This window comes from Aquarana catesbeiana, linkage group LG10 (assembly GCF_042186555.1).
Source record: "Aquarana catesbeiana isolate 2022-GZ linkage group LG10, ASM4218655v1, whole genome shotgun sequence".
Taxonomy (NCBI): domain Eukaryota; kingdom Metazoa; phylum Chordata; class Amphibia; order Anura; family Ranidae; genus Aquarana; species Aquarana catesbeiana.
In genome coordinates, this window is record NC_133333.1 from 56078183 (window position 1) to 56222361 (window position 144179).

The 144179-nt window shown below is 43.3% G+C and overlaps 1 protein-coding gene across 2 annotated transcripts; it reads right to left on the minus strand.

Moving 5' to 3' along the window:
- Positions 1–26724: 26724 nt before the first annotated feature.
- LOC141110702 (galactoside alpha-(1,2)-fucosyltransferase 2-like) lies at positions 26725–94429 on the minus strand. 2 transcript variants are annotated; one of them, XM_073602218.1, is made up of 3 exons: positions 94279–94395; positions 39252–39379; positions 26725–28681 (listed from the first exon to the last, which is right to left on the minus strand). In XM_073602218.1, the coding sequence occupies exon 3, from the start codon at positions 28662–28664 to the stop codon at positions 27588–27590; it is 1077 nt and encodes a 358-aa protein (XP_073458319.1). In that variant the 5' UTR covers positions 28665–28681; positions 39252–39379; positions 94279–94395; the 3' UTR covers positions 26725–27587. The 2 variants fall into 2 exon arrangements, with proteins under 2 accessions (XP_073458319.1, XP_073458318.1); XM_073602217.1 differs by lacking the exon at positions 39252–39379 and having other exon boundaries at positions 94279–94429.
- Positions 94430–144179: the final 49750 nt, after the last annotated feature.

Consider the following 144179-nt stretch of genomic DNA (forward strand, 5'->3'; position numbering starts at 1 on the left):
CTGAAGGTGGGGAGCGGGGGAGCACACTTTCTGTGCATAAGTGGTCGGTGATACAGCCTGTTCTCTGGGGGAGCCGGGGGCCTGTGGGAAAGACAGTCTCTGGGCCTTAGAGGGTGGTGGTTTGGGTGCTGTGTGACAGAAAGCCGCTTGGCTCTCTACAGGCTCTTTTAGTGTCTGGATGGCTGGGTACATGGGGCCAGGCAGGGCTGGAAAGTCCACAGAGAGGTCTGAGGGTGTTGGGGATCCAGGATCAGTTCCATGGATGCAGGGGTCTGATGCCGTCCTCATCAGGCGAGGGAATGCATCCGAGCACTGTGTGTATTGTTGAGGGGGGGCCCAGCATGGCAGTCTGCAAGTCATGCGGTGAGGCCTCATGAGAGGCGGAGTGATAGGGGGGACTCACCGTTCCAGAGAAGGAAGGCATGTCCATGGTGCCCATCGGAGCCGGCGGTTGACCCGTGGAGGTCTGGTTCATTGTGTGAGAACTGTGTGGAGGTCCGGGAGCAGGCCGTGGAGGCGTCCGGCGCCATTTTGTCAGCTTGCCGAGAGGCATGTCCATCGGCGGGAAGAAGGACCGGAGGTCCGTGGAGGATCCTGGTGGGGTAGTGATGATCCCTGGGCTGTTGTGGATCGGGTGGTCCTGGGTTTGCCCATGTAGATGCAGCAAAATGTCCCCAAAGCGCTTATATTTAACGGGTTGAGAGAGAGCAGGAGAGTCAGGCTTCCATCCAGGATGACTTCCGGTCACGTCCCCCCGAGGGATATAACATTTGGGTAAAACTGGTTTATAGATCTGTTTAACAAGGAATTGAAACTTAAAGCTGAGTTCCACCCAAAAATGGAACTTCCACTTTAAGCATGTCATTTTTTTTGGGGGGGGGGTATCTAGTTTTAAAAGGTACCCAGCTCCCACCTCCCTCCCTGCAATCTTCTGGGACATGTCACAGGTCCCACAATATTGTCCGGCCATTCAGAACGTGCAGCGTGACTCGCGCATGTGCAGTGTGCATCAGGCTGTGAAGCTGCAAGCTGTCACAGCCAGGTGCCCACACTTGCAACGCTGGCGGAGAGGAGAGGGAGAGAAGTGAGACTACGGGCGGTCGCTGAACCATGGGAGAGGTGAGTGTCTGTTTATTAAAAGTCAGCAGCTACACTTTTTTGTAGCTGCTGACTATTAATAAACACAGAAATGGGTGGAACTCCGCTTTAAGTAGAATTTTGGTACTGGTCTTGTTTCTGTACTCCATAATTAAATCGCCATATTCTCACTTCATCGCCCTATTTGTGTTTGTGTTGCTGTGAGTATTAGGCCGCTAAACTCACCGCAACTGAATGTGCGGCAATGCATAACAATATGTGTGTTATAGCGAACAGCAGTGTGGTGTAAATAGGCTCTATGATATTAAGACAGTCATTTTTTTCAATACTGAGGGCCGCTCTCCAAAATGTAGACTAGGAGGAAATATTGTCATCAATGGACACAGTACGTAAATGAAAATATTTTAAATCTTCTGTACAGGTACTCCTCGCTTAACGACTAGGTTCCGTTCCAACGACCAGGTCGTTAAATGAATAGGTTGTCAAATGAGGAATCACAAGTAATCAAGATTTTAAACATTCTTAACTACTGTACTGTATTGTATTGTGAAAAAAAGGTCTAAACACAAAACTCCAGATCAATAACGTTGTTTTAAATTTGCATAAATACAAAACAAAAATGAAAAACGATGTTTTAATTTGCATAAATACAGAACACAAATAAAAATACTGTACTGTACAATACAATGATGTATATATGCGTCGTTAGGGTGAGGAGAGCTGGTCGTAAGTCCGAGTAGTCGTTAAACGAGGAGTATCTGCATTTAAACGCATTGTAAAATGTATTCCCATATTGGCAATGAGTTTAAAATGTTAAAAGTAAAAACTAGGTAGCTCACTTCCAATTTAAAAAAGATGGTCACAGCGGAAAAAGAGAAAGCAAATATATGAGACTTTTTCAGCTCTGTATATAAAAGTACAGCAATGAAGCTAATTTGGTGGCGCTGACCGTCACCCGAAGAGTGATCCTCCACAGTGAGTCACTCTTTCCGGGTGAATGTTCAAGCAGGGAGGGTGTTTTTTCACTTCCATCACCTGAAAAGTGAACCACTATTTGGGTCGCTTATCCCAGGTGGACAGTGGGGTAAAGAGTATTATCTGTGTTTTCTTTAACAGAGGGTATTTCTATGTTAATTGGTGCTCCTATTTCAGTGATATTTTTATCCCTGTAATTACTTTGCGCTATAGAGTTGAAAGTGTAAGTGCATGTGCAAGATTATAATATATTTCTTATCAAGTCTGCATGTGCCTTCCAATTAGATTGGAAATCTACCACATGGAGACCCTGATCATGCGTGACTAATAGTTCCTTGTAAACAATATAAATGCAATCTTTAGAAAGTGATGAAAGATAAACTTAAAAATACAGTAAAAATAAGTGCAATGAAAAAGACATAATAAAAGTCCAGTGAAAAATTGCTAAAAAAAAAAACAGAATCTGGTACACTTAAATTAATATTTCTATTTTGAAGTCCAAAAAATATTGCATGTAGTGTCAGAATTTCCAGTGACTTTTGTGCTTTACCAGTGTGGTCCGTGCCTGGTTTTGGCCACGCATGTACCATAAAACAAGTGTCTTCCATGCTACCCTTCAGTTCCCCACTCACCAGAACCCTGCACCCCTGCAGGGGTAGAAAGCATGTAGTAAGTTTCTAGGCAGGTCACGGGATGTTCACCTCTTCCTTAGCTCAATAGATGCTGGGGTATTTGGACACCTTAGCCCCTCCAGGGTCTCTCCACCTCGAGTATATATTTTGCAATGAAACACCTCTGCGGCTCCCTATAGGGTATCCTCATGGATGAAAAAGACAGGCACTCATAGTGAAAATGCGAATGGTCCATTTTAATAAAAATGAAAAAGTCTACAGATAAAACTTGACTCAGTCAAGTATAACAGCTAGCATATCCTGGTTGCTGAAAATGAGCTGCGCCTAGGCGGAGCTTGGTACGCACTCATGTCACTTCTGGTTTGCGAAGCTCTGGTCCGTGGAAAGCATGCCGGCTCGGAGCTTTTAACCACTTCAGCCCCAGAAGAATTTACCCCCTTCCTGACCAGGCCATTTTTTGCGATACGGCACTGCGTCGCTTTAACTGACAATTGCGCGATCGTGTGACGTTGTACCCAAACAAAATTTACGTCTTTTTTTCCCCACAAATAGAGCTTTCTTTTGCTGGTATTTGATCACCTCTGCGTTTTTTATTTTTTGCGCTATAAACGAAAAAAGAGCGACAATTTTGAAAAAAAAAAAAACAATATCTTTTACTTTTTGCTATAATAAATATCCCACAAAAAACACATTTTTTTCATCAGTTTAGGCCGATATGTATTCTTCTACATATTTTTGGTAAAAAAAAAAAAAAAATCGCAATAAGTGTACAGTATCTCACAAAAATGAGTACACCCCTCACATTTTTGTAAATACTTTATTATATCTTTTCATGTGAAAACACTGAAGAAGACACTTTGCTACATTGTAAAGTAGTGAGTGTACAGCTTGTAAATTTTCTGTCCCCTCAAAATAACTCAACACACAGCCATTAATGTCTAAACCGCTGGCAACAAAAGTGAGTACACCCCTAAGTGAAAATGTCCAAATTGGGCCCAATTAGCCATTTTCCCTCCCTGTGCCAGGTGATTCGTTAATGTTACAAGGTCAAAAGTGTGAATGGAGAGCAGGTGTGTTAAATTTGGTGTAAAGAGTGTTTTTCTAAGAAACAAAAAAAAAAAAAATAAATAAAAAACACAGTGGCGCTAAAATGCGAAAAATACCTTCTACATAAAAACTTTCATGGGAATCCCATGATTAAGTCGGTGTATGATGAAACATGTGGCGTGGCTGTATGACGTACTCCACCAATGACAAGTGACGCTGTTGTACCGTACGAGGAAGAGGCACATTGATAGAGCGAGCGGCGTCGGGGAGTAGGTAAGATAAGCAGTCTGACGCCTGCACACCTCGGGTCCGCCGTGACCGCAAGTCTATAGTGGCTGACTCATACGCTTGCTGTGCTGTGCTGTGAAGATCTGTTTGCTGTGGGAACGTTTCTATGCTATTTTGATGTTTGGAAAACATGAGTTGAATACTAAAGATTTGAAGTGTTTTTAATAAACTGGTTATACGTTGTTGCACTATTGGAGTATTATTTTTATTTCACATGTGGAACGATCTTTGCACATCAATCTGATTGTGGATTGCTATTGTGACCTCTTTGATGCGGTCAGAAAGCTTTTGAGCCTTACACGAGAGTGTGGGCACTGAAAGTCAGTGAGTGCAATTCTATAGGGAGTGGGATCACCGAACACTTGGGTGTGGTGGAAGCTATAAGAAGAAATCACCATTTAAGGACTTTTTTTATATATCAGTTGTTTTTGATTACACAACTTTTTTATGATATGTTTTATATTTTATATATATTTATTATCACTTGTCACTTGGGGGATTTATTATATGTATATATTGTTTTTCACTAGATTTCCTGAATAGGAAAGTTTTTATGTAGAAGGTAGTTTTCGCATTTTAGCGTCACTGTGTTTTTTATTTTTTTTTTAATTTTTTTTGTTTCTTAGAAAAACACTCTATTTACAGTATTATCATCTTTAAAGTGGCAGCTTTAGAATAGATTTCACTTTGCAACCCTAGGCGTAGTGGTGGTAAACCAGGTAAAAGGGAGGCGATATTACTTGCATTACCAAATGGTTGGTGTTAAATTTGGTGTTAACGCTCTCTCTCTCATACTGGTCACTGGAAGTTTAACATTGCACCTCATGGCAAAGAACTCTCTAAGGATCTGAAAAAAAGAATTGTTGCTCTACATAAAGATGGCCTAGGCTATAAGAAGATTGGCAAGATCCTGAAACTGAGCTTCAGCACGGTGGACAAGACCATACAGCGGTTTAACAGGACAGGTCCACTCAGAACAGGCCTCGCCATGGTGAACCAAAGAAGTTGAGTGCACGTGCTTAGCGTCATATCCAGAGGTTGTCTTTGGGAAATAGACTTATAAGTTCTGCCAGTAGGGATGAGCCGAACACCCTCCGGTTCGGTTCGCACCAGAACTTGCAAACGGACCGAAAATTTGCGTGAACTTTAGAACCCCATTAAAGTCTATGGGACTCGTACATTCGAAATCAAAAGTGCTAAATTTAAAGGCTCATTTGCATGGTATTGTCCTAAAAAGGGTTTGGGGACCCGGGTCCTGCCCCAGGGGACATGTATCAATGCAAAAAAAAGTTTTAAAAACGGCTGTTTTTTCGGGAGCAGTGATTTTAATGATGCTTAAAGCGAAAAATTCCTTTAAATATTGTACCTGGGGGGTGTCTATAGTATGCCTGTAAAGTGGCGCGTGTTTCCCGTGCTTAGAACAGTCCCTGCACAAAATGACCTTTTTAAAGGAATAAAAGTCATTTTAAACTGCTTGCGGCTTTAATGTAATGTTGGGTCCCGGCAATATGGATGAAAATCAGTGAGACAAACGGCATGAGTACCCCCCACCCCCCAGTCCATTACCAGGCCCTTTGGGTCTCGTATGGATATTAAGGGGAATCCCGCACCCAAATAAAAAAATGGAAAGGCGTGGGGCCCCCAGGCCCTATATACTCTGAACAGCAGTATACTGGCGGTGCAAACAGGACAGGGACTGTAGGTTTGTTGTTAAGTAGAATCTGTTTGTAATTTTGAACTGGTACATTTTTAAAGTGTAGCTCCAGCCAAAAAATCTATTTTTAAGCTTTTTGTAAAACATAGGGAAGGGTTATCACCCCTGTGACATTTGTTTTGCTGCCTGTGCACCTCTTCAGAAGATTTCACCTCACTTTCTGTCCCAATGACAAATGTTTTTTTGACAATTTGGGGTTTTTAGTGAAAAAAGTATTGGTGATAAAGCGTCAGTGGAGAGGTGACACGTTTTCCCATATTAACTCTTACAGGAGAGACTTTCCCTTCCTAGTGATAGATTTCATCTCACTTCCTGTTGTCTCCTCCCGTTTGCAAGTAGGAGTCGTTTGTAAGTTGGATGTTTGAAAGTAGGGGTCTGCCCTAAATACTCTGCAGAAATTGCGGCCTTAGGTGTTGGTGTTGCCACAACACTGTAAGCCCTCACAGTTACTCTTGGTGGGCGCAGGAACGGGCTCCGTGAAATATTAGATCAAGAATTGTAATTACATGCACCTGTTGAACAAGGGCAGAAAAATTGGGCCTTTGGTGGTGGTAGTGGTGGTGTTGCCACAACACTAAGTCCTCACAGTTACTCTTGGTGGGAGCTGGAACGGGCCCTGCTGTGAAATATTAGATCAAGTATTGTAATTACATGTCCCTGTTGAACAGGGGCAGAAAAATTGGGCCTTAGGCACTGGTGCCACAACACTGCAACCCCTCACAGATACTCTAGTTGGAGCGCAGGAATGAGCCCTTCTGCAAAATATTGCATCAAAAATTGTAATTACACGCCCCTGTTAAACAGGGGCTGAAAAATTGGGCCTTAGGCACTGGTGCTGGTGCCACAACACTGCAACCCCTCACAGATACTCTAGTTGGAGCGCAGGAACGAGCCCTGGTGCAAAGTATTGCATCAAAAATTGTAATTACATGTCCCTGTTAAACAGGTGCTGAAAAATTGGGCCTTAGGCACTGGAGCTGGTGCCACAACAATGCAACCCCTCACAGATGCTCTAGTTGGAGCGCAGGAACGAGCCCTGGTGCAAAGTATTGCATCAAAAATTGTAATTACATGTCCCTGTTAAACAGGTACTGAAAAATTGGGCCTTAGGCACTGGTGCTGGTGCCACAACAGTGCAACCCCTCACAGATGCTCTAGTTGGAGCAAAGGAACAAGCCCTGCTGCAAAGTATTGCATCAAAAATTGTAATTACACTGTTAAACAGGGGCTGAAAAATTGGGCCTTAGCCACTGGTGGCGGCTCCCAGAACCAAAAATATCCTTAAAAGCTATCAGCATGATCATTGAGGAGGAAGAGGATAGTCACTCAGCATAACAGGATAGTCACTCAGCATCAGCATAGGCATCTTGAAGGGATCTGACATTTCCAAAAAAAAGTATTCGGTTACATCAATATCAGGTGCTTGGTAGCTGGTGGTGATCCAAGACTGATTCATTTTTATGAATCTCAGTCGATCGACCGAGTTGGTGGACAGGTGTACCCTGTGAACGGTTACAAAATCTCCAGCAACACTGAATGTGCGTTCCGAAAGAACGCTGGATGCAGGACAGGCCAGTAGCTCAATTGCATACTGTGCAAGCTCTGGCCAGTGATCCATCCTCAAGACCCAGTAACCCAGAGGATTTTCGGTGGGAAAGGTGTCCAAGTCAGATCTTGCCCCTAGGCATTCCTGTACCATGCAAAACAGATGCTGGCGATGGTTGTTGGAACCAATCATACCTTGGGGCTGTGGAGTAAAAAATTGTCTGAGCGCATCGGTCAGACAGCCACCTTCTCCACCGCTCCTTCTTTGACTGACCGAAGCCTCAGCAACACATTGTCCAGGAACAGGAGTTTGTAACCTCCCAGTCTCTGGGAACGCGTTGCACAGACCTTTCTGCAAGGCCTCTCGAAGATGTTTCATCCTCTGCTCCCTCTGCGACGGCAAGATAAGGTCCACAACCTTACCCTTGTAACGTGGATAGAGGAGGGTTGCCAGCCAGTATTGATCCCTCTCCTTGATACCACGAATACGAGGATCCTTCCGCAGGCTTTGCAGGATCAGGGAGGCCATGCAGTGTAGGTTTGCTGAGGCATTCGGTCCAGAGTCCTCTGGGTCACTAAGGACGACATGATCCGCAGCCACCTCCTCCCAGCCACGTACAAGTCCATGGGTTTCTTGGGACTGTAAATGATCCCTTAAAGACTGCTGCTGATGCTGAGTGCCAGGCTCCACCTCCATGCTGACACAATCCTCCTCCTCTTCCTCCTCCTCCTTGTCCTCTTCCTGTGTGATTGGCGGGCACGCAGGAACACTGTCTGGATAAAGGGGGCCTTGAGAGCTAAGGAAGTCCTTCTCTTCCTGCCTCTGTTCTGCCTCAAGTGCCCTGTCCATTATTCCACGCAGCGTGTGCTCCAACAGGTGGACAAGGGGGACAGTGTCACTGCTCACCATCCTTGTGGCCTCCTCAAATTGTGACAGGACAGTGCATGCATCCCTGATCATGGCCCACTGGCGTGGGTAAAAAAAAAACAAGCTCCCCTGACCCTGGTGCCATAGTCGCACAGGTACTCATTGATCGCTCTCTGCTGCGTGTGCAGCCACTGCAGCATGGCCAACGTTGAGTTCCACCTGGTGGGCATGTCACAGATTATGCGGTTCTTGGGCAGGTTAAATTCCTTTTGGAGGTCAGCCAGCCGAGCACTGGCATTATATGACCTGCGGAAATGCACACAGACTTTCCTGGCCTGCCTCAGGACATCCTGTAAGCCCGGGTACCTGCCCAAGAACCGCTGCATCACCAAGTTAACGACATGAGCCAAACAGGGCACATGGGTCAGTTGTCCCTGTCGGAGGGCGGAGAGGAGGTTGGTGCCATTGTCGCAAACCACCATACCTGCCTTAAGCTGGCGTGGCGTCGACCACCTCTGAACCTGCCCCTGCAGAGCTGACAGAGTCTCTGCCCCAGTGTGGCTCCTGTTCCCCAAGCACACCAGCTCAAGCACCGCATGGCATATTTTGGCCTGCATGCTTGCGTAGCCCCTTGAACGCCTACAGAGCACAGCTGGTTCCGAAGACAAATCAGTACAGGAAGAGGCCATGGAGGAAGAAGAAAAGGAGGGGGTGGAGGAGAGAGGTGTGGCAGAATCACCACTAGTAGTATTTTGGAGGCGCGGTGGCGGAACAACCTCCAACACTACTGCACCCTGTCCTGCATCCTTCCCAGCTGCCAGAAGAGTCACCCAGTGCGCGGTGAAAGATAGGTAACGTCCCTCTCCATGCCTGCTGGACCATAAGTCAGCGGTAATATGCACCTTACCACTGACCGCAGTGTCCAGCGAGGCCAAGACATTGCCTTCCACATGCCGGTAGAGAGCCGGAATCACCTTCCGTGAGAAAAAGTGGCGTTTGGGAACCTGCCACTGAGGAACCGCACATTCCACAAATTCACGGAAGGGGGCAGAGTCTACCAAATGAAAGGCAGCAGTTGAAGTGCTAGCAATTTAGCCAAGCTAGCATTCAACCGCTGGGCATGTGGATGGCTGGGAGCGAACTTCTTTCGGCGGTGCAGCAGCTGGGGCAGGGAAATTTGCCTGGTACAATCTGACGTTGGTGTACCGATAGCAGATTGGCCCCAAGTATTTGGCAGTGACACACCTAATTCTACACCTTCATTCCTCTCAGTGCAGGTTTCAGAGAGGACTGAAGGTATAGTGGGGTTGGAGATCCCAGCTGATGAGGAGCAAGGAGAGGTCCTCTTTGTTCTTTGGTGTGGGTCTTTTAGGTACGCTTGCCAACGAACTGCATGGCAGGTCAACATATGTCTGGTCAAGCATGTGGTGCCCAAGCGGGAGATGTTTTGGCTACACGAGATACGCTTGAGACATATGTTGCAAATAGCAGCGGTGCGATCTGATACACTTGTCTCAAAAAAGGCCCACACCAAAGAACTTTTGGAATAACGCGCAGAGACAGCAGTGCCTTGCACATGTAGAGCTCTGCGGTGTGATGCAGTCGGTGTGCTGCCCTTAAGCTGGCCCCTGGAGGGCATCCTGCCTCATAGGTGATGTGCCTCCTCCTCCTCCTCCTCTCTCCTATCAGGCACCCACGTGGAATCAGTGACAGCATCATCCCCTCCCTCCTCATCACTGGAGCAAAGCTGGCAGTATGCTGCAGCTGGGGGAACATAACTGCCAGATTGCTGTCCTTCTTGGGCACCCCCTCTCTCTGGGCTCACGTTACTGCCTTCCTCTAGCTAGGTACCATCATCGGAGCCTTCAAAACACTGGGCATCCTCCCGGAGCATGTACCCAACACTGTGGTCAAACAGTTCGGGGGACTCCTCAGGAGGACATGGTGGGGCTAGGGAAGGAGTGTCTGATGCCATTGAGCCGAGGGAAGAGGCCGCATTGGCAGCTGCTTTGCAAGACAAAGTACCCTGAGTCTGGGTGAGAGAGGATGGGGAGGATGAGGACGGCTTGGTCATCCACTCTACCAAGTCTTCCGCATGTTGCGGCTCAACACGGCCAGCTGCCGAAAAAAAGTACATGTGCTGATGAGGATGCACCGTCTCCACGACCAGCACTGTTGCCTCTAGACACAGAGCCTGCTTGCCCTCTTTTATTGGCTTGTGACTGTCTGCCTCTCCTTGTTGGTCTTCCAGACATACTAATGGCCTGCAGTGAGATGTAGCTGCACAAAGCTTGGATGTATATATATGCTGATACTGCAGCTAGCAGAATCAACTGCCTGCCTGTAGTATTATTAGTATGAGAACACCAGCAATTGTCTTCAGGTAGCTTTAGGTGCACACTGTGCAGAGGACGCAGCACACTAACTGTAAATACTGTAGCTGCCTGCCTGTGGTATTAATATAGGATCAGAAGAACACCACCAATTTTATTCAGGTAGCTTTAGGTGCACACTGTGCAGAGGATGCAGTACACTAACTGTAAATACTGTAGCTGCCTGCCTATGGTATTAATATAGGATCAGAAGAACACCACTAATTTTCTTTGGGTAGATTTAGGTGCACACTGTGCAGAGGACACAGTACACTAACTGTAAATACTGTAGCTGCCTGCCTGTGGTATTAATAGGAGCAGAACAACAGCAATTTTCTTCAGGTAGCTTTAGGTGCACACTGTGCAGAGGACGCAGTACACTAACTGTAAATACTGTAGCTGCCTGCCTGTGGTATTAATATAGGATCAGAAGAACACCACCAATTTAATTCAGGTAGCTTTAGGTGCAAACTGTGCAGAGGACACAGTACACTAACTGTAAATACTGTAGCTGCCTGCCTGTGATATTAATAGGAGCAGAACAACAGCAATTGTCTCCAGGTAGCTTTGGGTGAACACTGTGCAGAGGAGACAGTACACTAACTGTAATTACTGTAGCTGCCTGCCGGTGGCATTAATAGGAGCAGAACAACAGCAATTTTCTTCAGGTAGCTTAGGTGCACACTGTGCAGAGGACGCAGTACACTAACTCTAAATACTGTAGCTGCCTGCCTGCGGTATTAATATAGGATCAGAAGAACACCACCAATTTATATCAGGTAGCTTTAGGTGCCCACTGTGCAGAGGACACAGTATACTAACTGTAAATACTGTAGCTGCCTGCCTGTGGTATTAATAGGAGCAGAACAACAGCAATTTTCTTCAGGTAGCTTTATGTGCACACTGTGCAGAGGACGCACTACATTAACTGTAAATACTGTAGCTGCCTGCCTGTGGTATTAATAGGATCAGAAGAACACCACTAATTTTCTTCAGATAACTTTAGGTGCACACTGTGCGGAGGACACAGTACACTAACTGTAAATACTGTAGCTGCCTGTCTGTGGTATTAATAGGAGCAGAACAACAGCAATTTTCTTCAGTAAGCTTTAAGTGCACACTATGCAGAGGACGCACTACACTAACTGTAAATACTGTAGTTGCCTGCCTGTGGTATTAATAGGATCAGAAGAGCACCACTAATTTTCTTCAGGTAGCTTTAGGTGCACACTGTGCATTGGACACAGTACACTAACTGTAAATACTGTAGCTGCCTGTCTGTGGTATTAATAGGAGCAGAACAACAGCAATTTTCTCCAGGTAGCTTTAGGTGCACACTGTGCAGAGGACGCAGTACACTAACTGTAAATACTGTAGCTGCCTGCCTGTGGTATTAATATAGGATCATCAGAACACCACCAATTTATATCAGGTAGATTTAGGTGCACACTGTGCAGAGGACACACTACACTAACTGTAAATACTGTAGCTGCCTGCCTGTGGTATTAATAGGATCAGAAGAGCACCATTAATTTTCTTCAGGTAGCTTTAGGTGCACACTGTGCAGAGGACGCAGTACACTAACTGTAAATACTGTAGCTGCCTGCCTGTGGTATTAATAGGATCAGAAGAACACCACTAATTTTCTTCAGGTAGCTTTAGGTGCACACTGTGCAGAGGACGCACTACACTAATTTGTAAATACTGCAGCTGCCTGTGGTACTGTACTTATTGGATCAGAAGAACACCACTAATTTTCGTCAGGTAGCTTTAGGTGCACACTGTGCAGAGGACACGCTACACTAACTTGTAAATACTGCAGCTGCCTGTGGTACTGTACTAATAGGATCAGAAGAACACCACTAATTTTCTTCAGGTAGCTTTAGGTGCACACTGTGCAGAGGATGCACTACACTAACTTGTAAATACTGCAGCTGCCTGCGGTACTGTACTTATAGGATCAGAAGAACACCACTAATTTTCTTCAGGTAGCTTTAGGTGCACACTGTGCAGAGGACGCACTAAACTAACTTGTAAATACTGCAGCTGCCTGCGATACTAATAGGATCAGAAGAACAACACCAATTTTCTTCAGGTAGCTTTAGGTGCACACTGTGCAGAGGACATACTACACTAACTTGTAAATACTGCAGCTGCCTGCTGTACTGTACTAATAGGATCAGAAGAACACCACTAATTTTCTTCAGGTAGCTTTAGATGTACACTGTGCAGAGGACGCACTACACTAACTTGTAAATACTGCAGCTGCTTGCGGTACTGTACTAATAGGATCAGAAGAACACCACTAATTTTCTTCAGGTAGCTTTAGGTGCACACTGTGCAGAGGACGCACTACACTAACTTGTAAATACTGCAGCTGCCTGCGGTACTGTACTAATAGGATCAGAAGAACACCACTAATTTTCTTCAGGTACCTTTAGGTGCACACTGTGCAGAGGACGCACTACACTAACTGTGAATACTGTAGTTAATAGGACTAATAGGATCAGAAGAACACCAGCAATTTTCTTCAGGTAGCTGTAAATACTGTAAAAACACCTGCCTGCCTGTCAGTAGGAAGAGAACAACAGGAATGGATCTAGCTAAACTGAATACAGTGTATATATATATATATATATATATATATACACAACACCTAGGTTGTATATATATATACACAATACACTGTAAGTGAAGCTAACTGACTCGCCAGCCTACTCTAACTTAAATCAAATGACACTGTCTCTCTGTCTATCTATCTCTCTCTCAACGCCGGAACACATTACACAGGGCCGCCGTGCAGGCGGCCTTATATAGTGTGGGGCGTGTACTAAACCCCCTGAGCCATAATTTGCCAAAGCCACCCTGGCTTTGGCCAATTACAGCTCTCTGTACAGACGGCGCTGTGATTGGCCAAGCATGTGGGTCATAGTGCATGCTTGGCCAATCATCAGACAGCAATGCACTGCGATGCCGCAGTGAATTATGGGCCATGACGCTACACTCATGGCCACTCATATCGTTCGTAATTCGGCGAACGGCCAAACACACGATGTTCGAGTCGAACATGGGTTTAACTCGAACACGAAGCTCATCCCTAGCTGCCTGCATTGCTGCAGAAGTTGAAGGGGTGGGGGATCAGCCTTTTAGTGCTCAGACCATACGACACACAGTGCATCAAATTGGTCTGCATGACTGTCGTCCCAGAAGGAAGTCTCTTCTAAAGATGATGCAAAAGAAAGCCTGCAAACAGTTTGCTGAAGACAAGCAGACTAAGGATATAGATTACTGGAACCTGTCCTGTGGTCTGATGAGACCTAGATAAACTTATTTGGTTCAGATGGTGTCAAGCGTGTGTGGCGGCAACCAGGTGTGGAGTACAAAAACAAGTGTGCCTTGCCTACGGTCAAGCATGGTGGTGGGAGTGTCATGGTCTGGGGCTGCATGAGTGCTGCTGGCACTGGGGAGCTACAGTTCATTGAGGGAACCATGAATGCCAACATGTACTGTGACATATTGAAGCAGAGCATGATCCCCTCCCTTCAGAGACTGGGCAGCAGGGCAGTATTCCAACATGATAACAACCCCAAACACACCTCCATGACGACCACTGCCTTGCTAAAAAAGCTGAGGGTAAAGGTGATGGACTGGCCAAGCATGTCTCCAGACCTAAACCCTATTGAGCATCTGTGGGGCATCCTCAAATGGAAGGTGAAGGAGCGCAAGGTCTCTAACATCCACCAGCAACGTGATGTCATCATGGTGGGGTGGAAGAGAACTCTAGTGGCAAACTGTGAAGCTCTGGTGAAAACTCCATGCCCAAGAGGGTTAAGGCAGTGCTGGAAAACAATGGTGGCCACACATAAGTTTGACATTTTCACTTAGGGTCGGTTCACACTGAGGCAGCACGACTTACAGCGCGACTGTCTCAGGCGACCCAGGACACGACTCAGCAGCGAATTGCAAGACGACTTCTGTATAGAAGTCAATGCAAGTCGCCCCGAAAGTCGTACAGGAACCTTTTTCTAAGTCGGAGCGACTTGCGTCGGTTCCATTGCACAGAACAGGACGCTACTTGTCAGGCGACTAGGTCGCCTGACAAGTCGTCCCAGTGTGAACCGGGTCTTAGGGGTGTACTCAATTTGTTGCCAGTGGTTTAGACATTGATGGCTGTGTGTTGAGTTATTTTGAGGGGACAGCAAATTTACCCTGTTATACATGCTGTACACTCACTACTTTACATTGTAGCAAAGTGACATTTCTTCAGTGTTGTCATGAAAAGGTATAATAAAATATTTACAAAAATGTGAGGGGTGTACTCACGTTTGCGAGATACTGTATATTGATTGGTTTGTGCAAAAGTTATAGTGTCTACAAAATAGGGGATAGGTTTATGGAATTTTTTATTATTATTTTTGTTTTACTAGTAATGGCGGAGATCAGCGATTTTTTTATCGGGACTGCGATATTGTGGCAGACAAATCGGACACTTTTGACACATTTTTGGGACCAGTGACATCTATATAGCGATCAGTGCTATAAAAATGCAATGATTTCTGTATAAATGTCACTGGCAGGGAAGTGGTTAACACTAGGGGGCGATAAAGGGGTTAACTGTGTTCCCTAGGTGTGTTCTAACTGTGGGGGTGGGACTGAATAGGGAAGTAGACCGTTTGGTGTTCATACGCGCCTCCTACAGCATCTTAACCACTTCAGCCCCGGAAGGATTTACCCCCTTCCTGACCAGAGCACTTTTTACAATTTGGCACTGTGTCGCTTTAACTGCTAATTGCGTGGTCATGCAATGCTGTACCCAAACGAAATTTGCGTCCTTTTGTTCCCACAAATAGAGATTTCTTTTGATGGTATTTGATCACCTCTGCGGTTTTTATTTTTTGCGCTATAAAAGGAAAAAGACCGAAAATTTAAAAAAAAAATGATATTTTCTACTTTTTGTTAATAAAAAATCCAATAAACTCAACTTTAGTCATACATTTAGTCCAAAATGTATTCAGCCACATGTCTTTGGTAACAAAAATGTCAATAAGCGTATATTTATTGGTTTGCACAAAAGTTATAGCGTCTACAAACTAGGGTACATTTTCTGGAATTTACATAGCTTTTAATTTATGACTGCCTATCTCATTTCTTGAGGTGCTAAAATGGCAGGGCAGTACAACCCCCCCCCCCCCCAAATGACCACATTTTGGAAAGTAGACCCCAAGGAAATTGCTGAGAGGCATGTTGAGCCCATTGAATATTATTTTTTTTGTCCCAAGTGATTGAATAATGACAAAAAAAAAATTACAAAAAGTTGTCACTAAATGATATATTGCTCACACAGGCCATGGGCATATGTGGAATTGCACCCCAAAATACATTCCGCTGATTCTCCTGAGTACGGGGATACCACATGTGTGGGATTTTTTGGGAGCCTAGCTGCGTACGGGGCCCCGAAAACCAAGCACCGCCTTCAGGATTTCTAAGGGCGTAAATTTTTGATTTCACTCCTCACTACCTATCACAGTTTTGAAGGCCATAAAATGCCAGGACAATTCAACCCCCCCCCCCCAATGACCCCATTTTGGAAAGTAGACACCCCAAGCTATTTGCTGAGAGGCATGTTGAGTCCATGGAATATTTTATATTTTGTCACAAGTTGCGGGAAAATGACAAACTTTTTTTTTTTTTTTTTTGCACAAAGTTGTCACTAAATGATATATTGCTCAAACATTCCAAGGGCATATGTGAAATTACATCCCAAAATACATTCTGCTGCTTCTCCTGAGTATGGGGATACCACATGTGTGGGACTTTTCAGGAGCCTAGCTGCGTACGGGGCCCCAAAAACCAATCACCGCCTTCAGGATTTTTAAGGGTGTAAATTTTTTATTTCACTCCTCACTACCTATCACGGTATCGAAGGCCATAAAATACCAAGATGGCACAAAACCCCCCCAAATGACCCCATTTTGGAAAGTAGACACCCCAAGCTATTTGCTGAGAGGCATGGTGAGTATTTTGCAGCTCTCATTTGTTTTTGAAAATGAAGAAAGAAAAGAAACATTTTTTTTTTCTTTTTTCAATTTTCAAAACTTTGTGACAAAAAGAGAGGTCTGCAAAATACTCACCATACCTCTCAACAAATAGCTTGGGGTGTCTACTTTCCAAAATGGGGTCATTTGTGGGGGGTTTGTGCCATCTGGGCATTCCATGGCCACCGAAACTGTGATAGGCAGTGAGGAGTGAAATCAAAAATTTACACCCTTAGAAAGCCTGAAGGCGGTGCTTGGTTTTTGGGGTCCCGTACGTGGCTAGGCTCCCAAAAAGTCTCACACATGTGGTATCCCCATACTCAACAGAAGCAACAGAATGTATTTTGGGGTGTAATTCCACATATACCCATGGCATGTTTTCGCAATAAATCATTTAGTGACAACTTTGTGCAAAAAAAAAAAAAAAATGTATTTTTCCCGCAACTTGTGTCACAATATAAAATATTCCATGGACTCGACATGCCTCTCAGCAAATAGCTTGGGGTGTCTACTTTCCAAAATGGGGTCATTTGGGGGGGTTTTGAACTGTCCTGGCATTTTATGCACATTTAGAAGCTTATGTCATACATCACCCACTCTTCTAACCACTTGAAGACAAAGCCCTTTCTGACACTATTAACATGAAAAAATATTTTTTTCGAAAGAAAATTACTTTGAACCCCCAAACATTATATATTTTTTAAAGCAAAGGCCCTACAGATTAAAATGGTGGGTGTTTCATTTTTTTTCACTCAGTATTTGCGCAGCGATTTTTCAAACGCATTTTTTGGGGAAAAGACACACTTTTTTTAATTTTAATGCACTAAAACACACTTTATCGCTCAAATGTTTTATGAAATAAAAAAGATGATCTTAGGCCGAGCACATGGATACCAAACACGACATGCTTTAAAATTGCACACAAACGTCCAGTGGCGACAAACTACATACATTTTTAAAAACCTTTAAAAGTTACCACTTTAGATTTACAGAGGAGGACTACTGCTAAAATTACTGCCCTCGATCTGACCTTCGCGGTGATACCTCACATGCATGGTGCAATTGCTGTTTACATTTGACGCCAGACCAACGCTTGCGTTCGCCTTTGCGCGAGAGCAGGGGGGGGCAGGGGTGCTTTTTTTTTTTCTTTTTTTTTTTCTTTTTTATCTTATTTTGAAACTTCCTTTCATTTTTTTTTTTAATCATTTTTATTGTTATGTCAGGGAATGTAAATATCCCCTATGATAGCAATAGGTAGTGACAGGTACTCTTTTTTGAAAAAAATGGGGTCTATTAGACCCTAGATCTCTCCTTTGCCCTCAAAGCATCTTACCACACCAAGATCAGTGTAATAAAATGCTTTCCCAATTTCCCAATGACGCTGTTTACATCCGGCGAAATCTAAGTCATGAAATGCTCGTAGTTTCCGCTTTCTTAGGCCATAGAGATGATTGGAGCCATTCTGGTCCTTGATCAGCTCTATGGTCAGCTGGCCAAATCACCGGCTGCATTCTCAGGTTCCCTGTTGAGACAGGAGAGCCAGAGAAGAACATGGAAGACGGTGGGGGGGGGGGGACATTCCCTCCCACTGCTTGTAAAAGTAGTCTAGAGGCTAATTAGCCCCTAGGATTGCTTTTACATGAAAGCCAACTGCTGGCTGAAAAGAATGATACCAAGATGATACCTAAACCTGCAGGCATCATTCTGGTATAACCACTCAAAGTCCAGCAACATACCAGTACGTTGCTGGTCCTTGCAAAGACCAGGATTGTCAGGACAGGAGGGACAATAATAGTGGGTGTCACGCCTATATCCACGCTTGCTGCAGACACATCTTTTTTGGGGGTTAGTTTGGTAGGGGTACTCGGGAGGACATAAAGAAAATGCCTCTCATGCGGGGTGTACTAGGCCGCTGGTGCTTGCCAGTTCACCAGAAGGAATAGCGGCGCTAGTACTGCTCTGCTCCATACGAGGGACCTGCGGTTCCTGCACCTCAGAAACAGCAGAAGAAGATTGGGGTCGGGTACGCCTGACCTTGGCATGGACCACAACTCCGTTGTCAGAGCTATCTGTCATGGAGCCGCTGTCGTCTACAGGATCGTATTCTGAGCCTGAATCTGACAGATGAGTGACTTCCTCTTCACTATCTGTCATGCTCAGAAACGTGTAGGTCTCTTCACTACTGTACCTTCGATTTGCCATTTTAGGCTCTAAATTTAGTGGTACACTAGTGAGACTCACAGGTAAAAAAGCTCCTGATTGTTAGCGACTGATTCAAATGCTACGCTACTGACTCTGCGAACGCTGCAGTTAGGTGTTTAGTGTTTTGTAAGTGACAGTGATCGATCGATACTGCACTTGGGTGGGCTGGGCTGGGCCGGGCGGAGGGGCAAAACGCAGGTGCTAGCAGGTATCTGGGCTGATCCCGCTAACACTGCGTTTTTGGGAACCCTAAACTGCTGGGGATGCTAGTATAGATCTGATCGGATCAGATATTGATCCGTTCAGATACTATACCACTAATGGAGGTGTATGCTCCGTGCGTGGGTGTTAGTGGTACTGGCACTAACCTGACGCTGCCTGGGGCGATGCAGACCCTATCTGACCCTAAAACCTAACTTGTATCACCCGCCGGTTGATCAGGGGATTTTATTAGGTAGTATATGGGGGTCCCTGACACTATAAATTGCTGACGGCGTACCTAAATACTTACCTCCCTAACTAACTTCACCTGTGATACTAATACAGCGATCAGAAAAAAAATGATCGCTTAGTGACACTGGCGATGGGGGGTGATCAAGGGGTTAAAACTTTATTAGGGGGGGTTAGGAGGGGTACCCTAGACCTAAAGGGGCCTAACACTAACTGCCCTACCACTTATAACTCTCACAAATGACACCAATGCAATAATCAGAAAAAAAAAAAAAACTGCTATTGGTATCACTGTGACAGGGGGTGCAGGGGAGTGATCAGGGGGTGAAAACTGTGCCTGCATGTTCTACTGTCAGTGTAGTGTTGTGCAGACTTACTTGGATGTCTTTTCTCCTCGGCGCCATAACGAAAAGGCTTCCCGAGGAGAGATGACATCACTTCCTCTGCCGCTGTTTACATTACAGCAGCAGAGGAAGATTTTCATTCGTTGGGAGCGATCGCGAGGGAGTGGCCACAAATGAGTGGCCTTCCCCTCAGCATTGATCACTCCCCTAACGATGCCGACCGCCTCGGGCACTGGGGGGGGCGCGATGCGCCCCCCGCCCGCGGGAGGCAAATCACGTACCAGGTACGTGATTTTGCCTGCCCATGCCATTCTGCCGTAGTATATCTGCGTTAGGCTTTCGGCAAGTGGTTAAAGAGCCGACCTACAGCTACGACGGCTCACCCAGGGGAGCCAACCTGCCGCAGTATAACTGCGGCGGCTGGTCAGGAGCCAGTTTAAAAAAATGCAGACATGCTGCATTTTTACACAACACACCACAGCTCATGCATGGTGTGAACAGAGCACATACGGAGTACTTGTTTTATCTCTGTACTTATGGTGAGTCTGCATCCTTCTTCCCAAAGGTAAAAAAAAATATGTACAAAGCTTGCTAATATATAAGGGAGGAATGCACTTCGAATTTAATGGAAAATGTTCAGATGTCATGATTTTTTTTCTCATATCTTTACTATGGTGATCACTCATTCTTGCTGCTGTCACCCTTTCAGCTAGAAGGTGTTTGCACAAAACACATCATTTACTTTGCAGTGTGGGAAAGTAACAACAATCAGCATTTGTGGCTCACCATCATGTACTGTAGAATGCTCTTGCTCATAGATTGTTGATTGACTGTTGATTGCATGAGAAGTAGACTGGGCACTGCACCCTCTCCCATCACTTGTGGGGCACCGCTTTGCTTGGGTGTTCTCATTGTAGGGGGCGGGAGTTAGGAGGAAATGGGCCTTTTGTGAAAGCTGTAGGGAAGGAACAGGAGTCAGCCTTTATGTGGTGCTACTGAGCTGGTGCCTCGCTATTTACATAACAATACTGCCTGCTGCCCGCAATTTACATAACAATACTGCCTGCTGCCCGCGATTTACATAACAATACTGCCTGCCGCCCGCGATTTACATAACAATGCTGCCTGTCACCCGCGATTTACATAACAATACCGCCTGCCATCCATGATTTACATAACAATACAGCCTTCCGCATGCAATTTACATAACAGTCAGGGGCGTTGCTAGGTCTACAAAGGATCTGGGCCTAGAGCCCATAGCAGCGTAGTAAAGAAAGTCATACACTTGGGTGGGCATACACATGTATATACAGTAATATACTTGTGTGTGTATATATCCCCAGAGAGCCTCCCCCTTGCATCAGGGTCCCCAGAGAGCCTCCCCTCCCCTTGGGGACCCCTGCACAGACTCGGGGCTATGGGCCCCAGATTCGGGGCTATAGCTCCAAAAGCCACCCCCTAGCGACGCCACTGCATAACGATACAGCCAGCAATTTACATATTAATCGTGTACACACGCAGAGCAAACAGCATTAATGACTCACTGGGCTGGGCCTATCTCAAAGCAGGGGCCTGGAGCTACAGCTACAATAGCCCCTATGTTAATCTGGCTCTGTCTGATGGCCATTGTCACCAAGACAGAAAGTGATAGAAAATACAATATTTCAGTGCTGTCACCAGAACAAGTAGTGAGGGGAGATCTTTCAATGAGAACATATGTTCTAGTGCAGGGATATGCAATTAGCAGACCTCCAGCTGTTGCAAAACAAGTCCCATCATGCCTCTGCCTCTGGGTGTCATACTTGTGGCTGTCAGAGTCTTGCTATGCCTCATGGGACTTGTAGTTCTGCAACAGCTGAAGGTCCGCTAATTGCATATCCCTGATCTAGTGATAACTAAAGATTTTTGTAGAAATTTCCTTTAACTTCCTGTTGTGTCTTTAGGACAGCATGTGAAAAGAAAACTCCCCAACTGGACACAGGGAGCAAAAAAGGTAAATTGACAGGGATTTTAACTGTTTTGTACTATATTAACAACTGTAAAAACATTTTGACTGTACACTCTTTTTTTGTACCCAAATACCCAGTAAACCTGTACTTGAAAATGCCCCTTTTATCTCGACTTCCTTCTGAAAAACAGGAGTGCAGCTATGAGAAGGTATCTAGAAGGTATCTAATCAGAAGGTCAGTAATATTCTTTTTATGATCATGTCAGGAAGAGGTCATTTTAATGCTCATGACTAGGGATGGGCCGAACACCCCCCGGTTTGGTTCACTTCCAGAACATTCTAACGGACCGAAAGGTTGTCCGAACATTCGAACACCGTTAAAGTCTATGGGACTCGAACGTGAAAAATCAAGTGCGAATTTTGAAAGGCTAATATGCAAGTTATTTTCCTAAAAAGGGTTTGGCAACCTGGATCCTGCCCCAGGGGACATGTATCAATGGAAAAAAAAAGTTATAAAAACTGATGTTTTTTCGGGAGCAGTGATTTTAATGAAAAAATAATGAAATAGTGAAATATTCCTTTAAATATCGTACATGGGGGGTTGTCTATAGTATGCCTGTAAAGTGGCGCGTGTTTCCCGTGCTTAGAACAGTCCCTGCACAAAATTACATTTCTAAAGGAATAAAAGTCATATAAAACTGCTTGAGGCTTTAATGTAATGTTGGGTCCCGGCAATATGGATGAAAATCAGTGAGACAAACGGCATGGGTATCCCCCCCCCCCCCCCCAGCCCATTACCAGGCCCTTTGGGTCTTGTATGGATATTAAGGGGAACCCCGCACCCAAATTAAAAAAAGAAAAGGCGTGGGGCCCCCAGGCCCTATATACTCTGAACAGCAGTATACAGGTGGTGCAAACAAGACAGGGACTGTAGGTTTGTTCTTATGTAGAATCTAAAAATGGGTGTGGCCTCTATATCTAGTAACTAAGGATAGGGATTGGAGAACTCGTACCATCATCCAGAAATCTATGAATGAAAGCTTGGGAGCCTGGTCCCCAACCAGGCTACCATAAGGACATGGGGGCAATTGGTAATTGGGTAACTATCGCGGTACGTTGGAGCAGTAAAATGACAAAGGTACAAATGTGAAAAAGATAAAAATATAAAATGTTTTATTCATGCAAATACATGAACAATTACACATTAAAAATGATGACAATTCATATATATCACCAACATAATCAACCCCGGATACAGGGGAAAAAAGCAGTGGGACAATTTGAAGACAGATAGCACCTCGACTAGTTTCGTGGACGGTAGCCGCTTCATCAGGAAGGTATCTGTGAATTAGTTAACAGGTAATCAAAACACAATGCAATTGCACAAAAGCATGAACAATGAAAAAACTTTTATTATGGTTATAATGCCTTTTAATATACAGTATAAAGGAGGGGAGGGAGCAATGTCGCTTACCTGTTTCCCAGCAGGCATCAAACGCGGGGCACCACCAAAGGGGGGGTCTCCCGCGGCGACTCCGGGGAGCTAAAAATCGCATGGGCTGGATTCTGGGTAAATAAAGTGAATGAAACGAAGGGTAGGTATATTGTGAAAACAAGACCAAAAAGTGCTGGACCGGTGAAAGGATGGTGATGAAGGTGAGTAGTGTAATAAAGAGAAGTGGAAAACAAAATAAATCAAAAAAGTGAGAATGAAGTGAAAAAGGTGAATAAGGTGAAGGAGTGAACAATGTACTTGTATAGGAACCAAGTGCTCGAAAAAATCAAATCAAACAATGAGTGAAAAATCAAACATGGGTGAATGTGAAGGGAAAAAAAGTGAGGGACGATAGACGTGATGGGTGCAAGAAGTATCTGCCCCTTTATGACAGGCGACGACGCGTGGTGCCCCTTCTGGACGTCCTTCCGCGGCGGCCCGGTGAACTCCCTGGTGGAGGGGCTGATCCCGGTCCCAGGACCGCCCCCTCCGCTTGCACTTGTCCTGGCGGGGACTCGCATCCCACGGCCATAGGATAGGTGCACATGCGCGCGCGGTCCTTGTGCGCGTGCCCAATGCGGGAGCCCTGACCCTGTGACGTCGCAGGGTTGAGAGCTATAAGTGGCAGGCATGCCACCTGTTTACTCATGGTCTGGACTCCAGGGGCCCGTTAGTGTACACTCCAGCCAGATTGGGGTAAGTCTCCCGGGGGAATTCACTAATATTGCACCCTAGTTGCAGCGCCCCTTATCCTTTGGTGCTGGCTATTGGCCTTGTTAACCCCTGTTATTGTTCTCTTTGCCCCTCTCAGGTGACTTTGGCATGGGTGGATTTGCCCTTGAAACTTCCACCCCCTGCTCCCTGTCTGCAGTTATATACACTTAGGCTGCATGCTGAGACTTCATCTCACAGCGGGCTTACTCGTTTCGGTACCCCCACAATGAATCATTCTATTACCAGGTATATGCTGTGCTCTTCACTTCTTTTGGTTCATCCGTCTTCACTCTTTCTGCACATTCGTCATCACTCCCCTTTTTCCCCCCTCCTTTTTACTTTGTTTTCTCTTTCCCCTTCATTTCCCCTTCCCCTCGCGTGCCTTCCTTCTTCCCCTTTCCCCTCCCCTTATCTTCCTTAACCTTCCCTTCCCCATTCCCTGCTCTGTTCCCACTCACTCCTTTTTTCCCCCTTTCCCTCCTCCCCTCCCATCCCATATCTCTCACGATTCCTTCACTCTTTTCTTTCTTTCCCCCTTTTCCTTCCCCTTTCTATCCTTCTTTCTTTCCCCCTTTTCCAACTCCCCCTCCTTTCCTTTTCCCCCCTTCTTGCTTCCTATCACTTCACTTCTTGCACCCATCATGTCTATCGTTCCCCACTTTTTTTCACTTCACATTCACCCATGTTTGATTTTCCACTCATTGTTTGATTTGATTTTTTCTAACACTTGGTTCCTTTACAAGTACATTGTTCACTCCTTCACCTTATTCACCTTTTTCACTTCATTCTCGCTTTTTTTATTTTGTTTTCCACTTCTTTATTACACTACTCACCTTCATCACCATCCTTTCACCGGTCCAGCACTTTTTTGTCTTGTTTTCACAATATACCTACCCTTCGTTTCATTCATTTTATTTACCCAGAATCCAGCCCATGCGATTTTTAGCTCCCCGAGTCGCCGCGGGAGACCCCCCTTTGGTAGCGCCCCGCGTTCGATGCCTGCTGGGACACAGGTAAGTGACATTGCTCCCTCCCCTCCTTTATATATTAAAATACATTATAACCATAATAAAAGTTTTTTCATTGTTCATGCTTTTGTGCAATTGCATTGTGTTTTGATTACCTGTTAACTAATTTCCAGATACCTTCCTGATGAAGCGGCTACTGTCCGCGAAACTAGTCGAGGTGCTATCTGTCTGCAAATTGTCCCACTGCTTTTTTCCCCTGTATCCGGGGTTGATTATGTTGGTGATATATATGAATTGTCATCATTTTTAATGTGTAATTGATCATGTATTTGCATGAAAAAAACCTTTTATATTTTCATCTTTTTCACATTTGTACCTTTGTCATATACAGCTATTTTACTGCTCTACCATACCGCGATAGTCCAATTGCCCCCATGTCCTTATGGTAGCCTGGTTGGGGACCAGGCTCCCAAGCTTCCATTCTTATGTAGAATCTGTTTGTAATTTGGAACAGGTACATTCTGTAAGTATAGCTCCAGCCAAAAAAATCTATTTTAAAGCTTTTTGGAAAACATAGGGAAGGGTTATCACCCCTGTAACATTTGTTTTGCTGTCTGTGCCCCTGTTCAGAAGATTTCACCTCACTTTCTGTCCCAATGTCAATTGGAATTTGAAAATGTGGGGTTTTTAAGGGAAACAAGGATCGGTGATAATTCAGTGGAGGAGACACCTTTTTCCCATACAGTAGAGAATTTCCCTTCCTAGGGGTAGATTTCCTCTCACTTCCTGTTGCCTCCCTCCGTTTGTAAGTAGGAGTCGTTTGTAAGTCGGATTTTTGAAAATAGGGGACCGGGACCACCTGTATATACTATACGGCCTGCCCTATACACTCTGCGGAAAATTGGGCCTTAGGTGTTGGTGATACCAGAACACTGTAAGCCCTCACAGTTACTCTTGATGAAAGTGTGTTTGAACACGCACTCCAGGAATGGCCTACAGACAGGTATACGCTTGGCTAGACTATATATACACAAGCCTGTATATATGTATATTAAATGAACTGCAGTTCACTCAGTCACCTGCCTGAAAGTATCTTTGAACTCGTACTCCAGGAATGGCCTACAGTCAGGTATAGGCTTGGCTAGACTATATATATATATATACAAGCCTGTATATATATATATATATTAAATGCAGTGCAGCTAGCTGAATCAACTGCCTGCCTGAGGTATATTAGAAACAGTACACCAGGAACGGTCTGCAGTGAGATGAAGCTAAACTGTATACAGTGTATATATATATATATATATATATATATATATATATATATATATATATATATATATATATACACACACACAAAGCCGGGATGTATATATATATACTAAATACACTGCCGCTAACTGTATCGCCTGCCTGCCTGAAGTATAGTAGCAACAGTACACCAGGAATGGTCTGCAGTGAGATCTAGCTAAACTGTATGTAGTGGATATATATATATATATATATATATATATATATATATATATATATATATATATATATATATATATATGTGAAATACACTGCAGCTAACTGAATCAACTGCCTGCCTAAAGTATATAAGTATATTAGAAACAGTACAGCAGGAACAGTCTGCAGTGAGATCTAGCGAAACTGTATGCAGTGAATATATATATATATATATATATATATATATATATATATGAAATACAATGCAGTTTACTGAATCAACTAGAATATACTAGACTGACTGTATATATATATATATATATATATATATATATATATATGAAATACACTGCATCTATCTGAATCGCCTGCCTGCTCAAACTAAATGAAATGACACTCTCTCTGCCTCTCTCTTAACAACGCCACCAACACACTACACATGGCTGACGTGCAGGCGGCCTTATATATATATATAGTGTGGGGCGTGGACTTAACCCCCTGAGCCATAATTGGCCAAAGGCACCGTACCCCTAACCATTCACCCAAAAAAAAACAGTGTAGTGTAAAAAACAGGTGGTGGTTTTTGACAAGTGCTTTATTATAAATTAAGACTGTCCCCCTGTGGTAGCTCGTGGTTAAATTATAAATATATATAAAATAATTTATAAAGGAAGCATAACCATATGGGGATTAAATGCATATTTAGCAAACAAATACATTAGGATGGGAGAACATTTGTAATGTATGATCTGGTATTTGATAACAAAAAAAGTAAAACTAGAACAGAATACAATGGCTCCTCTGAGTGATTTCTCTGACTTTTAATATCCTCTGATGTTCATATATCTGGTACCTAAAAGTCTATTAAAATGATTGTATTGGCTTACCAGATGGTATTACAATAACTAATACAATTTGCATTCTGTTTTTATATTGTATAAAACACAACTTCTTTTCCAAAAGAGATGCAGTTGCCAAATACATCTGGCGTCACCCGGGGCCATCTTTCTGGTTGGAAACCAGACGTTTTACATGCTTGTCTTCTAGCCCTCGGCCGGAGTGCTGTGTTTGTGAGTAAATCTGCTTTTTATGACTTTTCAAATAAATCATTTATACGGAGAGCACTAGATTGTTCCCTTTCTTTATCCATATGTGCTATGTGACCATCGGCCGGATCGCTTAGGATCAGTACCCCAGGTGTGGGTCATATGCTGTGTGACCTTTACAGGTTGAGTATATGAGGTGAGAGGCTGCAGTATCAGTGGTGGATGGACTGAAATCACCTCTTTAATATTTTTTGTTCAAGATTGCACCTTTAGGAGGTTCTTCTCATTTAGAAGATTAGTTCTTTCATCAAGCAGATGATTCTATGGACTGTTTAATATAATTGCGGTGCACTTTATTTTATTTTTCCAGTTGACAAATACTCTTGGTATTGTGTTAAACTCCAATTCCTAAACTGATGTTAAGGGTCTTTTTCTTTTCCAAAAGTGGAGAGAGGTCTGCAGGAATACCAATCCATTCTGGAAGGAAGGCAGCTTCATACTTAAAGACTTTAAGGAAATGAGAGTCGGGCAGCGTGTAGTTTGTTAAATAGATGGTTTCACCACCTACTAAGTAGCCCACCCAAACACCAAAGGTCCCTATAGTCATGATGGTGTGGTTACAATGTGCCAAGAGGGCAAAGTCCCGTTCTGGGGATCCCTCTTTACCATCTCCAGCAAAGTGAACATCTCCCAGTGAATTATCAATGTTCTCCTTACACCAGTCCATCCCGTTACTGGTTACAATAAACATTGGGTTTTCATACTTATTTCTGAAATAGTCCATGGCCTTTTGCAAATATCCTTTGTCAGCAACTACCCCTTTCCACGTGTTGGGCATAACATGCACATAGTCCCCTCGACGAACATGTATACCTACAAAAGTCACATTTTTTTTGTCTCCTCGCACATTGTTTAGATATGCATAGGACTCTTCTTTAACAAAGTCATGGAATGTAAATTCTCTGAGAATTTCATCTTTTATGTGGTGGTAAAATGTAAAAGAACATGGGTAGCCACCAAGATGAACATATTCTCCTTCAATATGTCGGTATTCATCAGACATCCAGTCATGAAGTCCGTAACGTCTCCATTTTATGCGATTAGCTACATCCTGGTGAAGCACTGGCAATGTTATCTTAAACATCTTTGATAATTGATTGTGCATCTGTGGCAAGATGTAGGCCTGTCGGTCATTCATCCTAGCAAGAGAGTAAAGTGTAGCATACTCTCCCATTAAGTTACCTAGGCGACCAATTGCATTGACAGTCCACATACCAGTCAACGATTTTGGTTTCTCCACAACTATTGCCTTGTTAGTGGGCAGTTCTTCTGTTGTAGAAAGTGGTTTGCTTTTTTTCATAATGTCCATAAACACATTGATGTTCATGTTGCTAGTAAAAATGCAGGAAAACTTCATAATGACAAGGCAAACGACAGTAACTCCTATGGTCCAGAAAAGACATTTGATCATTTTGCCAGGGGACTTAGCTGGAGACAAATTAAGAAAAAGTACACATTAACAAAAAACAATAAAAAAATCTAATAAATTATACATGTGAAAAGCAAAGTCTGCAGACATGTATGACAGCTAACCCAATTTAAAGTACATGTAAATTAAATTAACAAGGAGGGTACCCTATACCCCTTTATCAAGAATGAGGTGTATAATAGAGGACTAAAAAGCTTTTCAGGAGTTAAACTAATGGTCATGTGGGTACAGTACTTGACAAGGCTTTGAGGGAGCTGGAAAGCCTGTAACATCATTTCTGTGTCCCATGCTGGGCTATCTATTATAACAATGTCAAGGTTGACAATGCCCCTGCTACTTTGTAATGCAGTTAGCAAGCGTTGTTACCCTAAAAGAGTTGTCAATAGGCAGAAAACCAAATTGATGAAATACTAAATTTTATTGTAAATTAAACATGAAAAGTGAAAAACATATAAGTGAATGCAGCGCTAATAATACTGTAACAAAAAAAAAAAACACAAAAATTAAAAATGTGTCAAATATTCAGAAGTGGTGAAAAACCTGATTAAGTAAAAAAGGAAAACTAAAGCAGAGTCTCCAATGTAAAATATATGATATTATATAAATAGTGAACCCAAATGGACAATACGTAATCTATAGATGGCAAATAATATGAATAAATACCAAATATTGTAACGAATAGTCAAAAAATTATAAATAGTGAATCCACAAACGTGTTCCAAATGAATGAAAACAAGTGTCCGTGGAGCATCACTTAAAGCAGTGAAATCAATACAATCAAAAAGTGATAAAGAGATATGTATATTGAAACTTCTCTACAGTCCCATTAATAATAAACAATGAATCAGAAGGCATCCATGTGGGTTTGAAGATGAATTGTGGCCATGAGGTTTGTAAAGTAGAACCCAATCTCCAAGTAGATATATACACCCGAAGTGAGTATGTAGTCTCCTTACCAAAAACAATGACCACAACGGCGGTTTCACCAAGCACAGGGATTTTGGTCTCCCAAAAACCTAGCAGTGGATGTCTCCAGTTCCTGGATCTTTAATACTCGGAAACATAAACAAGAATTGCGTCCATAGTGCAGTATGTAAAAAAATATTTATTAAGCTCAATCAAATTGCACTTACGACATGAAGCTGATAAGCGTGCGGTGTGTCAGTATAAAATATGTCGGTGTCTCCTCGGGCTTCCTCTGCCTGCTGCTCGCTATACCATCGATCTCCATAGAGAAAAACGTGATGACGTCAGAATCACAGGCCCTCCCTACGCGTTTCATCACGATAGGACTTTGGGGGATTGGCTGCTGTGAAGACGTCCTATCGTGATGAAATGCGTAGGGCAGGCCTGTGATTCTGTAATTCAGTGATTTTAATAAAGCTTAAAGTGAAACAATAAAAGTGAAATATTCCTTTAAATTTCTTACCTGGGGGGTGTCTATAGTATGCCTGTAGCGCATGTTTCCTGTGTTTATAACAGTCCGAGAGCAAAATGACATTTCTAAAGGAAAAAAAGTAATTTAAAAGTACTAGCGCTAGTGCCGGCTATTAATGAATTGTCGGTCCCGACAATACACATAAAAGTCATTGAAAGTCATTTGGTCCCCCAAAATTCCATTACCAGACCCTTCAGGTCTGGTATGGATATTAAGGGGAACTCCGCGCCAACATTTTTTAAAAAATGGCATGGGGTTCCCCCCAAAAATCCATACCAGACCCTTATCTGACCACGCATCCTGGCAGGCCGCAGCAAAAGAGGGGGAGGGGCAAGAGAGCACCCCCCCTGAACCATACCAGGCCACATGCCCTCAGCATGGTGAGGTTGTCCCCATGTTGATGGGGACAAGGGCCTCATCCCCACAACCCTTGCCCGGTGGTTGTGGGGGTCTGCAGGCGGGGGACACCCAGATCCATGCTCGGATAAGGGTCTGGTGTGGATTTCTGGGGGAAGCCTACGCAATTTTTTATTTAATTTTGGCGCGGAGTTCCCCTTAAAATCCATACCAGACCCTTCAGGTCTGGTATGGATTTTTGGGGGGAACCCCACGCCCTTTTTTTAAAATTTTGGCAGAGAGTTCCCCTTAATATCCATACCAGACCTAAAGGGCCTGGTAATGGAATTTTGGGGGACCCCCACGCATTTTTTTTTTTTTTTCAATGACTTTCAATGATTTTTATGTGTATTGTCGGGACTGACAATTCATTAATACCCGGCACTAGTGCTAGTACTTTTAAATGACTTTTTTTTTCCTTTAGAAATGTCATTTTGCTCTCAGACTGTTATAAACATGGGAAACATGCGCTACTTTACAGGCATACTATCGACACCCAGGTACGAAATTTAAAGGAATATTTCACCTTTGTTGTTTCACTTTAAGCATTATTAAAATCACTGCTCCCAAAAAACCTTTTTTTTGCATTGATACATATCCCCTGGGGCAGGACCCGGGTCCCCAAACACTTTTTATGACAATAACTTGCATATTAACCTTTAAAATTAGCACTTTTGATTTTTCATGTTCGTCTCCCATAGACTTTAACGTTGTTTGTGTGTTCGAACAAATTTTTTGCCTGTTCGCATGGTCTGGATGCGAACCGAACAGGGGAGTGTTTGGACCATCCCTATAAACTATGCTTCTTGGAGTTTGTTAAGGGACAAGGGGGGGGCTTCAGTAACCAAAACTGCAGGGTTTATCCTCATGACATATAACAGAAAGCACCTCCATGGTTAACAGAGGACAGAATTAAAATTAGACTTGGGAAACAACATTAATAAATCACCGGGACCAGACGGCTTGCACCCGAGAGTACTTAGGGAACTCAGTCAAGTAATTGCCAGACCATTGTTCCTAATTTTTACTGACAGTCTACTGACTGGAATGGTACCAGCTGATTGGAGAAAAGCCAATGTAGCACCAATATTTAAAAAGGGCCCAAAATACATCCCTGGGAATTACAGACCAGTTAGCCCAACATCAATACAGGCATACCCCACTTTTAAGTACACAATGGGGTTTATTTACTAAAGCTGGAAAGTGCAAAATCAGGCTCATTTCTGCATAGAAACCAATGAGCTTCCAGGTTTTATTACCAAAGCTTAATTGAACAAGCTGGGGTTGGAAGCTCATTGGTTTAGTGAGTCTGATTTTGCACTTTCCAGCTTTAGTAAATAAACCCCATTGTGTACTTAAAAGTGGGGTATGCCTGTAGTATGTAAACTCTTGGAGGGGATGATAAGGGACTATATACAAGATTTTAGTAAAGAGAACGGTATCATTAGCAGTAATCAGCATGGATTCATGAAGAATCATTCTTACCAAACCAATCTATTAACCTTCTATGAGGAGGTGAGTTGCCATCTAGATAAAGGAAGGCCCGTAGACATGGTGTATCTGGATTTTGCAAAAGCATTTGACACAGTCCCCATAAACGTTTACTGTACAAAATAAGGTCCGTTGGTATGGACCATAGGGTGAGTACATGGATTGAAAACTGTCTCAAGGGCGAATTCAGAGGGTGGTGATAATTGGGGAGTACTCGGAATGCTCAGGGGTGGGTAGTGGTAGTGTTCTGTGCTGGGACCAATCCTGTTTAATTTTTGTCCATAAACGACCTGGAGGATGGGGTAAACAGTTCAATTTCTGCATTTGCGGACGATACTAAGCTAAGCAGGGCAATAACTTCTCTGCAGAATGTGGAAACCTTGCAAAAAGATCTGAACAAATTAATGGGGTGGGCAACTACATGGCAAATGATGTTCAATGTAGAAAAGTGTAAAATAATGCATTTGGGTGGCAAAAATATGAATTCAATCTATACACTGGGGGGAGAACCTCTGGGGAATCTAGGATGGAAAAGGACCTGGGGGTCCTAGTCGATGATAGGCTCAGCAATGGCATGCAATTCCAAGTTGCTGCTAACAAAGAAAACAGAATATTGGCATGCTTTAAAAAGGGGATTAATTGCAGAGATAAAACGATAATTCTCCCACTCTACAAGACTCTGGTCTGGCCGCACCTAGAATATGCTGTCCAGTTCTGGGCACCAGTCCTCAGGAAGGATGTACTGGAAATGGAGCGAGTACAAAGAAGGGCAACAAAGATAATAAAGGATCTGGAGGATATTAGGTATGAGGAAAATTTGTGAGCACTGAACTATTTCTCTCTGGAGAAGAGACGCTTGAGAGGGGATATGATTTCAATTTACAAATACTGTACTGGTGACCCCACAATAGGGATAAAACTGTAACTAGAGTTTAAGTTTAACTAGACTCGTGGCCACTCATTAAAATTAGAAGAAAAGAGGTTTAACCTTAAACTACGTAAAGGGTTCTTTACTGTAAGAGCAGCAAGGATGTGGAATTCCCTTCCACAGGCAGTGGTCTCCGCGGGGGGCATCGATAGTTTCAAGAAACTATTAGATAAGCACCTGAACGACCACAACATACAGGGATATACAAGGTAATACTAACATATAATCACACACATAGGTTGGACTTGATGGACTTTTTTCAACCTCACCTACTATGTAACTATGTAATTTAGATATTCAGGGAATAATTTGGCTATATTGCAGACTACAAAAAGCTTTGTACACTGGCAACCAAAAATAAAAATTGACCAGCCAGGTATAACCTCTCCCACTTCCAGCATGCTTCAGTTTTGTAGAAAAGCTGAACTAGTTGTAGATCAAAAGCACAAGGGAGGTAGGACTTATGTCCTTTAATGAACTGCAGGAAATCGATTTTAGAGCAGTAGTACACTAGCACATTATGAAATACTTACCTTAGAACAAAGCCCTCTAGCGGCACGCTGTCACAGATGACAGGGCTTACATATTCAACTGGTCTTCCTTCCGGGTTTGCATGCTCTGGCTGTCTGATAGGCCACACCGTGATGATGCATGCGCACGGGAGTCATTGACTGCGGCAAAGAGCTCTGAAGGGACAGCACGGGTATGCTGTCCCTCATAGCTCCCAACTGTTCCTGATTACGAGGGACTGTCACTGATTTGGAAGAAAGTCCCTCTGTCCGTCTTTCCTCCTTATCTGTCCCTCATTTTGATCTGATCTATACATATTTTTGCTAATAGATGTCCCTCCTTCCCATCTCAAAAAGTTGGGAGGTATGTGTCCCTTCAGAGTGCATGTGCCGGTGACATCACTGGCTGCATAAAGTGTGAATATCTCCTAAACAGTGCAAGTTTAGGAGACACTCACGGTACAGACAGGTAAGCCTTATTATAGGCTTACCTGCAGGTACAAATTAAAAAAAAGAGTTTACTACCACTTTAAAGGATAAGTTCAATTTTTGGAAAAAAATAATAAATGCACAATTTTTTGCAGGTAAAAAAATTTGCTTTTTTTTTTTTGGAGCCTCAAAGCATTGCACCAGCGATCAGCAGATTGCTGGTTCCATACAGGTCTCCAACAGATCTGCCAGTGTATCTGTGTGCCCGTACGTCCCCTATGGGCAAGCAGGTACAACCTGATAGGAAGAGAGAATAAACTACCATGGCGCTCCACAGCAGGTATTAGATGATACCTGAACATCCACCTGGTAAAACAGAACACATGAACAGAAAACCAGGTGGCAGCCTAGCAAATCTGAGAAACAGTTGTCTGGTGCTGAAAAGCCAAGACGAGCTCACAGATTTAGTACAGTGCACTTTAAAAGGAAAAAGCTTATTATATGAAGGTCTGCATGAGGCACCTGACGGTGGATCGATTCCCCTTTATAAGGACCATTAGGAATGTTAAAAAGCCAGTCTTTCCAACAGAAGCAGTGGCTATAAGGTATTTTCTTTCTGGTTTACTGGAGCTGGACAGAGAGCTAGAAGAAAAATGTTCTGGTTGAGGTGAAAGACCAAAACCACCTCAGAATAGAAGGAGTCTCAAGGCCTCAGTACCATCCTATCTGTGTGCACAACCAAAAAGGGTTCCCCGACATTTGCATACACACAGGTAAAGGCAGCAAGGAAAGCAACCTCTATAGTGAGGGTGGACAGGAGAATATCCCCAATAGGTTTAAGGAGGTGACTTTTAAAGAGCCTACAGAACCAGATTCAAATCCCATGGAGTCTCAGGTGGTTGTACAGGAGCATCTATACAAGAGTGACCTTGAACAAAATGCAACATGGAGGTCTGCTGGACTGTCATATCTCTAGCTTGTAGTCCCTGGACATACTGGGGGGGGAATTTACTAAAACTGGTACACACAAGATCTGGTGCCGCCGTGCATTGTAATCAATCAGCTTCTAGGTTTTGTCAAAGCTTAATTGAACAAGCTGAAGTTAGAAGCTGATTGGTTACTATGCATAACTGCACCAGATTCTGTGTGCACCAGTTTTAGTAAATTCCTCCCCATGTCTCCTAACCAAAGTTGTAAGAGAGGGGACAGAGGTAGAGAGCAGATCTCTAGCCTGTAGCCAATGGACACCATGGGGGGTTATTTACTAAAGGCAAATCCACTTTGCACTCCAAGTGCACTCCAAGTCCCCTTGGAAGTGCAGTCGCTGTAGATCTGAGGGGGACATGCAAGGAAAATAAAAAACAGCATTTTAGCTTGCACATGATTGGATGATAAAATCAGCAGAGCTTCCCCTCATTTCAGATCTTCCCATCAGATCTACAGCGACTGCACTTCCAAGTGCACTTGCAGTGCACTTGTAGTGCAGAGTGGATTTGCCTTTAGTAAATCAACCCCCATGTCTCTTAACCGCTTCAGCCCTGGAAGATTTTACCCCCTTCCTGACCAGAGCACTTTTTGCAATTTGGCACTGCGTCGTTTTAACTGACAATTGCACGGTCGTGCGACGTTGCACCCAAACAAAATTGATGTCCTTTTTTTTTTCTACAAATAGAGCTTTCCTTTGGTGGTATTTGATCGCCTCTGCGGTTTTTATTTTTTGCGCTATAAACAAAAAAAGCGACAATTTTGAAAAAAACGCATTATTTTTTACATTTTGCTATAATAAATATCCCCCAAAAATATATAAAAAACAATTTTTTTTCCTCAGTTTAGGCAGATATGTATTCTTCTACATATTTTTAGTAAAAAAAAATTGCAATAAGGTTATATGGATTGGTTTGCGCAAAAGTTATAGTGTCTACAACATAGGGGATAGTTTTATGGCATTTTTATTATTAATTTTTTTTTACTAGTAATGGCGGTGATCTGCGATTTTTATCGGGACTGCGACATTATGGCGGACACATCGGACAATTTTGACACATTTCTGGGACCATTGGCATTGATACAGCGATCAATGCTATAAAAATGCATTGATTACTGTAAAAATGTCACTGGCAGTGAAGGGTTAACACCAGGGGGCGAGCAAGGGGTTAATGCGTTCCCTAGTTTGTGTTCTAACTGAAGGGGGATGGGACTGTGCAGGGGAGATGACAGATCTCTGTTCATACTCTGTATGAACCGACAATCTGTCTGTTCTCCCCTCTGAGAACCGGAAGCTGTGTTTACACACACAGATCCCAGTTCTCCGTGTAACAGCGGCGATCACGGGAGCCCGACAGTGATCGTGACCGCCAGGCACTAGCATTGGGTCGGGGGGGGGGGCGAGTGGCACACCCCCTAGTGGCCACGGGGTGAAGTGATGTTACACAACGTCGTTTCGCCCAGCCATGCCATTCTGCCACAATACAACTGCGGCAGCTGGTCAGCAAGTGGTTAATCAAGCATGTAAGATGCTTACTGAACAGACATTCCCCTGCTTTATAAAGTGGAACATCCCTTCATGCCAAGAAAGACTTGTCTGTGGGTTTGGGAGACTTATGGGACCAGAGTTTGTGACTGAACTGGATTATTGGCTTAGGTCTAGCTTTTGATTTTGAAGCTTGGGAAAAACAAAATTAACTCTTCTTGGCTTTAGAGGTGGGAGGAATATTCCAAGTTTGAGGCATAGGCTTCTTCTGCTGGGGCAAATGAGTACTCTTATTCCAATTACATCTTACGTCCCAATTACGTACCAAAGAGACATTCACTATCAAAAAGACACGAATAGTAAGTTTTTTTTTACTTGCTGTTAACCACTTCAATACTGGGCACTTTAACCCCCTTCCTGCTCAGGCCAATTTTCAGCTTTCAGCGCTGTCACACTTTGAATGACAATTGTGCGGTTATGCAATACTGTACCCATATGAAATTTTTATCTTTTTACCAACACAAATAGAGCTTTCTTTTGGTGTTATTTAATCACCACCAGGTTTTTTGTTTTTTGCTAAACGAAAAAAGACTGAACATTTTGAAAAAAATGCGCTTTTCTTCCTTTCTGTTAAAAAATTTTGCAAATAAATAATCATTCTTTATAAATTTAGGCCAAAATGCATTCCGCTACATTTTCTTTGGTGAAAATAACCCAAATCACTGTATATTATTTAGTCTGTAGGAAAGTTAAAGAATCCACAAACGATGGTATATATCTGAAAATCAATCTGTTCTGACGGCCTGTCTCATCTCTTGAGGAATGAATACACCAGAACGGTACAAATATCCCCCAAATGACCCCTTTTTGGAAAGTAGAAAGTCCAAGGTATTTAGTAAGAGGCATGGCGAGTTTTTTGAAGTTGTAATTTTTTGTCACAATTTTTTGGAAAATGAAGAATTAAAAAAAAAAATGTTCACTTTTTTTTTTTTTTTTTTGTACATACTGTCACCAATGCAGTGCAGCATAATCATATAAGGGCATGGCAGTGATCAGTGACACTGACTGATGACAGTATGTAAAAACATATATACCCCAGTGGGGGAATAGTCTGTATAGCTGTATCATATAAGAAAGACCTCTCCTCCGTATTAGTATCCAAAGATGGGCCACTTCATATGGCTAGTTGACCACTCAGAGTCCATGGAGAAAGCCTCTTCTCCCTTGCATAGAAAACACAGTATACATTGTTGATTCTGTTGCTATAGAAACCATTCATACAGGCGTTAGTGGGTCACTTCCCGGAAAGTTATGTATTAGCAGGCAAGGTACACGCTGACCAGCCTCTCAATGTTAGCAAGTGTGGGAGAATTTTGATCATGTTGAAAATCATGTAAATAAAGGGTAAAACAGCGATTTTTGGTAATTGAGCTATAGCAACAAGGATAGATGTACATATTATAAGTACATGGAGTTAGGACATTTGAGGCAGGAAGGGTTTCCTATTACTTTAACTGAGAACATCAAGTAAATACCTTGGATACCTACAAACCAACTGGTCAAGGCAGGAAAGGTTGAATAACTGGAATTGACCAGGTCACTGTAGGTGGCAGTAGGGACTGAAAGATGTGAAAAACCATAAATGGGCACAATGGTGGAAAGATGCCACCTCATGCTGAACAGGTGGGAAGAGAGTGTTTAGTTCACACTCTATGCTGTAGCTAGGGATATAGCACTTAATCAGCACTTAATTCCCCAGCATGTTAACCCTTTCCATGGAAACCAAGGGAACAGGAGAGTGATGATGGTGCTCATTGTTACCAATAAATTTAGTAGCTTCTGTTGCTGAGGCCACACGATGTTCAGAGCCTGGGTCACACCAGAGGCTGCACCACGGCTCCATCCTGGAAAGTGTTCTGTGGCTAACTAACCCGGGGGAGAATTGATCAAAACTGGAGCAGCTGTGCATGGCAATCAATCAGCTCTTGTCTTCAGTTTGTTCAGTTAAAGGGGTTGTAAACCCTCATGTTTTTTCACCTTAGCCCCGGTTCACACAGGGGCGACTTGTCAGGCGACTTAGCCGCCTGACATGTCGCGTCCCGTTCTGTACTACGGAACCGTTCTAATAGGAGCGACGCAAGTCACTCCGACTTAGAAAAAGGTTCCTGTACTATTTTTGGGGCGACTTCAGATGACTTGCATTGACTTCTATACAGAAGTCGTTTTGCAAGTCGCCGCTGAAGTCGTGTGCAGGTCGCCTTGGTGAGTCGGCCTGCAAGTCGTGTTGCCCCTGTGTGAACAGGCAGTAAATGCATCCTATGCATTAAGGTGATAAAACACCTGGCAGTGACCGGCCCCAGCCCCCCCGTTTTACTTACCTGAGCCCCGTATTTCAGTCAGCGGAGACGCACTCTCCCTCTCTCCACGGGGTCCTGGCTCTTGATTGGATAGATTGATAGCAGCGCAGCCATTGGCTCCTGCTGCTGTCATTCAAATCCAATGACATGGGCGCCATGGCCGAGTCCGGCATTTGTGTCTATGGACGCAAATGCTGGACTCGGGAGCGTAACCGCAAGGTAACCCCCCTGGGAGAGCTCTTCTCCTAGGGGGTTATCTGATGCGGGGAGGAGCCGCGATAGCTGCCAGGGGACCCAAGAAGTCGAGGATCGGGCCCACACTGTGCAAAACGAGCTGCACAGTGGAGGTAAGTATGACATGTTTGTTATTTAAAAAAAATAAAAAATGAGCCTTTACGATCACTTTAAGCTTTGAAAATGAGAGATAGAAGCCAACTGGTTTCAATGCACAGCTGCTCCATATTCTGGCTGCTTCAGTTTTGATAAATCTCCCACACAGTATGCAAAGATCTGGAATGTGCCACAAGCGAAGCCCAGTGATGGAAGATTACATTTTTCAGGCAGGCCCTGTAATCTTCAGTCCAGCAGGGTCAGGGTAAGGCCTCCAAAGCTATTGCTGGGGACACGTCAATCCATATAGCTGCATAAAGAGCCCAGTTCAGCATCATGTAGGTGAAGTCTGGATTAAAGCACAAAAAAATTTTGAGAAAAATAAATGGATTATGAAATTTGTTAAAATGTATCCAGTAGAAATTAAACATCCATTCTTCCTGAACACTAGCTAAAAACTAAAGAATGCTGGGAGTGGGCGGGATTATACCTGGCTGTTTTTTTTTTCCAGTGCCTACAAAATTCTGATTCATGTGTCCCTTACTGAACAAAAAAGGAAAAACATGTACAGTATCTCACTAAAGTGAGTACACCCCTCACATTTTTGTAAATATTTTATTATATCTTTTCATGTGTCAACACTGAAGAAATTACACTTTGATACAATGAAAAGTAGTGAGTGTACAGCTTGTATAACAGTGTAAATTTGCTGTCCCCTCAAAATAACTCAACACACAGCCATTAATGTCTAAACCGCTGGCAACAAAAGTGAGTACACCCCTAAGTGAAAATGTCCAAATTGGGTCCAAAGTGTCAATATTTTGTGTGGCCACCATTATTTTCCAGCACTGCCTTAACCCTCTTGGGCATGGAGTTCACCAGAGCTTCATAGGTTGCCACTGGAGTCCTCTTCCACTCCTCCATGACAACATCACGGAGGTGGTGGATGTTTGAGACCTTGCACTCCTTCACCTTCTGTTTGAGGATGCCCCACAGATGCTCAATAGGGTTTAGGTCTGGAGACATGCTTGGCCAGTCTATCACCTTTACCCTCAGCTTCTTTAGCAAGGCAGTGGTCATCTTGGAGATGTGTTTGGGGTCGTATCATGTTGGAATACTGCCCTGCAGCCCAGTCTCTGAAGGGAGGGGATCATGCTCTGCTTCAGTATGTCACAGTACATGTTGGCATTCATGGTTCTCTCAATGAACTGTAGCTCTCCAGTGCCGGCAGCACTCATGCAGCCCCAGACCATGACACTCCAACCACCATGCTTGACTGTGGGCAAGACACACTTGTCTTTGTACTCCTCACCTGGTTGCCACCACACATGCTTGACACCATCTGAACCAAATAAGTTTATCTTGGTCTCATCAGACCACAGGGCATTCCAGTGATCCATGTCCTTAGTCTGCTTTTCTTCAGAAAACTGTTTGCGGGCTTTCTTGTGCATCATCCTTAGAAGGGGTTTCCTTCTGGGATGACAGCCATGCAAACCAATTAGATGCAGTGTGTGGCGTATGGTCTGAGCACTGACAGGTTAACCCCCACCCCTTCAACCTTTGCAGCAATGCTGGCAGCACTCATATGTCTATTTCCCAAAGACAACCTCTGGATATGATGCTGAGCATGTACACTCAACTTCTTTGTGGCGAGGCGACCGTGGCGAGGCCTGTTCTGTTAAAGCACTGTATGGCCTTGGCCACCATGCTGCAGCTCAGTTTCAGGGTCTTGGCAATCTTCTTATAGCCTACGCCATCTTTATGTAGAGCAACAATTCTTGTTTCCAGATCCTCAGAGAGTTCTTCGCCATGAGGTGCCATGTTAAACTTCCAGTGACAAGTATGAGAGAGTGAGAGCAATAACATCAAATTTAACACACCTGCTTCCCATTCACACCCGAGATCTTGTAACACTAACGAGTCACATGACACCGGGGAGGGAAAATGGCTAATTGGGCCCAATTTAAATATTTTCACTTAGGGGTGTACTCACATTTTTTGCCAGCGGTTTAGACATTAATGGCTGTGTGTTGAGTTATTTTGAGGGGACAGCAAATTTACACTGTTATACAAGCTGTACACTCGCTATTTTACATTGTAGCAAAGTGCCATTTCTTCAGTGTTCTCACGTGAAAAGATATAACAACATACTTACAAAAATGTGAGGGGTGTACTCACTTTTGTGAGATACTGTACTTAGTAATTTGGGTTAACATACCATAGTTCTTTTTCCTCACGTAAGAGTGCAAGAACAATGTGCAAACGTATGAGGAGGGTTCTCTAATATATGAATTTGGTAAGAAGCTTCATGTCCAGCTGTAGGTGGGCATACGTTATTCATGGTTGCTAAACACTGAAGAACTTTTAATGAGTATCTAAGGATAATGGTTAGTTTCTCATTTATCATTATAAGGTTTAATCAAAATTTTCCCTCTTTGAAGACAACCTTAATTTTTTCCACATTTTTGCTATTCTTTTGTTTTGCTGCAATGAAAATGTGGGAAAGCAGCTTTTGTTGGGCTTTTGTCAGGTGATAAATGTAGTAGTGCCATCCTTAGGTTTTTAGCAGTGTATTGCTGAATAGACCTTGAACGCACACTCCTTTTCTTTCACAAAAAAGGGAAATTTCAAAAGGGTGGGTGGGCTGAACAACTTCTCTCCAGTCAAACTCTCTCCAATGAAATCCCAGGCAACACTGGAGTTCTTATCTCTGCAGCTCCTTCCATCTAACCATTAACAACTGCCAATCAAGTAAGACCTTAACACTTCATCACTATTATATTGTTTTTAAAAGCAACCCTGTTGCTACCTTAAAGCAATTAATAAATATATAATGACCTTTTTCAGACTAGTAATTGTTGAATTTTTCTAATGTAGCAATAGGGTTGCTACTTTATGGGTCTGCCCATTTTTCTTCTCTCTATCTAGCATCATACACAGAAGGAAAGTGCATCCGTTGTGTATTTGAAACCAAAGACTGGAATATTTAATGTTCTTCAAACTGCTACCGTTTATACAGTATCTGCAGGTAATGTTGCCACAGATTGGTTGCTACAGGCAGTGTAGACACATCTCATTTCATATTGCTTTTATGAATAGAAACAGCATTGTTTTGCAAATACTTATAGTTTTCCAATCTTGGTAAGCAAAAAAAAAATGAGAACACTTCAGCTGAATGTATTCAAAACTTTACAGAGCACAAAGTCCAACCAACAGAAAGCACAATGTATGTGTCATATTTACACACACACACACGCACATATATATCTACGTATATATACAGATTATAGAGTATAGTTAGGTTGAAAAAAAACACACACAAACCCATCAAGGTCAGAAAAAAAAAAAGAAAAGTTCCATATAAACAATTCTATATACATTATATTACCAAAAGTATTGGGACACCCGTCTTTACACGTACATGAAATTTAATGGCATCCCAATCTTAGTCTGTAGGGTTCAATATTGAGTTGGCCCACCCTTTGCAGCTATAACAGTTTCAACTCTTCTGGGAAGGCTGTCCACAAGGTTTAGGAGTGTCTATGGGAATGTTTGACCATTCTTAAAGACGTGCATTTGTGAGGTCAGGCACTGATGTGGACAAGAAGGCCTGGCTCACAGTCTCCGCTCTAATTCATCCCTAAGGTGTTCTATCAGGTTGAGGTCAGGACTCTGTGTAGGCCAGTCAAGTTCCTCCACCCCAAACTCACTCATTCAAGTCTTTATAGACCTTGCTTTGTGCACTGGTGCGCAGTCATGTTGGAACAGGAAGGGGACATCCCCAAACTGTTCCCACAAAGTTGGAAGCATGAAATTGTCCAAAATGTCTTGGCATGCTGACGCCTTAAGAGTCCCCTTCACTGGAACTAAGGGGCCAAGCCCAACCCCTGATAAACAACCCCTCACCATAATCTCCCTCCATCAAATAATTTGCCCCAGTGCACAAAGCAAGGTCCATAAAGACATGGATGAGCGAGTTTGGGTTTGAGGAACTTGACTGGTCTGCACGGAGCCCTGACCTCAACCTGACAGAACACCTTTGGGATGAATTAGAGTGGAGACTATGAGCCAGGCCTTCTCATCCACATCAGTGCCTGACCTCACAAATGTGCTTCTGGAAGAAGAAGAAACATTCTCATAGACACACTCCTAAACCTTATGGACAGCCTTTCCAGAAGAGTTAAAGCTGTTACAGCTGCAAAGGGTGGGCCAACTTAATATTGAACTCTATGGACTGGACTAAAATTTCATGTGAATGTAAAGGCAGGCGTCCCAATACTTCTGGTAATATATTGATATATTCCACAGTTGATCCAGAGGAAAGCAAAAAATTACAATTTGCTCCAGTGGGGAAAAAAATCTTTCTTGATCCCCCAGGAGGCAATTGATTGCATCCACCTCTTTTTTTAAAACAATCTACAGAGCTGACCAGAACTAGTTCTCAAGGGCGTCTATTACACATTTTCACAGCTCTTACTGTGAAGAAGTCTTTCCATATATGGCGGTTAAATCTCTTTTCCTGCAGACATAAAGAGTGTACCCTTGTGTCCGTAATGATTTAAAAGTGAACAACTTAACACCAAGTTCACTATATAGACCACTTATATATGTATACATATTGATCATATATCCCCTTAAAATCCTCCTCTCAAAAGAGAATACATTCAGCTAATCTTTGCTCATAGCTGAGCTCCTCCATGCCTCTTATCAGTTTGGTTGCTCTTCTCTGAACTTTCTCCAATTCTCCAATATCCTTTTTTGAGAACTCTGCATAGAAACCAATCAGCTTCCAGGTTTTTGTCAAAGCTGAAGCTAGAAGCTGATTGGCAATTATGCACAGCTACACCAGATTTTGCACCCTCCCATTTTAGTAAATCAACTCCATTATGTCTGCCTCTATATGTCTTTTAATACAGGTATTTTGCTAGCTCTAGAAACTGCCGCTCATCATTGCATGCTATTATTAAGTTTGCGATCTGGCTCCCCTAGCTGTTCTCCTCTTAGAGCCCTTTCACACTGAGGCGGTGTTAAAACGGCTATATTTTTAACACCGTTTTACTGTCGTTTTAGCGGCGGTTTTACCCCCTTGCTAGCGGGCTTTCACACTGGAGTGTGAGGAGCGGCTCTTTCAGGGTGCTTTGCAGGCACTATTTTTAGCACTGTAGCGCCTGCAAAGCGCCCCCGTGTGAAAGGGGTCTTAGAATGTATGACGAATGCATGGTTGTATCCCCCAAGCTGCATAACTTTGCACGTATCAACATTAAATCTCATTTGCCACACTGTTGCCCAGTTAAAAAGTGCATTGATGATGGGCTGTAAGTTGGAGACATCCTGTAAGGATGTTATTCCACTGCATATGTCAGAGAACAATCCGCAGAAGAACTGGCATATCTATCAATGGCCAGCAGAATTGCGGATTAACAAGTGCAAATTCACCAGTGCTAATGCGCATGCACAAACGGGCAAGAACGGTCAGGAAGTTATATTCTCCAGTGTGCATGCGCATACGCCAAAGCGCACGCAATACGTGAGTGACTCTAGGTGCCCAGTGGCATATTTAAAGCCTGCAGCATCAACTATTAACTGCTGGATGATCTTCAGCTTGCCTGTGTATTCATGAGTTCTTGTTTCTGCTATCATTGGATTCTCTGTTACCGACCTGGCTTGCCTTTGACCAGTCTTATCTCAATTTCCTGGATTTGACCCTTGGCTTGTTCCTGTGACTCCGCTTCTGCCTGCTGATCCGTGTATGACCCCGGCTTACCCCTGGCTGATCCTCTGTGTATGACTTCTGGCCTGGCTCCTGACTCTACTCCTGGCTCTCCCTGCTGCCAAAGTCTCTGGTACTCCTGAAGGATTCCTGCCAGAGTCCACCCTGCTCGTCAGCTGCCTTCCAGCAGACATCTCTTCATCACTTCAGCCTGTCACAGCTGGCAACCCCTGCTTCTTTGAGTATAGCACTCCCTGTACCACCTTCAGGGGGCGCTCTGCACTTAGCTGCAAGGGAAGCCCTCAGCACTTTGGCCTCCGATCAGGTACGTGACCGCATAGCTTGGTGTCATCTGCAAACACTGGAATTGTACTTTTAATCCCAAACTCTATATAATTTCTAAATAGGTTTGGGGTATGCCACTAATAGCCTTAGACCAGTAAGAATATGAATCATTAATCACTACTCTCTAAGTACAGTTTTGAAATAATAGAGCTTAACTCTTTGAGCACATGTTCCAGGTGCTTTATGTACCGTTATTTTATCTAAATGTTTCTGGACTATATAAATTATGAGCCATTTGGATCATTTGGGGCTATGCCAATACTATCCCCAATATGGACTTGAGCTCCCCCATTTTTCATTTGTATACACAGAGTGGAATAAGGTAGCCGAATGACGGCCACAGCGCGGACCTGAATTTCCGGGAGGCCGTCATATGACGTCCGCCTCTGTGGACGTGCCCCTGCAGGGAGCGCGCTGCGCGCGCTGTGATCACCGAGTCACTGAAACTCAGGTGAACACAGATCCGAGTAAGGGGCCGGTCCCGGCCCTTTACCACGTGATCAGCTGTCAGCCAATGACAGCTGATCACATGATGTAAACAAAAGCTCGGTAATTCTTTTTTTTTTTCGTGAGGAGAAAAAAAAGCCAATCACCGGCTTATCTGCAAGGGACATCAGTCTCGAAGAGGAAGAGGCAATTATGCCTCATCTGTGCCAATCAATACCACCTGCCAGTGCCACCTGCTATTGCCACCTGCCAGTGCCCTCCAGTGCCACCTATCAATGCCCACCAGTGGTGCCAATCAGTGCCACCTAGCAGTGCTGCCTATCAGTGTAACGGATCAGTGCCCATTATTGCCACCCAACAGTGCCCATCACTGCCACCTATCGGTGACCATCAGTGACACCTCATTAGCCTACATCAATGAAGGAGAAAAATTACCTGTTTGCAAAATTTTATAACAAAATGTTAAAAAAAAAAAAAAAAAAAATTTAAATTCAGTCTTTTAAATTTTTTTTAACAAAAAATAAAGACCGCAGAGGTGATCAAATACCTGCAAAAGAAAGCTCTATTTGTGGGAAAAAATTTCATTTGAGTGCCGTGTAGCATGACCGCGCAATTGTCCTTCAAAATGCATCAGCGCTGAAAGCTGAAAATTGGTCTGGACAGGAGGGGGGGTTTAAGTGCCCAGTAAGCAAGTGGTTAATAAATGATGTGCTCCCTCAGCCAGCTTCAGGGGAGAGGAAGGACAGCTGACAGCGGATGCCTCATAGTAAGCCTATGGGTAAAGTCACTGCCCAGGCATTCAATCATTCAATCAGTTGTTGGTATTCTCTTCTCTCCCCTAAAGCCTGCCGCTGGGGAGAGCACGTGACCGGACAAGGTGGTAACTTTTTCAGTGTAAAGACTGTGTGGCACCAGGCAGGGCTGCACAGTGAATGGAATAGGGAGAAAGATAAGTATTTACCCAAGTGGTCTGTGCTCAAGGAATTAAATGCACAGTTTTCTTTTAACTTCTTAATACCTGAAGGTAAAATAAATCTTAACGCCTGAAGGCAGTTTTGCAACTTTGGAATATGTTAATAGATATGTACATAACATTGCAACTACTAAGTGTATCCAAGTACATTATACCTTTTTTTATCAGGATATTGGGTCTTTATTTGGTAGTAGATGGTAATGGATATCTCTTGATTTTGGGGAAAAAATGGTTGTGGTGATACCACATATGTGTATATTATTTGTTGTTTGTATCCAGAGCAGGGCCAAGAAACAAAAGTGTGCATTGTGTTTTTTTTTTTTTATCCTACCTAAAACATAATATTAAAAAAATGAACAAACAAATAGAAAATCTACATATACACAATCCTATACCAACAGTTGATCCAGAGGGAAAAAAAAAACACAATATGCTTCAGCTGAGGAAAAAAAAATTCCTTCCTGATCCCCCACAGTATGTTTTTCTCCTTTCAGTACAGGGGTGGGTTTTACTGATTGATCCATGTGATAAAAAAATCAGGCAATCACAATGACCATGTGATCGGTAGCAGGGAATCCTATCTCCTGATTGTTAGTAGAAGACCAGGAGACCAACAGCTTGGTCCCCATCCTGGGAGCATGTTATTTCACACATTGTCAGCACAAACGCCAGTGCAAATATATGTGGCACCTCGGAAGAAGACACACTTTTTGTTGCTGCTGTTATATCCTTCTGCAGTGTGGACAGGGTTCAACTGAACATTCATTAAGTCAGAAGTGCAGCAGCCATCTTTAATGAGACTACTTTGCAATGCTCATCTATAGAGTGTCTCCAGTGCAGGGGCAGCCATCTTGGATGGGTTTCAAGGATAGTGATTGGTTGATGAAACAGAGCAAGGAATGGTGTAGACTGGAGGCTGCTAAGAGCCTTAAAGCTGGAGATGTGAAGAAAAAGAGACTGAGCATCTGCTGCTGGATGAACGGATCCCTGCCATAGCTGATCACAATCAGGTGAGAACTTAGAGACGTAAAGAGATTAAGAACCTTCTCCCTGTAAGATCCGATTGTACTAGAGGGTACACTCACCGCTTGCAAGGAAGGAATAGATGGACTGTCTCAGCAGGCCTGAAAGATAGAAACAATGCAATTCTATCCTTGTCTGACTTGAACTTGACTTTTACTGTATGGAAGCACAAGTACGGAGACCCAGAAGAGGGTGCCATGAGTTTGGTAAGAGACTAACATTGTACAAGTTGTTGTCTGCTGGGAACTGTTGCACTTTCTTCATGGACCCCAACTTTGCCGGCCAATGTTTTTTGCTTTTCATAATTTGCAGGCCAGTGTGACAAAATATGGACTGTTAGGATTGTCTTTATATGCTGTTCAGTTCTGTTAATTAGTGTTAGTCAGAATACTGCTTTAAGGTTAAAGTGACACTAAACTGGTTTTAAAAAAATAGGGTTATTTTCAAGTATCTCATTTGAGTTAAAAAAAGTCCTGTCTATTGCTCTCAGCTGCCCCATAACTTAAAAAAAAAAATTTATGCAATGATCTTTATTCCTTTTAGAGGGTGGCTAAATTCACTCTACGTGGTCTCACTAAATGTTGGAATGTAGCCATACTCTCTTGCTTGCTCCCAAGATAGACTAGGGACTATGGAAGGAATAGTGCCCTATCAATGGTATCAGTGGGAGGATAAGGGCTCCATCGTTGGTTTTAGTGGGAGGAATAGTGCCCCATCAATGACATTTACAATGACATTTAGTTGGTAGGGTTGAATAAAAAAATATCAGTCCACCAGTTCAACCTGAATGTGGTGTATATCACTAACATTTTCAATATTACTGTACATTGCATTAGCTAAGAAACATATCTAAAAAAATGTTTAAATGTATCTACACTCCCTGCTGACATCACCAACTATGGAAGGGACTTCCACATCCTTACTGCTCTATCAGTAAGAACCCTGTATGGCGTATGCAGTTTAAGATTGAACAGATTCTCCTCCAACTTCATTGTGTGGCTGCATGTCTTCTTTAGAGACCTAAGAACAATTTTCTCCCAATGTGACCAGACAACAAATAGGGGGTGTAGCTTAAAGAGATTGTAATTTTTTTTTTTTTTTAAATAACAAACATATCATACTTACCTCCATTGTGCAGCTCGTTTTGCACAGAGTGGCCCCGAACCTGCTCTTCTGGGGTCCCCCGGCAGCTATTGCGGCTCCTCCCCACATAGGATGCATTAAGGTGAAAAAACACGTAGGTTTACAACCCCTTTAAGGCTCCAGATGGGTCCTCTCCTGTAGGGCACCAGTTCACAATTTTCTCCCAATGCTGGAGTCCATATTTAATGATTTGTATACCATGTAATGATATTGAATATACAGTATGGGGTTTATTTACTAAAGGCAAATCCACTTTGCACTACAAGTGCACTTGAAAGTGCAGTCGCGGGGGGACGTGGCCTGCTGCGGACCGGGATGGCTGCCTGAAGACAGAGCTCTGCTCCAGGGCCGGGATTACTGCAACGATCGGCAACCTTCCTTCCCCCCCAGTGCACCTGCCGAGTGGGGAAGGACAGAGGACACCCCGGGGTATGTCAAGGAGACGGAATAAGCCGCCTGCACCACGCCGCCTGACACACTATTATCCCTCCACCACGGCCATGCAGACAGCCCAAGATGGCACCGGCTCAGGAGATCCACAACACGCAGGCACAAACAATCTGCCTATCAGTGTCCAGGGAACGCTACAACGCTCAGCGAGCATCTTCAGCAACAATCACAGGGACAGCATGGACACCCTGACACCTCCAAGTGAAGCTCTAGGGGCACAACAAATGGATAGAGGTAAGAGACTGGCAACCTCCCCTGCTAACTCCCCATGCAAAGAGCCTCACACTAAAAAACAGCTATGGTCAGCACTGGCTGCAGGCACACACAAGAGCAAGACCCCTCCTTAGCCTCTGTCCCTGTCACAGATAACCCAGTTTCTGAGGCAATGCTTAAATCCATGCTGTTAACTTTGCAAAAAGACCTGCATAGAGAGCTACAAATCTCTGTCTCAGATGCATGACAGAATAGACTGCCTTGAGGAAAGAGCAGATGCTATGGAAGGAAACATTCAAGACTACTCTAAAGCCCACAATGAGCTATTAGATGCGCATGAACACCATACAGAGGAAATTCACCACATAAAAATGAAATTGGCAGATTTAGAGGACCGCTCCAGGCGTAATAATATAAAGTGTAGAGGAATTCCAGAATCAATCAAAAGAAATTATTCCCTACTTGCAACAATTAATCTCAACATTGCTTCCACGCCTTAACACCAGTGATATTCTGATTGACCGGGCTCATAGGATCTCTAAGCCTTCACATTTGCCAGACGACATCCCAAGAGATATTCTGGCCCGGATCCATTTCTTTCATATTAAGGAGCAAATCCTCTCCACCACCAGGGCCTCAAAATCACTCCCTGCTACATATGCCAATATCAAGCTATTCTCTGACCTCTCTCCAGCCACAATGGAAATGTGCAGAGCCTTCTCACCTATCACTTCTATTCTCCAACAGAAGAAAATAACTTATAGATGGGGCTTCCCAACACAATTACTGGTTACATACCAATAACAAATTGTCCCCATCCTCACCCCTAAGGATGGATACAAGAAGCTGACAAACTGGGGCTTCCTCCCAATTGCTTCCATAGATACTGGTCAAAGCAACACCCCTCTAGATCAGCCACCTCCAGTAAACCGGCACCTAACCCGGATTGAGACGACTAGTTCATAACCATACCCAGTCCTCATCTACTTATACCCGCCATGGACGGTACTTACTCTCCAGTTTTCTTTTTCTTTCCTTTCCACCCCCCAGGTCATAGTGTACTAAGCACACCAAATTGTACTGTTTTTTGTTTGTACGGTTTTACTCAAGCACTGTTTACAGCTCTTTTTTACAGTTATCTCATTATATACCGTGTATACTTTTCTATTGCATAACCTGCCTTACTTTGTGTATTGTACCTGTTTGATATAACCAGAAGGTATAATCTCTCTCCCCTTGCTTACCACCCCACACACACAAATTGCCATTATGGCTCTTACGATCACTTCCATAAACGCCAAGGGTCTAACCTCCCCTTTTAAATGTAATCTTCTTTGGAAAGAAGCCTTAGCTCTCTGCGCTGATGTTCTCTGTGTGTAGGAGACCCACTTCTCAAAGCTCAAACCACCCGCCTGCACCCACAAACACTACCCTCATTGTTTTTTTGCAAATGCCCCGGGAAAACAAAGAGGTGTAATGATTGCCATTAGCACAGCAGTTCATTTTGTGCTACATCATAGCGAATCCGATGGGGAGGGCAGATACATAATCCTCTAAACTACAATTGACAACCGCCCCCTCACTAGAGTTAATGTTTAATGTCCCTCACTCAACTTGATCTTCTCTCTATGCCCTTCTCACCCGAGAAGATTCATAAGCTCATTAAACAACTCCCCCTACACAAAGCCCCAGGCCCCGACGGCCTTCCCAATTAATATTATAAACAATTTGCAGAATTATTGTCCTTCCTTATTGTCCCTCATTTGTGTAAAACCTATAACCAATTTGCATCCACAGGCAACATCCCCAAAGAATCCCTTGAGGCACTAGAAGTCACTATCCCAAAACCAGGAAAATCACCAGACAATCCTGCCAACTACTGCCCAATTACGCTCCTTAACACAGACACAAAATTGTATGCCAAACTCTTAGCTCAACGACTTTTGACAGTCATTCCCCAACTTATCCACCCAGACCAGGTGGGCTTTGTCCCAGGCAGGCATCAGATGATTTATCGATCTCATACAATGGGCCGAAAATCGAACGCCTTCTCTCTTCCTCTCACTGGACGCAGAGAAGGCGTTCAATAGAGTCCATTGGCCAGACATGGAAGAAGTTCTCCACAAATTTGGGATTTTAGGAACATTCTTGTCTGCTATATTAGGCCTGTACACTCATCCGAGTGCACGTGTCTGGACCTCGGGCATTATATCAAAACTCTTTAAAATCACGGCACAAGGCAGGGATGGCCGTTATCCCCTCTGATATTTGCTATGATAATGGAGCCACTCGCACAGTCCATAAGATCCCACCCAGAAATTTCAGGAATCAAAATTGGAAATACAGATCATAAAATTGGCCTTTACGCCGACGATGTTATTATAGCAGTTACAAATCCCTCAGTATCCTTTCCAGCAGTCCAGCGCATCTTAGACTCATTTAGTGTAATATCCTTATATAAATTAAATCACAGTAAATCCCTTATGCTTAACTTAGGTTTAGACCGCCAAACTACTACCTTCATCTTCGCCAAAACCCCCTTCACATGGGCCCCTAACTCTTTCCTACCCTACTTAGGAATTCAACTGACATTCCCGAGTAGTATCTTATTACGAGCTAACTTAGAAGACCTCGTAGGCAAACTAAAACCCCTATCCAAAGAAATACTCTGCATACTTGCCTCTTGGGCGGGCAGAATTGCCCAGGTCAAAATGTATTTGCTCCCACATATCCTGTACCTTTTTCAAACAATTCCTCTACCAATTCTACAAGCCCAAATAAGAAAACTCCAGGGAATTATCAATACCTTTATCTGGCAACAGAAAGGCCCTAGGGTTTAGAAATCTATACTTTTGACCCCTATACAACATGGTAGCCTATGAGCACCTGACATTAAAGCTTACTACCGTGCAACGCTTCTAGACCAACTTAAATCCTGGTGGTCAACAAAACACTATGCTACCTGGAAACAGTTAGAATCCTATGCACTCTCTTCGAACCCTAAACTCTTCCTAGATGCCACCTGGCTCAACGTCAAACCAGCCCACTATCCACTTGGCACTATTACTGCTTCTTTAAGGGTATAGAAAGCAATCTCTCAACTCGACAAAGGGCTGTCACCCAACATACTCCCACTAATTCCTATTGAAGCCTTTCAACTCCAATCACCTGACTTATCCCTTTCAGAATGGACAAACGCTGGCATTACCAACCTAGGAATGCTATTCTCATCATCGGACCTACTCTCCTTCTCCTAACTACAACAAAAGTTTCACTTACCCTCTAAAATGTTCTTCCTTTACCTCCCAGATAAGATCCATTTTGTCTAAAATATCCTGGACATCAGCAAATTCTCTCTCACATGCTCTGTTGACATTCTATAACTCAAACTTTACCAAACTTAAGGGAATCTCTCTAGCTTATAAAATGCTTACCTCTCCAACTCCAGAAGTGATCTCATCATTCATCAGATACTGGTCCATATATATGGACCAACCCCCTTCAGCTGAACTATGGCAAAAAGCCCTTAGAATTCCCTCTTGTCTATTCCATTGCATCTCCCACTGGGAATCTCTTCTGAAACCCTTTCATAGATGTTATTACATGCCTGTCAGACTAGAAAAGATCTATCCATCCACCTCACGAAATTGATGGAGAGGCTGTGACAGTAGGGGTTCTCTACATCACATCTGGTGGAACTGCCCACACATGAAGTCCTACTGAAAAGAAGTAACAAACCTAATCTACTCTGTGTGATATCTCCATTCCAATGTCCCCTCTAGACCTACTTTTGGGGTTATCAATCCCCTCTTGGCCTGGACATCTACAAACCTTGGTAACACACATTCTGATAGCAGCCCGACTACAGTAGCTCGGGCAAAAAAATGGAAATCAACTGATCCTCCTATCTTGAAAGACACCATCTGTCTGCTCAACCTACACTACCAAATGGAATTATCATTCGCTAAAGGCGAACCTAACCACAAACTCTTTTTACATCTCCTGGGAAAAATGGATCGCCGACCGGAGAAGTACCCCCCTGTTTTAAATCAAGCAAACCAGTTCAACTCCTAGATGCTAATAAAAACTGGACTATTGCCCAACCATTACCTTTACAACCCGAATCAAACCAATTATTCCTCCTGATCAAGCCGCTCTACTAGGACTAACCCTACCTACCCCTTCAATCCTCATGAAGAACTTACACGGTACCTTGTAAAATTCTAACGATTTACACGTTATCCCTCAATTATTAACAGACTTGGATCCCTAGTTCTAAAATACACGGTCAAGATAGGGGCTCATACCCTAGCTTTATTTGCATTTGTTTTATTGTTATGTTATTTCAACCAATTAATAATATGTTGAAGTTTAGTAACCTCTTGTATCTAACATAAGCCAGGGTATGCCCAATTGGCAATGTTTTGTAAGTAAACTCTTGATAATAATAAAAATCGTAAATTAAAAAAAAAAAAAAAAAAAAAAGAAAGTGCAGTCGCTGTAGACTCGAGGGGGACACACAAGGAAAATAAAAAACAGCATTTTATACATGATTGGATGATAACATCAGCAGAGCTTCCCCGCAGATCTACGGCGAGTGCACTTGTAGTGCAAAGTGTCTTTGCCTTTAGTAAATCAACCCTGTACAGGGATAGGGAGAATTGTAGACATGCAACCACACTCACTCAGGTTGAACTGGATGGACTAGTATCTTTATTCAACCTGTAGGGGATCAGAGGGGGGTAAACAGCTGGCTCAAAGACAGTCAAGTAAAATAAAGTGGCTTTATTCAGCAAAAATGGCAAAATAAACATAAAACAAGACAGACTTGTCTTGTCACACGGTTGTGCAGACAGGTACAGTTCACGGTTCAGCAGCACACAGCCTTGCAGGTAATAGTTCATGGCTCCAATCAGAGCTACAGTCTTTATGTGGTTAAGCTCACCCAGCAGGTACACCATCCAGCAATTGACCTTTTCACACAGATCCAGCAATGGACCTTTTCACACAGATCCAGCAATGGACCTTTTCACACAGATACAGCAATGGACCTTTTCACACAGATACAGTAATGGACCTTTTCACACAGATCCAGCAATGAAACTTTTCACACAGATACAGCAATGGACCTTTTCACACAGATACAGCAATGGACCTTTTCACAAAGCGTGCTGCTATGTCTCTCTCTCTTACTCAAACAGCTCCTCTTTGAGACTTTCAGCCCAGCTGACAATAAGCAGGCCTGAAGGGGAAATACCTGCCCTCTTCGATTAACCCCTTCTTAACCCTGCCCCAGGCTGACCCTCTACAAAGATTACTAACTATGTAACCCCTATGTGTTTAATGTTTGTAGTAATTCCTGATAACTGAGGTCCTCCAGCCCCTTTTTTAGCTTTGATGCCCTTCTCTGAACTCTCTTCAATTCAAAGACATCCTCCTGAAGGTTTGGTGACCAAAACTGGACAATAAATTCAAGATGGGCCCTAACCAGTGTTTTGTAAAGTGGCAGAATTATCGTTTTATCTCTTGAGTAATGGTGTCAGTGGAAGAAATTATGCCCCACTCTTAATGTCAGTGGAAGGAATGGGGCCCCAAAGGCTAGATAAAGGCTAGCAAAGGATTGCATCTGGCTCACAGCCAGCAGTTTGGAGACCAATGGACTATGGGATTTGTTACAAAGAGCAGTCAAACACTGAAATTGTACTTTTAATCCCAAACTCTATATAATTTCTGAATAGGTTAAAAAGTAAGGATCACACCAATGAACTTTGGGGTCTGCCACTAATAGCCTTAGACCAGTAAGAATATGAATCATTAATCACTACTCTCTAAGTACGGTTTTGAAATAATAGAGCTTAACTCTTTGAGCACATGTTCCAGGTGCTTTATGTACTGTTATGTTATCTAAATGTTTCTGGACTATATATATTTTGAGCCATTTGGATCATTTGGGGCTATGCCAATACTGGTCTTGAGCGCCCCCATTTTTCATTTGTATACACAGAGCGGAATAAGGTATTTAACCTCTTGCCATTCGCACTATAGCGGAATGACGGCCACAGCGCGGACCTGAATTTCCGGGAGGCCGTCCCCTGCAGGGAGCGCGTGGCGCGTGCTGTGATCACCGAGTCACCGAGACTCGGGTGAACACAGATCGGAGTAAGGGGCCAGTCCCGGCCCTTTACCACGTGATCAGCTGTCAGCCAATGACAGCTGATCACATGATGTAAACAAAAGCTCGGTAAACGTTTTTTTTTTCTCCTCACGCTGAAAGCGTGAGGAGAAAAAAAAGTCGATCACCGGCTTATCTGCAAGGGACATCGGTCCCGAAGACAAAAGAGGCAATTATGCCTCATCTGTGCCAATCAGTACCCCCTGCCAGTGCCACCAGCTATTGCCACCTGCCAGTGCCCTCCAGTGCCACCTATCAATGCCCATGAGTGCCACCTATCAATGCCCACCAGTGGTGCCAATCAGTGCCACCTAGCAGTGCTGCCTATCAGTGTAACGGATCAGTGCCCATTATTGCCACCCATCAGTGCCCATCACTGCCACCTATCGGTGACCATCAGTGCCACCTCATCAGCGTACGTCAATGAAGGAGAAAAATTACTTGTTTGCAAAATTTTATAACAAAATATTTAAAAAAAAAAGAAAACATTTTTTTTTTTAAATTCGGTCTTTTTAATTTTTTTTTAACAAAAAATAAAAACCGCAGAGGTGATCAAATACCACCAAAAGAAAGCTCTATTTGTGGGAAAAAATTTAATTTGAGTGCCGTGTAGCATGACCGCGCAATTGTCCTTCAAAGTGCATCAGCGCTGAAAGCTGAAAATTGGTCTGGGCAGGAGGGGGGGTTTAAGTGCCCAGTAAGCAAGTGGTTAATAAATTATGTGCTCCTTTGCCAGCTTCAGGTGAAAGGAAGGACAGCTGACAGCGGATGACTCATAGTAAGCCTATGGGTAAAGTCACTGCCCAGGCATTCAATCATTCAATCAGTTGTTGGTATTCTCTCCTCTCCCCTAAAGCCTGCCGCTGGGGAGATCACATGACCGGACAAGGTGGTAACTTTTTTAGTGTAAAGACTGTGTGGCACCAGACAGGGCTGCACAGTGAATGGAATAGGGAGAAAGATAAGTATTTACCCAAGTGGCCTTTGCTCAAGGAATTAAATGCAATGTTTTCTTTTAACTTCTTAATACCGAAGGTAAAATAAATCTTAATGCCTGAAGGCAGTTTCTGAACTTTGGAATATGTTAATAGATATGTACATATCATTGCAACTACTAAGTGTATCCAAGTACATTATACCTTGTTTTATCAGGATATTGGGTCTTTATTTGGTAGTAGATGGTAATGGATATCCCCTGATTTTGGGGAAAAAAATGGTTGTGGTGATACCACATATGTGTATATTATTTGTTGTTTGTATCCAGAGCAGTGCCAAGAAACAAAAGTGTGCATTGTGTTTTTTTATCCTACCTAAAACATAATATTAAAAAAAAAAAAATGAACAAACAAATAGAAAACCTACATATACACAATCCTATACCAACAGTTGATCCAAAAAACAGTTGGAAAAAAACAAAACAAAAAAAAAAAAAACACAATATGCTTCAGTTGAGGAAAAAAAAAATCCTTCCTGATCCCCCACAGTATGTTTTTCTCCTTTCAGTACAGGGGCGGGTTTTACTGATTGATCCATGTGATAAAAAAATCAGGCAATCACAATGACCATGTGATCGGTAGCAGGGACTCCTATCTCCTGATTGTTAGTAGGAGACCAGGAGACCAACAGCTTGGTCCCCATGCTGGGAGCATGTTATTTCACACATTGTCAGCACGAAAGCCAGTGCAAATATATGTGGCACCTCGGAAGAAGACACACTTTTGTGACACTGCATATATGTGTTATTACAGCATGAACAGGTTGATAAAGGATATGTGTAGTGTACAGACTGGTTCTGTAAGAGAGATTTGCAGAACCAGTTAATAAAAATGTAACCTGGATTGTAGCTGATACTGCTGTGAAACTTCTTTCTTTGTTGCTGCTGTTATATCCTTCTGCAGTGTAGACAGGGTTCAACTGAACATTCATTAATGCAGAAGCGCAGCAGCCATCTTTAATGAGACTTTCCAATGCTCATCTAGTGTCTCCAGTGCAGGGGCAGCCATCTTGGATGGGTTTCAAGGATAGTGATTGGCTGATGAAACAGAGCAAGGAATGGTGTAGACTGGAGGCTGCTAAGAGCCTTAAAGCTGGAGATGTGAAGAAAAAGAGACTGAGCATCTGCTGCTGGATGAACGGATCCCTGCCATAGCTGATCACAATCAGGTGAGAACTTAGAGACGTAAGGAGATTAAGAACCTTCTCCCTGGAAGATCAGACTGTACTAGAGGGTACTCTCACCACTTGTAAGGAAGGAATAGATGGACTGTCTCAGCAGGCCTGAAAGATAGAAACAATGCAATTCTATCCTTGTCTGACTTGAACTTGACTTTTACTGTATGAGAGCACAAGTACGGAGACCCAGAAGTGGGTGCCATGAGTTTGGTAAGAGACTAATATTGTACAAGTTGTTGTCAGCTGGGAACTGTTGCACTTTCTTCATGAACCCCAACTTTGCTGGCCAATGTTTTTTGTTTTTCATAATTTGCAGGCCAGTGTGACAAAACATGGACCGTTAGGATTGTCTTTATATGCTGTTGCTATGTGAATGCAGTTCAGTTCTGTTAATTAGTGTTAGTCTGAATACTGCTTTAAGGTTAAAGTCACACTAAACTGGTTTTAAAAAAAATAAGGTTATTTTCAAGTATCTCATTTGAGTTCAAAAAAAGTCCCGTCTATTGCTCTCAGCTGCCCCATATCTTCAAAAAAAATTTTTTTTATGCAGTGATCTTTATTCCTTATAGAGGGTAGCTAAATTCGCTCTACGTGGTCTCACTAAATGTTGGAATGTAGCCATACTCTCTTGCTTGCTCCCAAGATAGACTAGGGACTATGGAAGGAATAGTGCCCTATCAATGGTATCAGTGGGAGGATAAGGGCTCCATTGTTGGTTTCAGTGGGAGGAATAATGCCCCATCAATGACATTTACAATGACATTTAGTTGGTAGGGTTGAATAAAAAAATATCAGTCCACCAGTTCAACCTGAATGTGGTGTATGTCACTACCGTTTTCAATATTACTGTACATTGCATTAGCTAAGAAACATAAGAAACATATCTAAAAAAAAAATGTTTTAATGTATCTACACTCCCTGCTGACATCACCAACTATGGAAGGGACTTCCACATCCTTACTGCTCTATCAGTAAGAACCCTGTATGGTGTATGCAGTTTAAGATTGAACAGATTCTCCTCCAACTTCATTGTGTGGCCACATGTCTTTTTTAGAGACCTAAGAATAACCAATTTTCTCCCAGTGTGACCAGACAACAAATAGGGGGTGTAGCTTAAAGAGATTGTAATTTTTTTTTCTTTTAATAACAAACATATCATACTTACCTCCACTGTGCAGCTCGTTTTGCACAGAACCTGCTCTTCTGGGGTCCCCCGGCAGCTCTCGCGGCTCCTCCCCACATAGGATGCATTAAGGTGAAAAAACACATAGGTTTACAACCCCTTTAAGGCTCCAGACGGGTCCTCTCCTGTAGGGCACCAGTTCACAATTTTCTCCCAATGCTGGAGTCCCCATTTAATGATTTGTATACCATGTAATGATATTGAATATTATACAGTATGGGGTTTATTTACTAAAGGCAAATCCACTTTGCACTACAAGTGCACTTGAAAGTGCAGTCGTGGGGGGCGTGGCCTGTTGTGGACCAGGATGGCTGCCTGAAGTCAGAGCTCTGCTCCACGGCCGGGATCACTGCAACGATCGGCAACCTTCCTTTCCCCCAGTGCACCTGCCAAGTGGGGAAGGACAGAGGACACCTCGGGGTATGTCAAGGAGATGGAATAAGCTGCCTGCACCACGCCGCCTGACACACTATTATCCCTCCACCGCGGCCATGCAGACAGCCCAAGATGGCACCGGCTCAGGAGATCCACAACACGCAGGCACAAACAATCTGCCTGTCAGTGTCCAGGGAATGCCACAACACTCAACAAGCATCTCCAGCAACAATCACAGGGACAGCATGGACACCCTGCCACCTCCAAGTGAAGCTCTAGGGGCACAACAAATGGATAGAGGTAAAAGACTGGCAACCACCCCCGCTAACTCCCCATGAAAAGAGCCTCACGCTAAGAAACAGCTATGGTCAGCACTGGCTGCAGGCACACACAACACAGAGCAAGTCCCCTCCTTAGCCTCTGTCCCTGTCACAGATAACCCAGTTTCTGAGGCAATGCTTAAATCCATGCTGTTAACTTTGCAAAAAGACCTGCATAGAGAGCTACAAATCTCTATGTCTCAGATGCATGACAGAATAGACTGCCTTGAGGAAAGAGCAGATGCTATGGAAGAAAACATGCAAGACTACTCTAAAGCCCACAATGAGCTATTAGATGCGCATGAACACCATACAGAGGAAATTCACCACATAAAAATGAAATTATTCCCTACTTGCAACAATTAATCTCAACATTGCTCCCACGCCTTAACACCAGTGATATTCTGATTGACCGGGCTCATAGGATCTCTAAGCCTTCACATTTGCCAGACGACATCCCAAGAGATATTCTGGCCTGGATCCATTTCTTTCATATTAAGGAACAAATCCTCTCCACCACCAGGGCCTCAAAATCACTCCCTGCTCCATATGCCAATATCAAGCTATTCTCTGACCTCTCCAGCCACAAAGCCTTCTCACCTATCACTTCTATTCTCCAACAGAAATAAATAACTTATAGATGGGGCTTCCCAACAAAATTACTGGTTACATACCAACAACAAATTGTCCCCATCCTCACCCCTAAGGATGGATACAAGAAGCTGACAAACTGGGGCTTCCGCCCCATTGCTTCCAGAGACACTGGTCAAAGCAACATCCCCTCTAGATCAGCCACCTCCGGTAAACCGGCACCTAACCCGGATTGAGACGACTAGTTCATAACCATACCCAGTCCTCATCTACTTATACCCGCCATGGACGGTACTTACTCTCTAGTTTCCTTTTTCTTTCCTTTCCACCCCCCAGGTCATAGTGTACTAAGCACACCGAATTGTACTGTTTGTTGTTTGTTCGGTTTTACTCAAACACTGTTTACAGCTCTTTTTTACAGTTATCTCGTTGTGTTCTGAATACTACATTATATACCGTGTATACGTGTATACTTTTCTATTGCATAACCTGCCTTACTTTTTGTATTGTACCTGTTTGATATAACCACAAGGTATAGTCTCTCTCCCTTTGCTTACCACCCCACACACAAAAATTGCCATTATGGCTCTTACGATCACTTCCATAAACGCCAAGGGTCTAAACTCCCCTTTTAAATGTAATCTTCTTTGGAAAGAAGCCTTAGCTCTCTGCGCTGATGTTCTCTGTGTGCAGGAGACCCACTTCTCAAAGCTCAAACCACCCGCCTGCACCCACAAACACTACCCTCATTGTGTTTTTGCAAATGCCCCGGGAAAACAAAGAGGTGTAATGATTGCCATTAGCACAGCAGTTAATTTTGTGCTACATCATAGCGAATCCGATAAGGAGGGCAGATACATAATCCTCTCAACTACAATTGACAACCGCCCCCTCGCTATAGTTAATGTTTACGCCCCCAACACAGCACAGAAAATGTTCTTCGCAACCCTCATGTCTAAACTGGCCCCCTACAGATCCTCACCCTTAGTCATATGCAGAGATTTTAACGACATTATTGACCCCTCACTGGACACATCTAACCCAACAAAACGCAGACCATCTGCACTCGCTGCTTTAATTAAGAGAGAAGACCTTCACAACTCATGGAGGTGCTTACATGATTTGGAGAGAGACTACACCTTCTTTTCTTCCTGACACCAATCTTACTCACGGATTGATCTAATTATCACAGATAAACACCTGTTACAGTCCGTAACTGACTCACATATAGAAACAATATCATGGTCCGATTATGCACCAGTCACCATCAAATTATCCCCACTTGAAACACAAATACAATCTGAGATTGCGTCCTATTTTCTAAACAATGAAAACTCAATAGATGATCACGCCATTGTGTGGATCATGCCACAAAGCTTGCCTACGAGGCCTACGAGGTCTCTTTATAAAACTAGGGTCGCACTTGAAGAAAATTCGGTCTTCCATCACAGACTCCCTATTGAAACAAATTCGCACTTTAGAAATCGCAAATAAGCAATGCCCCTCAGATAAGAAGTCTTCAGATCTAAAAAAATCTCAGATATCAACTCAGCGAACATCTTCGAGCTAAATTTGACAACTACATTATACGTCTCAGATTACAATCTTACTCCTCAGCCAATAAACCAGGGGTTTTTATGGCCAAACAGCTCAAAAGACAATTTGACAATAAAATTCTCATTGCTCACAAACTCTCAAGGCAAATGTATAACCAACCCACTTGATATTGTGAATGAGTTTAGTAACTTTTACTCCAAACTCTATAACCTCACAGAAACAGATCCTCTGCCCCCCCCCATCAAAAAGACATTTCAAGTTTCTTATCGTCTATTTGCCTCCCCTCAATCTCCCCCACGCAACTTGATCTTCTCTCTATGCCCTTCTCACCCGAGGAGATTGATAAGCTCATTAAACAACTCCCCCTACACAAAGCCCCAGGCCCTGACGGCCTTCCCAATTAATATTATAAACAATTTGCAGAACTTATTGTCCCTCATTTGTGTAAAACCTATAACCAATTTGCATCCACAGGCAACATCCCCAAAGAATCCCTTGAGGCACTAGAAGTCACTATCCCAAAACCAGGAAAATCACCAGACAACCCTGCCAACTACTGCCCAATTACGCTCCTTAACACAGACACAAAATTGTATGCCAAATTCTTAGCTCAACGACTTTCGACAGTCATTCCCCAACTTATCCACCCAGACCAGGTGGGCTTTGTCCCAGGCAGGCAGGCATCAGACGATTTATCAATCTCATACAATGGGGCGAAAATAATCGAACGCCTTCTCTCTTCCTCTCACTGGACGCAGAGAAGGCATTCGATAGAGTCCATTGGCCATACATGGAAGAAGTTCTCCACAAATTTGGGATATCAGGAACATTCTTGTCTGCTATATTAGGCCTGTACACTCATCCGAGTGCACATGTCTGGACCTCGGGCATTATATCTAAACCCTTTAAAATCACCAACGGCACAAGGCAGGGATGCCCGTTATCCCCTCTGATATTTGCCATGATAATGGAGCCACTAGCACAGTCCATAAGATCTGACCCAGAAATTTCAGGAATCAAAATTGGAAACACAGATCATAAAATTGGCCTTTACACCGACGATGTTATTATAGCAGTTACAAATCCCTCAGTATCCCTTCCAGCAGTCCAGCGCATCTTAGACTCATTTAGTGTAATATCCTTATATAAATTAAATTACAGTAAATCCCTTATGCTTAACTTAGGTTTAGACCGCCAAACTACTACCTTCATCTTCGCCAAAACCCCCTTCGCATGGCCCCTAACTCTTTCCTACCCTACTTAGGAATTCAACTGACATTCCCGAGTAGTATCTTATTATGAGCTAACTTAGAAGACCTCATAGGCAAACTAAAACCTCTATCCAAAGAAATACTCTGCATATCTGCCTCTTGGGCGGGTAGAATTGCCCAGGTCAAAATGTATTTGCTCCCACATATCCTGTACCTTTTTCAAACAATTCCTCTACCAATTATACAAGCCCAAATAACAAAACTCCAGGGAATTATCAATACCTTTATCTGGCAACAGAAACGTCCTAGGGTGAAGAAATCTATACTTTTGACCCCTGTACAACATGGTGGCCAAGGAGCACCTGACTTCAAGCTTACTACCGCGCAACGCTTCTAGACCAACTAAAATTCTGGTGGTCAACAGACCACCATACTACCTGGAAACAGTTAGAATCCTACGCACTCTCTTTGAACCCCAAACTCTTCCTAGATGCCACCTGGTTCAACCTCAAACCAGCCCACTATCCACTTGGCACTATTACTGCTTCTTTAAGGGTATGGAAATCGACCTCTGAACTCGACAAAGGGCTGTCACCCAAAATACTCCCACTAATTCCTATTGGAGCCTTTCAACTCCTATCACCTGACTTATCCCTTTCAGAATGGATAAACACTGGCATCACCAACCTAGGAATGCTATTCTCATCATCGGACCTACTCGCCTTCTCCTAACTACAACAAAAGTTTCACTTACCCTCTAAAACATTCTTCCTTTACCTCCGGATAAGATCCATCTTGTCTAAAATATCCTGGACATCAGCAAATTCTCTCTCACATGCTCTGCTGACATTCTATAACTCAAACTTTACCAAACTTAAGGGAATCTCTCTAGCATATAAAATGCTTACCTCTCCAACTCCAGAAGCGATCTCATCATTCATCAGATGCTGGTCCATATATATGGACCAACCCCCTTCAGCTGAACTATGGCAAAAAGCCCTTAGAATTCCCTCTCGTCTATTCCATTGCATCTCCCACCGGGAATCTCTTCTGAAACCCTTTCATAGATGGTACTACATGCCTGTCAGACTGGAAAAGATCTATCCATCCACCTCATCAAATTGCTGGAGAGGCTGTGACAGTAGGGGTTCTCTACATCACATCTGGTGGAACTGCCCACACATGAAGCCCTACTGGAAAGAAGTAACAAACCTAATCTACTCTCTGTGTGATATCTCCATTCCAATGTCCCCTCTAGACCTACTTTTGGGGTTATCAATCCCCTCTTGGCCTGAACATCTACAAACCTTAGTAACACACATTCTGATAGCAGCCCGACTACAGTAGCTCGGGCAAAAAAATGGAAATCAACTCATCCTCCTTTCTTGAAAGACACCATCTGTCTGCTCAACCTACACTACCAAATGGAATTATCATTCGCTAAAGGCGAACCTAACCACAAACTCTTTTTACATCTCCTGGGAAAAATGGATTGCCGACCAGAGAAGTATTCCCCTGTTGTAAATCAAGCAAACCGGTTCAACTCCTAGATGCTAATAAAAACTGGACTATTGCCCAACCATTACCTTTACAACCCGAATCAAACCAATTATTCCTCCTGATCAAGCCACTTTACTAGGACTAACCCTACCTACACCTTCAATCCTCACGAAGAACTTACACGGTACCTTCTAAAATTCTAACTATTTACGCGTTATCCCTCAATTATTAACAGACTTGGATCCCTAGTTCTAAAATACACGGTCAAGATAGGGGCTCATACCCTAGCTTTATTTGCATTTGTTTTATTGTTATGTTATTTCAACCAATTAATAATATGTTGAAGTTTAGTAACCTCTTGTATCTAACATAAGCCAGGGTATGCCCAGTTGGCAATGTTTTGTAAGTAAACTCTTGATAATAATAAAAATCGTAAATTAAAAAAAAAAAAAAAAAAAGAAAGCAGTCGCTGTAGACCCTAGGGGGACACACAAGGAAAATAAAAAACAGCATTTTTGCTTATACATATTTGGATGATAAAATCAGCAGAGCTTCCCCTCATTTCAGATCTTCCCCGCAGATCTACGGCAAGTGCACTTATAGTGCAAAGTGTATTTACCTTTAGTAAATCAACCATGTACAGGGATAGGGATAATTGTAGACACGCAACCAAACTCTCTCAGGTTGAACTGGATGGACTAGTGTCTTTATTCAACCTGTAGGGGATCAGAGGGGTAAACAGCTGGCTCAAAGACAGTCCAGTAAAATAAAGTGGCTGTATTCAGCAAAAAGGGCAAAATAAACATAAAACAAGACAGACTTGTCTTGTCACACAGTTGTGCAGACAGGTACAGTTCACGGTTCAGCAGCACACAGGCTTACAGGTAATAGTTCATGGCTCCAACCAGAGCTACAGTCTTAATGTGGTTAAGCTCACCCAGCAGGTACACCATCCAGCAATGGACCTTTTCACACAGATCCAGCAATGGACCTTTTCACACAGATCCAGCAATGGACCTTTTCACACAGATCCAGCAATGGACCTTTTCACACAGATCCAGCAATGGACCTTTTCACACAGATCCAGCAATGAAACTTTTCACACAGATCCAGCAATGGACCTTTTCACACAGCGTGCTGCTATGTCTCTCTCTCCTACTCAAACAGCTCCTCTCTGAAACTTTCAGCCCAGCTGACAATAAGCAGGCCTGAAGGGGAAATACCTGCCCTCTTCGATTAACCCCTTCTTAACCCTGCCCCAGGCTGACCCTCTACAAACCTTACTAACTATGTAACCCCTATGTGTTTAATGTTTGTAGTCATTCCTGATAACTGAGGTCCTCCAGCCCCTTTATTAGCTTTGATGCCCTTCTCTGAACTCTCTTCAGTTCAAAGACATCCTCCTGGAGGTTTGGTGACCAAAACTGGCCAATAAATTCAAGATGTGCCCTAACCAGTGTTTTGTAAAGTGGCAGAATTATTGTTTTATCTCTTGAGTAATAGTGTCAGTGGGAGGATAAAGGCCCCGGCATTGGTGTCAATGAGAGGAATGTTGCCACATCAATGGTGTCAGTGGAAGAAATTATGCCCCACTCTTAATGTCAGTGGAAGGAATGGGGCCCCAAAGGCTAGATAAAGGCTAACAAAGGATCGCATCTGGCTCACAGCCAGCAGTTTGGAGACCAATGGACTATGAGATGTGTTACAAAGAGCATTCAAATTGACCAAAACTAATATGTACTGCTCGTTCTAAACAAATGGAAGTGAGGAGGAAATAGAGAGGTTCAGGATCTCAGAGGACACTACAAAGAGGCAGAAAACCACAGTAAGAAACAATTTAATCAAAAATAGATTACCGAGCCAAGTATGTTCTCATCCACCACTGAGTAATTAGCATTAAAAAATTAGTAGCCGGGTGAGCGTTTCGCCACAATGACCCCACCGGATCCAGGCACTCACCACCGCTGTTGGTATCTGGCACTCTGGGCACAGCAGGCACAGCCGCTCCATCCCCTCAACCACCCCCAGGGCGAATCTCCCGCGATGCTCCAATCAGACACCAGTGTCGACCAGCGTCCGTTCCTGCAAGTCATATATAAAACAAAAAGAACCTGCGCTGGCAACTTCCCCAAGTGTATAATTGTGAAGAAGTGATATTTTGAATTTTATATCAAAAAGCATATATACCATATGATATTGCACAAATCCACATTTAGTGGGTAATTATATGGAGATGTACCAAGAACTGTGCATAAAACTACCAAACTATGTGAATAAAAATAAATCAATAAACATAAATATTGTGATCTAAGTCAATTCGTCCAAAAAACTCACTCTTGGACGCTATGCGACTAGAAAGTCACTAGACTGTTATAAAGATAATCCCATACATTTGTGAGTGACAATAAATTAATCTCTGGAGAGTAAAAAATATGTGAATCAAAAGTCATAAATCATAACATAAAGTCTGTTAAATTAAACCGTTCCTTCACAGGAGGACAATCTGCAGATTTCAAGCTTAATTCATTCAAATGATAGATTCCAAATAGCAGATAAGGCTGATGCCGGTATTGCTTGAGAGGAGACTTTAGGAATCACAACCCTCGCATTCCACCAGAAAAAGGAGAAGAGAAGACACATAGCATAAAACCTATGACACCGTGAGATCACCTGCGCATAAAAGCGCTACTCACGGAACCGATGTGCAGAGCAGGCATTCAGATAGTTTAGTCGGTGTTCGCTGCTGTGCGGCGTGCGTTCCACCAACTCCAGGAAGTGATGTCACTGGTTCTCGGGTTTACAAGCGTGGGCAGGATGTTACGCGTTTCGCCCCTCCCCCAGGGCGTTATCAAAGATCTCACGGTGTCATAGGTTTTATGCTATGTGTCTTCTCTTCTCCTTTTTCTGGTGGAATGCGAGGGTTGTGATTCCTAAAGTCTCCTCTCAAGCATTACCGGCATCAGCCTTATCTGCTATTTGGAATCTATCATTTGAATGAATTAAGCTTGAAATCTGCAGATTGTCCTCCTGTGAAGGAACGGTTTAATTTAACAGACTTTATGTTATGATTTATGACTTTTGATTCACATATTTTTTACTCTCCAGAGATTAATTTATTGTCACTCACAAATGTATGGGATTATCTTTATAACAGTCTAGTGACTTTCTAGTCGCATAGCGTCCAAGAGTGAGTTTTTTGGACGAATTGACTTAGATCACAATATTTATGTTTATTGATTTATTTTTATTCACATAGTTTGGTAGTTTTATGCACAGTTCTTGGTACATCTGCATATAATTACCCACTAAATGTGGATTTGTGCAATATCATATGGTATATATGCTTTTTGATATAAAATTCAAAATATCACTTCTTCACAATTATACACTTGGGGAAGTTGCCAGCGCAGGTTCTTTTTGTTTTATTTATCTATTTATGTTCCTGCAAGTCAGGCAACCATATCAGTTAGGGCAACATTCGTTCGCTCTCTTGTGGTTGCTGCTGCTTGCTTGCAGGGAATACTGGGTCTCCTCTAGGGTGTGACGCCACCCCCTCGCTTCCAGGCACGCTAGCTTCTGAAGAATTGATAGGCAGGCCTGTCCCTGAGCACGCTGCTGTAACCCCTTAATGACAGAGCTGAAGTTTGCAGGCATGCTGTGACTAGCAGAACCTGTTAAGACATGTCACTTGGCACCGACTGTGCCCAAGCAACTTAAGCAAAAGTGCACTGACCTCTCCGGTGGTTGTCAATAGCAACAATAAAGTTTGTAACTAATGCCTCGCTGAAGGGTACTCATTTAGCACAGTCCCACCCGCAGGCTTACGCCGTTCACCCCGGGCAACAGCAGACACTCCAGGCACATCTTTACTGTTCAAGCAGGAATTTGGAGTAAAAGTTCAGACTGTCCAGCAACAGCAGGTTGCTGGACATATTTGTAATCCATGCATGCCGTGGTTGCCATGGGTAATGACACACGGTAAACAGTTCCTGGATGGCAGGATTAGCACAAGTAGTAGGCAGTGCACATAAGACCTTTCCCCAAGTTATTTCCCATCTGGTTTTGAAACAAAACACAGTTCCCCAGCTCGATCGATTCTGGTTGCTAGGGGCAACGGCTGACAGGTTAACTGTGTCAGGTGATCCCAGACGAGCCCCCAAATGTAGCCATGTGAATTGTAGCTCAATCAATTGTGGATTATAGATGAATCAGTTGGGCCGACTATTGTTAACTCACTGTACATACACCTCAATCTTCTCTCCAGCACTTCACTTTGCTGCACACTCTTCCTCCTCCAGGCTAGCTAGCACCACATGAGTAGACCTGACACTTCTCCAGCCAGGCCTCAATGAACTGCCTTTTGCAGGCAGGGTACTTGGGCCCCTGTGGTGTAGAATAGTTCAGGTGCTAGCTGTCATCTGCTCAGCTATCACTCCCAGATTACTCTCTTCAGGTCCTGCCAGCCAGCTTACCTGCAAAGACCCCTTTCCACTGCCCTTCTCCACAGTCCTCTCTTCACTGGTTCTGCACCCATCTCTCAAACTGCAATCTTCCAGTTCTAAAGATGTAGCAATTAGAAAGTTGAGACAAATCATTGACTATTGACAGGGGTGCTTGCAACAGTCAGCTTTTATTTATGTAAAACTTTATCCCAAAAGGAAAAAAGAACTGTTGCTGTAACTGTCTATAAAGTATTTGCTTGAGTTCAGCTTCAGAATTGTTAGTAAATATAAATCTGCTAGTGCATCTAACACTCCCCTCCCCCCCAGATTAACAATGGGATCCAAGCGGAAGTTCTCCTCTCACCCTCCCTCCCTACAGTCTTCTGGGACACGTCACAGGTCCCAAAAGACTGCTGGACCAATAAGCAGGCACAGAACGACTCGCACATGCGCAGTCGGCTGTGAAGCTGTTACAGCCAGGTGCCCACATTTGAAATTAAAATGCCGACGCCGGAGAGCTGGAGAGAAGTTCCGGTTCGAGTGACCACATCGCTAGATCCTGGCACAGGTGTGTGTGTTTATTAAAAGTCAGCAGCTACAAAAAGTGTTGCTGCTGACTTTTAATAAACACAAAAACTACTGGAGTTCCTCTGTACATGCAACATAATAAAATATTTTAGTGACTAAATTTACATACATTTTAATTATGATTGTTTTAATTTTTAACAATTATAATGTGGGTCAAAGCACAGAGCAATTCTGAGAGCTCCTGTCTCTAAATAGCTTAGTCATTTTTTAATGCTAATTACTCGGTAGTGGATGAGAACACATTTAAAGCGTTAAAGTGATTTCTACAAGCTGCATTAAAACACACTAATCTTGCTTCACGTGTGTAGATTTGTTGTTATGCAATCATGTCATATAGTCTAATAAAATATTCTAAAGCACATTGGAACATAATACAACACACTAATTTACCTTCCTGGAATTAGGTCATAGATTATCATAATGCAAATTATGTGCATAAAAGTGCATACAAGGAAACACCAAAGAGAAGTCAAATGGCTTACAGTGGTATTACACCCAAAAGCAAACATTTATTATATCGCAGCTTACCGATTCATAGATGTGGTGGCTGCATTAGTTTTCTTTTTTAGGCTTTCCTTCATTTAATTTTACCTGGTGATCTGGCCAGTAAGTCTGTTGTTTTTCAACAGAACAAGTTGTTCTAAAGATGTAGCAATTAGAAAGTTAAGACAAATCATGGACTATTGACAGAGGTGCTTGCAACAGCCAGCTTTTATTTATTTATGTAAAACCTTTATCCCAAAAGGAAAACAAAAAACTGTTGCTGTAACTGTCTATAAAGTATTAGCTTGAGTTCAGCTTCAAATTGCTAGTGAATCAAAATCTGCTAGTGCATCTAACACTCCCTCCCCCCCAGATTACCAATGCTGCTTTCCAAACCAAAAAATATGTAAGAAATGGGATTTTATAGGTACCCCTGATATGGGAAAGAACACTATCAAATAAAAATATACCAAATATTTATTAATGCAGTTTTACAAAGAAATGCGATAAAATGTGAGAACAGTTTTACATTCACAGTCAAAGGTATACATCCTCAACCTAATATTGACAATGAAAGAACTGTGGTCACAAAGGGTTCAGGACATAACCACGTCCACAAAATATCAACATGTTTCGCCTGGAAGGCTTCATCAGGAAAATGGACGACCAAGGTTGTTTTTATCATGAATATTGTTGTTGAATAATTGAAAAGCCTCGTCCATTTTCCTGATGAAGCCTTCCGGGCAAAACATGTTGAAATTTTGTGGACGTGGTTATGTCCTGAACCCTTTGTGACCACAGTTCTTTCATTGCCAATATTAGGTTGAGGATGTATACCTTTGACTGTGAATGTAAAACTGTTCTCACATTTTATCGCATTTCTTTGTAAAACTGCATTAATAAATATTTGGTATATTTTTATTTGATAGTGTTCTTTCCCATATCAGGGGTACCTTTAAAATCCCATTTCTTACATATTTTTTGGTTTACTATTCTAGGGATGATGGTACACACATAGAAAATGTTTGGAATTACTGATCTCTACCCACTTAGCTTACTAATGCTGCTTTCCAAACTCAATCTTTCTAAAACTGAGCTTGCTATATTTCCTCCTTCCTGGTCCCACCCCCCCCCCCCCCCATGACTTTACCATTAAGATCAACAGCACAACCATTGGTCCCTTCACACATGCCAGGGGGTCTTGGGTGTAATCCTTGACTCTGACCTCTCCTTCAGCCCCACATCCAATCACTGGCTAAATCCTGCCGCCTTAACCTCCGCAACATCTCCAGAATTCGACCCTTCCTGACTAATGACACCACAAAGCAACTTATTCACTCCTTGATTATTTCCCGCCTTGACTATTGCAACTCTCTCCTTAATGGCCTACCCTTACGCAGGTTATCCCCCCTTCAGTCTGTTATGAATACTGCTGCTAGAGTAATACTCCCCACTAATCGTTCCGTGACTGCTGTCCCTCTCTGCCAATCCCTTCACTGGCTTCCCCTACCCCACCGTATAAAATTCTAAATGCTAACCACAACATACAAGGCCATCCACAACATCGCCCCCAGCTACATCACCAACCTCATCTGCAGATATCGCCCAAATTGTCCCCTCCGCTCCTCCCAGGACCTCCTGCTCTCTAGCTCCCTTGTTACCTCCTCTCGTCTTCAGGACTTCTAAAGAGCCTCTACCATCCTCTGGAACTCCCTGCCCCGGTATATCCGATCAAGCCCTAACCTGTCCACCTTTAGGAGATCCCTGAAAACTCACTTATTCAGGGAAGCCTATCCCACACCCACCTACCAACTGTCCCCGAGCCACCCCATCAAATCGTTCGCCGCATCTATTACCTTTTGTACCACCACACCCTCCCTTTAGAATGTAAGCTCTACGAGCAGGGCCCTCCTGTCGCTTCTGTATTGAACTGCACTGCAATTGTGCTGTCCCCCCTCTACATTGTAAAGTGCTGTGTAAACTGTTGGTGCTATATAAATAGTGTATAATAAAAATACTAATTTCCAAAGGTGCCTCCTGTGCTCCTTCATCCAGAGTGAGGGTACTCTAATACAGGAGGTGTGTTACTGGCCAGATCATATTTTTGGTTTTGTGTTTAATACCGCTTTAAGGTAAATCTAAGATTAAAGCTCAGCACCGGAAATACATTTTCCACATACAGATTTATTAAGAGACAATCACAGAGCCAATGCGTTTCAGGAGTCAGAAGATACCCCCTCCATCAGGGCTTGAAGTGAAAAAATATGTGACTGGATGCAAAGTATAGAGTAGGTAAAACCTGGCAGGTATTGCTCCTCAAAGTCAGCCAGCAGTTGGTTTGAGCTTTAAACCCTGATGAAAGATGTGCCTTCTGACCTCAGAAACATATGGCTCTGTGATAAAGTCTTTAAATCAATCTATATCTGGATTATTTAGTCCTGGTGCTGTGCTTCAATCTCAGACCTACCCAAGTCACTGAATCAAATGGAAATCCTTGGATGTGGTGGAGAAGATGCCACCCTGATTCCAGATACCTTGCCCCACTAGTGTCCCAGCACTATTCTTATAATTTTTTCTAAAGTTGTTTAAATCTGACCCTGTCAAGGGGTGTAAAAACTTACTGCTGTAATACCCTGTGAAAGATGCAACTTTATATTTACTTGTCTGGCAATCTGCATGTTCAAACTTTTCTCTCCTAAAGAGCTAAGGGCTGCTATACTATCTGACACTTCTGCGTGTAATGAATAGTGTCTCCCCTGCTGGCCGCTGTGGTTCCTGCCTCTGACCACTATGTCACTACTGTGTCCTGTAGTGATATAAGTGTCAGAAGTAGAAACCATGGGAGCTAGTGGGGGACACAATATTTAATACATCTGGAATTGTTTGATAGTATTGGCACAAAGTATTGCTGTAGTAAGTTTGAAATAAATATTTTAAATGATTTCAACAACTGCAGTGTCATTTTGTAAATTTTGCCACAGTCCATTTCATTGATCTGTAAACTACACAATGCTGTGGATGTATTTATAAAAACTTTGCATAGCTATTGATCAAGTGAAACTTGTTGTACATTCATTCTGTGCAAACGGGGTAAATTGAATGCTCTTCTGTCTCCTCTACAGAAAAAATGTTGTTCATTAATTAGAATATAGAGTGGTGCAGGAAAATACTAATCATAGCCACTAGATAGAGCTGACAATTATATAAATAACCGTAAATTTAGCCGCCATAATATGGTAATTTCCTAAACTGATTTTTTATGAATGAATAACTTTAGGGGACATAGAAGGAGAACAAATTATTTTTCTCAATTTTCTCTGGACAAATAGCTATGCAAAGCAACAGTATGTAGTGGACTTGAGCTTACAGAAGAGATTACTTGTCATTAAAGTGATATGGCAAATAAGTCAGGTAGATACAGTGCAGACCTGATCCCAACACAGACCATCTGCCAGAGTGTCTGAGACCTTAGCCATCATGTCAGGCAGATACTTTCAGTACCACATCCAACATCCAAAACAACATACTGCTGAAAGTTCAATCTTTGCCAGATCTAGAGCTGGTTTGACAGAACCCTGGAAACTACAACCAAAATATAAAGCACAAGGTTTAGGATAAGCGTGGGAAATACCCTGCTAACCCTAGAGCTATGGAAAGAAGAAAGAAATGGCTGCACATCCAGAACTTCCGATTGCCTTCTATTTGCTTTACAAAGACAACAACAAAGACACCAAACTGTGGTCACGTAGACACGTTTCACACATACATCTTGTGCTTAATCATCACTGGTAATGATTAAGCACAAGATGTATGTGTGAAACGTGTCTACGTGACCACAGTTTGGTGTCTTTGGTGTTATCTTTGTGAAGCAAATAAAAGGCAATCGTAAGTTCTGGATGTAGAGCCATTTCTTTCTTCTTTCCAAGTTTCCCACGGAGGCGGGCCGGGGCTATCACTCTGCAAGATACTCCAATCAGCCTTATCTTTATACACCTGGAGCAGCGGTTCTTTTTCTTGTATAACCCTAGAGCTACACTGACGAATAACTTTGAGACAAAAAAATGTCATGTGATTGAAGGCCAACCTTGGAATCTCTTGCTCTGTGTCTTGTTTATTTCAAGGGCAGTTTTTTAGTTTTGTCATCTTGCAAACCATGGCAAACAGCTGTCCACTGCTCCAACTTAGTTACATTTCAGGTACCAGTAGTAGCAATTTTTTTGTATACTGTGTGACTTGCTACTGCTATTTTGGTGAAACTTAGTACAGAAAATTATGTTCTGATGTGTAAACACAAACGGTGGAACAAAAGCACATCACTTAACACTCGACAAAAAAAGTAAAATAAATCATCACAAGGAGCATTACTTATCTTCAGTGAGATGTGTCTCTTGTGCTGCTGTGTCCTCCTTTGGCCAAAATCTTCCTCCTTTGATGCCCCCCACTTCTGCCGCTGTAATCTTCTGGTGAGATTGGGGGGGTTCATAGAACTAAGGGGCTCTCATCAAGAGTGCCTGACTATGCCTGCACTTTCCGCCCAGCTGCTCCATTCACAGAAACCATTAGTACAGCTTTGTGCTCCAGGACAACATCAATCTGTGACGAAACGTGTATGACGGATGACACGCTGACGTTATCAAAATACCACAAGTCCCAGCAGTGTTTTGTTTTTTATGCCAACTGGTGAGATTTACAACGTGATTTTTTTATTCCACTAAATTGTAAGTACAAATTCACTGTTACTACTATGTGGAGCATCTTTTGTCTTTGGACCTAACAACATGGACAGACACTCCAGTCGGATGACTGGTCCTGTGGCCCAATGAGAGTTTGCAGGTACACCGTCTAAAGGCCCCGGGCAGGGTATTCAGCCAAAGCGTTACTGGCCTTTTTGTAAAAAAGAGGTCCAGTACTGCTGGTAAGCAGGCATTTTTTTCATCTAAGATGGAGGTGTCTCTAGTGGTCAGCCGCACACAGGGATATATGCAGGCTGCATTATATTCTGATTGGGAATCACATTTGGCGAAGTGTCTCTGAGCTCAACCTTTCAATTCCTTCAATATCACCCATTGAGAAATCTCACCTATATGATATCTCTTTGGACTTTATATGTGTATCTTTTATGTTCAAGCTGTTAATTACTCATTGTGTTTAATTATAATTGCTAGTATGACTCTGTTTTCTACACAAGTACAGCTTCTATGAATGAAAAAAGATCTATAAATAGAAAGTGCAGACCTATCAATCCTCTGCCCATCCTCCATTAATAGAATCTGTATTAATGGCATCTATGAATGGGGCAGCTGGGTGGAAAGGGTGGGCATAGTCGAGCATGAGTGCCTGTCACAGCCCCTTAGTTCTTTTAACCCCTGGAAGAATACTAGAAGATTATGGTGGGGGGTGTCGGGGAGTAGGGGAGTAGAAAAGACAGAACATAGCATCTCAGTGTAGGCAAGTAAGGTCCACTGTGCTGATTAAGGTGGTAATTAAACTCAATGTTGGGGGCGTGACCGGATGTGGAAGTGAGAGGATGTGTGTGTGGCTCCCTCTCCCTCTGCTCTGAACAGCTGGGACACTGATTGAGAGCATGCAGGCCGGCCGGCAATGGATGAGAGCAGCCGGGCTGAGCTGAATAGCTTTCATGTGAGCCGTTTTTCTGGACAAACCTGGCATTAGTGCATGCTTTGTGGACGGGTTCACAGTGGCAGTGTGAGAGGCCCCCCCTTGCTTGTCAACAGCTAATGAAGAAACCAGCTCCAGCAGTAGCAGTGGCGGTGTGTGTAAAGCTGTGAACCTTGACTCTGAGGATGAATTTGTGGACGCTGGATGCAGGTGAAAGCCCTTCCTTTTCTCTCTCTCCCTGCCATATCTGACTTTACCTTCAAACTGCTAGCCTGAATTGAGCTTACTAGGTAAAAGTTGGCTACACTGAAATATTGATATACTAAAGGAGAAACTGCTAATATTAAGGATCGTGAGCTTAAAACACAAAGACAGCTCCCAAATCAGTGTGGGAGACTGAAAGGGAGCTGGTTTATGGGACAATCCTAATAGCAGTAGAATCAGCAGAATTGTGCCTTTGAAGATCACCTTATCTATATTAGATGCAATTTGAATTGTACTCTATGCTTATATGTTGGCTGTGTGGAACTACTGGCATGCTGTGTGAGCTACATTTGCCATTTACCCTAAACAAAAAACAGTATTGAGGATGAACCTATGATGAACTTATGAATGCAGTATATAGGTGAAAGCCGTTCCCCTTCTCTTACTCTGTTTTTTTTTTTTTTTTGGTTAGCTCTTCAAATCGCTAGCGTGAGGCTACTATGAAAACGCTGGTTGTGTCGTAATGTTGATGCACTAAAGGAGATGCATTTATTTTTGTCATTTTCTCAGCAAGCAATGAAACAGCCCTAAGAAGCAGGGTGAGAGGTTGGCAGGGAGCTGCTTGATGGGACAGTCCATTGCAATATAAACATTATAGAGAAACTGAGATTTGGAGGATTAACTTCTGCAAACTGGTTTTGCAGCATTGGACGACAGGTGAAAGATTTGCTCTCTCTTTGTACCCTGTCCCCCTTTTTGTACCAACAGACTGGGGAAGAAAAAAAAAGAGAAAAAGAGAATTTTTTTTTTTGGTTGTGCGTTTTTTTGTTTTTTTTTTATTATGCCCGGGAAGCGGGGAGCAGAGGAAAAAGCAAACCAGCACCAGCCACAACAAGAAGGAGCCCAGGTTACACGCTCAGTAAAGAGCCAGGCAAACCAAGAAAAGGCGGCAGCAGCAGCAGCGGCAGCAACAAAGCTTGAGCGATTTGCTCGAACCTCCCTTTCACCAGCAAAGTCACAACAACCAGGTCAAATAGGAACCTCGGTGGCCAGGAAAAGTCAAGGCAGTGGCCAGGTATTAGCATCGGCGAACCCGGCAGTAGCACTGAGTACAAAAACAGCGGGTACAAAAGAGCAAGGGGCAGGAAAATCTAACATTATAATTGTTCAAACTATGACAATAAATCCTCCCAACACAGCCAAGGCGAATATGGAGGGGGACCCTAAAAGAGGAGAGGGAGAGCCCGCAATGAAGGACCTTTTAGATGCTATAAATGCATGTAAGGAATCGATTACTGGACTGGATACCCAGTTGAAAGGCATTAAAGAGGAATTAGCAGTGGTGGGAGGCAGGTTAAAAGAGACGGTGGAAAGAACAACAGCCTTGGAGGAAAGATTAAGCACAGTTGAAGACGCACTATTCCCGCTTAGACAAGACATAACTGGGATGAAGAAACAAATGAACAATCAGGCCGCCAAAATAGATGAACTAGAAAATAGGAATCGCAGATGTAATGTAAGAGTAATAGGCATGCCTGAAAGGAGTGAGGGAGCCGATCCTATAGAATTCCTGGAGGGGTGATTTAAGGAGACATTTGGGGCTGCATCTTTTTCCCCTTTTTTTGGCATTGAGCGTGCCCATCGAGTCCCCTTTAAACCCCGGCAGGGAAGCGAGTATCCAAGACCCTTACTCATAAAAATGTTTAACTATAGAGACAAAGTGACACTGCTCCGGAAGGCTAGAGAAAGGGGAGAAATACTCTATAGAGGGACAAAAATTAAATTTTATCAGGACTTTTCCGCAGATCTTCAAAAGCGGCGAGCGGCCTTTAAGCCGATTAAACGTATGCTACAGCAAAATAAGATGGAGTATGCATTGTTGTACCCCGCCTGCATGAGGGTATCTACAATGAACGGTATACATTTTTTTGATTCCCCATTAAGCGTTGAAAGGTGGCTGGAGGACAATAGGAAAACACCACGGAATACTGCGGGACAAGAGACTAGAGACTAATTAGATCTCCTTTTTGTTGTGTGTTTTTTTTTTTGTTTTTTTTGTTTTTTGTTTTTTGTTTTTTTGGTTTACTTTGCTCGTTTTGTCTGTTTTTCTGTTTCCCTATACAGAGCTTGCTGCTTGTTTTATATAAATGTAATTTCTAAAGCACTAGTGTAGAGGGAAGGGAGAGGAAGAGAGAGGGGAAAACAGAATTTAAAACACTAATTGAAGCACTAAGGAGAGAAAGGGGGAAGAGAAATGAAGAAAGAAAAGCATACACTAATTAAATTAAAATGGGGCTGGTTTGATATATCTATTTAAAATAGTAGACACAAGGATTAATGGACAGGAATAGCACTAAAAGGTTTGTTGGAGAGGGGGGAAGGGGGGTGGTTTGGGACCCTTGGAGTAAGGGGGGGAAAGAGATGTATGGGAAAGGGGAGAATATAGGGAATGAGTGTAGTGTGGAGGTCAGAGATAAAGCCCCTTGGGTAGGCCCAGCTGGGCTAAGAGAGATGGGGGAGGTGGGGGGGTGGGGTGTGGAGAGGGATAGTGGGGGGAGGGAGAAGGGGGAGGTTGGGAAAGGGAGGGAGGGGGAGGTACATCACAAACAAACAGTGGAAGATATCACAAATACAAGTTTTGTTATATATGTTTTTTTATGCTCCACCGCCGATAGGGGGGAAAAAAATGGGGAATTTATATAGATATGTACCCTATGCTGGCAGGTCTTTGGGGACAGGTGACACCCAGAAGGGCAAATGTGTCTTGACCTACTCTTTTTATTCTTATTTTTGGTTTTATTTATCACAGTTCCTGGTTTGTTCCTCTCAATGGTTAATGTGAAGAGAAGGGGTATAGCATTAATGACATGGAACGTGAGGGGATTGGGGGATAAGGACAAAAGAAATGCAATGTTTAAATACTTTGATAAAATGAAACCCCAGATAATCTGCCTGCAAGAAACGCATATGTGCCCTGACTCCGTCCACCTTCTGTACTCACGGAAATATCCAATACAGTTTCATTCAATGCACACTTCATATTCGAGGGGAGTTAGTGTAATGGTTTCCACTGACGTCTCTTTTGAGTGTATTCAACAGAGGGTGGACAAGGAGGGAAAATGTATTTTCCTGTTTTGCAAACTTAATGGACTAGTATGTATTATTGCCTCAATCTATATCCCCCACCGTTTTCAATAACCCCACTTAGAAGTTTAGCGCAATTTACTCGGCCTATGAGCCACGCCTATTATCCGATCACTCTCCATTTTGGGTACGGCTACAGGATGAAGTGAAAGAAAGAGAACAAGCCCTAATAGCTGATCCATCTCAATCTAACCATGACTCCTGGAGGGAGGCACAAGCAATGTATAATTCGGTTTTGCTGTCCGCAGCGGAGAAGAGGAGATATTTTCAGCAACAGAGCTATTTTGAGGAGGGGAAAACACTGGCCGTCTTCTTGCTTTCATAGCTAGAGAGCAGAGGGAATCCACTAACATCTCAGCTGTGAGGGCAGAATCTGGGGAGAAGCAGACCCTTAGTTCAGATATTTTAAATAACTTTCAGCGGTTCTATAAAGATTTATACTCCTCTAAAACTAGCTATACTCCATCTGATTTGGCGCGTTTTTTACAAGCCTGCCGTTTCCATGGTTATCTGAGGCGGACAGGAAAATGTTGAATTTCCCAATTACATTGGCAGAACTGACAGAGGCATTAGAGGGGGCACCACACCATAAATCTCCAGGCCCAGATGGGATACCAGTGGAGGTATATTCCCACTATAGAGAGGACCTTTTATCTCCACTGTTGCAGGCTATAACGGAGGCAGAGGAAGTGAGCAGCTTACCAGATAGCATGCAAGAGGCAATAATAACAGTACTCCCAAAACCAGGAAAAGATAAGCTTCTATTGGACTCCTATCGCCCAATATCTTTACTAAATGCGGACGTCAAGCTTTTTGCTAGAGTTCTGGCTAAAAGGCTATCCCAAGTAATCGGTAAACTGGTTCATTGTGATCAGTCTGGCTTTATACCCACCCATTCCACGGCCGATAACATAAGGAGATTATATATGAATCTAAAGGTGCCGGTGGATAATCCGGGGGGTAGGGCCATTCTGTCACTGGACGCTGCAAAGGCAGTTGACAGTATGGAGTGACCCTACCTCTTGGAAATACTGTAGAGATTTGGAGTGGGGAATAGATTTATAACGTGGGTAAAGGTGCTCTATTCCAAGCCTAGAGCCAGACTGCGTATAAACAATAACCTCTCCTTTCCATTTGAGTTATATAGAGGCACCTGACAGGGATGCCCATTGTCACCATTACTGTTCGCCCTGGCGGTAGAGCCTCTGGCCATATTGATCCGCAATTCACCAGAGGTGGTAGGGTTCCGCAGGGGCCAGAGGGAAGAAAAGATATCTTTATATGCAGATGATGCGCTTATATATTTAGGCGATACAGCTGCCTCATTGCGAACAGTGATGGAGATAATAGGGGATTTTGGAAGCTTTTCAGGCTTTACCATCAACTGGTCAAAATCAACGTTAATGCCCCTAGATCAGCTGAAGGAACAGCTACTAGAGGGGGTGGAACAAATAGTTATAGTCAACAGCTTTAAATATTTGGGAGTGATGGTATCCCCAGATCGGGCTGAGTATCTTCAGCTAAACCTGGGTCCACTGTTGGTTAGACAGAAAGTGAAATGTAACAGCTGGTGTAAGCTTCCACTATCAGTAATAGGACGGGCAAATTTAATAAAAATGGTATGCGCTCTGCAGCAACTCTATATCTTCCATAACTCACCAATGTGGATTTCAAACAAATGGTTCAAGAAAATCGACACATTGATGAGGGAACTAATATGGAAAAAAAAGGTAGCTAGGATCAGTTTAGGCACATTGCAATATGGAAAGGATAGAGGAGGACTGGCAGTACCCCATTCCAAAATGTATTTTTTGGCCTCACAGCTACAGCAGATGGCAGGGTGGGGGCATGAAGGAAATGAGGACCCTATATGTAAATTGGTGACCATATCAGACCCCGCATTAAAGGCGGCCTCCCATATGGGGATGGATTTGCCAAGCATGAATGGTTCAGAACCTACGAGCATCCTTCTCAAAAGGGTATGGGGGGGAGATCCGGAAAGCGCTGAAAATAACGGGTGTACTCCCATTTACTCCGATATGGCACAATAAAAGATACCCAGAGGTACAAGCATTGCAAGGTTTTACCCCCTGGAAAGAAAGGGGGATCTGGTTCTTTGCACAACTTTATGAGGGGGAGGTGCTAAAGACATATGAACAACTATGTAGGGAATTTCAGTTAAACCCCAGGAGCTTCTATCAATATCTCCAACTCCGTCATGCGTTGCAGGCACAACAAACAACGCACCCTCTGACAGTATCAACATCATCTTTGTTGAGAGAAGTTCTTGTAGCAGACACCAGGAAAGGATTAACATCAAAAATTTATAGGGAATTGCTGTCCTCAGTTCAGGACTATGCCTCGTTAAAGTGTCGAAACAAATGAGTGGAAGATATAGGGGAGATAGATGAAAACCAGTGGGAAATGGCACTTGAATCTATTCCAGCGGTATCCGTATCCACATCCCATAGATTGTCACAATTATTTATTTTGCATAGGGCTTATAGAACACCAGAGCAGCTATAAAAATGGGGAGGAAGAGACTCCCCTCTGTGCCCTAAATGTAGAATATATAAGGGGGACTTTATACACCTAATTTGGAGGTGTCCTAAACTACACAGGTACTAGGAAGAAGTCTCCCAGTGTATTACTAGACTAGCGCAAGTTCCTATCCCCCTAAACCCGGTAGTGTACCTGCTTGGAGCCATAAATGCAGAAATGTTCCCAAGAGGAATGTACTACATGTTAACTAGATTGATGTACCTAGCCAGGAAACTTATTGCAAAATACTGGATGGCACCAGCGGTACCCACGGGGAAGCAGTGGATCTCTTATGTAAATTCTCTGCTTTCTAGAGAGCAATTGACGTATAGTCGTAGGAGAGAAAAGGGTAAATTTGACTCTATATGGCAATCATGGTTGGGGGATGCGGATTTAGCACCACATCAATTGGTAGTGGAAAGAATTCAGATGTAGAGCCATGGGGGAGGTATAGGAGAGGGAAGGGCAGAGAGGAGAGGAAAAGAAAGGACTGAAGGAGTAAAGGTTGAATATTTAGATACGAAAAAGCATTAGTGGGGGAAGAAAGGGAAAAACGAATGCAGTGAATAAATATTAGGAGACACAGGTAATGGATGTAGCCATGAGATTAGAGGGAGGGGGGAAAGGGAGGGAAAAGGGAAAAGAAGGTAGAGTGATATGATATAGAAGTAAATACACACGAACGATATAGAATAGTGCATGAGTGCAGGAATAGGCATGTATATTCCATGTGTAATGTTTTATTGAACAAAATGCACGAATGATATGTATAATGAGAATAATTTTCTAAAATAAAAAAAGTTTTTGATTAAAAAAAAAAAAAAAACAAGAAAGAAAAAAAACAAAAAAAAAACAAAAAAAAAAAAGAAAAAAGAAAAAAAAGGTCCATTGTGCTAATTTTTTATTTTTTTTGTTTTAGATAAACTTAGATCTATGATTAAGAATGATTGCTCCAGTTCACATGTAGCTCCAGCCCAAAAAAATCTACATGCAGATTTAATCTGAAGTGCAATTCTCCAGCACAGACATAGACAGGTAGAATTTTGAATGTTAATTCTTGGGAAAAGAAGGTTCTAAGAGTTTGTTTTTCTAATCATTAGTGGGGGGAAATCAACATTTGTTTTCAACCACAGTGGCGAGAAAATTCAAAAGAGCAGGGTGGAAAACTTTTCTCGAATGAACTTATTTCTATCAGTGTTTGTGTTTTATTTGGTAAAGTCTATTCTCTCCAAAATCAAATGTTAAAAGCAAATAAAATCTTTTGAATGACAAAGGAATGTTCAGAGAATTTTTTTATGAATTTTCCTAAGACTTTTCCTAAAAATTTTAGTTTGAAACCCTTTCTGTGACCAGCTTTACACTGCAACAAAATGTAAACGTGTCTGTATGACAGCATAAATCCAATCCAATTTTTATGCAATTTTTGCCACCACCACATTAAAAAAATAAATAAATAAAAAAGGTACAGTCTGATAATTAATATAAAAAATTTTTTGAAAATTGTTATCAAATACTTACTGTAATTTTCCTTTCCTGGCCCATCCTCACGCCAGCACACAATGGGTTAACACCTCCTCTGGAAACCCAGATGACCCCCTGTACCTAGCTGAATAAAAGACAGCCCCTCCTCCAACTAAGATGTTCGATAACTTAGCCTGCGACAGGCCACTAGGGAGGGAGTCCTGTGCTGATGTGAGGATGGGCCAATTAACAATAACAATTTTCTGTTTTCCTGGCCCATCTCACGTCAGCACACAATGGGATATACCAAAGCTAATATAGGGTGGGAGGGAACAAATGAAAAGAGACAGGTCTCCCTGCTGTGCACTCAGTGACTCTCGTATGAAAACTACTTCCAAGTTTTTCTGGAAACTGGATACCACTTTAAAATTGAACTTTGGAGATAGACGTGGTAAAAGAAAGAAGAAAAAAAAAAAAAAAAGACACCAAAGGGCCCATGCAGGAAAGTGTTGCAATCTTCAACATCCTTCTGTCTGAAGTAGTTGCTGTCAGGAGAACTAGTTTTACCATGAGGTACTTCAATGGAAATGAAACCATTGGAGCAAAGGGTGCTCTTAGATCCAAGCCTAAGTCCCACAGAGGGAATACAGATTTCCCTCAAGGTCATATATAGATTATCATCTGGAAGAAGCATCTGGTCACTGGCTTTTGCACCCATCTGCAGCCTGTGAAAAGATAAAGTAGAGATCTGTACCTTAAATGGAGTTGTATGACAGACCAACCTCTAGCGCTGACTATAAAATGTCAAGGATATTGGCTAGAGCAGGGAACACAAGAGTGAAAGCTTTTGCTGAGCAAACAAAACAACCTTCTTTCATATCCTCTCATATGTAGCATTCATGGATGATCTTCTGGTCACCATGGTCTGAACAACCTCAGATGTGAATGCCTGCACCCCTAGTGTAGCCTATTCCATAGCCAGGCTATAAAAAAGTAGTCTGATTGGATTGGGGTGCTGTTACTGACCTTGCCATAAAAGATCTAATTTGACCAGACACAAAGATCAAACAGAAAATTCCATGGCACTGTGAACCTATCTTGTATGACAAAGTCTTTGCATTGTTATCCTGTTGCAAATATCAGAAGCTGCATGCTCAGTGAAGTCTCCCTGAGAACTACTGCTGGAACACCCCATAGGGCCAATATTGGTATGAGGCACTTGTTGAAAAAATATTCTGCCTAACCAAACCAATAATTTGATTTAGCTTCCCTGGCAAGAAGACCAACCTTAACTGACTAAGTGGTTCTCTGCCCCACGATAAGTTTCTTTGCAAGATGTAACAAGAAAAGACTTGGTGTCCCCTTGTCAGGCAATGTAGGCTACTACTGTCTTGTTGTCAACCTTAACCACTTTAAGACCAGCCTCGTTTTGGATTTTAGGTGTTTACATGTTTAAAACAAGTTTTTCTGCTAGAAAATTACTTAGAACCCCCAAACATTATATATGGTTTTTCTTCTAACACCCTAGAGAATACAATGGCGGTCATTGCAATACTTTTTTTTGCACTGTATTTGCGCAGCGGTCTTATAAGCGTACTTTTTTTGGAAAAAATTAACTTTTTTGAATAAAAAAATAAAACAACAGTAAAGTTATCCCAATTTTTTTTTATATTGTGAAATATAATGTTACGCCGAGTAAATTGATACCCAACATGTCATGCTTGAAAATTGCGCCCGCTCGTGGAATGGCGTCAAACTTTTACCCTCAAAAATCTCCATAGGCGACGTTTAAAAAATTCTACAGGTTGCATATTTTGCGCTACAGAGGAGGTCTAGGGCTATAATTATTGCTCTCGCTCTACCGGTCGTGGCGATACCTCACATGTGTGGTTTGACCACCGTTTCCATATGCGGGCGCTACTCGCGTATGCGTTCGCTTCTGCGCGCGAGCTCGTCGGGACAGGGGGGTTTTAAAAATTTTTTTTTTTATTTTTATTATTTATTTTACAATATTTTATTTATTTTTACACTTTAAAAAAAAAAAAAAAATTGTGTCACTTTTATTTCTATTACAAGGAATGTAAACATCCCTTGTAATAGAAAAAAGCATGGCAGGACCTCTTAAATATGAGATCTGGGGTCAAAAAGACCTCAGATCTCATATTTACACTAAAATGCAATAAAAAAAAAAAAAAAGTCATTTAGAAAAATGACATTTGAAAAAATATGCCTTTAAGAGGCGTGGACGGAAGTGACGTTTTGACATCGCTTCCGCCCAGCAGTGTCATGGAGACGAGTGAGCGCCATCTTGGCCTCACTCGTCTCTATACACACCACGGCAGAGGACGCGATCGCCTCCGCCGCTACCGACGGCTCCGGTAAGCGGCGGAGGGCACTGGATCGCGGCGGGGGGGGGCCCTCTCCTGCCACCGATAAAAGTGATCTCGCTGCGAATCCGCCGCAGGGACCACTTTTATCTGAAAGCCGGCCGCCGCACGAAAACGGGGATACCGGGGTTATGGCAGCTAGCTGCTGCCATAACAACGATATCCCCGTTCAAACTTAGGACGTACATAGTCGTGCGGCGGTCCGGAAGTGCCCCCTTGAAGATCCTGAAAGGCTTGCAATGCTAGAAAAGGCTTCCTTCCATTCAAGATACTTGGGGAGTCTGCGCTTCACAGCGCTCCAATGGCCTTGCACTTGTTTCTTCAGATTATGGACTCCCTAGCTCCAGAGGCATCAGAATCATCCTATTTCCTGGGCTGAGAGGCATGCCTCCAAAAGAAGCACAGTGCCGATGTCCAAAATTCCAGTTTTTGTTGAATTTGTATAGGCACAAAGATTTTCTGATACATAGACAGCCCAGCTCATAGGTTAAAGAAGGCAAATTGGAACACCTTCATGTGACACCTGGCCCAAGGTACCACCACTGCCAACAAGATGTTCAAAAGCTTCCTGGGGCTTTGCCAATCCTGTAAAAGGCAGGCACCTGAACTGGAAGTGACATCTGGCCACTGCAAATCTCACACGCCTCTGGTGCTCGGCATTGATCGGTACATGGAAGTATGAGTCGATTGATACCAACTGGTCCTCCTGCTGAACTGTCCTTGTGACTGTCCGCATGGACTCCATCTTGAACCTCTTGGTGTGTATGAACACATTTGATTCCTTCAAACTGAAACAGGCCAAAAGGCTCCTGCCTTAAGTACTAGAAAAACTGGGGAGAAAGGCCCCCAGATAATTCTATGTTTCCAGCATCACTGGCATGATGGCTTTGTAGCAGTATAAAAATCTTGAAAACATTTTCTCTTCTGAGATCTGTTGAACATAAATTAAATGAATTCAGTGGTCAACTTTGGAAATCTCCCGTGTACTCCCACCTGTCTTCTGGACCCACTGGTCTTTGACGATTGTCGTCCAAACCCTCCAGAAGGTGGATACAATCATCAACTTCACTCAGACCCCAACTGGAAGAGACTGGTTGGATGCTCCTTCAAAAAGACTTTCCAGCCATCTTAGCAGCTTGCACTGGACTTGATTTCATGTCAAAAGTGACTTTGAGACACCGCCACTGTGATCTGTTAAATCTGCAGCCTGTCCTATAAGATTTGGCCTCCTGCACTTTCTGAAGTTCAGTAGTCTTGAGTGAAGGATGGCGGCTTCCTCTTACTACTCTGCGGCCACCGTCCAGACTTTTCCTCCTGTCATTCGCTTAATTGTGTTATTCAGCGTTTGGGCAAACAATAACCTCCCATTATAGGAAATGTCAAAGGCTTGTGTAGAAGTTCCGCCTGCCCTCCAGTGGCCGTAACCACAATGCTCTCATAGCAGTGACTGAGTGCACCAGCGCTTGTACTAAGTCTATCAAAAGCATCAACCAACAGTCAGTTGCTAGGTTCCACTCTTTCCAGAAACTGTGCCACATCTTGTAGTTTCCAGTGTTGAATGTAATGCCATTTCTGAAGTTTATATAGCGAAGTTAACTCTATTGCTGATTGGCAGGCAAAATCTGTCACTGTATAGATTCCGTACAAGCCTAATGGCCAGATCACCACAATTTCTGTGTTCCAGATGTGTTTCTGCATGAATGTTTTTGATGCACTCTCAATGCGTTTTGCCACTTTCCAGATGTGTTCCATACAGAAACAATGCAACATTCTACTTTTGTTGACTGCACTAGAATGCACTGTACTGGTGTGAATTAGGTAATTGGGATCAAAGTTAATCACTGTCCATGCTTTCTTGATGCAGAATAAAAGCGCACTGGACTGCATCTGGTGTGAACAAGTCCACTTTCTCATCCATATGATCTCTGAAGGTAACAGAGTTATAAAAAGGCAAAGACATTTGCTGCCCCAGGCACTAGAGGGCAGCATCCACCCCTGGAAGTGCAGTGCATAAACATACATCAGCCATCCTATTTGGATAAAGCTTAGAGAACCTGTTACTGTAAATTGGTTTCTGACAAGGTCTCTGTCATCCTTCATCAACGAGCGCTATACACTCTATCATTGTGGGAAAAGACCATCCTTCATCGATGAGCGCGTTATGCTCTATCATTATCGGTGTTGCTTGTGGCATGGATATTTGCAGCATACTTTCTGCTATAGCCAGCTTAATAGGGCTTCTAATTTTGCACAACCACATCCTTGTGAGGCAACCTGTGAAATTTCATTGCTCTGCCACTGCAGACTGCATGCAACCCAAAATTAACCCTGAGTTTCGCGAGGCATCCTGAGCTTAGCGAGGCATTTTCTATCATGCTGGCATAAACGCATGTACCAATTTGCTGGATCCTGTCCCTTCACAGGGTAAGTGGAAACAACTCCTTTAGAGTGTATTGACCACATGCTTAATAAATGTGACAACCTGTAAGATGTCGTCATCCCGTGATCATTGGCGGGTCTTATGTATTGTGGAGCATTTGCGTTCAGGCTTTCTGCTCCTAAAATAATGCAAAACACCTTAATTTGCATAATTTCCTTGGGCACTCTAAGAATCATGTCCCACGTTGCCCCCTCCTACCTTTACTAACCTTCTGTGCCATTAACAGGTGTGACAAGCTCATATTTGTACAAAATAGAAAAATAGAAAAATAGCATATTACCTCTCACCAAAAAACAGGTACACTGTCTCTCTAAGAGCCATCTGCCTTCATCCACTCACTTTTGAAGCATCAGCAGGTGAGCCCAGACAGCACTTCCAAAGGCAGACAGCAGACACAGTCAGAGTCTGAGACAAAAAAACAGTCAGACTGTCAAACCCACAGAAGTAGCCAGCATAGCAAGGGAGCCAGGACAGCACATCCAGAGACAGACAGGAGACTCAGTCAGAATCTGAGATAAGTCCTTTACCTGGTAGGACTGCAGAGAGAGAGAGGGAGAGAAGCCCTCCCCAACTGCAGACCTCCAAGACAACAATGCATGGCATCTGGCGGTTCCCATCCTGTGCTGCCCATCTCCCCGCACTCTGAAACCTTTCACAGCAGCTCTCAGACTGAGAATAAAGCCAGGAGAGCAGTATGGTGCGCTGCATATAAAGACAAGAAAAAAACCCATGGGAGAGGCAATAATGACATTGCAGAGCTCTTATAATAAAACACACATGTACAAAGTCAGTGCTGTTTAAGCATAATTTTGCCCACGGTCTTGGCACAAAAAAGCACTAGTTTTTAGAAGGATTTACCTTCAGCATTCAGGGTCTTCCAACTCCATGAGTGGCTGAACATGGAGGGGTAGGTTCGGCAGGGGGAATGTAGCAAACAAATTACTTACCAACTGCAATCAATAGGTGGCCTGGAGCAGACCAAAAAAGAAGAACACCTTAGTTGGGAGAGGGGCTGTCTTTTATTCAACTAGGTACATGTGGTCATGGGGGGTTCTGAAGGAGGTGTTAACCCATTGTGTGCTGACGTGAGGATGGGCCAGGAAAAAAGATACGATTACTCTGCACACACATACATTTGTACTGCCATAGGAACTGTAATTGTGAACATTAGGTAAAAATATGCATATAGTGTATATAAAAATCATACATTTGATTGAAATATTTTGTTCCTTTGCAGGATACAAAATTAACACAATGAAAATATTTATTGTTAAACAAGGATGGTGGTAAGGAATACACTTAGAGATTTTGATATTTGGGCTTATATTTTGCCACTCATCTTCAAACAAAACATTGATATTAACACACTTGATAAACATCACTTACCAAATACCAACACACTCAACGACAATACACTGGACAAGATCACAGAAGAAACTATACTCACAACTCTTCAAAACTAAACTATCCAACAAAATAGCGGCGTTAACCCAAAACTACTCAACTGAAGACACACTCAACTCCCTTAACACAGCATTATTACAGACAGCAGACATAGTCGCACCAATACGCAGAGCACCCACTCGCAAAAACAATTCAAGCTGGTTCAATGACTCTCTTACATCACTGAAACAAGAACGCAGAAGAGCTGAAGGAGCATGGAGAAGGAACCCAACAATGGAAAACCACACAAATTACAAATCACTCACCACAAGATACCACAAAGCCATCTTCATCGCAAAAAAAAGAACATTTCTCCAAAACCATCTCATAAGCCATAAACCTCCCTCAAGCACTCTTCAAACTAGTCGCCCAGACTATGAACCTCACCTGTTTAGAGTCTCCAGCAAATGAAACACAAGAATTCTGCAATGTGTTATCTGATTTTTTCATTGACAAAATCTCAACCATTCGGGAAATAACTCAGCAGAACATAGCAAGTAACCCCACTCGGCCAGAGCAAGAAGACAAAAACCACACAAAGATTCTACAACCACCTTGATTTGCTCTGGTCAAAAATCACCATTGACACCACCAAAACCATCATCAGAAACCTCCGAGACAGCACATCGCCAAACGACATTGATCCCACAAAACTTCTGAAAGAATGTACCGAGATCTTGCCACCCATCATAACATACCTCATAAACCAGTCATTTAAAGAAGGAATCGTCCTGACCTCCCTCAAGCAAGGCACAATCAAACCCCTCCTAAGGAAGCCTAACCTCAATCCCAAAGACCCAAATGACTGCAGACCTGTCACAAGCCTCAACACCATCTCCAAAATTATCGAGAAAGCAGTAGTACAACAGCTACAACTGCATCTGCACACCCATAAACTCTTGGACCCACTACAATCTGGTTTCCGCCCTGGCCACGGGACAGAAACTGCAGTCCTCAAAATCTGGAATGACACCCTTGAAGTAGCAGATGAAGGAGAATCGTGTCTCCTGGTGCTGCTGGATCTCAGTGCAGCTTTCGACACAGTAGACCACAAAATCCTGCTCACTCGTCTCACAGAGGTAGCCGGAGTTGCAGACTCAGACTTACCCTGGTTCGCATCCTTCCTAGAGAACCGATCTCAGAAAGTGAAACTTGGAGCCTTCACTTCGGAAGCACGAAAAATGACATGCAGAGTCCCTCAAGGATCACCCCTGTCACCCGCGCTCTTTAACATCTATCTCCGCCCACTCCTCAAAATCATCAGCAACCAGGACCTACTTTATCACTCCTATGCAGATGACATCCAACTCTACCTACGCATCACCAACAAAAAAGACCAATACCAGGCACTGGAAAACTGTCTCGCATTGATCGACGATTGGATGATGGAGAGCTCCCTTAAACTCAATGGAGCCAAAACAGAACTCCTCTTCCTCCATGCAAACCAAAACAAAAACCCTGGCATGATGTCCACACCACTCACCATCCTCGGACATCTCATCACCCCCAGCACTAATGTCAAAAGCCTCAAAGTCTTCTTCGACTCAAACATGACGATGGATGCACAAATAGGATCAGTAGTCAGTGGATCCCACTACCTTCTTCGCCTATTGCGTAGACTCATCCCCTTCATACCGGAAGGAGATACAGCAGCAGTAGTTGGAACAATCATCAATTCATGACTCAACTACACAAATTTCTTCTACCTAGGACTTCTAAAATACCAAATTTCATGTCTACAAATCGTCCAGAACACAGCAGCCAGACTGGTAACTGGGAAAAAACCCTGGGAATCAATCACCCTGTCCCTGAGGACCCTCCATTGGCTAGCCGTGAAGGACCGGGTTACATTTAAGACCCTCTGCCTCACTCACAAATTTACACAAGGAAAAGCCCTGCAATACCTCTGTGACAAAATAAAGCACTACACCCCAGGTCGCCCTCTCTGGTCAACTAACCAGAACATCCTCCACATCCCCAAGACCCGTTATAAATTAAAAGGCGAACAAAGGTTCACAGTCCAAGGACCACGGCTATGGAACGCTCTACCCAGGGACATCCGCTCAGAAGAAAACCATCTAGCCTTCAGGAAGAAGCTCAAGACCCTCTTCTGAAGACCCAGATGGACACTGGCGGCAAAAGCGCCTTGAGGTGATTTAGTTCGCATATATATCGCTATACAAGTTATTCATTCATTAATTCATTCATTCATTCGTCATTCATTCATTCAGTAATTGGCATAAGATAAAGTATATACTCTTGAATAATAACATTCTCAAAAAGTCAATGATCAAAAATGGGAACCCTGGTGGACAGTTACCCCTTTATGCTTATTATCAGTGCAGTCCCAACAGTGCCCACCAGTGCTGTCAATCAGTGCCGACCAGTGTTGCCAATCAGTGCCGACCAGTGCTGCCAATCAGTGCCCATCAGTGTCCCCTATTAGTGCTGCCTTTCAGTGCCCATCAGTGCTTCCTATCAGTGCCACCTATCAGTGCCGTCTATTAGTGCCACCTATCAGTGCTGACTATCAGTGCCCAAAAAAATAAAAGTAAAACTGCAGCTTGAGTAAGCAGTTTATTCAAGATACTGTACATATTAATTTAACATTTGAAATGATTGTGTTCCTACTCTATTTAGAGGAAAGAGACACAATTTATTAATTATGATAATATTGACTTCATTAAAACATTCCTTAAAAGGACTGAGGAAAGGTTCCATTGAATAGATAAAGATTTCCAGATTTTTAATAGTGACATTTTACGGGGCTTTGGGTGGTAAGAGTTGGAAATGAAAGAGCAATTCTGAAAGACAATGGGCCAAATACTGAGATCAGTTTGCAGTGTCCCAATTATTTGAATAGCATACTGTGTACTTCTTGATTTTATGCAATTCTCTGTATTTATTATGTATTTAAATATGGATATATATTTAAATATAATATAGTATATAAACATTATTTAAAACAATATGAACCCACCACACAGATTACATACCACTTAAATCTAATGATAAATGTTTCACCCATTCATCCATTATTTATGTAAAATGTATTCAACATTGATTCATTGTAAATTCATTTCAATTCCTTTGTAATGTGTGTGACAAGTTTAAAGCAGCAGGTCTTTAAGGTACCAGTGGCTCTCAAGCAATTGTCTGGGGATATAAAAGGACAAAATAATACTGAATAATAATAATAATTATTATTGTAATAAATATTATTTTTTTTACAAGAAGTCAACCAAGTAATGTGGGCAGATGGCAATGTCATATGACTAAGGCCTCATTCACACTGGCAATAAAAAAAAAATAGAGGACATTTCTAAATGCATATACTGTAAATACACAGTTATCATTCAAACAGTATTTGCCTGCATTTAGATGCAGCCAATTTAGCTGCATTCAGAGAAAGTAGAGTTCTGTATTTGCATGATCCAATAAAATGCATGTGAATAAAGCCAGAACGTCTGATTTTGTGGCATGCTAGTCTCGTGTCGAAAGTGAAGAGGTTACTAGCAATACGAGAATTTTCGTTTGACAGAATACAACATCAGAAGTGACGTAACGTGTTGAATAGTTTTGCATGTATTCTTTTGTTTCTGAGCATGCGTAGTATTGCTCTTACAATTTTTTTCGTACGAAAACCATACTGATGAAACGAAAATCAGATGTTGAGTTCACATCCGACAAAATCGTTATAGTCTGCACATAAAGCTTTTGTCTGACAAAAAAGTTAAATCAGCAGTCAAAAGCACCATACTAACGGTAAGATTTGCGGACGATCGGTCGTTGTCACACAATTGATGTTCAAAAATCAAAGCGTGTGTACGAGGCCTAAGGCTAAATCTACTTTAAAGCAGGAACATCTAAATGTAGGAAAAAAAATATTTGGGAGGCATAAAAAGTTGTTCCTACTTCCCAAATAACTTCTGCTGTGTTAAGAAAAGCTAAATGCAGGAATTCCAGTGTGAATATAGCCTAAGGCCTCGTACACACGGTACAAAAATCAGAAGAGAAAAGTCTGTAGATGAGCTGTCTGCGGATTTTCGGATCATTAGTACGGTGCATTCGACAGACGATTCGACTTTTACATCAGACAAAAGATGGATGTGCAGGCTATAAAATTTTTGTCTGATGTGAACTCAACGTCTGATTTTCGGATGGTCAGTACAGGAATCCGTCACACAAAAGTCGAAAAATACAAACACGCATGCTCGGAATCAAGGAACGCCTGGGAAGAGTTTGGTCTTGTAAACTACTGTTCGTAATCCAGAATTAACATTCGTGAAGCGGCAATTGATGAAATGTCAAAATTCTCATCTTCTTTAATGGGATAATAATGAAGCTGCTTTGCATGTAGTTATGCCAAATGTATTTTAAAAGGCATTTGTTTTGTAGGATCTGAAAATCGCGAATCAATGCTTACCAAACTTCTACTAACATGAAATTAGCAGAAGGGGCCCAAAGGGTGACACTTGAGAAATTAGCTTCCTCTTTATACTCTCATAATACGTCACTATGTTTGTGTTTGTCAAATGACAATTTGCGGATAGTTAGTATGATAGGCAAAATCCTGCACACCCTCTTTTAACAAAAATCAGACGCTCGGTCGCCCAATAATCAAACTGTGTATACAAGGCTTTAGGCTACTTTCACATTTTACAGGCGCTACAGCGCTAAAAATAGCGCCTACATAGTGCCTGTAAAGAGCCTCTCTTGTTTCTCCAGTGTGAAAGCCCGAGAGCTTTCACACTGGAGCGGTGCGCTTGCAGGACGGTAAAAAAAAAAAGTCCTGCAAGCAACATCTTTGCAGCCCTGCAGGAGCGGTGTATACACCGCTCCTAAAGTACCCTGCCCATTGAAATCAATTGGGCAGTGGCACCAAACCACTGGCAAAGCGCCGCTGCAACGGCACTTTGCGGGCGGATTTAACCCTTTTTCAGCTGCTAACAGGGATTAAAACCACCCGCTAGCGACCGAATAGCGTCCCTAAAACAATGGTAAAGCGGCGCTAAAAATAGCACCCGTTTTACCACCGATGCCCGCCCTCCCCAGTGTGAAAGTAGCCTAAGAGTGGGCATAGAGAGTAGTACATAAGCAAATTTACTCACCTACAATACCAGGCTTCCACTTCATGTCTCTTCTGTGTGTATGACTTCAACTATACAACCTGTTTTCTTCACTTCAGTCAGCCAGAACAGCGAGAAAGCACCTGCTCCATAATTACCTACTAGTATAAGGTAGAGGGGTGTGAATATATCTGTGACAGGTAAGCTGAACCTTGAGAGATTGTGTCATTCGGGGTGTGGCAACCTGTTTTCCTGCTTCTCTTCATTATCCAAATCACAGAATCAAGAACAAACAGTTTGTCTTTGGGATCATCCATCATCTTGTTAGATACAGATGAGATGTGATTGAATTGAAGATAATAAAAAATGACGCAGCACAGAAAACCTAAAGGCTTAAAGGGCACTTAGGAAATCATCCTCATTACAGGGCTAAGATCATGTAATTTGGAGGGTGGTCAGATGGGTAGGTAGAAGCTAATCCTTTTCAGGATTTGGAATGAGCTCAGGGGTGTTTGGATCCTATTCTGAACACACTTGAGCGATCCTGCTAGGAAGCTATCACCTTACTGGGTCAATCATCTGAGGCCAAGGAATTGCCCACTGCAGATAGCGCCACACAGATACAAGAGGCATATACATGCAGGTACTGGGTGGGAAATGCCTTGGCCCAGTACAGTGACAAATTCCTGGCGCGCTTACTTAGGTGGATTCAGGCTAGGATCCAAACATTCCTGAGCTGATGACTATTCAGGATTAAAGTATGACCTTCAGGTTCGGGTCCAGGTTTACCAAGATTTCGACCCAAACTCGAGCTGTTTGCTGAACAGGTGAACTACAGTGGGGACGGAAAGTATTCAGACCCCTTAAATTTTTCACTCTTTGTTATATTGCAGCCGTTTGCTAAAATCATTTCAGTTCATTTTTTTTCCTCATTAATGTACACACAGCACCCCATATTGACAGAAAAACACAGAATTGTTGACATTTTTGCAGATTTATTAAAAAATAAAAACTGAAATATCACATGGTCCTAACTATTCAGACCCTTTGCTCAGTATTTAGTAGAAGCACCCTTTTGATCTAATACAGCCATGAGTCTCTTTTTGGGAAAGATGCAACAAGTTTTTCACACCTGGATTTGCGGATCCTCTGCCATTCCTCCTTGCAGATCCTCTCTAGTTTTGTCAGGTTGGATGGTAAATGTTGGTGGACAGCCATTTTTAGGTCTCTCCAGCTCAATTTGGTTTAAGTCAGGGCTCTGGCTGGGTCATTCAAGAACAGTCACGGAGTTGTTGAGCCACTCCTTCATTATTTTAGCTGTGTGCTTAGGGTCATTGTCTTGTTGGAAGGTAAACCTTTGGCCCAGTCTGAAGTCCTGAGCACTCTGGAGAAGGTTTTTGTCCAGGATATCCCTGTATTTAGCCGCATTCATCTTTCCCTCGATTGCAACCAGTCTTCCTGTCCCTGCAGCTGAAAAACACCCCCACAGCATGATGCTGCCACCACCATGCTTCACTGTTGGGACTGTATTGGACAGGTGATGAGCAGTGCCTGGTTTTCTCCACACAAACCGCTTAGAATTAAGACCAAAAAGTTCTATCTTGGTCTCATCAGACCAAAGAATCTTATTTCTCACCATCTTGGAGTCCTTCAAGTGTTTTTTTAGCAAACTCCATGCGGGCTTTCATTCTGTTATATTGCAGCCATTTGCTAAAATCATTTAAGTTCATTTTTTCCCCTCATTAATGTACACACAGCACCCCATATTGACAGAAAAACACAGATTTGTTGATATTTTTGCAGATTAAAAAAGAAAAACTGAAATATCACATAGTCTTATGTATTCAGACCCTTTGCTGTGACACTCATTTATTTAACTCAGGTGCTGTCCATTTCTTCTGATCATCCTTGAGATGGTTCTACACCTTCATTTGAGTCCAGCTGTTTTAGATTATACTGATTGGACTTGATTAGGAAAGCCACACACCTGTCTATATAAGACCTTACAGCTCACAGTGCATGTCAGAGCAAATGGGAATCATGAGGTCAAAGGAACTGCCTGAAGAGCTCAGAGACAGAATTGTGGCAAGGCACAGATCTGGCCAAGATTACAAAAAAATTCTGCTGCACTTAAGGTTCCTAAGAGCACAGTGGCCTCCATAATCCTTAAATGGAAGACGTTTGGGACGACCAGAACCCTTCCTAGAGCTGGCCATCTGGCCAAACTGAGCTATCAGGGGAGAAGAGCCTTGGTGAGAGAGGTAAAGAAGAACCCAAAGATCACTATGGCTGAGCTGCAGAGATGCAGTCGGCAGATGGGAGAAAGTTGTAGAAAGTCAACCATCACTGCAGCCCTCTACCAGTCAGGGCTTTATGGCAGAGTGGCCTGATGGAAGCCTCTCCTCAGTTCAAGACACATGAAAGCCCGCATGGAGTTTGCTAAAAAACACCTGAAGGACTCCAAGATGGTGAGAAATAAGATGCTCTGGTCTGATGAGACCAAGATAGAACTTTTTGGTCTTAATTCTAAGCGGTTTATGTGGAGAAAACCAGGCACTGCTCATCACCTGTCTAATACAGTCCCAACAGTGAAGCATGGTGGTGGCAGCATCATGCCGTGAGGGTGTTTTTCAGCTGCAGGGACAGGACAACTGGTTGCAATTGAGGGAAAGATGAATGCGGCCAAGTACAGATATATCCTGGACGAAAACCTTCTCCAGAGTGCTCAGGACCTCAGATTGGGCCGAAGGTTTACCTTCCAACAAGACAATGACCCTAAGCACACAGCTAAAATAACGAAGGAGTGGCTTGACAACAACTCCGTGACTGTTCTTGAATGGCCCAGCTAGAGCCCTGACTTAAACCAAATTGAGCATCTCTGGAGAGACCTAAAAATGGCTGTCCACCAACATTTTTCATCCAACCTGACAGAACTGGAGAGGATCTGCAAGGAGGAATGGCAGAGGATCCCCAAATCCAGGTGTGAAAAACTTGTTGCATCTTTCCCAAAAAGACTCATGGCTGTATTAGATCAAAAGGGTGCTTCTACTAAATACTGAGCAAAGGGTCTGAATACTTAGGACCATGTGATATTTCATTTTTTCTTTTTTAATAAATCTGCAAAAATATCAACAATTCTGTGTTTTTCTTTCAATATGGGGATGCTGTGTGTACATTAATGAGGAAAAAAATGAACTTAAATGATTTTAGCAAATGGCTGCAATATAACAAAGAGTGAAAAAGGGGGTCTGAATACTTTCCGTCCCCACTGTAGTTTAAAGTAGACATGTGCAATTAGTTTCAGTCTGAATACAAATACTGACTAATTTTTGTTTTTTCAGAGATTCGGATATACCTGAATCTCCGAATGAAATAGTGATGAATAGTAACAAATTTTGTTGAAATTAGTTTAGTTTATTTTATTTTCCAATGAATTCCAACTTTTCAGAACGGTTACAATTTGGATTGGTCGAAAAACGATCAACTGATTTAAATTCTGTGTAAAGAATAGCTGGTTGTTAAGCAGCGGGCCGGGAAGCTGGCTGCCTGCGTCCTTAACAACGATGACTCATTATCTGTTAGCTGGCTTCCCCACTGGCAGATGAATGTATAGAAAAGAATGTTGGCAATAGAAAAATGTTTTAAAAAATGGTGTGGGGTCCCCTCCCCAATCCATACTAGGCCCTTCGGGTCTCATATGGATTTTAGGGGGAACCCCATGCCAAAATGTAAAATAAAAATGCAAGCTCCCCCCCTTCTGAACCATACCAGGCCACATGCCCTCAACATGGGGGGGGTGGGTACTTTGGGGCAGGCGGGAGCTCTACCCCCCGCCCCAAAGCACCTTGTCCCCATGTTAAAAAAAAAAAAATAAGACGCTCTCGCCATGATGGAGGCCATCTGCCTACTGCAGGCTCCTCCATTTGACAATACCATTGCCGGCAATAGAAAAAATTTGAAAAAAAATGGCCCCCAGATCCCAGCCCCCTAATGTAAATGAGTATTAGGTACATTCACCAAAAAAGTGTCAAAAAGTAATAAAAACACAGTTTTTGACAAATCCTTTATTAAAAAATAAAAAACAGTGTCCCCCGATGTAGATCCATGCCGCCCGCCGTGCACAAAAAGAAAAAAGAAAAGACACTTCCATCTTCATGCAGGCCATCTGCCTACTGCAGGCTCCTCCGTTTGACATTTCTTATATAGGGAAGGGCAGGGCCACCTGTCTACCTCACCTGGTGGCACCGCCTGCACCTTCTGACGTCACAGACCCAGCATGCACCTGTCTGTGAAGTCAGAAGGAGGCAGTGCCACCAGGTGATGTATACAGGTGGCCCCGCCCCTTACCTATACAAGAACTGTCAAACGGAGGAGGCTGCAGTTGGCAGATAGCCTCCGTGATGGCGAGAGGGCTTTTTTTTTCAGGTGCAGTGGACGGCGTGGATCTACATTGGAGGGACACTGTTTTTTATATTTTATTTTTTAATAAAGGAGTTGGCAAAAACTGTCCCTTGGTTTTATTACATTCACATGGGGAGGGCCAGGATCTGGGGGCCCCCTTATTAAAGGGGGCTTCCAGATTTCGATAAGCCCCCTGCCTGCAGACACCCCCAACCACCGGCCAGGGTTGTGGGGATGGGGCCCTTGCCCCCCCTTTCCTGACCTGCTGGGCTGCATGCTCAGGTAAGGTCTGTTATGGATTTTGGAGGACCCCAGGCCGTTGTTTTTTTTTTAAATTGTTCTACTGTCGGGCAATTACCGACATTCTTTTCTTTACATTCATCTGTCAGTGGGGAAGCCAGCTGACAGATGATGAGTCATGGTTGTTAAGAACGCGCGCGACCAGCTTTTCGGCCTGCTGCTTAACAACCAGCTATTCTTTACACAGAATTTAGAATTCGGAACGGTCAACAAACGATCAACTGATTCAAATGTTCTGAAAAATTGGAATTCATTAGAAAATTAAAAAACAAAACAAAATTTACCTAAAACTAAATGAAACTAATTCCATAACAAAACAAAATGAGTAACATAATAAATCTATCTGAAGCGAAACTAAACAAATTTTTCCGTTCTGCACATGTCCAGTTTAAAGACTTCTTGAACCATTAACTCTGCAGTTTGTTCTGCAGTGGGTATTCCCTTACGTGGTATAAAATGAGCCATCTAAGTGAGACGGTTGCCAACTACCAGGATAGTGGTCATCTCTTTTGAGGGAGGAAGGTCAACCACAAAGTCAATAGGAGATGGTCTTCATGGAACAGGGAGTGGCTGGAGCAACCTCAAAGGAGAAGCTTGGGGTGTCTTACAGAGTGCACAGATAAGGCATGAGGCTACATCATTCTTGTAACCAGGCCACCAAAAGGAACATGATAAAAATTCTTCTGTCTTAGAAATCCCAAAATGATCAGCAAGTTTGGTGTCATGAACTAACCTGAGGGCTTCAACCTGAGCAGATTTAGCCACATAGAGATGATGTGTTTGAGTCCAAAAGCCGTACTTGTATTTATGTCCTTAGGATGATGATTGAGAAGTTGGTCATTTTCATACACCTCTTTGAGGAGACTCAAGAATGTCTTGGAACTTGTGGCCCCCTAGGATATCCTTTTAAGGCAGGATTGTACATTCAGAGTTGCCTTACTGAAGAGGTTCAGACAGCATCCTTGATAAGGCATCGACCTTACCGTTCCTTAACCCAGGTCAATATGAGATTATAATATTGAACCTGGAAAAGAACAGAGACTAATGCCGCGTACACACGGTCGGACTTTCTATCCTACTTGGTCCGGCACACTTTCCGACGGACTTTGTCCGCCAGGTGCGCCGGACTTTAAAACGGACGGACTTGCCCACACACGACCGGACTTTCCGGCGGGCTAAGTCCGCCCGTCTTTCCGACGGACTTTCGCCGGAGTTACGGCGGACTTTCAGAATGAACGGACTTGCCCACACACGGACAAGTTCGTTCATTTTGAACGTGACTCAGGTGCGACGGGACTAGAAAAGGATGTCAATCTTGCCGCTTTTATCGGCGAGATTGACACCTTGCGAGCCCCGTCGCGGGGCATACCAGGCCCTTAGGTCTGGTATGGATTATAAAGGGAACCCCCTACGCCGAAAAAACGGCGTGGGGTCCCCCCTAAAATCCATACCAGACCCCGATCCGAGCACGCAGCCTGGCCGGTCAGGAAAGGGGGTGGGGACGAGCGAGCGCCCCCCCCTCCTGAACCGTACCAGGCCGCATGCCCTCAACATGGGGGGTGGGTGCTTTGGGGGAGAGGGGCGCCCTGTGGGGCCCCCCACCCCAAAGCACCTTGTCCCCATGTTGATGAGGACAAGGGCCTCTTCCCGACAACCCTGGCCGTTGGTTGTCGGGGTCTGCGGGCGGGGGCTTATCGGAATCTGGGAGCCCCTTTAATAAGGGGGCCCCAGATCCCGGCCCCCACCCTATGTGAATGAGTATGGGGTACATGGTACCCCTACCCATTCACCTAGGGAAAAAGTGTAAGTAATAAAACACACTACACAGGTTTTTAAAATATTTTATTAAACAGCTCCGGGGGGGGATCTTCCTCCGGCTTCGGGGGTCCCTCCGCTTCATCTTCTCCCGGCGTCCGGTTGGTTCTTCTCCCGGTGTTCCAGTTCTTCGGCCGGCTCCTCTGCTGTCTTCAGGTAGCTCTCTTGCCAGCAGAGGTCCGGACTCCTGGGCTTCTGGGCTTCTTCTCTTCTCTTCTCTTCTCTTCTCCAGATGTTGACACGACGCTCTCTCCGGCTGGACTGCTCTCCGAGGGCTGCGTTGTGACTTATATAGGCGGAGACCCCGCCCCCTTTTGATGTCACAGTCCCTGGGCATGCTGGGACTGTGACGTTTTAGGGGGCGTGGTCAACATCACCCAGTGACCACGCCCCCTAAAACGTCACAGTCCCAGCATGCCCAGGGACTGTGACATCAAAAGGGGGCGGGGTCTCCGCCTATATAAGTCACAACGCAGCCCTCGGAGAGCAGTCCAGCCGGAGAGAGCGTCGTGTCAACATCTGGAGAAGAGAAGAGAAGAGAAGAGAAGAAGCCCAGAAGCCCAGGAGTCCGGACCTCTGCTGGCAAGAGAGCTACCTGAAGACAGCAGAGGAGCCGGCCGAAGAACTGGAACACCGGGAGAAGAACCAACCGGACGCCGGGAGAAGATGAAGCGGAGGGACCCCCGAAGCCGGAGGAAGATCCCCCCCCCGGAGCTGTTTAATAAAATATTTTAAAAACCTGTGTAGTGTGTTTTATTACTTACACTTTTTCCCTAGGTGAATGGGTAGGGGTACCATGTACCCCATACTCATTCACATAGGGTGGGGGCCGGGATCTGGGGGCCCCCTTATTAAAGGGGCTCCCAGATTCCGATAAGCCCCCGCCCGCAGACCCCGACAACCAACGGCCAGGGTTGTCGGGAAGAGGCCCTTGTCCTCATCAACATGGGGACAAGGTGCTTTGGGGTGGGGGGCCCCGCAGGGCGCCCCCCTCCCCCAAAGCACCCACCCCCCATGTTGAGGGCATGCGGCCTGGTACGGTTCAGGAGGGGGGGGCGCTTGCTCGTCCCCACCCCCTTTCCTGACCGGCCAGGCTGCGTGCTCGGATCGGGGTCTGGTATGGATTTTAGGGGGGACCCCACGCCGTTTTTTCGGCGTAGGGGGTTCCCTTTATAATCCATACCAGACCTAAGGGCCTGGTATGCCCCGCGCTCGCCGCAATAGGAAAATGTGTTTTTCCTATTGCAGCAAGCGCGAGATGCAATACCCTGCCCTCGTGTCGTATCTGGTCCGTCGGACCAGCATACACACGAGCGGGCTTTCCGTCGGACCAGCACACACACGAGTGGACTTTCCGCCCGAAACTGAGTCCGGCGGAAAGATTTAAAACTTTTTTCAAATCTAGGTCCGGCGGGCTTTTGGGAAAAAGTCCGCCGGAAAAGTCCGCCGGCGCCTACACACGGGCGGATTGTCCGGCACACTCTGGTCCGCCGGACCAAGTATGCCGGAAAGTCCGACCGTGTGTACGCGGCATAACTTGTCTGTCTAGAAGACAATCCCTTGGCAGAACAAAATGATTCCAAATTTTTATGATCAGTGAGAACAGTTAATGGATGATTAACCTCTTCCAGCAGATGCCTTTATTGGGAAAAGGCTTCCTTAAATGCCAGCAACTCTTTATTCCCTGTGTCATAATTCCCTTGGCTGAAGACATTAAACAAAAGAAATAAGCCCAAGGATTAAGTTGTATCTTTTCTCTTCTTCACTGAAGAATCACTGGATAGTTCCCAAGGCAGAGTCTGAAACATCAACTTTCACGATAAAATGTAGTTCAGGATTAGGGATGAGCCGAACACCCCCCTGTCCGGTTCGCACCAGAACTTGCGAACAGGCAAAAAATTTGTTTGAGCACGCGAACGCCGTTAAAGTCTATGGGACACGAACATGAATAATCAAAAGTGCTAATTTTAAAAGCTTATATGCAAGTTATTGTCATAAAAAGTGTTTGGGGACCTGGGTCCTGCCCCAGGGGACATGGATCAATGCAAAAAAAAGTTTTAAAAACGTCCGTTTTTTCGGGAGCAGTGATTTTAATAATGCTTAAAGTGAAACAATAAAAGTGTAATATTCCTTTAAATTTCATACCTGGGGGGGGTGTCTATAGTATGCCTGTAAAGGGGCGCATGTTTCCCGTGTTTAGAACAGTTTGACAGCAAAATTACATTTCAAAGGAAAAAAAGTAATTTAAAACTACTCGCGGCTATTAATGAATTGCCGGTCCGACAATACACATAAAAGTTCATTGATAAAAACGGCATGGCAATTCCCCACAGGGGAACCCCGAACCAAAATTTAAAAAAAAAATGACGTGGGGGTCCCCCTAAATTCCATACCAGGCCCTTCAGGTCTGGTATAGATATTAAGGGGAACCCCGGCCAAAATTTTTTTTAAAAATGGCGTGGGGTCCCCCTCAAAATCTATAACAGAACCTTTAGGTCTGGTATGGATTTTAAGGGAATAATAAAGTGAATCTTGAGAGCCAACAATAGAATAGTAATAAAAAAGTGAGCACGTATCGTGACCAAGCTGCAAATGCTAAACAGGTTTCATAATCGTGCAGGTAACACTCAAAATTTAAAATAAAATTGCATTTGCGCTAGGAAAATAAACAGTGTAAAAATAATATATTATAAATAGTCTAAAATTAATAATCATATAAAGTGCATAGCTATCCAGAAGAATATACTCAAAAATCTATTATAATCCATGTATCATTAATATTGTGATATAATTAATAAAGTGCGACATGAAAAAATATTAAAAATACAAGTGTAAACTCAGACTAAAAATTATATCCACTCCTTCACCAAATTAATTTAGATCCCCCTGAAGAAGGCACGTGATCCCTGTGCCGAAGACACGTAGGGGAGGGGCCAGGACGGAGCTGTCAGCAAAGGTAGTGAGGCGAGATAGACACACCACACCGCACGCTGTACTTGCAATCTGGTTACCATATGCAGAGCCCTGAATAGGATGGTGCACTCACGCACCTATAACACGTGAGTACCCTTATGAAGGGAATATTTACTTGTAATAAAAATCTTTGCAATATCACACTATGGAGCTTTTTCTTTTTTATCCATGATCTGGAATGCTGCTGATTGAGCGAGTTGGATTTCATCACCTGCATATCATTAGAGCCCAGGAGTGGCTCCCAAGCATGTTTTGGCATAGTTTAGGTACTGTGTCACACGCTCTGAGGTGAGCACATAGGCTTTTGGGGAACACTGGAAAAGCACTGAAGCATGTTAGATGTTCTGCACTGTTTTTGAAGAGCATGATGAAAAGCACTTTTTGATGAACACTGGATTTGTGCACTAAAGATATAATTTTGATGAACATTTATGGTTTTTCTAAATTAATTTGGTGAAGGAGTGGATATAATTTTTAGCCTGAGTTTACACTTGTATTTTTAATATTTTTGCATGTCGCACTTTATTAATTATATCACAATATTAATGATACACGGATTATAATAGATTTTTGAGTATATTCTTCTGGATAGCTATGCACTTTATATGATTATGATTATTTATATTTTTTTGAGTACCGTATTTTCCGCACTATAAGGCGCACCGGATTATAAGGCGCAGTCTCAATTACGGGGATTATTTCTGTACTTGACCATACATAAGGCGCACTGCATTATAAGGTGCATGCTAAAACATATGGTCTACAAAAAAACAAGCAAAGAAAAGCCGGGGGGGGGGGGGGGGGGTAAATGCCCTACCCTACATTTGCTACAGAACAGTGCAAGTGTTCCCAATGTTCGCTGACAGTTAGTACTGTCAGGGCACATTGATGCCTGATGCCCTCTCTGTAGTCCTGGCTCAGAGAACTCAGTGGGCGGAGTCAGGAGAAATGCAGAGTGCGGGAGTTCTGAAGCCGTGGAAGCCGAGAATGAAGACTGTGGAGGCTGGGAGCCGTGAAGGGAGCTGAGATTGAAGACTGTGGAGGCAGGAGCACAGAATGGGAGCCAAAAAAGAAGACTGAGGAGGTAGGGAGCACAGAGAGGGAGCCGTGAAGAGAGCAGAGAATGGATGCGGGCAGCAGATCAGAAGGTGAGATCCTGTCTGAACGGTAGCAGTGCTGCACACTGTGGAGGGGGGAGCAGAGAAAAAGAGCACATGGCTGGATTGGAATGTGAGTTCTTGTGTACAGAAGGGGTAAATGCAAACTGCAAAGGGGAGAGGAGGGGAGGGGGAGCAGAGAACAGGAGGTGACATCCTGTATATAACAGCACTGAATGCAGACTGCAGAGGGTGTGGGCAAACTCAGTGCACATATAAGGCGCACCGGATTATAAGGCGCACGGCTGATTTGGAGGAAAATATAAGGCTTTTAGGTGCGCCTTATAGTGCGGAAAATACGGTATATTCTTCTGGATAGCTATGCACTTTATATGATTATTAATTTTAGACTATTTATAAATTATTTTTACACTGTTTATTTTCCTAGCGCAAATGCAATTTTATTTAAAATTATGGATTTTAAGGGGAACCCCGCGCCAAAATTTTAAAAAAAAATGGCGTGGGGTCCCCCCAAAAATCCATACCAGACCCTTATCCGAGCACGCAACCTGGCAGGCCGCAGGAAAAGAGGGGGGGACGAGAGAGCACCCCCCTCCTGAACGTACCAGGCCACATGCCCTCAACATTGGGAGGGTGCTTTGGGGTAGCCCCCCAAAACACCTTGTCCCCATGTTGATGGGGACAAGGGCCTCATCCCCACAACCCTTGCCCGGTGGTTGTGGGGGTCTGCGGGCGGGGGGCTTATCGGAATCTGGAAGCCCCCTTTAACAAGGGGACCCCCAGATCCCGGCCCTCCCCCCTGTGCGAAATGTTAAGGGGGTACAAAAGTACCCCTACCATTTCACAAAAAACTGTTCAAAATGTTAAAAATGACAAGAGACAGTTTTTGACAATCTCTTTATTTAAATGCGTCTTCTTTCTTCTATCTTCTGCCTTTCTTCGGTTTCTTCCTCCATCTTCTTCTTCTTCTGGTTCTTCTGGTTCTTCCTCCGGTGTTCTCGTCTGGCATCTTCCTCCGCGGCGTCTTCTTCCCTTCTTCTCCTCGGGCCGCTCCGCATACATGATATCATGATGGGAGGCTCCCGCTGTGTGACGCTTCTCCTCTTCTGACGGTTCTTAAATAACGGGGTGTGGGGCCACCCGGTGACCCCGCCCCCCTCTGATGCACAGAGACTTGACGGGGACTTCCCTGTGACATTCCCTGTGACGTCATAAGGGGGCGTGGTTACGTAATGGGTGAACCCGCCCCCCACCTGAGGAGAAGAAGGGAAGAAGATGCCACGGAGGAAGATGCCGGACAAGAACACCGGAGGTTTAACCAGAAGAACCAGAAGAAGAAGAAGATGGAGGAAGATAGAAGATAGAAGAAAGAAGATAGGAGATAGAAGAAAGAAGAAGCATTTAAATAAAGGAATTGTCAAAAACTGTCTCTTGTAATTTTTAACATTTTTGACAGTTTTTTTGTGAAATGGTAGGGGTACAAAACCCTTACCATTTCACACAGGGGGGAGGGCCGGGATATGGGGGTCTCCTTGTTAAAGTCGGCTTCTAGATTCCGATAAGCCGCCCACAGACCCCCACAACCACCGGGCAAGGGTTGTGGGGATGAGGCCCTTGTCCCCATCAACATGGGGGCAAGGTGTTTTGGGGGTCTACCCCAAAGCACGCTCCCAATGTTGAGGGCATGTGGCCTGGTACGGTTCAGGAGGGGGGCCGCTCTCTCATCCCCCCCTCTTTTCCTGCGGCCTGCCAGGTTGCGTGCTCGGATAAGGGTCTGGTATGGGTTTTTGGGGGGACCCCACGCCATTTTTTAAAAACAATTTTGGCCGGAGTTCCCCTTAATATCCATACCAGACCTGAAGGGCCTGGTATGGAATTTAGGGGGACCCCCCACATAATTTTTTTTTTTTAATTTTGGTTCGGGGTTCCCCTGTGGGAATGAACTTTTATCAATGAACTTTTATGTGTATTGTCGGACCGGCAATTCATTAATAGCTGCGAGTAGTTTTAAATGACTTTTTTTCCTTTGAAATGTCATTTTGCTGTTAGACTGTTCTAAACACGGGAAACATGCGCCCCTTTACAGGCATACTATAGACACCCACAGGTACGAAATTTAAAGAAATATTACACTTTTATTGTTTCACTTTAGGCATTATTAAAATCACTGCTCCCGAAAAAACGGACGTTTTTAAAACTTTTGCATTGATCCATGTCCCCTGGGGCAGGACCCAGGTCCCCAAACACTTTTTATGATAATACCATGCATATAAGCCTTTAAAATTAGCACTTTTGATTTCTCCCATAGACTTTTAAAGGGTGTTCCGTGGCTTTCGAATTTGCCGCGAACACCCCAAATTGTTCGCTGTTCGGTGAACTGGCGAACAGCCAATGTTCGAGTCGAACATGAGTTCGACTTGAACTCGAAGCTCATCCCTATTCAGGATCAGAATGTACCATTATTGGTACAGAAGTGAAAACAGTCTTTAGCTTACTAAAGGCATTCTGTGCCTCAGGTGATCACACATCCCTTTCTTTGTCAGCTGGAGCTATTACTTTAGGGATGTTTCTTATGAATTTTCTGTAGAAGTTGGCAAATCAAACAAATCATTGTGCTTTCTAAACATTTCTAGGGGCTGGCAAACCCACCACTGCTTTGATCTTCTCTGGACCCATGTTCACTCCTTCTAGTGAAATAATTTACCCCAAGAACTGGATGTGGGTTAGTTCAAACTCACATTCCTTCCCTTTGATCTAGAGCCGACTCTTCCCTAATATTTCAAAGACAATGCAAACATGCTTGCGATGCTCCTTTAGGTTATTAGAAAAGATGAGAATAAACAATCACAAACTGGTCCAAAAATCTCAAAAAACATCACTGATGAAGTATTGACAAATTGTGGGAGCATTGCAAAGGCCAAAAGTCATAATCAAGGACTTTAACCACTTGCCGACCGCCGCACGACTATATACGTCGGCAGAATGGCACGGGCAGGCAAAAGGACGTACAGGTACGTCCTTGCCTGCCCGCGGGTGGGGGGTCCGGTCGGACCCCCCCCCCGGTGCCTGCGGCGGTCGGCAAATCTCCCACGGCGATCGGTGGTGAGGGGGAGGCCATCCATTCGTGGCCCCCCCCTCGCTCCCAGCCAATGGGATCATTTCCCTGCCTCTGTATTGTACACAGAGGCAGAGGAAATTATGTCATCTCTCCTCGGCTCGGCATTTTCCGTTCCGGGCCGAGGAGAGAAGACTGCAATGTGAGTGCACCAACACACTACACACACAGTAGAACATGCCAGGCACACAAAACACCCCGATCCCCCCCCTGTCACAAACTGACACCAAGCTGTTTTTTTTTTTTTCTGATTACTGTATTGGTGTCAGTTTGTGACAGTTACAGTGTTAGGGCAGTGAGTGTTAGGCCCCCTTTAGGTCTAGGATACCCCCCTAACCCCCCCTAATAAAGTTTTAACCTCTTGATCACCCCCTGTCACCAGTGTCGCTAAGCGATCATTTTTCTGATCGCTGTATTAGTGTCGCTGGTGACGCTAGTTAGTGAGGTAAATATTTAGGTTCGCCGTCAGCGTTTTATAGCGACAGGGACCCCCATATACTACCGAATAAATGTTTTAACCCCTTGATTGCCCCCTAGTTAACCCTTTCACCACTGATCACTGTATAACCGTTACGGGTGACGCTGGTTAGTTTGTTTATTTTTTATAGTGTCAGGGCACCCGCCGTTTATTACCGAATAAAGATTTAGCTCCCTGATCGCCCGGCGGTGATATGCGTCGCCCCAGGCAGCGTCAGATTAGCGCCAGTACCGCTAACACCCACGCACGCAGCATACGCCTCCCTTAGTGGTATAGTATCTGTACAGATCAATATCTGATCCGATCAGATCTATACTAGCGTCCCCAGCAGTTTAGGGTTCCCAAAAACGCAGTGTTAGCGGGATCAGCCCAGATACCTGCTAGCACCTGCATTTTGCCCCTCCGCCCGGCTCGGCCCAGCCCACCCAAGTGCAGTATCGATCGATCACTGTCACTTACAAAACACTAAACGCATAACTGCAGCGTTCGCAGAGTCAGGCCTGATCCCTGCGATCGCTAACAGTTTTTTTGGTAGCGTTTTGGTGAACTGGCAAGCACCAGCCCCAGGCAGCGTCAGGTTAGTGCCAGTAGCGCTAACACCCACGCACCGTACACCTCCCTTAGTGGTATAGTATCTGAACGCATCAATATCTGATCCGATCAGATCTATACTAGCGTCCCCAGCAGTTTAGGGTTCCCAAAAACGCAGTGTTAGTGGGATCAGCCCAGATACCTGCTAGCACCTGCGTTTTGCCCCTCCGCCCGGCCCAGCCCAGCCCACCCAAGTGCAGTATCGATCGATCACTGTCACTTACAAAACACTAAACGCATAACTGCAGCGTTCGCAGAGTCAGGCCTGATCCCTGCGATCGCTAACAGTTTTTTTGGTAGCGTTTTGGTGAACTGGCAAGCGCCAGCGGCCTAGTACACCCCGGTCGTAGTCAAACCAGCACTGCAGTAACACTTGGTGACGTGGCGAGTCCCATAAGTGCAGTTCAAGCTGGTGAGGTGGCAAGCACAAATAGTGTCCCGCTGCCACCAAGAAGACAAACACAGGCCCGTCGTGCCCATAATGCCCTTCCTGCTGCATTCGCCAATCCTAATTGGGAACCCACCACTTCTGCAGCGCCCGTACTTCCCCCATTCACATCCCCAACCAAATGCAGTCAGCTGCACGAGAGGCATTTTTATGTCCTCCCGAGTACCCCTACCCAACGAACCCCCCCAAAAAAGATGTTGTGTCTGCAGCAAACGCGGATATAGGCGTGACACCCGCTATTATTGTCCCTCCTGTCCTGACAATCCTGGTCTTTGCATTGGTGAATGTTTTGAACGCTACCATTCACTAGTTGAGTATTAGCGTAGGGTACAGCATTGCACAGACTAGGCACACTTTCACAGGGTCTCCCAAGATGCCATTGCATTTTGAGAGACCCGAACCTGGAACCGGTTACAGTTATAAAAGTTACAGTTACAAAAAAAGTGTAAAAAAAAAAAAAAAACACAAACAAAAATATAAAATAAAAAATAATAGTTGTCGTTTTATTGTTCTCTCTCTATTCTCTCTCTCTCTATTCTTCTGCTCTTTTTTACTGTATTCTATTCTGCAATGTTTTATTGTTATTATGTTTTATCATGTTTGCTTTTCAGGTATGCAATTTTTTATACTTTACCGTTTACTGTGCTTTATTGTTAACCATTTTTTTGTCTTCAGGTACAGCATTCACGACTTTGAGTGGTTATACCAGAATGATGCTTGCAGGTTTAGGTATCATCTTGGTATCATTCTTTTCAGCCAGCGGTCGGCTTTCATGTAAAAGCAATCCTAGCGGCTAATTAGCCTCTAGACTGCTTTTACAAGCAGTGGGAGAGAATGCCCCCCACCGTCTTCCGTGTTTTTCTCTGGCTCTCCTGTCTCAACAGGGAACCTGAGAATGCAGCTGGTGATTCAGCCAGCTGACCATAGAGCTGATCAGAGACAAGAGTGGCTCCAAACATCTCTATGGCCTAAGAAACCGGAAGCTACGAGCATTTTATGACTTAGATTTCGCCGGATGTAAACAGCACCATTGGGAAATTGGGGAAGCATTTTATCACACCGATCTTGGTGTGGTCAGATGCTTTGAGGGCAGAGGAGAAATCTAGGGTCTAATAGACCCCAATTTTTTCAAAAAAGAGTACCTGTCACTACCTATTGCTATCATAGGGGATATTTACATTCCCTGAGATAACAATAAAAATGATTAAAAAAAAAAAAAATGAAAGGAACAGTTTTAAAATAAGATAAAAAAGCAAAAAAATAATAAAGAAAAAAAAAAAAAAAGCACCCCTGTCCCCCCTGCTCTCGCGCTAAGGCGAACGCAAGCGTCGGTCTGGCGTCAAATGTAAACAGCAATTGCACCATGCATGTGAGGTATCACCGCGGCGGTCAGATCGAGGGCAGTAATTTTAGCAGTAGACCTCCTCTGTAAATCTAAAGTGGTAACCTGTAAAGGCTTTTAAAGGCTTTTAAAAATGTATTTATTTTGGTGCCACTGCACGTTTGTGCGCAATTGTAAAGCATGTCATGTTTGGTATCCATGTACTTGGCCTAAGATCATCTTTTTTATTTCATCAAACATTTGGGCAATATAGTGTGTTTTAGTGCATTAAAATGTAAAAAAGTGTGTTTTTTCCCCAAAAAATGCGTTTGAAAAATCGCTGCGCAAATACTGTGTGGAAAAAAAAAATTAAACACCCACCATTTTAATCTGTAGGGCATTTGCTTTAAAAATATATATAATGTGTGGGGGTTCAAAGTAATTTTCTTGCAAAAAAAAATAATTTTTTCATGTAATCAAAAAGTGTCAGAAAGGGCTTTGTCTTCAAGTGGTTAGAAGAGTGGGTGATGTGTGACATAAGCTTCTAAATGTTGTGCATAAAATGCCAGGACAGTTCAAACCCCCCCCAAATGACCCCATTTTGGAAAGTAGACACCCCAAGCTATTTGCTGAGAGGCATGTCGAGTCCATGGAATATTTTATATTGTGACACAAGTTGCGGGAAAGAGACAAATTTTTTTTTTTTTTTTTGCACAAAGTTGTCACTAAATGATATATTGCTCAAACATGCCATGGGAATATGTGAAATTACACCCCTAAATACATTCTGTTGCTTCTCCTGAGTACGGGGATACCACATGTGTGAGACTTTTTGGGAGCCTAGCCGCGTATGGGACCCCGAAAACCAAGCACCGCCTTCAGGCTTTCTAAGGGCGTAAATTTTTGATTTCACTCTTCACTGCCTATCACAGTCTCGGAGGCCATGGAATGCCCAGGTGGCACAAAACCCCCCCAAATGACCCCATTTTGGAAAGTAGACACCCAAAGCTATTTGCTGAGCGGTATAGTGAGTATTTTGCAGACCTCACTTTTTGTCACAAAGTTTTGAAAATTAAAAAAAGAAAAAAAAAATTTTTTTTTTGTCTTTCTTCATTTTCAAAAACAAATGAGAGCTGCAAAATACTCACCATGCCTCTCAGCAAATAGCTTGGGGTGTCTACTTTCCAAAATGGGGTCATTTGGGGGGGGTTTGTGCCACCTGGGCATTCCATGACCTCCGAAACTGTGATAGGCAGTGAAGAGTGAAATCAAAAATGTACACCCTTAGAAATCCTGAAGGCGGTGATTGGTTTTCGGGGTCCCGTACGTGGCTAGGCTCCTAAAAAGTCCCACACAGGTGGTATCCCCGTACTCAAGAGAAGCAGCAGAATGTATTTTGGGGGGCAATTCCACATATGCCCATGACCTGTGTGAGCAATATATCATTTAGTGACAACTTTGTGCAAAAAAAAAAATAAATAAATTGTCACTTTCCCGCAACTTGTGTCAAAATATAAAATATTCCATGGACTCAACATGCCTCTCAGCAAATAGCTTGGGGTGTCTACTTTCCAAAATGGGGTCATTTGGGGGGGGTTGTGCCATCTGGGCATTTTATGGCCTTCAAAACTGTGATAGGTAGTGAGGAGTAAAATCAAAAATGTACGCCCTTAGAAATCCTGAAGGCAGTGATTGGTTTTCGGGGCCCCGTATGCGGCTAGGCTCCCAAAAAGTCCCACACATGTGGTATCCCCATACTCAGGAGAAGCAGCTAAATGTATTTTGGGGTGCAATTCCACATATGCCCATGGCCTGTGTGAGCAATATATCATTTAGTGACAACTTTTTGTAATTTTTTTTTTTTTTTTTGTCATTCAATCACTTGGGACAAAAAAAATGAATATTCATTGGGCTCAAAATGCCTCTCAGCAATTTCCTTGGGGTGTCTACTTTCCAAAATGGGGTCATTTGTGGGGGTTTTGTACTGCCCTGCCATTTTAGCACCTCAAGAAACGACATAGGCAGTCATAAATTAAAGGCTGTGTAAATTCCAGAAAATGTACCCTAGTTTGTAGGCGCTATAACTTTTGCGCAAACCAATAAATATACACTTATTGACATTTTTTTTACCAAAGACATGTGGCCAAATACATTTTGGCCTAAATGTATGACTAAAATTGAGTTTATTGGATTTTTTTTTAGAACAAAAAGTAGAAAATATCATTTTTTTTTTAAATTTTCGGTCTTTTTCCGTGTATAGCGCAAAAAATAAAAACGGCAGAGGTGATCAAATACCATCAAAAGAAAGCTCTATTTGTGGGAAGAAAAGGACGCAAATTTCGTTTGGTTACAGCATTGCATGACCGCGCAATTAGCAGTTAAAGCGTCGCAGTGCCAAATTGTAAAAAGTGCTCTGGTCAGGAAGGGGGTAAATCCTTCCGGGGCTGAAGTGGTTAAATGCCCATATCTGGTTCTAAAGACGGTTTTCCATTTGTCTCCTTGATGAATGCAGACAAGGTTAAATGTCTCCTGTAAGTCTAGTTTAATAAAGACGTTGGCAGAATTAAGTCTTTCCAACATTTTAGAGATTAAGGGAAGTGGATAACAGTTTTTAATACTGATTTTATGCAAATCCCTGTAATCAATGCATGAATGTAGAGTGGAGTCCTTCTCTAAATTCTCCTCAAGCCACTCCCTGAGCACCTTTTAATTCATGATAAGGCGGTAATTGATCGCCATTCTTCTTATCACAGACATCCTGGAACTCATGGTATTGTGAAGGCAGGTTGTCATATGACTGGGTAGTAACCACATCAAGTTATGATTCCCTGATTGGCGGAGAACTTGTTCAACAACATTTTCTATTCTCTTTTCCTTGCAATGGGGATGTAAAATGTATGGTCCAGGTTCCCCAATTGATAGAGGGCTTATGGGTAGAAAACCAAGGAATTCCCAAGACGATCGGGAACTTTGGTAAGCCTCAAATTGGAGTACCAGAGGAACTGTTTCATGGGTAACAGGTCTTGACATCAACCATCTCCAGTGTTAAACTTGCAGCAAAGCAATGAAATATAGTGTTAGACTTGAAGTAACACAATGAACTATACGGCGTTAAACTTGCAGTAACACAATGAAATACACATTGTTAAACTTGCAGTAAAGCACAGAACTATATGGCATTAAACTTGCAGTAGTGAAATGAAATATACAGCGTTAAACTTGCAGTAATGCACAGAACTATATGGCATTAAACTTGCAGTAACGCAATGAAATATACAGCGTTGAACTTGCAGTAAGCAAAGACCTATACAGAGTTAAACTTGCAGTAACGCAAAGAACTATATGGCATTAAACTTGCAGTAACGCAATGAAATATACAGCGTTGAACTTGCAGTAACACACAAAAATATGGCGTTGAATTTGCAGTAACGCAATGAAATATACAGTGTTAAACTTGCAGTAACGCAATGAAATTTACGGAGTTAAACTTGCAGTAACGCACAGAACTATACGGTGTTAATCTTGCAGTAATGCACAAAATTATACGGCATTAAACTTGCAGTAACCCACAGAACTATATGGCGTTAAATTTACAGTAACTCCCAAAACTATACGGCGTTAAACTTGCAGTAACCCAGATAGCAAGTAATTATGCTGCAAGTTTGAAAATGACTTGCTAAACTCTTGCTAGATTTGCCAAGCTTCACAAGTTTGTTGCACAATTGCAGCAAGTCTGCATTGCATGACTCCAGATCAATTTTCTTTGCAAACATTCTAGTCTGCTGCAAGTTCTGGTTCAGTTATGTTATGTGTAGTTATCCCACCACAGGGGCACTGTGGCTGAATTTTCATTATTGCTCCCTGCTGTGTGTAAGTTTTTTCTTTCATTGGTGCTAGGGCAGCCTAAAGCCTCGTACACACAGTCTGATTGTTGGACGACCGAGCGTCTGATTTTTGTCAAAAGGGCGTGTGCAGGATTTTGTCTAGCATACTAACTATCCGCAAATTGTCGTTTTACAAACATGAACGTAGTGGCGTACTATGAGAGTATAGAGAGAAAGTTAATTGCTCAAGCGCCACCCTTTGGGCCCCTTCTGCTAATTTCATGTTAGTAGAAGTTTGGTGAGCGTTGATTCGCGATCTTCAGATCGTACAAAACAAATGGCTTTTAAAACACCTTTGGCATTACTACATGCAAAGCAGCTTCAATATTATCCCCTTAAAGAAGATGAGAATTTTGACATTTCATCAATTGCCGTGTCGTGAATGTTAATTCTAGATTACAAACAGTACTTTACAAGACCGAACTCTTATCAGTTGTTCCTTGATTCAGTGCATGCTTGTTTGTACTTTCCACTTTTGTGTGATGGATTTCTGTACTGACCATCCAAAAATGTTTTATAGCCTGCACATCCAGCACATCCAGCTTTTGTCTGATGTAAAAGTCAAATTGTCTGTCGAATGCACCGTACTAACGATTCGAAAATCCACAGACACCTCGTCTTCAGACTTTTCCCTTCTGATTTTCGTATCGCGTGTAATGCCGCATACACACGAGCGGACTTTACGGCAGACTTTGTCCTGCGGACTTTATGACGGACTTTACGACGGACTTTACGAATGAACGGACTTGCCTACACACGATCAACCAAAGTCAGACGGATTCGTACGTGATGACGTACGACCGGACTAAAACAAGGAAGTTCATAGCCAGTAGCCAATAGCTGCCCTAGCGTCGGTTTTTGTCCAACAGACTAGAATACAGACGAGCGGACTTTTCGACCGGACTCGAGTCCGTCGAATAGATTCGAAACATGTTTCATTTTTTGGTCCGTCGAACTTTTGGGGAAAAAAAGTCCGCTGGAGCCCACACATGATCGAATTGTCCGACGGACTCCGGTCCACAGGACCAAGTATGCCATAAAGTCCGGTCGTGTGTACGCGGCATAAGTATCACTTTGGGAGTCGTGTGCAGAGGTGAGTGGTAACCACATAGCTCCCAACTGTCCATGATTTGGAAAAGTCCCTCTGTCCTCCTCATTTGTCCCTCATTAAGGTCTGATCTATATTGTTGTATATAAAATGCACTATTTATCTCTCAGAAAGCATTTCCCAGTGCTAAACCTTTCATCCAAATTTTAAACTGCTTCATTGATATATTTCAAAAGCCAGTATAAAGGAATAGTTGTGGTAACAAAAAGCATTTGTGGCTTAAACTAATATTCTTTTTAATTTAATTCTCCTTTAAGGTGGAGTGGCAGGGGGTAGGTGCTGTGCCTACATACTTTTGCTAATAGGTGTCCCTCGTTCCCAACTCAAAAAATTGGGAGGTATGTAACCCTGAGATCTGATATGGAGTTTAGGGAGGTAGAAATCAAGGAGTGACTAACCCTAATATCTCATTGGTGGAGCACAATTTGTAATGTTTTTTATTGTCTTGTTTATATGCGGAGATTTTGCAGAAACTTTTTATTTGTATGGATTGTGTTGTAGAGAGCCATGCACTGTACTATATACTAGGGTGACCAGACGTCCCCGGTTTCCGGGGACAGTCCCCAGACTGAGGACACTGTCTAACCCTGGTTTTGTCCCTAGATTGCAGGGGCGGACTTAGGGTTGCCACCTGTCCGGCTTGCGAGACATGTCTCTGGCTGCCTGTAACCCGCACAATGTCTCACCCGACATTTCCGCTCCTGCCGACCACAATCTCTCCCTCCCCATCTACCCCCTGCACTCGACGCCTCCATGCGCTCAGTGTGCTACAGACGGGCATGGAGGTGGGAGCGAAGGTGGAGCTGGGTGCTTTGGCTGCAGACGGGACATGGAGGTGGAGATGGAGGTGGAGGAGAAGCCAGGTGGTCTGACTGCAAACGGGAGGTGGAGACAGAGGCGGAGCCAGGTGCTCTGACTGAAGTCAGGACACGGATGCTGATCCCCCATCTTGCTTTGAGCTCTGGCTGGCTGCAGAAGGTACACAGAGGTGGGGTTTGTTACCTGCTTCTCTCTTGAAAACTGCGAAGATCGCGCTGGGAGACTTGTACAGTAAGTGTTTAGGGTATTGTGTATGTCATACACAATCCATCCATACAGTCCTCACCCCCCCTATACACATATACAGGCCTCATCCCCCCCATATTCCATCCATATATACACTCTGCACCCCTCTCCTGTACATACCACCTACCTTCATACACTCCGCACCCCTCTCCTGTACATACCCCCCACCGCTCAGCTGTTAATTGCCAGCTCCTATCTCTCCACAGTTACTCAGCTGTTGACAGCTCCTTTCTCTCCACAGTTACTCAGCTGTTAATGATATCCTGCTCCTCAGCACTGCCTACTTAAACCGTCCAGTCCAGAGGATCTCTGCCTTCGCCTTGGTCAACATCACAGAATCTCCTGCGACCCTGTTCAAGACTTGCTTTGCTGACATCCCTTCTGGCTCCAGATCCTGCTTGCTGTTCCACTACATTGATCCCTGACTTCTGGCTTGGCTGACTATCCATTCTGGTTACTGAACTTTGGCTGTTTTGACTATGTTTGTTCTTTTTGCAGAAAGTTGATGACAACTTTACAGTCTTTAGCAAAATGTCCATAACAAGCACAGCATCTGTAGCATATTACAAGTTTCTGAAGAATCTCCCTGCGCTCTTGTAACGTCTTTGCCCTAAGCCCACAACATTTCTTTAGGGGGTGAGGCTTCTTGTGAATAGGGCACTGATGATTAGGGTCTTTATCTCTGTCACCCGAATCGCTCTGGTGAGCAGGAGAGGATACGGGTGGTGAGATGTCTGTCCTTTTAACAGATATTGCTCTATTAAAGTCTCTGCGTTTAGCTGCTATGTTATCATACCTTGATGAAGGTGATGAAGCAGGTAAGTTGGGTTCAATGAAGCTGGGATCGTTTCTTGTCCAGGCTTGATCGCTGATGAACCTGCAAAAATATGCGAATGGAGGAAAAGATACGTTATAGTCTCTTTTGTACCTTGAGCCCTGTTGTGCCCATTTCTCTTGCAGGCCGTATGGCAGTTTAGACACCACTGGATTGACACCATGAGCAGTGTCCAGGAAGTTTAGTCCAGGTAGACGTGGGTCTGTCTTTGCCAACTCCAGCTACATGAGAAGATCACTCAGATCTTGGAGCTTGCAGTAGTCTTTGTTCCTTATTTTTGGGAAGTTTTGCAGTCTCTTGAATAGAGTGCTTTCTATGGCTTCAGAGCTACCATAAGCTTGCTCAAGTCTTGCCCATGCAGCAACAAGACCTGCATCTGGGTGGTCAACGTGCACTGTTCTCAGTCTTTTAACACGATCTGCAGATTCCGGCCCCAGCCACTTTATGAGCAAATCAAGCTCCTCCTTGGTAGTAAGGTTGAGATCAGCAATGGCAGCTTTGAAGGTTGATCTCCAGGCCCTGTAGCTCTCCGGACAAATAACAGTGAAAAAGTGTGTGAAAAACACTGCGCTAACAAATAAAAAAGGGAGGAGCAGCTACATACAGTATGACAAAGACAATAAATACATAATAGAAAAAATGTAGCACATAGTAAATATGTGTGTAATCAAAATACAAAGAGTATTCCTCAATTGTACTTCAATCCCAAAAGGTGTTGGTGAATCATCAACCAAATAACATGTAATAAACACAAAGTCAATAAATAAGTGGATGGGTGAGGAATGTAATGTCCCACTGCATGGAAATATAGATATAATCTAGAAGAAGATGGTATTCCAATAGTTGGCAGAAGGTTAAATCCGCAGAGAAAAGACACATCAACCAGATGAAGAGATCATGGGAAGGGTGGTGTGTAAAACACTCTTACCAGATCCTGTGGACTCCCTTGTCAGCGACAGGGAATCAGGTGAGCATTGTGCCACCCAGGGCATAGGGAAGGATGTCCCAACACTCGAACTGTCTGAGCTGGACTCTGCGTGGATCTCCGGGGGCCGCCAGGTAGGTCCTCGTAGTAGGTAACCAGGATACGGATCAGAAAGGCAAAGACATCTCTTGTAAAACTGGAGTGAACACTTGATCTCATTCGGATGGTATGTGGAAAGAAAAAATAAGCCTCCACATGGTGCAGATAAAAAGGTCGATGTTTTTTATTGCTAAAAAAACTTTACAATAAAAGCGTGATCACAATAAGATAAAAAGGAAGAGTGGGCAACATGGAGGATGATAAATTGGGCTCCTCAGAGAAAAGACACATCAACCAGATGAAGAGATCATGGGAAGGGTGGTGTGTAAAAAACTCTTACCAGATCCTGTGGACTCCCTTGTAAGCGACAGGGAATCAGGTGAGCATTTTGCCGCCCAGGGCATAGGGAAGGATGTCCCAACACTCGAACCGTCTGAGCTGAACTCTGCGTGGATTCCCAGGGGCTGCCAGGTAGGTCCTCGTAGTAGGTAACCAGGATACGGATCAGAAAGGCAAAGACATCTCTCGTAAAACTGGAGTGAACACTTGATCTCATTCGGATGGTATGTGGAAAGAAAAAATAAGCCTCCACATGGTGCAGATAAAAAGGGGGATGTTTTTTATTGCTAAAAAAACTTTACAATAAAAGCGTGATCACAATAAGATAAAAAGGAAGAATGGGCAACATGGAGGATGATAAATTGGGCCAAGATGCTTTTATTCTGAACATCAGGTTATAGCAGATGACAGGATACAAACAGATGAACAGGTTGTGGTATTTATGCGGTCAAAAGATGATATTGTCCGTAGCTTACAATGGAGAATACATGTGCCCTGCTACATTTGGCTAGTTAACTGCATCGATGACACAGGAAGTACAAACACAGGAAGAAGGGTGGAGCATTACATTCAAAGGAAGTGTGTCATAACATAAGGGAAAAATAAACTTGAGAGACAAGTGCATTACCACAAAAGGTCACTAGATGGCAGCATGTAAACTAAACATAAACGTCCATAGAAAATGGTTAGGAAAACAATATATACAATTCTATGCCCTATTGGGGCAGCACACTCCCCATCTGGCATGGTAAATGTCACTATATATATATCAGAACGGTAGTGATACGACTGCAAATAACAGTGCAATTTGCTGGATATCTTGAAGACCTGAAAGACATAAAAAGAACATGCATATAATGCAATAACAATAACTTTCAAATTAAGGCTTCAAGATATGTCAACTAAAGTCCAAGACGCTTTCTTCTTGAAGTCGCAGGTAGGATCCAGCAGCGTAGGCAAACAAGTTCATTCTCCAAAGGGTAAGAGCAGAATAAGTTCCATGATAGGTCTGATGAAGGTCTTTACAGTCCCTTGTCTTGAAACCTTCACCTCCACCTTGCGTACCTTACCATCATCACTAGGAACGCTCTTTACAATAAGTCCCATGGGCCATTCGATTCTTTCAGCTTGCTGGTCCTTAAGCAGAACAAGATCTCCAACTTGTATGTTAGGGTTCAGGCGTTGCCATTTCCTGCGTCCTTGCAGAGTAGAAAGATACTCCATCTTCCAACGATTCCAGAAGCAGTTGGTGAGGTGTTTGTACTCGCTTCCACTGGTCATAGCATAGGTTTCCTGGTTTGAAGTTTCCAGGTGGAACAGGAACAGACCCAAGCTTCTGGGTAAGAAGAGTAGCTGGAGTAAGGATAGTTGGGGTCTCTGGATCTTTGGACACTGGAACAAGTGGTCTTGAATTGATTATGGCAGATGCCTCTGCCAGGAAGGTGGGTAGAATCTCGTGGGTAAGTCTTGTGGAATTAAAGTCCATAAGCATAGAATCCAATATTTTACGTGTGATACCTATCATTCTCTCCCATGAGTCACCCATGTGGGAAGAATGAGGAGGATTGAAAATCCATGTACAGCCTTTTTCAGCTAACAGGTCTTGGATTGGCCTAGAGTTGAGTTGTAACTCTCGACAGGCTCCAACAAAATTAGTTCCATAGTCAGATCTTAGTGTCTTGACTGGTCCTCTGATGGCTAGGAATTATCTTAGAGCATTGATAAAACTTGAAGCATCCATAGATTCTATTACTTCAATGTGTACTGCACACACACTCATGCAAGTGAACAGCACTGCCCATCGTTTGCTATTTGCTTGGCCACCTCGAGTTCTGTGGGCTGTTACCATCCATGGCCCAAAGATATCCAGACCAACATGACTGAAAGGTGGGTCTCTACTTAACCTGTCAGCTGGCAAATCTGACATTTGCTGTTGCTTCCCTCTCAGTTTGCGGCACTGAACACAGCTGTGCAGTGTAGCTGTGATTTGTCTTTTTGCTCCTATAATCCAAAGGCCTGCAGCTCTTATGGCACCCTCTGTAAAGTGTCTACCTTGGTGCTTAACCCCTTCATGGTAGTGCCGTATGAGCAAGGTGGTGATGTGATGGAGAGCGGGTATAATGAGAGGATTCTGTTCTTGCTCACTCAACTCAGCCTTCTTTAAACATCCACCAACCCTTAACATACCATGATTGTCAATGAATGGATTCAGGTTGGCAATTGGACTGTTTTTTGCAATGTCCCTCTTGTCACGGATATATTTAATTTCTGAGCCAAAGACACTCTGTTGTATACTGCATATTATGATCAGTTCACCTTCAGCACATGTGCACATGTGCTAACCTTGACAGTGAGCATCTGTGGGCTTTGTGTGGAACCAATCTACAATATGAACTATCCTTGCGATGGTGCGTACAAGCCTTCTCCACTTGGAGAAACGTTCAAAGCATTGACAGCCCAAGGCGAGTCTTTGTTCAGTTCTGGTGACAAGGGTTTTAACTTCAGGACGGATCTCTGGATCCTTGTCAGGTTCTAGAACACTGAAGACATCAACTGTGGTTTCTTCTGGATGATCCAGCAGGAATTCAGGCCTTGTTAACCAAGAAGAATTTGCAAAGACACTTGCAGACACTGGCCTGGTGGCATGATCTGCAGGGTTAATTTCAGATGGAACATAATGCCATTTTTCAGGTTTAGATGATTTCCTGATTCTCTCTACATGGTTGCTGACATAGACATAGAAACGTTTAGTCTGGTTGTATATGTAGCCCAGAACAACTTTGCTGTCTGTGCAGAATCTGACGTCATCTATCTGAATGTCTAGCTCACGCAGTATGAAATCTGCTATTTCTACCGCTAGCACAGTCCCACAAAGTTCAAGCCTGGGAATCGCGTGTTCAGGCTTAGGTGCCAACTTAGCTTTCACAAACAGAAACCCTATGTGGACTTGATTTAAAGAATCTCTTACCTTGAGGTAAGCGACAGCTGCTATGGCCTCGGTAGATGCATCTGAGAATATGTGAAGCTCTTTCCTCCGACACGTGGCAAGGGAGGCAGAAGTGTAGCAGTGTGGTATATAGATTCCATTTAAGGCATGTAGAGATTGTTTTCAGGACTCCCAATTTGAAAGCTGGTCTATTGGTAGTGGAGCATCCCAATCTTTAATAGTCTCTGAGAACTGTCTAATAAGGATTTACCTTGTATGGTGATGGGAGCTACAAATCCCAATGGATAGTATAGACTGTTCACCACTGACAGAACACCACGTTTGGTAAATGGCTTGTCTGCAGAGCTGACTTGAAAGCCAAAGGTATCTTTTAATAGGTCCCACCGTAGGCCCAGACTTCTCTGTATGGGTGGTATGTCCATTCCCAGATTCAAGTCTTTAAACCCTGTGGCATGATCGCCAGGTTGAAAGGGTTTCATAACAGCAACACTATTTGAGGCAATCTTGTGTGGTCTGAGGTTAGCCTTGTGTCCTTTGGAGCAGGTCTATGGCTTCTTCGTCTGTAGGTAAAGACTTAAGTCCGTCATCCACATAGAAGTCTCTCTCAACGAAGTGTTGAGCATCCTCGCCTTACTCCTTTTCTCCATGAAGGGCAGTCCTTCGTAAATCGTATGTTGCAACAGCAGGTGAGGGACTATTTCCGAAAACATGCACCTTCATGCGGTATTCAGTCATCTCATTGTCCATGTTGTTGTCACTGTGCCACAGAAACCTTAGGAGTTTCCTATGGTCGTCACGCACAGTGAAGCAATAAAACATTTGTTCAATGTCAGCAGTTATGGCAACTGGCTATCTCCTAAACTTCATAAGTACACCTACAAGGTTGTTGGTTAGGTTTGGACCAGTGAGAAGAAAATCGTTCAGGGATACGCCTTGTTGCTTGGCACTGAAGTCAAATACTACCCTGGTTTGCTTTGGCTTACGTGGATGATACACTCCGAAGAAAGGCAGGTACCAGCACTCATCGTGTCTTTGAAGTGGTGGAGCTGGTTCAGCGTGATCATTGTCAAAGATCCTTTTCAAAAAGGCGATGAAATTTTCCTTCATTTCAGGCCTGTTCCTTAGTGTTCGTTGAAGTGAGTTGAATCTGGATAGAGCCTGTTCACGATTGGTTGGGAGTTTCACCCTTGTAGCACAAAGAGGTAATGGTGCAACCCAGCTGATAGACTCATCCTGGAAGAATTCTTTGTCCATTATTTTGATGAACTCTCTGTCTTCAACTGACAAGGCTATTTTGTTGTCATCGCTTGTAGTACAAAACACTGTGGTACCCAGATTGTCATCACAAAGGTTAAAAGTGACATCAGGTACTTGGATGATGTCAAGGGGCTTCTCTTTTACTTCGTAATGGCGAGGGCACTGTTTGAAGTGGGATGCACGTCCATTTCCTAACATGTAAGTTTTGAAGGAGTGGATCTCGGATGACGAATACATTCTATCCAAGCATACATCGCCCACGATTACCCAGCCTAGATCAAGTTTTTGTGCGTAAGGGGCATTATCAGGTCCATTGCACTGCTTGCATACTTTATGTACTCTGAGAATGTCTCTTCCTAGCAAGATCAAGATTTCAGCATTCAAGTCCATTGCAGGAATCTCATTAACAAGGTGCCTCAAGTGAGGATGGTGATATGCAGCCTCTGGAGTAGGAATTTCTTCCCTTTTGTCTGGTATCTGGTCACACTCGATTAATGTTGGTAGGGGTATGCCCTCTCCCTTATTGATATGAGAGACCATGAACCCATCGGCCCTTCTGCCAAAGGTCTCTTAGCGACCAGAACAGGTTCTGAGAGTATACAGTGATACGAGTCCCTCTATACCAAAGATCTCAAAGAATTGAGGCTTAACCAGGGACCTGTTGCTCTGTTCATCTTTTATGGCATACATCCTAATAGCTTCCTCGGGTTGACCCTTTGGGTATATCTTGACTAGGCATATCTTAGCACAGCATTTGTGATCTAAGCCTTCTCCACAGACTTCTGTGCATGAAGAAGAAACGTTAGATATGGCTGGAGCATGACCTTGTTGCTCCCCGTCATGACTTGAGATGGGGTTGGAGGTAGGAGGCTGCTGTGAATTGTCTGAGGGTGGGCCCGGATGCATGGCTGTAACATGTCTGTCGCTACTGCATTCTGTGCACTTGATGACAACTTTACAGTCTTTAGCAAAATGTCCATAACAAGCACAGCATCTGTAGCATATTACAAGTTTCTGAAGAATCTCCCTGCGCTCTTGTAACATCTTTGCCCTAAGCCCACAACATTTCTTTAGGGGGTGAGGCTTCTTGTGAATAGGGCACTGACGATTAGGGTCTTTATCTCTGTCACCCGAATCGCTCTGGTGAGCAAGAGAGGATACGGGTGGTGAGATGTCTGTCCTTTTAACAGATATTGCTCTATTAAAGTCTCTGCGTTTAGCTGCTATGTTATCATACCTTGATGAAGGTGATGAAGCAGGTAAGTTGGGTTCAATGAAGCTGAAGCTGGGATCGTTTCTTGTCCAGGCTTGATCGCTGATGAACCTGCAAAAATATGCGAATGGAGGAAAAGATATGTTATAGTCTCTTTTGTACCTTGAGCCCTGTTGTGCCCATTTCTCTTGCAGGCCGTATGGCAGTTTAGATACCACTGAATTGACACCATGAGCAGTGTCCAGGAAGTTTAGTCCAGGTAGACGTGGGTCTGTCTTTGCCAACTCCAGCTACATGAGAAGATCACTCAGATCTTGGAGCTTGCAGTAGTCTTTGTTCCCTATTTTTGGGAAGTTTTGCAGTCTCATGAATAGAGCGCTTTCTATGGCTTCAGAGCTACCATAGGCTTGCTCAAGTCTTGCCCATGCAGCAACAAGACCTGCATCTGGGTGGTCAACATGCACTGTTCTCAGTCTTTTGACACGATCTGCAGATTCCGGCCCCAGCCACTTTATGAGCAAATCAAGCTCCTCCTTGGTAGTAAGGTTGAGATCAGCAATGGCAGCTTTGAAGGTTGATCTCCAGGCCCTGTAGCTCTCTGGACAAATAACAGTGAAAAAGTGTGTGGAAAAACACTGCGCTAACAAATAAAAAAGGGAGGAGCAGCTACATACAGTATGACAAAGACAATAAATACATAGTAGAAAAAATGTAGCGCATAGTAAATATGTGTGTAATCAAAATACAAAGAGTATTCCTCGATTGTACTTCAATCCAAAAAGGTGTTGGTGAATCATCAACCAAATAACATGTAATAAACACAAAGTCAATAAATAAGTGGATGGGTGAAGAATGTAATGTCCTACTGCATGGAAATATAGATATAATCCAGAAGAAGATGGTATTCCAAAAGTTGGCAGAAGGTTAAATCCGCAGAGAAAAGACACATCAACCAGATGAAGAGATCATGGGAAGGGTGGTGTGTAAAAAACTCTTACCAGATCCTGTGGACTCCCTTGTCAGCGACAGGGAATCAGGTGAGCATTGTGCCGCCCAGGGCATAGGGAAGGATGTCCCAACACTCGAACCATCTGAGCTGGACTCTGCGTGGATCTCCGAGGGCCGCCAGGTAGGTCCTTGTAGTAGGTAACCAGGATACGGATCACAAAGGCAAAGACATCTCTCGTAAAACTGGAGTGAACACTTGATCTCATTCGGATGGTATGTGGAAAGAAAAAAATAAGCCTCCACATGGTGCAGAGAAAAAGGGGGATGTTTTTTATTGCTAAAAAAACTTTACAATAAAAGCGTGATCACAATAAGATAAAAAGGAAGAGTGGGCAACATGGAGGATGATAAATTGGCCCATGTGGTTTGCTGCATAGATGCACTTGTGTTGTAGAGGCTCAGGTATTTGTAGCTGAGAGGTCTCAATGTTGAGAGTCAGAACAGTGTTGTTAGTAGGAAGTACAGGAGATGACTCTGTATCATTGCAAACACTATGCTTTAGTACATATTCACTGGTGTGTTCAACTGGGTCTTGCAGTTCCGCTAGGATGGAACAGTCTGAGTTAGCACTTTCTCCCATCGCTTGCTCAAGGACTCTCAGCCTTGCTAGGGCAGCCTTCCTCCTTTTCCACTTGCAGAATCTTTATTTGAGCTTCCATCTCTGCTTGCATTTCTGCTTGCCTTCTGGTAAAGGAGCTTTGCACTTTTTTTGCTTCCAGACTTGCACGGGCCTCTATTAGCTTGTTGCTTAATGTTGAACTTCTGGAGCAAGAGGATCTAGAAGTACGTGCAGTGTGCTTGGTTAATGTGGATCTGTGAGATCTGGTCTCCTGCAGTTGAGCAATGCGGAGTTCTGCCTTACACTGGGCATGTTGCACTAAAAGATCCCTTTGTTGGTTTAGTGCATCAGCCCTGGTCAGTTCTGCTGAAGAGTCCTCTATATTACAGTCCTGCAAGAAAGCTGTGTATTTTGCAAACAGCCGCTGGTAGCGTTCATACGCAGCATATAAGTTATCTATAGAGTCTCTTAGTTCAGCCGGTCGATCATTAAAGTGTGACAAAACTGACATGCAGTGTGAAGTTCTGTCCCATAAGTCTGACAGATTGCTGGAGAATTCATCTCTAGTGGTTTCATAGTTTTCTGAGTTTCTGTGTAGGTTTCATTGTACATTTGGGTCTTACACTCTGTTCAGCAATATCTGCAGAATCTGCGGGTTCAAAGGCATGATGAATCTGCGTTGGTTCAGCCACAAAAGGATGCTCAGAGTCTTGTGTAAACATTTTTCACGTATTTGCAAAAAATGGTGCTGTCTCTTTAAGAAGACGAACAGCAGCTTAGACAGGTGGGGTAACACAGTTCAGTGTAGAGAAACAGTTTTTAACATTCACATGAGGTGCAGTAAGCTTGTGCGACCATGTGCTTTCACAAGATGGCGGATGGCACTGAGCTTGATTGCAGATTAGGCACTCACATATATACAGCAGGCTGTGGGAATTCTATACATCTTTTGACTATTCTGACTCCGATTGTTGTGAAGTGACTATCCCTTGTGAGACCCCTATGTCTGGCCTGTATAAGATATAATCACTGAAGGCAATCCTCATCAGATAGTTTGAACTCACCAAATTCGATTCCATCCACAAGATGCTTTTATTCTGAACATCAGGTTACAGCAGATGGCAGGATACAAACAGATGAACAGGTTGTGGTATTTATGTGGTCAAAAGATGATATTCTCTGTAGCTTACAATGGAGAATATATGTGCCCTGCTACATGTGGCTAGTTAGCTGCATAGATGATACAGGAAGTACAAACACAGTAAGAGGGGTGGAGCATTACATTCAAAGGAAGTGTGTCATAACATAAGGGAAAAATAAACTTGAAAGACAAGTGCATTACCACAAAAGGTCACTAGATGGCAGCATGTAAACTAAACATAAATGTCCATAGAAAATGGTTAGGAAAACAATATATACAATTCTATGCCTTATTGGGGCAGCACAGTAAGGCTGAAAAAAGACAATAGTCCATCCAGTTCAACCTGTGTTGAGGTATGTGTGTCAGTGTCTATAATTGTTTCCCATATCACTGTATGTTATGTTCTTTAAGATATACATCCAAGAGTCTTTTAAAAATAACCATACAATAATATACTCCCCACAGCCAATTGTGTAAGAGGTCCAAATCCAGGGCTGGGACAAGGGGTGGGCAGGAGGGGAGGCTGCCCTGGGCACTGTGGTATCATGTGGGGTTGGGGGGCACCACAAGCAGATTGGGGGAGTTAATTTTTTGTTGGAAGGGGGAATTTAGGGGAGGGTGGTAGGGGGTAAGAATTGTTCTAGGAGGGGAAATTTGGGTAGGTGCGCTAGGAGCAGTGATTTGAAGGGATTTGTGTTGGGTGAAGAGGATTTGTGCTAGGAGGGGGGATTTGTGCTAGAAAAGGTAATATGGTAGGGAGGGGGATTTGTGCCAGTAGGGGTTATTGGGGGGTATTTGTGCTATGTGCTAGGGGGAGGGTATTTGGAATGGGGGGAGAGGTTTTGTGCTTGGAGGGGAAATTTGAGGGGTGGAGGATTTGTGCTAGGAGGGAGGCTTTTTTTTGGGGGGGGGGATTTGTGCTGAGGGCATATGGGGAGAGAGGATTTGAGCTGGGGGAGTGGGGGGCGGAGGAAAGATTTGTGCCAGGAGAGGGGATTTCAGCAGGGACGTGGATTTGTACTGGGAGGAAGGGAGGATTTATACTTAGGGGGAGCATGAAGATTAGTGCTCGTGTTTTTTTTGGGGGGGGGATTTTTGCTGACACATAATCATACATCTTGGGGGGAGGGCCCAATTTGCCATGTTCGTCCTGGGCTCTAGAGGACCTTGACCCGGCACTGTCCCCTTTCTTATTGCTCTGACAATGAAAAACCCCATGCGCAGTTTAAGGTTAAACCGCTTCTCCTTAAGTCTCATTATGTGCCCCCGTGTCCTCTTACACTTACACTTAAAAATCTCCATAGGCGACAATTTAAAAATGTCTACAGATAACCAGTTTAGAGTTACAGAGGAGGTCTTGTGCTAGAATTATTGCTCTCACTCTAACGATTGCGGCGATACCTCACATGTAGGGTTTGAACACCGTTTACATTTGCGGGCGTGACTTACATATGCGTTTGCTTCTGCGTGCGTGCATGGAGGGACGGGGGTGTTTACATTTTTCTTTTCTTATTTATTTTATTTTTATTTTTAATTTTTACACTGTCTCTTTAAAAAAAAATTCTCATCACTTTTATTGCTGTCACAAAGAATGTAAACATCCCTTGTGACAGTTATAGTCAGTCTATAAGACCCCAAATCCCTCCTTTGCACTTAAAAGTATTCAAAACGCCAGAATCTGCGTTTTAGAATACTGGGTTTTTTTTTTTTTTACATCAGCGCCATTGGCAGCCAATTAAACCTGAAGAGATGTCATGACATCACTTCTACTATATCCAAGATCCGATCGAAGCCGATTCCAGCTCCGTTCGGTTCTTCGGCCAACAGGTGGACGTGTCGGCTGGTCGCTCTGGTCTCCCGGTGGGATGGGAGAGCTGCAGAAGGTGGCGGGAGGAGGGGAGACTTCCCCTCCGGCTCCTTAGGATAACAGTCGAGCAGCTTTTAGCCACATCAGTTGTTATCCCAAGAAAGCCAACCGTTGGCTCTAAAAAAACGGCATCGGGGTGATGCCTGCAGCCACCCATCAAGCTGAGAACGTATATTTGCGTAGGTCAGCGGGAAGGGGGTTAATGTTGATAAATGTAAAGTTATGAACTTTGCGCTAAAAACATAGATGCATTAAACATTCTAGGAGGAGATCAGCTGGAGTCAATGATTGAGAAAGATCTGGGTGTTCTGGTAGATCATAGACTTAATAATAGCATCTAATGCCAAGCTGCAATTTTTATAGTGGTTGTAAAGGCACAAGGTTTTTTACCTTCATGCAGTCTATGCATGAAGGTAAAGAAACCTTCTGTGTGTAGCAGCCCCCCTTACCTGTGCCCCCTCTCAATTCAGCGATGTCCACGAGAGCCTTGACTCTCCGGGGACTCGCACTCCTGATTGGCTTTCGGCAGGAGCCATTGGCACCCGCTGCTGTCAATCACAGCCAGTAAACCAATCAGGAGACGAAGGGGGCAAGGCCGAGTCACGGCCCCGTGTGTGAATGGACACACAGAGCCATGGCTCGGGAGCGCGTCTGCTTGGGTGCCCCCACAGCAAGCTGCTTGCTGTGAGGGCACCCGGCAGGAAGGATGGGCCAGGAGAACCAGAGTGAGACCCGAAAAGAGGAGGATCTGGGCTGCTCTGTGCAAAACCATTACACAGAGCAGGTAAGTATAACATTTAACGTTTGCTGTTTGCTATTTTAATGTAGAAAAAAAACAAGGGTTTAGTAACACTTTGAAGTTAGCAACTACTTTCATGTATTAAAAGTGGTATAGACTCCAGAGAGACATCGTTTTTCCCCTGTACAAATAATTAGTAGGATCTCCTTTAGAATATGCAGTTTAGTTTTTGCCACCAGTTCATAAAAAGGATATCGGAGAACTGGAGAACGTGCAGAAGAGGGCACCCAAACTGATAAAAGGCATGGAGGAGCTCAGCTATGAGGAATGATTAGCAGAACTGAACTTATTCTCTCTTCGGAAGAGGTAATAAAGGGGGGCTGTGATCACCATGTATACTGTAAATACGTACTGAAAGTAAACTATACAGTGAACTTGGTGTAGTGTTATTCACTTTCAGATCATTACAAAAGACAAAGGGGTACGTCTGAAGGAAAAGAACCTTCACATATAGAAAGGCTTCTTCACAGTAAGAGCTGTAAAAATGTGGAGTAGACTCCCTTAGGCTATGTTTCCACTATTGCGTCCCCAAAGTCGCGCTATTTTGCCGCAATTTTTTACCGCGATTTTACCGCGACTTTTTACCGCAATTTGAAGCAATGCCTGTGTCTATGGACCTCAAGTCGCATCAAAGTGGGACCAAAGTAGTGCAGGGACTACTTTGAAGTCGCTGCGACTTGAAGTCGCACAGATATGAACGGTACTCATTGGAAATCATGGGGTACAATTTGTCATGCGACTTTTCAGTCCCAAGTCGCATGAAAAGTCGCACTAGTGGAAACATAGCCTTAAGAACTAGTTCAGGCCACTTCAGTAGATGGTTTAAAAAAAAAATGCTAGATACGTTTATCAATGTACAAAATATAACTGGATATTAAATACGGTGCCTGGCCACTGGCTTCCAAAGAGCTCAGCTCAATAACACAATGCAGAGGCTATCAAAAGGTAACTGCATAGAGATTGTTAGGCTTCATGTACACGGGAAGTTGTTCAACCTGTCCTGAACTATTTAACTTGACAGCTAGAAGCTGGCGTCTAAAAAATGTCCGTTTAGCCGCATTTACATGCCGCGTTTAGTCACGTTTAGCTGCGTTTGCGTCTAGAAGCGTTTGAAAAAAAAAAAGCTATTTTCAAAATAGCCAAAAATGAAAAGTGCCTGTAAACGAATTGCGGCTAAATGCGAGTTACCACGTTTAGCTGCATTTAGCCTCGTTTAGTCACGTTTGGCATTTGAAATGCTTCTAAACGCATTTTTTTGGGTTCCAAAAAAGCCTGTAAACGCAACTGCCTAGAAACGACTGTAAACGACCCTGTGTACATGTACTGATAAGATAATATAGAGGAGAGTTCAGGAGCAGTTGAAAAATATGCCCAACTTCTTCTAAACGTCCGTTTACCAGCAGCAGTGTACATGAGGCCTAACTAAGCTGATATCTGAGAAGCAATTGGATGTAGTGCATACTCTTGATACTAAAGAATATATCACACCTTTAAAAATTTCCAATAAATAAGGGATAAGCTTCAAGTCAGAGTTCTGAGTGAACATTGCTGAATTGCAACATCTGGTAAATGTTGATTTTACTCACATTAAAAGCAGAGCAAATGACCTTCTGAGGTAAAAAAAAAAAATGTACAGTTGGTACTTGAATAGCTTGTTGATGACAGCTATTTGGACTAACTAGCAGAGGAAGTTAATGATAAACTGCAGGAAGCCAGCCAAGTGGCTATATCAAAACTCTGCAAAACATACTGTGCCTTGAAAAAAGTATTCATACCCCTTAAAATTTTCCGTCATGTTCCAACCAAAAACATAAATGTATTTTATTGTGATTTTATGTGATAGACCTACACAAAGTGGCACATAATTGTGAAGTGAAGGAAAATGATAAATGGTTTTCAATTTTTTTTACAAATAAATATCTGAAAATTGTGGCGTGCATTTGTATTCAGCTCCCTTTACTCCGATACCCCTAACTAAAATCTAGTGGCACCAATTGCCCTCACTAACCTAATCAGTAAATAGAGTCCACCTGTGTGTAATTTAATTTCAGTATAAATACAGCTGTTCTATGAAGCCTTCAGAGGTTTGTTAGAGAACCTTAGTGAACAAACAGCATCATGAAGGCCAAGGAACACACCAGACAGGTCAGGGAGAAATTGTGGAGAAGTTTAAAGCAGGGTTAGGTTATAAAAAAATATCACAAGCTTTGAACATCTCACAAAGCACTGTTCAATCCATCATCCTAAAATGGAAAGAGTATGGCACAACTGCAAACCTACCAAGACATGGCTGTCCGCCTAAACTGACAGGCCGGGCAAGGAGTGCATTAATCAGAGAAGCAGCCAATATTGAACTTTTTGGCCTAAAAGCAAAATGTTATGTGTGGTGGAAAACTAACACTGCACATCACCCTAAACACACAATCCGCACCGTGAAACATGGTGGTGTCTGCATCATGCTGTGGGGATGCTTTTCTTCAGCAGGGACAGGGAAGCTGGTCAGAGTTGATGGGAAGATGGATGGAGTCAAATACAGGGCGATCTTAGAAGAAAACCTGTTAAGAGTCTGCAAAAGACTTGAAATTGGGGTGGAGGTTCCCCTTCCAGCAGGACAAAGACTCTAAACATACAGCCAAAGCTACAATGGAATGGTTTAGATCAAAGCATATTCATGTGTTAGAATGGCCCAGTCATAGTCCAGACCTAAATCCAATTGAGAATCGGTGGCAAGACTTGAAAATTGTTAGTCACAGATGCTCTCCGTCCAATCTGACAGAGCTTGAGCTATTGTGCTATGAAGAATGGGCACAAATTTTACTCTCTAGATGCAAAGCTGGTAGAGACATCCCCCAAAAAGACTTGCAGCTGTAATTGCAGTGAAAGGAGGTTCTACAAAGTATTTAGTCAGGGGGGCTGAATAAAAATACACGCCACACTTTTCAGATATTTATTTGTAAAAAAAATTTGAAAAACATTTATAATTTTCCTTCCACTTCACGATTATGTACCAATTTGTGTTGGTCTATCATATAAAATACCAATAAAATACATTTCAGTTTTTGGTTGTAACATGACAAAATTTGGAAATTTCAAGGGGTATGAATACTTTTTCAAAGCACTATACAACCTTCCCGGAGGCTTCCTGTCAGAGGCACTGTTAAAGGAAAAGTTCACCTTTTGGAACATGTTACATGTTCCACCTGTAATTTTCCCACTAAACAAGACTCTGGTCCATCTTGAGTATGCTGTCCAGTTCTGGGCACCAGTCCTCAAGAAGGATCTGCTGCAACTGGAGAGAGTCTAGAGATAAGCAAAAAAACGAATAGGGGCTGGATGATCTCAGCTATGGGGAAAGACTACAAGCACTGAACTTATTCTCAATGGTGAAGAGACGTTTGAGAGGGGATATGATATCAATGTACAAATACCGTATTGGTGACCCTAGCATAGGGAAAAAAACTTTTCAGTGAAAGGAAATGTAAAAAGACGCGGCCATTCACTAAAATTGGAAGAGAAGCGGTTTAACCTTAAACCGCGTAGAGGGTTCCTTACTGTGAAGGTGGTAAGGATGTGAAATTCTCTTCCACAAGCAGTGGTATCAGCAGGGAGCACCGATAGTTTCAAAAAACGATTAGATGGGCACCTTAACGACCACATTATACAGAGGTATACAATGTACTATTGACATAAACACATACGCACACATCATCGCTTGAACTGGATGGACTGGGGTCTTTTTTTCAGCCTCACCAGCTATGTAACTGCCTGCCTGTGATGTGAGGACAGATACACTGACAAGTCTGCAGGAGTCCTGCATGGCACCCGCGATTTTCTCTACAGACTCCAAGTAAAGAAAACATTAAATGCACTTTTTTTTTTTTTACCTGAAAAAAGATGTGATAAGTGCATTTATTTATTTTTAAAAAGGTGATGACTTGGCAGTATTGCTCAAGGGAAAATTGACCAAAGCAACAAGGGTGTGATTTATACAGTGGCATTTGTATCTGGTCACAGAGAGCATATTTGTGGTCTTTGTACAGATATAACAAGCTGCTATGAGAGGTGTTTGGCCTCTTTTAAGAAACACATACATTTGCTGAATTGGTAGATAACATCATATTTGTTGAAGTAACCTAAAGCCCATCCTTTGCCCCTGGTAAGAGGGTTATGTGCATTAGGTCTGTATTGCTATCTGGGTCCACATTTTAAGGTGAGGGTACAATTATCATGAAGGTAGAGCACATTTTAAATGTTTGCTGTGGAGCACTGGAGTTGTTACATAGTTAGGAAGGTTGAATAAAGACACCAGTCCATCCAGTTCAACCTGAGTGAGTGTGGGTGTATGTCTACAATTGTTCCTATCCCTATACATTGTGTCTCATTAAGATGCTCACCTATTATTAGTATTTGTTTAAGGTACTCATATAGCGCAGTCAATTTACACAGCGCACACTCACATCGGTCACTACCTTCAAGGAGCTACTAGGGCCAATTTTGGACAGAAACCAATTAACCTACCAGCATGTCTTTGGAGTGTGGGAGGAAACCGGAGTACCCGGAGGAAACCCACGCAGGCACAGGGAGAACATGCAAACTCCAGGCAGGTAGTGTCGTGGTTGGGATTCGAACCAGATTAACTTACAAAGCTGTACATATGTTTTGCAGAGCCATAAACACAAAGGGATTTACCACATTTCAGCCCTGTGTACACAATAAGGGCTTTGGCTCTATTCTAAAGTGCACAGAAAGTACTGAAGGGCTTAACTAGCTTCCTAAAGTCCAACAAGTCAACTGGCCTAGCCACTGCCCAATTTAGCACTAATGCTTACTAATTTAGTGGTATCTGTGTGCTATCACCACATGGTCAAACAGCAAAACGGCAGCCAAGCTCACTTTCTCCACTATTTGTAGCCAAAGATTGTTGCTAAACCCGCCCCTTCCTGTAAGACAAATGCCGGGACTTCGCCATCTTATGGACAAAAAGGTGAAGACTATCTACCAGGCACTTTGTAAAATATCTTATATTTTTCACAATATTAGGAGAATACTGAGAATCATGTAAACTTCCAGTTTATGAAGTTTAAAACTAATATCAACCTACAATAATCACAATTTTGCCTGTCCCGTCCCAAAATAAACCACACAGTATATATGTTTCAATTATAGGATACAGATACAAGTCTGTGGAAACCTTGCAAAAAGATCTGAACAAATTAATGGGGTGGGCAACTACATGGCAAATGAGGTTCAATGTGCAAAAATGTAAAATAATGCATTTGGGTGGCAAAAATATGAATGCAATCTATACACTAGGGGGAGAACCTCTGGGGCAATCTAGGATGGAAAAGGACCTGGGGGTTCTAGTAGATGATAGGCTCAGCAATGGCATGCAATGCCAAGCTGCTGCTAACAAAGCAAACAGAATATTGGCATGCATTAAAAAGGGGATTAATTCCAGAGATAAAACAATAATTCTCCCGCTCTACAAGACTCTGGTCTGGCCCTACCTAGAGTATGCTGTCCAGTTTTGGGCACCAGTCCTCAGGAAGGATGTACTGGAAATGGAGCAAGTACAAAGAAGGGCAACAAAGCTAACAAAGGGTCTGGAGGATATTAGTTATGAGGAAAGGTTGTGAGCACTAAACCTATTCTCTCTGGAGAAGAGATGCTTGAGAGGGGATATGATTTCAATATACAAATACCGTACTGGTGACCCCACAATAGGGATAAAACTTTTTCGCAGAAGGGAGTTTAACAAGACACATGGCCACTCATTAAAAGTAGAAGAAAAGAGATTTAACCTTAAACTACGTAGAGGGTTCTTTAGGAGCGGCAAGGATGTGGAATTCCCTTCCACAGGCGGTGGTCTCAGCGGGGGGCATTGATAGTTTCAAGAAACTATTAGATAAGCACCCGAACGACCGCAACATACGGGGATATACAATGTAATACTAACATATTATCACACATAGGTTGGACTTGATGGACTTGTGTCTTTTTTCAACCTCACCTACTATGTAACTATGTAAGTCGTGGATCTAATCACACACAAACGGATGGTAAGAAAACCCCTCATTCAAACCCCAGGGTGAAAGTGATCGGAGGAGAAATATCCATTTTGCTTCCGCCTTCAAGTGGTTGCAAACCTCAGATATGAAATATGAACAAAGCATATCCCTCTATAGTCCTAATTAAGAACACTCAGTGTCATTCTGTCTGCTGCTTCATTCCTTGGCAACATCAACATGAATCACTTCTGACAAGTTTTCCCTGATACCAAGAGAAAAAAAGTGACATGGGAGGAATCCCTCAGCTCTGTATCTGTGTGCTGTGTGAAGGGGGGAGGGTTGTCTCTTCCTTCCAATCAGCTCTCAGAGCTCTCCTCACTGAGCTCTGCAGAGTGTAACCTTAGCTCTCCCCCGCTTTTTCCGAACTCTCACACAAGTTTAAAACAACTGGAAGAACCCAGGAGGTTATGCGTGCGTTTCACACTGATCTCAGTGTTTAAGAAGCTGGGTGCGAGCCGTGTCTGAAAAAAAATATATAAAATGTTTGGGGGTTCTAAGTAATTTTCTTGCAAAAAACACCCGAACAGTCTGAAAAATAGGCCCGGTCCTTAAAGAGGAAATGCAGTCTGCTTATATGATCTGTAATAAAAACATCTTTGCCATTTTGAAGCTTATGAGGAAAGGTTGGGCTGGGTATAAAGCCACAGGCACATACAATCTCCTTTAATTAGGAGATCCATTGGAGCTGGTAAGCAGCAGTCTGTGTGGAGGTGGAAGACAGATCCTTTTCTTTTATCACTACTCTTGAGTGTTGTGTGCGATAATCACATCAAGGATATTGAATATCAACTTAAATGGACTATAAATCATTCATTATTTGATTAGTCATTTTTCACTGTTTTATCTGTATAATGTCACAGTAACATATGTGTCATTTGCTTAGTTTATAGCGTGACTTGATATTGGAAAATTGTTTACTGATGTTTGTATCTTGCAGCAAAGTCGCAGCTGTTCACATTCATTATTTCTTGTTTTCAATCACTCATTTGGTATCACTCTTTTTTGGGACAGCGCGGTAATTATAAACTATACCCACATATGTTATCCTATGTGTCCATGCGCACATAGGCTGTTATCAGCAGTTTTTGGCTGGGGCGTTTTTGACTTTAACAAAAACCCCAAAACTAGTGGGTTCTGAGAGGATTTTTTCAACTGTTTTCAGCTATAAAAACATCAAAAAAGCTGATAAATGCTCAAAAACATGGCTCACCAGCGTTTTTCGACATTTTTGATCCAATGAAAATAAATAAATGAATAATTAAAAAAAAAAAAAGAAAAAGTTAACGTGGAAAACCGCTAAAAAACGCTAATAAACGCTAAAAAACGCTATTGAAAAAACGTTGAAAAACGTTGAAAAACTCACTGCAAAGCTACTGGCGTTTTTATAACGTTATTTTAATGTCCAGTGTGCATGAGGCCTAAATGTTCATCGTGACAATAATGTGAATGTTATCACACCACGACAAAAAAAAGTGCACCGCCACCACATAGAAGACATGCTTACCAGATGGCAAGCTAAGAATGGCTTGAGGCTATTGCCCAGCCAAGGCCTTTATCCTGAGGGAAAATCTGATGTCAGCTCATGGACGGATCACACTCCATGCGGGGTAAAGCCAAGCAGACGTCTTTATACTCTCACAGGGACCAAGGAGTCAACTCCGAAATCAATGGACAAGTAGGCCAGTATAACCCAAAAAGGAAAAAAATCGCTATAGTGTAAAACCAACCACATCTTTAACCCTTTCACTGCCAAGGCCTACAGAAGTGCCCGCAGGTGGGCAAGTAAGTACGGCGCATGGACCTCATTTCTCCCCCCCCCACCCATGCTGCAGCCTTCCTGTCCACAGCCTCTCCACCCCCTGCACCCTTCCATCTGAAACTGCCCCCCCCCACTCTCCTCCCCTATCCCTTTCACCCCCCCTTCTTCACGCAGCACTAATTACCCCCCCCACACACGATCCGACACCGCCCCTGCAAACCCGCTCCCTGCAGCCACCATCATTAGCCGGCATTCCTCCTCTTCCACTCCCGCCAGTCAGATCGCTCCCCCAACTGCCCCTGCACCCCCAATCCATGGCTGCTCTGAGCAGCATCTCTTCTTCCCTCCCACCGCCTGCAGCTTCTCCCTGCACAGATCTCCGTGATCTGTCAGCTTGGAGAGCGGGGAGGGGGAGCAGTGTGGGTGGGGGTGAAGTTGGGGCTCGGGGGCTTTAGTAAACATGTTTTTACCAAGATCCCCCAGTAGAAGAGAGGATGCATGCAGCAATCACTACTGATCACTGCTATGTGCCCACTGACACTGACAGCTGATATATTGTAACCGCGAGTGTTACAATGTATCAGTCTGTCATTTTTCTGAATGAATGAAAAAAATGACTGTAAAAAAAAAATGTAAAAAGTAAAAAAATAAAATAAAAAAAGAAACAAACATAGTAAGACCCCCCAGGTCCGCCTGCACTCACCCCTCCACGGTGACGCCCCCCCGCACTCACCCCTCCACAGATACCTCAGCTTCTCCTCCCGGCCAACCTGATCCATCCTGACTGGCCAGGAGGAGAAGCCAGAAGACTATAGCGAATATTTATTCGCTATTGTCACAATTGGGTGGGTTCGGGGTGCAATGCTCTGCGCCCCAGCCCAACCTTTTTCAAGCCAATTAGAGCCTCAGGCTCTAATTGGCAGGGTGCCGGACTCATACAAAACGTTTGAGTCTGACGCCCTGCAGGGGGGCGGTGCCCCAGCACCCCTAATGGACTGGCCACTCCTGGTAAGACCCCTTTCAAATGGAGCGGACTCTGAAAAAGCAGATCCACCTGCTCAGCGGGGAATATGTCTGCTAAACCCCACTGAGCAGGAGGATGACAGGTCCATGTCTGCTCCGCTGATGCAGAGCGGACACAGCTCGCTATTCTCTATTGGACGGTTGGATGGAAATGGACCGCTTGTCCATTTCCATCCGATCTGATCTGCTAGATGGATGGGGAATGAAATCCCCATCCGTCTGTTTTTAGCGGACTGAATCGGATGCAGGCAGGTATAAACATATCACGGGGATTTACATCAGTCTCTCCATAGAGAACAATGGGTGGTCCAATTGGGCCCGCCTGAAAAACGGACAGGAAGACCGATGGGTGTGCTTGTGTGAAAGGGGCACAAGGCGTTGTTCACACAGGGCATACACAGCATACCTTTACAGGGATGCACAGGTGTTCCATGCATCTCTGTGCAGGCAGTCCCATTGATGTCATTTGGGATGTAGCACCTGCACAAACAAAGCTTTTGCTCCCAATTTTACATCCACGTAGGTCCGCATTGGATGTCCCTGAGCTCACACTGTCTGCATTTGGGGTCATGTACCCACAACCACACGGATGTCAGATTGGGAACAGCAGCTATGCCTGTGCAGCCGTTGCATCCCAATTGACATAAATGGGACTGCCTGTACGGGGATGTACAGAACACCTGTGCATCCTTGTGCGTGTAAACATGGCCCTCCATTGGTGTACACTTTAGTATGCCACATTTGAACTATGCTTTAGTACTAATTTAGCAGGTATTTTGTAAGTTACGTTGTGTTTATGTGCAATATTAATTGATTTTAGTGTATTTTTAGTGAAAATAGCAATACGATGAACATTTGCGCAATTATTGTGGGGCCCAAAAAATCAGTAGCACTTTTTTTATTCTACAGGTCATGTGCTTTTAGGAAATGTCTAATTTGAGGGGTCTTTTCAAATTCTGAAAGCTGTAAGTGAAAAATTAAAACCTCCAGATTTTTAGAGAAATTTTTGGGTATGTTCGATTTTCAACATTTTGCAAAAAGGTGCAATGTAAAAATGTGAACTTTTTGTTATTTATTGACTCCATACAGATTAAAAAACATTAGGTGGTACTGCGCTACGGAATCCACAAACACAATAGACAAAAAAATAGAATAGGATATAAAATAAAATATTGTGAATGGGCAAATGAATGCCTTGGTGTTCCAAAAGAGAAAATTGCTGATAACTACCACTTAAGTGGAGCACAAGATATGTTGAAAAAGTGTAGGCGTGGTGCTATTTCTCCTATGGTCTAATTAAAAAATAAATTAAAGATAAAATATACATGAAAGTGTTGAGGATTGGGACCTGGTGATATACCTCAATAAAGGTGGGAGTTGAATGATAATAGCCTATTTTGAGACCATCCCATGAATAAATGTGTGAACAGTGTGCAAGAATCTATATAGTGTAGACTGCTGTGTTACACCCCCCTGGGGTGTGAAGACCAAAATCTGTCCTGCTCAAACAAAAAAAAAGTGTCACACCCTCTGCCTGTTAATTGCAGAGTATGTAGAAATAATAAGGGCTGAACTTCAGATAGGTGTGGCTGACCACCGTGTCACACCCTCTGGTGTAAAACCACCATCTAGTGCAGTGGTTCTCAACTCCAGTCCTCGGGACCCACCAACAGGCCAGAATTTAAGTATTACCTTGGGGAGATGCAGACTAGAATACGGCAATCACTGAGCAGCAAGTGATATCACCTGTGATGTATTTCAGTTATCTTGCAAACCTGACCTGTTGGCGGGTCCTGAGGACTGGAGTTGAGAACCACTGATCTAGTGTGTTACACCCTCTTGGGTGTGTAAACCAACCCTATTCTATACAGTGAACTAAAATTATGAAGAGTAGAGGTTCTCTGTACCCTATGTGTACAAAGTGATCAATGAAATTGACCCTTTGTATCAAAAACCAGAAGCAAAAAAGCAAATATAGGAAAATAACAAATAAAAATAAAAAGGCATGAATGAAAACATAGAAATAAAATTAAAATGATATATATATATATATATATATATATATATATATATATATATATATAAAATTAAATGTGGTTCTCTGTGTTTCACCACAATATCAACCCACAAGCAAAACCAAAACAAATAATAAAATGTGACTTGTGCTCAAAAACAGTGCTTCATCAAATATTGGTGCTGGTTATCCTTTCAAGTGACAGTAGTGCCAGGAGATATTATCCGTATTGATAATGTGATTGCATTCCCCAGATGACATTACCACCCTATTTTATTTTATATCCTATTCTATTTTTTTTGTCTATTGTGTTTGTGGATTCCGTAGCGCAGTACCACCTAACGTTTTTTACTTCATTGGTGTCTTGACACCAATTCGGAACTGCAGCAATGGATATCTTAAAATACATGAATAGTAGAACAATTAACCTGATGGAGGTGTTTAAATAGGAACAAGTTGTAATCAGACAGGATATGGAAAGCTTGTTCAATCAATTGAGACACAACATGGAGAAGCAATTAATGGTGTGGTGGGATGTAGCAACATTAGAGATGTACAGCTCAGAAAATATCACACCGAGAAGATTAAGGTGGGATGTTTCTCCAAATGATGCTGTTAATGACAAGGGATTGATGGAGGAATGGCATAAATTTTTCAACCAAAGTGAAAAGGAGTTATTACAGAAAATAGTAATAAGAAGACAACGCAAGCTAAAAGACATAGAAACAGAAATTTTGCAAATAAGAGACCAACTCATACCATTCATAGAATCAAGGGAATACAAAGATAAAGAGATCAACCTCCAGGAAGCAGTTAAAAAATATAATAAAGAAATACAGCAGAAAAAATTCAGAAGAGATGTACTAGATTATAAGAATCAACAAGTCTATAAGTGGCAAGCGGATGAGAATTACAATGAAGAAGAAAACACTATATCTATGACAGAAGAATCAAGAGAAAACTCGGTAGAAAGAGAAGACACAACATGGCAACAAGTAAGACCAGCACAAACCAGAACGCCTAGAAATAGGGGAAATTACATCTACACATAGAAGAGAGGAAAGAAGTCCCATTTAAAGAAATTACAATCAGTCAGAACAAAATGCAAATAGAATATAACACTCAAACAATGTACCGTTTAAACCAAACATTTCAAGACACTCCAATAGGTATTCACCCCTCAGACACGATTATCAAGAAACTCCATATAGGGAACCCCCAATACAGGAGGGATTTTTTTCCCAGGGGATACAGAGGGAGACCACCAGCACAAAGGGGCGGAAATGTACCATATAGACCACAAGGAGGATGGAGACCCCTTCGGTACCCAATCAGGAACCAATATCAAGGAGACCCCCAACGACGTGGGGGAAAACAAGGATGGAATCCAAGAAAAACCAGATACACAGATGGGAGAAGGAACAACACAGATCCAGGAGTAACTCAATGGGAGGAGAGGAGAGAACACACCTACAGACTCCAAAGGTGGGGAAGAGAAGACGGACAAGAGGAAAGAGAGGAAATCTCTACAAAAAGAAGACAAGAATACTAGGAGGAGGCATTTTCAACTTAAGTGAGGTGGTTTTTAATGAGGAGGAACTTAAAGTACTGGATCTGGGGTTGAAATATGCCCCAGATAAGGATCTAGATAAATTTGAGGCCTATATAGATTTACAGAAGTTTGTAAGAAAAATGAACATTAAAAAGTTTTTTGCCTCAAAGGAGCGTTTTTGACTTTAAAAAAAAAAACCCAAAACTAGTGGGTTCTGAGAGGATTTTTTCAACTGTTTTCAGCTATAAAAACATCAAAAAAGCTGATAAATGCTCAAAAACGTGGCTCACCAGCGTTTTTTGACATTTTTGATCCAATGAAAATAAATAAATGAATAATTAAAAAAAAAAAAAGAAAAAGTTAACGTGGAAAACCGCTAAAAACCGCTAATAGACGCTAAAAAACGCTATTGAAAAAACGTTGAAAAACTTTGAAAAACTCACTGCAAAGCTACTGGCGTTTTTATAACGTTATTTTAATGTCCAGTGTGCATGAGGCCTAAATGTTCATCGTGACAATAATGTGAATGTTATCACACCACGACAAAAAAAAGTGCACCGCCACCACATAGAAGACATGCTTACCAGATGGCAAGCTAAGAATGGCTTGAGGCTATTGCCCAGCCAAGGCCTTTATCCTGAGGGAAAATCTGATGTCAGCTCATGGACGGATCACACTCCATGCGGGGTAAAGCCAAGCAGATGTCTTTATACTCTCACAGGGACCAAGGAGTCAACTCCGAAATCAATGGACAAGTAGGCCAGGATAACCCAAAAAGGAAAAAAAATCGCTATAGTGTAAAACCAACCACATCTTTAACCCTTTCACTGCCAAGGCCTACAGAAGTGCCCGCAGGTGGGCAAGTAAGTACGGAGCATGGACCTCATTTCTCCCCCCCCACCCATGCTGCCGCTTTCCTGTCCACAGCCTCTCCACCCCCGCTGCACCCTTCCATCTGAAACTGCCCCCCCCCACTCTCCTCCCCTATCCCCTTCACCCCCCTTCTTCACCCGCAGTACTAATTACCCCCCCCACACACGATCCGACACCGCCCCTGCAAACCCGCTCCCTGCAGCCACCATCATTAGCTGGCATTCCTCCTCTTCCACTCCCGCCAGTCAGATCGCTCCCCCAACTGCCCCTGCACCCCCAATCCATGGCTGCTCTGAGCGGCATCTCTTCTTCCCTCCCACCGCCTGCAGCTTCTCCCTGCACAGATCTCCGTGATCTGTCAGCTTGGAGAGCGGGGAGGGGGAGCAGTGTGGGTGGGGGTGAAGTTGGGGCTCGGGGGGCTTTAGTAAACATGTTTTTACCAAGATCCCCCAGTAGAAGAGAGGGTGCATGCAGCGATCACTACTGATCACTGCTATGTGCCCACTGACACTGACAGCTGATATATTGTAACCGCGAGTGTTACAATGTATCAGTCTGTCATTTTTCTGAATGAATGAAAAAAATGACTGTAAAAAAAAAATGTAAAAAGTAAAAAAAGAAAATAAAAAAAGAAACAAACATAGTAAGACCCCCCAGGTCCGCCTGCACTCACCCCTCCATGGTGACGCCCCCCCCGCACTCACCCCTCCACAGATACCTCAGCTTCTCCTCCCGGCCAACCTGATCCATCCTGACTGGCCAGGAGGAGAAGCCAGAAGACTATAGCGAATATTTTTTTTTATCCAGAAAAAATTCTTTATTGAAAATTGACAGCGTACAGTCCAGAGATTCATAAGCCTTACAATTACAACAAGGTATAACACCCCCAGTTCCCTGAGAGCCAAGCCACAAATATGCAAAATAATATAACATAACATGCCATTCTCCCCTACACACCTCACAGTCAAGATACCCTACATAACATCCAATACATCTGTATTTAAATGTATGTTCTGTCAGAGTGTTAGGGTGTGGGGTCTCTCAGCCC

Coding starts and splice junctions, on each gene's coding strand:
- LOC141110702 (XM_073602217.1), bottom strand. CDS start 94,303: ATGAAGTGGAAGCCTGGTATTGTAG. Junction 28,682..94,278: donor GTGGAAGCCTGGTATTGTAG/GTGAGTAAATTT, acceptor ATTTGTCTCCAG/CTAAGTCCCCTGGCAAAATG.